This window comes from Amblyraja radiata, chromosome 12 (genome assembly GCF_010909765.2).
Source record: "Amblyraja radiata isolate CabotCenter1 chromosome 12, sAmbRad1.1.pri, whole genome shotgun sequence".
NCBI lineage: Eukaryota > Metazoa > Chordata > Chondrichthyes > Rajiformes > Rajidae > Amblyraja > Amblyraja radiata.
In genome coordinates, this window is record NC_045967.1 from 40760585 (window position 1) to 40882480 (window position 121896).

The window sequence follows — 121896 nt, forward strand, 5'->3', positions numbered from 1 at the left end:
CCAATGATGGAGTCTGCGGGTGGACAGGGCAAACCATCCAACTTGAGCATACAAAGTGCAGTGGTGCGTGAGGGTTTTAAAATTAGTAACAAATCTCAGTGCTCCGTGATAGACCGTGTCCAAAGACTGTAGGCATTTTGAAGATGCATTCATATATAAAACATCACCATAGTCCAACACAGACATAAACGTTGCAGCAACAAGTCTTTTTTTTGGCTTCAAAAGAAAAACAAGATTTGTTTCTAAAGTAAAAACCTAATTTTAACTTTAGTATTTTCATAAGTTGCTAGAAAAACACGGAGGTTCACCTAGTTGAAAGTTGTAACCATTACTTTTTTATTGTATTATTCAGATGTCTTTCCTCCAGGGAGCAGAAGATAAGGAAACCAATGTGTAGCTGACCGTGCTCTTGCCTTCTCTTTCTTTTGCCTAGCTATTATAACCCCAACAATACCCTCAATTGCTCTAGTTTTCAGCTTCTCTCCAAAATAAATTCCCAATTTCCAAAATAATCCAATTCTCAATCATTCGAATCATATAACATTTCCACCTGCCCCATTCTAACCAAAATTACTAAGAGACCTATTTTTATCACAATTTCAATCTTTTCATTGTCATTACCATTTCCTCAAGTAAGCTGTGCATTAACTTCATTTGCTAATAAAAACATAAAATCCTGCAAATGCTAAGGCCTTCCTCTTACCTCATCTACTACATTTGGGGTTGTCGATTGGACCACCTTTACATCAGCGAGATCAATCGTAGACTCGACGACCATTTCGCCAAACACGCGCTCGGTTTGCCAAGGCCTGCTGGATCTCCCGGTTGCTCACACCTCTTCTCATTCCCATACTAACCTTTCTGTCCCGGGCCTCCTCCATTGCCAGTGAGGCCACACGCAAACTGGAGGAACAGCACCTCACATTCAGCTTGCACACAACCTAATAGAATGAACATTGAATTCTCCAATTTTAGGTAATTAACCTAAAAACAAAACTTCCTTTCTCCTCTCCCCCCACCCCCTTCTTCTCCGTCCTCCTCCACCCCTCTCCCTCTTATTCCCCCTCTCTTCTCTGTGTCCCACCTGGACTCACGCTCATTTCTCCCCTCCCCTTCCACCTATATTTCTTCCTCTGGCTTCACCATTGGCACCTCTACTATCCTTGTCTCACACCTTTTGGCTTTTCATCGCTAACCTTTGCCCAACCATCTGCCTATCAAAAATCCTGCATCTACATATCCCTCCACTCTTCCAGCTTTCCCCCACCCCACCACAAGCAGTCTGAATAAGGGTTCCAACTCAAAATGTCACCTATCCCTGTTCTCCAGAGATGCTGCCTGACCCATTGAGTTCCTCCAGCACTCTGTATCTTTCTTCAACCTGAAATGCTAGCTCTGTTTCTTTTACCACTGATGTGCTCAGACTCACTGAGTATTTCCAGCATTTTCTATTTTTTATTTCAGATATCCACCATCTGGTATGCCATTGGTGTTGGTATTTTATTGGCACATGTACCAAGATACAATGAAAAAACGTTGTTTTGCATAATATCCAGGCAAATCATTCTACACATGAGTTCATCAGGTAGTGCCACAGAGAAAGTAAACAGAGTACAGAATATAGCGTACTGCTATCGAGAAAGTACAGATACAAAATGCTTGGGCCACAATGAGGTAGATTGGAAAATTGGGAAATGCAGCCCTAGAACATGAGTGGTCCATTTAAATGTCTGATAACAGCGGGGAAGAAGCTATTCTTGAAACAGGTGGTACGTGCTTTCACTCGTTCATATCTTTTGCCCAACAGGGGAAAGGAGAAGAGAGAATGAGTGGGGTGTGGGTGGTCCTTGATTATGCTGACTGCTTTTGTGAGGCAGCATGAAATATAGATGGAGGTAGTGGTGGATGAGGCTGGATTATGTGATGAACTGGGCTGCAATCACATCTTTCTACATTTTCTTTTTGTCTTGGTCAAATCAGTTGTCATTCCAAGCTGAGATGCATCCAGATAGATATTGGTGATAGAAATTGCTTTCTATGGTGCATCAGATATTGGCAGGAGTTATTGGAGACATGCCAATGTTTCTTAGCCATCTGAGGAAGTAGAGGTGTCAGTGTGGTTTATTGGCTGTAACTTCAATGGGATTGGGCCAAGGCAAATTGTTTGTGATATTTACCATGGAAACAAAGCTCTCGGCCATCTGTACTTCTGCACCGTTCATGATGTTTCACAATTTCAATTTCTTCCTCAATCTCTAGCCTTTCCACTCTTAATGTATGAATATCTTTGAAATGCCTTTGTTAGTTGCAACAACAGCAAACGTCTTATCCAAAATTACAAGTGGTATCCTGGCTTGCACTCCATTGCCCTCTTTGATCTCTTTGCATGAGGCACTTGGCCATGCCATCTTCCTCCACTCATCAGTTATCTAACTCCACAGGATCATACTTGTTTCCTTGCACTACTATCCACATATTGATTGTACATATTTATTTTCCAGTCCCATGCACCATCCCCTGCAGAATCCATCCTTTTCCAACCCTTTGCTTAAGTATGTACTGTCCCTTTGTGGCATCACATTCCACTTGTATTAAGATTAGGTGTACCTTTTCACTAATACACAAATTTGGCATGTTTAACTGAATGAAAATGAGTCATAGATCAGCTAAAATTTAATTTCATAATGGAACAACTGAATTACTTCCCAATCTTGAGCTGATCCAGTCCATCCATAACCTTGCCCTTCCATTCAACCTAGAACTGAATTTGGATCTTATATCTTATCCATCACCAAGATTGCTTATTTCTAGTTTTCCCAAGAACTCTTAGCCAACCCCCAAAACTGAAATCCTCTGGACTTGATTATTCCAATATTTTTCTTGCTGGTCTCTTTCTTCATTTTCCCTAATTTCTCTATGGGTATCTGAGAGAGAATGTATTACCAGGAAATAAATGGAGGCAGGGACTGATGGGAAAGTTCTGAGATCTGGAATTGGCTTGATGGGCTGAATGGCCTCCTATAACCATAAGGAAAAATAAAAATGAAGATTCCTCTGAAATTTTCCACTCTAACTATCCATATGGTCATTTTAATGTTAACATTGATACAGATTAAGGAATCTTTCTCTTTTATCTCCAATAGTTAATAACCCGTCGTTTAAACCTTCTATTATAGATAAATCATTAACACAATGGGAAAGAATAGGAATTAAAACACTCGGAGATATGTATCAAACTGGAAAATTATTATCATTCCAACAATTACAATTAAAATACAATTTGAGAAATAATCATTATTTTAAATATTTTCAAATATGTGACTATCTGAAAAAAATATACACAAGATTATTATAATATGCCACCTGATTTGCTGGACGAAGCAATGAAGACAAAGGCCGAATCAGCAAATTTAATATCATACTTGTATAACATCATTCTAAATATAGAAATACCATCAACCGATGGTATTAGAAGAGACTGGGAACAAGAATTAGCTATAAAAATTTCAAAAGAGAGGTGGGATGAACACTTACTATATGTGCATAAATGCTCGATTAACGTAAGACACACTTTAATTCAATTTAAACTGTTACATAGATTATACTATTCAAAAACCAATATAAGCAAACTTTTTCCTAATGTCTCACCTATGTGTGATAAATGCCTATCTCAAGAAGCTACTATAGCGCATTCATTTGTTTTTTGTATAAAATTCAAAAATTTTGGACAGAAATTTTTGAAATCTTTACAAAATTATTTAAAATGAAACTGATACCAAAAGCAGAATGGATTATCTTTGGAACAATGGAAGGTAGCCCTGAACTAAACGTGTTTCAAAAGAATCTATTTAATTACGGGTTAATAACGGGAAAAAAGCTTATACTTAAATTCTGGAAAAACGCTCCTATACCAACAATAAATATGTGGATTTCAAATATGTTTGAAACATTACATCTGGAAGATATGAGACTCCTTCTTGCATGCAAATCAGACCACTTCCAAAAGACGTGCTCGGCATTTACCGACTTACTACAAGTATAAGGTGCAACAGCACTTTAAAAATAAATTATGTCAGGATCTGGTAAGGGGGGATGAAAAATACGAAGTTCGTATATCCCTTTTTGCGCGGTCTTCATAATAGAGCTTTTGTTTCTTTTTTCTTTTTCTTCTTTTCTATGGCCTATTTCTTAACTTTTCTCCCTAACTCTTTGCTCAATGGGTCTTTCTTTTTGATCACTCTTTCACATTATCACGACTTTCTCTCACTTTCTTTACTTTCTTTATTTCTCTCTTTTTAAAGCTTAAAAAATGAAGTGGTACAATAAATGTAATAAGATATATTTGGCTTGTACTATTGTAATGTACTGTACTTCTAATAAATAAAATTATTTAAAAAAAATAAAAAAAGAATTAGAGGATCACACACATACTTTTTGATAATGCACAGGATAATTAGAGCGTTGTTTTGCTCTGTTAAGGATCCTCATTTGAAATGTACATTTCCAGTGCTAACCTTTCATAATAAGATGACAAAAATAAAAATATCACAGCAGCAAAAAAAAAACAAACAAAAAAAACATTGAAACAGATTGTGACTCAAAATCATGGATAGAAAATAAATTTTATCTTCAGGAAATGTGAATGAATGAATGAATGAATGAATGAATGAATGAATGAATGAATACGTTTATTGTCATTGCACAATACTGTGCAACGAAATTACATTACATCTCCTCCGGTTAAAAAATACAAACACGACAACCATTGACACATATGTACACTTATTAGTAAAAATAATAAATAAGTATTTAAAAAGAATTTTAAAAGAATGTTGCATTTCTTGGAATTACATTTTGCTTCCCCAGTGTTCTCTGTTGGAATTAAGCTCTTTTATCGCACATGTGCCCACATACAAAATGTTTAACGCTATACTAGTTGATCTCTCATGTCATTGCATGCAGAAAGTAAAGTCTAACAAAATTGTTACAGGGTAGGGACAATTGGTTAACGGCATTTCAATGTCATTTGGTTTATATTTCAAAATCAAATATTGTTACCTTATTTTTAGTTTCATGTTATTGTTCAATATGTTCTTAGAGATACATAGATGAAGCTCTTCAGTCTAAACAGTCATGGTAAAGTGCAATTACTATGGGACACAAATTTGGACTCAGTATTCTTTATATATATAAAATTTATATGAATTTATAAAACAAAGGGGGAAAATTGACAAAAAGAAAAACATATTAATGGTAATGTGCGTACACAGATCAGAATTATTTATTATTGTAGAGAAGGATGAATTTCTGCCTTTCAAAGGGAAATTTGTGCATTAGTATTTGCCAGAAAAACAAAATGATGTGAGGTTGGATTTTGAAGGGAAAGGCCAGCATTTCTGAGCACTGACCAAACTAATGGCAACAGGGTTTGAATTACATCACATGCAAACACAAAAGTAGAAACCCCAAACCTTCTATCAATTGTTCACAGTTGTTTTCCAACTGCGCACCGTTGTTGATGCAAAGATCTGCAGATGTTGGTTTACAAAAATAGAGACAAACTGCTGGCGTAACTCTGTAGGTCAGGCAACATCTCTCGAGAACATGTAGCGGTTACGTTTTGGATCAGGATTCATCTTCAGCTATTGTGGGGGAGGGGGGTAAAAGAGCTGGAAGAGAGGAGGGGCACACCATTATTTGGTCAACTCATGGAATCCAGCAGTGGAATCTAAATTTGCAGCAATTGTTTGGCTGGAAATTGGTTCAAACAACTTCTGTCAGACTAGAGGCGAATATCCATTATCACCTAAACATTGTGCATTAGCTGCACCATTGCACGCAACTGGGTTGAGTCTGTGCCAGCCACAACCTGACCCTTGTGACATTGCACCATTCATTCTCTTCTTTCTTCAAGAAATACAAGTGAAAGAGAGATTAATATTCAGAAATACATTGGCTGCAGATGCAGAAACACCAAATGGGGAGAGAATAACAAAATAAATAATGAAAAAGAAATTGGAAATAGCATGAACATTTCACTGTAAATATTTTATACTGTAAAAAATGTAAAGGTCCTCATGCAATTGGTTGACTTGTGCCAGCATGAACCTTGAAAATCTGTATAAATATCTAAAGAATCAGTATCACTTAACTTTAATATAGTTAACTGAAAATTAGCGGGCTCTTCTTATCTCTGTTATGAGCACAATAGAAATTTAGAACGGAATCAATTATCCATTGATTTTTCACACCATGGATCAGGTAGAGACAATTTTTTTAAACATTTAATCCAAGTAGGAAAATCTTAGAAAATATGGAAAATGAAAGTGAAAAGAACTTCAAAAATACTCGGAAAGCAGATCAGCTCCATCCGTGTAAATATTATTCCCTTTCACACCACATCAATTAATGTGGCACTCAGTGTAATCCCAGTTCTGTTCTGGTGTCTGATAGTTTATGGAATAATTAGTTATGCCTCCTCACCTTAACAAAGCCAATACACATGAATCAAATGCTGATTTCAGGCCTCAGATTAGAATTTCAGGTCTCAAAACTGTCCTCGACTTGCAGGTGGGTCTGTGCTTGCTTCACCGTGACAAATTAAGTCTCAGCCATAATTGGAGACACAAGTAACTGCAGTTGTTGCTTCACAAGTAAAATATACAAAGTGCTGGAGTGTGAATCAGGCAGGATCTTTTTAGGTTCTGCCTGACCCACTGAGTTACTCCAGCACTTTGAGGTTTTTTTCTTTGCCATAATTGCAAGTTAAATTATTTTCTTTTGTTTAGGATTTGTAGGGGCTTTGTGTTTATTGAATGTACATTTATGTCGATTTAAAGCTCCAATAATTCTTAAGCTGCTATTTGTTTTCAATAATTTCTTTTAAAAAGCATAATTGACCTTTGACTTCTTTGTTTGCAGTCATGTGATACATGCAGTAACTCTTAATGACATGGACTGTGGCCATTTCTTTACTTTAACCACTCGACACATGAAGATTAAACGAGACTCTGGTTATGGTTTTGGATTTGTGGCAGGTGGTGAGAAGCCTGTGATAGTGCGAGCAGTAGCACCAGGTGAGACATGAAAATATTTTTATCGACTCTTTTTACATTATGTTCAATTGTTTCCCCAATCTTTTTCTATTCTGCCTCTTTAGTTGATGACAATGAACAACTTACCTCTCCCACTTCGAGTCAAACCTGGTTACAAGACTTGTCAATATAATGTGTTTCCTATTTCCTTCATCAGCTACCTCTTTCACCTCTGAATACCTGGTAACAATTGGTTTGGACCTGCTGCTGACTGTTCATGGAATGGAGTTGAAATGAATGCTACTGTGATAAATAACCACAGGGATCATCACTGCCTTTCCATTGTATAGAGGAGGTAGCTTAGATTAGAAATTTTAGTTTAGAGATACTGTGTGGAAACAGCCCCGTCAGCCCACCAAATCCACACCAACCAGCAATCCCTCTACACTAGCATTATCTTACATACAAATGGACATCTTACAATTTTTACTGAAGCCAATTAAGCTACAAATGCTACAATTTTTACTGAAGCCAATTAAGCTATGTCCTTGGAATGTGGAAGGAAATCGGAGGGCCAGGAGAAAACCCACGTGGTCGCCAGGGAACGTACAAACTCCGTACAGAGAGCAGCCGTAGTCAGGATTGAATCCTGATATATGTCGCTGTAAAGCAGCAACTCTACCGCTGTGCCACCTCTTCTATTGTGTCTATTTCAAAGCTGCACAATCCAAGATTGATTTTACCTAGAATGAATCATGTTGGTGATCACTTCTTGGTGAAATCATGGAATTCTGAAAATAGGACAAATGTTCTCGCGATGTCGAGGATGCACTAATGACATCAACCGTCCTGCAATGGAGGTTTCAAGCAACGTCGGCAAAGGTTTCAGACAATTGCCATATAACTGCCTCATGAAAACAAGGTGCACGTTAGTACTTCTTTACTCTAGATTTAAACAGAGGCTGTGCTCACATCAGGATTTGTCACAAGGCAAATCCAATGCTCACTCGCATTCTAAAAATGCTCAGTCTGTGTTCAAATGAGAAAGTAATGCTTTGAGCTGGACTACTGAGTTGGATGATCAGCCATGATCATATTGAATGGCGGTGCAGGCTCGAAGGGCCGAATGGCCTACTCCTGCACCTATTTTCTATGTTTCTATGTTTCTATGTTTTGGAAATAATGGCTAATGAGGTCAATGATGATCATGCAAGCGACACAAGGGAGGGAGCACGAGGCTGACAGGTGACTTCTGAAGCGTGGTGACTTTCAGGAAGAAGGCACTGAATTGCACAATTGTGAGGACCCTCTCCTTCAGCCCTCACTGTCCCCCAGGGCAGCCTGTGTGACACTATAGAAATGAAAATTTGCCTGATTATTAAATCTACTGGGAATGTAAGTCAAATAAGTAGAATTTAACTTAGATAAATACAATGTGTTGAGCTTTGTTAAGTTCAATCAGGGCAGGTTTTGCAAAGTAAATGGCAGGGCCCTGGACAGTGTTGTAGATCAGATAGACTTAAGGTACAAGTACATGGTTCTCAAAAAGTGTCATCCTCGATAGACCAGGTGGTGTAGAAGACCTTTGGCCGTCTTGCTTTCAACAGTCAGAGTATTGAATAATAGGGTTGGGTGTCACGTTACAACTGTACAAAACCTGGAGAGACCACACCAAAGTGTTCAGTTCTGGTCGCCTACCTATAGGAAGGATATCATTGTTGGAAAGGGTGCAGAAATGATTCACAGGAATGAAAGAAAAATTTGCCACAATTTCTTTCAAAGTTTTTCACATTACCAATTTTACAATTTTACAATCTATTGTGAGACTAGATCAAAGAATATTTGAAAACCTATGTATTCAGCTGCCCCTGAATTGCTATTATCTTTCTAGACTGCAGCTAGATGCAAGCCTAGATTCAGTTGGGGGCTGTTATGATGGTGGTAGGAAGGGGAGGGGTGGGGTGGAAATCACCCCACAGAGAGAATAAAGTGTTTTATTTGCTACATACACGTTCCCCGCCAATGCCTGATGTTGGAATTGAAACTAAAAGCTGTGTACAGTTTACAAAACGTCTGTGATCAGACAACTCAAAACATCCGTTCAAAGCAGTTACATCAAAATGCCCGGGTTTCACTATTTTGTGTATGAAACGTATTTTTCCATTTGATCTTTGTGTCAACACCAATCACAAGAGGCAACTTTGACTTTTGTACTGTGTCTGGAGATTCCTAGTGAAATCCAAAGAATTCCCAATATTCTAAGCACTGATCTAAGATCCAATCCTGTCTGTACTGAGAAAGTAGCAACTTATCTATATAATGGACTTTAGTTCACCTAGATTTTTACTTTTTACTTTTCTGAGCACAATTCTAGCTGGGATATTTACAGAATTGTAATATAATCCAGCTCAGCTGGGATGAAACTCTGGTACATCAACCTGATAACCACCATTTAAAGAGGAAAGACAACATGGCTAGATAACTGCAGGGTATTGTGATACTAAAGTTGTCTGAATAAGTTCTTTCAGGCAAGGCAGTCAATAGTTCAAGGGAAAATCATGGGTGGACAACAGTTATGCATGGTAATATACATTAGATTAGATTAGATTCAATTTTATTGTCATTGTACTTTTCAGTGCAACGAAATGGTTTAGCCTGCAGTCATAACATAGAATTACAAAAACACACACAAAAAGTCCCAAAGTCCATGTCTCTTCCCTCCTTGCTCTCCCTCTGCGCTGAGGCGATGACTCCGATGTTGTGACCCCGCCGGGTGATGGTAAGTAAGTCAGTCCTGCGGTAGAATCTGAGCTCCGCGAATGGGCCGGTTCAAACTCCGTGGCCCGGGGCGGTCGAAGCTGCCGCCCTCCAGTCCAGCGGACGAAGCTGTTGTAGCGGGAGCTCCGGAAAAACAGGTCACCAACCTGTGACCTGCGAGCTCCCGACGATGTCGTCCACTGGCCCGCGGCCGAGCCTCCGAGGCTCCAAAGTCGGATCGCCGCCGCCACCACAACGCCACCACAGCCCCGAATTCGGCCAGCCTCGAGTTGCTATGTCCTGGCTCTGCGTCCGGAGCCTCGAGGTCGGTCCCAGTTGCGGAGGCGGAGACGGGGGATACGGCAAGAAAGGTCGCATCCCCCCCGAAGGAAGAGTCAGAAAACATATATACTTTTTAATTAATTTCATTTGTAAGACTTGGTATAGTTGTACTTATGATGTTCCCAGCTCCGAAATGACATCTTGTCTATTTACATGCAGGGAATTGAATTGAATTGAATTGAATCCTTTATTTGTCATTCAGACCTTTCGGTCTGAACGAAATGTAGTGAATCCTGATACATACAGCGCCAACATGTTTTGTCTATGCACAGCCCTACTTCTCTGTAACCACTAATTCCCAAGTTTTTCCACTAATCATCAGAAATTAATGCCCTCCGTAATGCCCTCCGTAATGCCAGGCCTGCCAGTCAGATTTCTCCAATCATCAGTTCTATCTTGTGCAGCAATATAAAGCAAATGAACATGTGAAAAATTCAGGCACTTAACGTACAATAAGCAATGAAAAGGGCTGGCAGAAAACAAAAAGTACATTAACAGTGGGGAAGATTCTGTGCCGGAAGCAAGGTCATTAGAGCACAAGTTAATTACAAAGAGAAATCATGAGAGGCCTCGCAGAAATCAGATCTTGCTCCTCACCGGTGAAGAGCTATTATAACAGTGACTGATGTTTATCATGACCCATCCTTCACATTGCACGCTTTCTTCCCTATACTCTTGTAGACTGGTGACATTTCTTGTAGTTTTGGCTAAGCCATGTTTGGTTATACTCGTGTAATTTTGTTGGTTTTCAGTCATATCCAACAAGGTAACATACGTCTTTCGCAAGAAGAGTGGCTGTCGCCAACTGCACCACTACCTTTCAAATCTAGTAAACTCGTCATAGCTGAATGAAATATTAAAGTTGCAGTCTGTCAAGATGCAGACAAAAATTGGTTTTGTAATGAATGGTATTACTTCTCAAATAATTTATGTCCATGGAATTACGAACCAGAGGGGGAATCAAGAACCAGAGGATTAAGGTGAAGGGGGAAAGGTTTAATAGGAACCCGAGGCGTAACTTTTTTACACAGAGGGTGGTGGGTGTACTGGACAAGCTGCAGGTGGAGGTAGTTGAGGTATTATTGCAACTTTTGCAATAAGTACTATTGCAACTTTTAAGAAACATTTACAAATGTACATGAATAGGCTAGGTTTAGAGGGATATGGGCAAAACGCAGGAAGGTGCCTCGTGTAAATGGGGCATATTGATCGGCCTGGGCAAGTTGGGCCAAAGGGATTGTTTCCACGCTGTATGATTCTACGACTTTATAATAGTAATTCCTGCTGGAAAGTATATGTGTATTGGGTAAAGACGGGATCGGGTAAAAATGTATCACTTACCTAGAAACATAGAAACATAGAAAATAGGTGCACTAGTAGGCCATTCGGCCCTTCGAGCCTGCACCGCCATTCAATATGATCATGGCTGATCATCCAACTCAGTATCCTGTACCTGCCTTCTCTCCATACCCCCTGATCCCTTTAGCCACAAGGGCCACATCTAACGCCCTCTTAAATATAGCCAATGAACTGGCCTCAACTACCTTCTGTGGCAGAGAATTCCACAGATTCACCACTCTCTGTGTGAAAAGAGTTTTTCTCATATCGGTCCTAAAAGATTTTCCCCTTATCCTTAAACTTAAACCTCTTGTTACGGTGGTCAAGTTGTTTGTTTAAACTGTTTAAACCCAAAACAGACGATGGCAAGGGGGAACATATTTCATCAAGTGACTTTAAGAAAATGTAAAAGTGAGGGATATAATAGTGCAGAGAAAAAGAAAAAAGTTCAACATAGAGCCGGTTACTTAAAATCAAATAATATTATTACAATGGTAGAATGCTGCTTCAAGTAGGCAAAGTCTTAAAGACATTAATTACAAGCAGCATTATTGCAGGAAAGCAATGTATTACAGGACTAAAGGAATCAGCAGTTTGGGCAACATTTCTAAACCACTTGGACATTGTATACTCAACCAGCATTTACAGTATTTCCTGACAGAGGTTGCACTGTTTTTTCTCTTCCTATCAAATTTGAACTTTAAAAAAAAAAGTTTGATATATACCTTTGTTCTGGTGCAAACATGTTGTGCTGTTTTATTTGGCAATGGATTAAATTCACTCAGGTATATCAATTTGCTACCCAGCCATAGAATTAGCTTTACGGATCAGCATCCTTGCAGAAATTATGAAATCTTCACATCGGAAATAAAAATCATCTAAGTTTAAGAACCCTTGCTGATTTTACAAAACTTGTTTTAACAAACGCAGTTTAAAATCTAAGATCTCTGCAGAATGTTCCAAGCGCCACGGCTAATATTTATTCTTGAACTAATACTAAACTGATGATAGACACAAAATGCTGAGTAACTCAGCTGGACAGGCAGCATCTCGAGAGAGGTGGAATGGGTGACGTTTTGGGTCAAGACCCTTCTTCAGACTGATAAACTGTCCTTTATCACATTGCTAATGGGCTGCCTATGATGTGCAGAGATTAGTTTACACATGTCTCTTTAAGGTAGTTAGGGATTGAAGGAGACTACAAATGAAGCCTTGACCAGTATAGTACGGGACAATGAGGCTATGATGGAGACTTTGGTCAGTGCCAGGATGTGATAGAGATTGTAACTAATGGAAAGAAACTGAAAATTGACTGAAGTAATTGACCTGACAGCTGCCTTTCCACCAACCTTGTCTTCTATCTATGTTAGATCAGGGCAATTCATATTGGGCCATGATCTTCTGTTTTGAAATCTTGTTTTGCATAATTATTCCCCCTCTCTCTAAATGTTTATCATCTCATTCTTAAATAAAGATTCTTCTAAATTTTCCTACCACTGGCAATACATCTCTAATACTGTTTTTAATGGATGGATTATATGCCTCTGCTATTTCACGTGAATATCTCAGAGAATTTAGGTTCAGTAGGTTGGTGATGGGGGGTCACATCATCTGTCAATGGTTTCATCCTCTACAATTTAATTTACCTACTCTCAGATTTTTTTTCATCTTTTAATATCCATCCCAATTTCTACTGTTTCAACATCAGAAAATGTTGAAGCACCCTCTATGTTCAGTATTCTTGTAATTTCAATATTATCTCCTAATGTTCATCTTCATTTTTTTAAATCTTTCTGGGACTTTACCACAATAGTGAGACATGTACTATTTAAATATTTTATGGCACTTGTTATTTGTTTACAGTTTCTTGTTTGCTCTTTGCGTTAAGAAATATCAACACGAATAAAAATCATTATCATCAGTACAAATAAAAATCAGAGATGTAAAATGAACATGTAATGACCTATTTTACACCAATGCACAAAATAAGAAGTAACCCCATTTATTGTTACCCTAATATACCTAATAGAATTGGTATCATTCAACTATACCGAGATATTTCATGGCAACAGTCCCTGCAGGATTGCATTGTCATCGAAATAATTATGTGCTTTTCTTGTTAGTAAGAAGCTTTACTTACTTAATTAATCTTATCTGAGACCCAACCCAATTTCATTTTGGAGTAAATGTCTGTATTTCTCTGTTAGGCGGTCCATCGGAGAGCAGACTCATCCCAGGCGATCAGATTCTAGCCATAAATGATGAGTGCGTCAGCATTGCCCCGAGGGAAAGTCATAGACCTTGTAAGGTAATCATTTGTTTGTTCAGCTAGTTAACAACAAACATTTCGCATTTATACAAATTATCTTTCATCTCCAACAACCAGGTCTCTTGAAATAGGACCTAAATGACCTAACCTCGCACTATTTACCTAATTTTCTGTTAGACATTAATGAGTTTAATTAGGCCTGCTAAAACCTTTAAAATCTTTAATAGCATGTAAGCACCAAGATAAATTTGTTCTCAGTAATATCATAAAACATTTTATCCACTGTAATAATGCAGTGAATTAAAAGAGGGAAACCATGTACACGAAACGGCAAAGCCTGATGATAGTATTAATGTTACCTTAAAGATCTTCTGTCATTTTCTAATACAGTATAGAGTATAAATACTAATCAAAATGTAAATAAACATTTACATGCTGAGGTATTATTAATTATATTACACTGCAAACACTTGCATTCGTCACTGACAACAGCAAAACGGGAATCAGCTTTTATTCTGATCTAAAATTAGCTGCACAGCTGAAATACTACTTGGTAACAACAGTGGAATTATATTTTTGAAAACTGAATAGGCTACCTCTGTGTTTCACTGGCATGGGATGGTTTGTGTTCTAGCCGATTAGTTTCACATAAACTTTGCACCAACCCAGGGAGTATGATAGAAGTAATGACCCAAACATTACTGTGTACAGGAGGGAGATCGATAAACTGGTTTAGTCGTGCCAGAACAACAATATTGCACTCAATGTTAGCAAGATCAAGGAGCTGATCGGTCATTTCAGGAAGTGAAAGCCAGCGAACCAAGCACCTGTCTTCATTGGCAGGACAGCAGTGGAGAGAGTCAATGGCTTCAAGTTCTTGCACGTACAAATCTTTGATAAACTGCCTTGGGCCTAGCACATTGACCCAATCACAAAGAAAGCTCACCAACATCTATAATTCTTCAGACGTTTGAGAAGATTCAGTATGTCATGGAATATCTTATTGCACATCCACATGTGGAAAGTGCAGAGCATGCTGACTGGTTACATCGCGGCCTGGTTCAGAAATTGGAATGCCCAAGGACAAAGAAGGCTGCAGAAAGTGGTGGACATTGCCCGATCCATCACGGGAACTGATTTCCCCATCAACAAAGGGTTCTATGGGAAGTGCTGCCTCACAAAGGCAGCTAATATCCTCAAAGATCCACATTACCTTGATCAGGCTCTCTACTCACACCTACCATCAGAAAGAAGGTGCAGGAGCATGGAATTGCTACGTCCAGGTTCAAGAACAGCTTCTTCCTATCAGCTATCAGGTGTTTGAATCATCCTGCAAAGCCTTGAAGGGGCTGTCCCACTGCGGCGACCTAATCCGCGAGTTCAGACGAGTTTGCCCTCGACTCATACTCACAGCATGGTCGACACAAGGTCCTTTGTAACTCTCCTTCATGCTCGAGAGTAGTCCCCGCGCACTTGAGGCCTCAGCAAGGTCACGCCGTATTTTTCAACATGTTGAAAAATGTCCGTGAGTAAAAAAAGGTCGCCATGGAATAAATTGATACTTTTATTACTCGTAATTTTAGTCGAAGTAGGTCGTAGTAGGTCGGCATGTTATTTGTAGGTAATCGAGGGTAGTCGAAGGTAATCGAAGGTAATCGAAGGTAGTCGTAGATAGTCTTCAACATAGTCGAAGGGAGCTTGAAGGGAGGTTAAAGGAGATCGAAGGATGTTGTCTTCACTCTCCACTATTCGGTGTCCAATTTTCCCGAAGCTAGTCGAAGCTAGTCTTCAACATAGTTGAAGGAGGACGAAGGAGGTCTTCTACATAGTCGAAGGAGGTCTTCAACATGACATTTTTTCAAACTCTCCTAAACTCTTCTAAACTTGCCAATTAAGTCGCCGCAGTGGGACAGCCCCTGAACCATACCTCTACTTTGGCACCAAATTACTACAGACTTTACACTACTATACTGTAGTTGTTCTATATACTTTTATTTTTGCTTGTCAGGATCTAGTTTCCCCAGAATAATTGATAATTTAAAATATGTTTATTGTTGTCGTTGCCTCAATATCCCCATAAAACTGCAACAAATACAAATGTCATTATTCCATTTACTACCCAATGTGTACAACAAATAAAATCTATTGACTCTTCGTTGGCTTCAAGCTCTTAAGAGTAGCTGTGATTGAGTTGCTCTAAGTAAAACTATCTGCAGGAACAATCAGCTAATGTGCTTGTGTTAAAGGGAGATCGCAACTGCCTTTGGATTCTATACTCACAATAGGTTCCAAGCATTTTAGGTGATTTTGTAAGTCATCTGATATGCCATTCACTGGGGCGTTATGATATCATTGACAAATAATTTTCCTCTAAAAATCCATAGTTCAGTAAAAAACAGTTGCGTCCACGAGTTCCGACGTTCCCGCTACGTTAATTGTACGTGATTACCACGAGTTTAATTTGTTTTAAACTCGGGGTCACTCGTGTGTCGACTCGCACCGTGAGACAGGGGTTTAAATGTTTCAGATTAAAGAGGGATGTTAATAGTGATGAAGGTGCATTGTTGATGAGTTGTATGATGAGAAGTCGTCAAGGGACGTAAACAAACAAACTAAGTGAATGGGCAATAACATGGCAGATTGTGAGTAAAAAACGTGAGCTATTTGAGATTTACTGCATCTGCAGTTTTGTTTTACAGTACAGTGCATTCAGAAAGTATTCAGACCCCTTCACTTTTTCCACATATTGTTACGTTACAACCTTATTCTAAAATGGATTAAATTCCTTTTTTTATCATCAATCTACACACAATACCCCATAATAAAAAAGCAAAAACGGTGTTTAGAAATTTTTGCAAAATAATTAAAAATAAATAACTGAAATATCACATTTACAAAAGTATTCAGACCCTTTACCCAGTACTTTGTTGAGGCACCTTTGGCAACGATTACAGCCTCAAGTCTCCTTGGGTATGATGCTACAAGCTTGGCACGCCTGTATTTGGGTAACTTCTCCCATTCTTCACTGCAGATCCTCTCAAGCTCTGTCAGGTTGGATGGAGCGTGTTGATGCACAGCTATTTTCAGGTCTCTCCAGAGATGTTCGATCAGGTTGAAGTCCGGTCTCTGGCTGGGCCACTCAAGGACATTCACAGACTTGTTACGAAGCCACTCCTGCATTGTCTTGGCTGTGTCCAGAATGCTCTGGAGCACATTTTCATCAAGGATCTCTCTGTACTTTGCTCCGTTCATCTTCCCCTCGATCCTGACTAGTCTCCCAGTTCCTGCCGCTGAAAATCATCCCCACAGCATGATACTGCTATTACCATGATTCACCGTAGGTAGGGTATTGGCCAGGCGATGAGCGGTGCCTGGTTTCCTCTGGATGTGACGCTTGGCATTCAGGCCAAAGAGTTCAATCTTGGTTTCATCAGACCAGAGAATCTTGTTTAGGTGCCTTTTGGCAAACTCCAAGTGGGCTGTCATGTGCCTTCCGTCTGGCCACTCTACCATAAAGGCGTGATTGGTGAAGTGCTGCAGATATAGTTGTCCTTCTGGAAGTTTCTCCCAACTCCACAGAGGAACTCTGGAGCTCTGTCAGAGTGACCATGGGTCACTGACCAAAGCTCCTTGGTCATCTCCCTGACCAAGGCCCTTCTCCCATAATTGCTCAGTTTGGCCGGACGGCCAGCTTTATGAAGAGTCCTGGTGGTTACACAGTTCTTCCAATTATGAATGACGGAGGCCACTGTGGTCTTCGAGACCTGTAATGCTGCAGAAATTGTTTTATACCCTTCCCCAGATCTGTGTCTCGACACAATCCTGTCTCGGAGGTCTACGGACAATTCCTTCGTCTTCATGGCTTGGTTTTTGCTCTGACATGCTCTGTCAATTGCGGGACCTTATATAGACAGGTGTGTGCCTTTCTAAATCATATACAATCAATATAATTTACCACATGTGGACTCCAATCAAGTTGTAAAAACATTTCAAGGATAATCAATGGAAACAGGATGTACCAAAGCTCAATTTTGAGTGTCATAGCAAAGAATCTGAATACTTATGTAAATGTGATATTCCAGTTATTTCTTTTTTATTACTTTGCAATAATTTCTAAACACCTGTTTTCACTTTTTTGCTATGAAGTATTGTGTGTAGATTGATTATAAAAAAAAGAATTTAATCTATTATAGAATAAGGCTGTAACGTAACAAAATGCGGAAAAAGTGGTCTGAATACTTTCTGAATGCACTGTATTTTGATTTATCGTTGGTTAATTAACTGATTACATTCAATTTGCATTGCTGGTTAGAATCAACAGGGATGCCTAAAATGGGGAGTTGGGACCATTCAGGAACAGATTGATCAAGGATGATTGTCACTAAGAGTAGTGCCAGGTGAGAGGGGAATCAGCTAAAATCTTTCTTGGCACTTCCGTCTGTGTTTTGTTTATTTCACTATTGCGTAAAATCAATCTCCTCAGCAATGCCAATTAAATCTCAATGTTGGTGCTGGTAATATACGAAGGCAGCATTAAAGGTGAATCATGATTTCCACTTTACTGCTGTTATGGCATCCGATCTTATAAATTCAATAGGATTAAAATGACTTGAGTGCCATTTTTGATCACCAGATATTAAAATATTGAAATAATCATGTAAGAACAGTTTTTGTTGGAAAATAAGAAAACATGACCCAAAATTGTGATGAATTAGATCTATTTCTTTGATTGTACTGTCATCAGAAATCATACATGAATCTTGTAAATGACAACAAATGTGATCATTGTATTATTTTAAATGCCTGACTGAAATACAAGAAAGCTGTAATGTCTCATCTGCATCTTTGATCTAAAGAGCTAAGAATGTTTAATTTACCACTTCTTTGAGCAAGTGAATTTTAAACAAACAATTGGATTCGGACAAAAAGCAAAAAGCTTGTTAAAAAAAAAGAACGTAACACATTAAATGATGGGAAGCTTTTGTTATCATGCAAGAGTAGGTGACCTATAGGTCAGTGTTGACATGTATGATACAAGGCAATGTTTTGATTGATGTTTGGTGACTGTGAGTGACCTTCAGAAATGAAAGATTTGGAGACGTCGATGGGAAGCAGTGTGCATTTCTAAACAAATGTTTGGGAGCATTAGGCAATAATGAAAGGAATGTGCAATGCTGCAGCTTTATTGCTGGAACTGTAATCCAGAAGTATGTGCTTGCGTTCTTTTCCAACTGCGGCGTGTTAAAGAGTCTATTTAAGATTACATTACTATCTGTAAAAATGACTATGATTCTGATTTTAGTAAAAGCCCAACTTACTTGGCAAAAGCCTTTTGGATGAAAATTTGTAGCAATTTTCTGAGTATATGATTCCTGTTGCCAACCGATGACAATGTTTCTTAGTAGTCCTCTGACTGAGCCTAGCAAGTGCTTTGCATTGCGTAATGTGTCAAAGAATTGCAGCAACTGCAGAAGGAGACCCTCAACAACCACCTCAGATCCATTCAGAGTGGACAATAAAGCACATTCACAAAAACACTCAATTCCCAATTTTTTTTAAAAGAAATAGAAATCAGGATTTTAATTTTTAATTGCAGATGACAGGAGTTAAATTAATTATGCCTTTATGGTCCATTAATTAGGTATTATAAAACCTGTTACTTGGTTCTAGAGTGAGCAGTAGAGAATCAGCCAACTACAATCAAGAACCCTTCTCTAAGTAAAAATAGGAAAATAAAATAATAGAAAAATAGTTGAAGAGAAGGAAGAGAACAATTACACTATATCACAAGTGATTCTTTGTTTATCACCCAGGATTTTATCGGTATTGAAAAAAACATACTTAATATCTTTAAGTGATATTATCTTAATCAAGTTGAATACTTAATTAGTATAGAAACAAGGAACTTCAGATGCTGGTTTACAGAAAAGACACAAAGTGCTGGAATAACTCAGCGGTAGGCAGCATCTCTAGAGAACCGTGTCTGGTCGGGATCTTTCTTCAGACTAAGTCTTCAACTAAGGGCCTGTTTCCACACTTTATCTCTGTGTAACTCTAGGAATCTAAAGGTGCTGTCCCACTGCGGCGACCTAATTGGTGCGTTTAAAAGAGTTTAGGAGAGTTTGAAAAAATGTCATGTTAAAGGCCTCCTTCGACTATGTAGAAGACCTCCTTCGACCACTGTTGAAGACTAGCTTCGACTACCTTCGACTAGCTTCGGGAAAATTGGACGCCGAATAATGGAGAGTGAAGACGACCTCCTTCGATCTCCTTCGAACTCCCTTCGACCTCCCTTCGACTATGTTGAAGACTACCTATGACTACCTTCGACTACCTTCGATTACCTATGACTACCCACAATTACATATGAATAACATGCCGACCTACTATGACCTACTTTGACTAAACCTACGAGTAAAAAAAGTATCGATATTTTTGCACGGCGACCTTTTTTTACTCGCGGGCATTTTTCAACATGTTGAAAAATACGCCCCTGAGTCCTCGAGTACGAGGGGACTACTCTTGAGCATGAAGGAGAGTTACAAAGACCTCCTTGGACCTCATGTCGACCATGCTGCGAGTATGAGTCGAGGGCAAACTTGCCAGAACTCGCGGTATAGGTCGATGAAGCGGGACAGCCCCTTAAAGAGGAGGAAGTGATAAAACTTTTTTTTGTGGAAAGTCTGGTAGTTTTGTAAGTATTAGAATGAAGCTGCTTGCCTTCATGTTAATGATCATTCTATAAGGATTAGCACAATGACACACTAGTATAGGTGCTGCCTAACAGCTTTTGCAACTGAGGTTCAATCCTGACTGCAGTTATTGTCTGTGTGGAGTTTGCACGTTCTCCCTGTGTTTTGACAGGTGCTCCAATTTACTCCCACATATCTAAAATATGAAAATTGGTAAGTGAATTTGCCAGTAATTTGCCTGTAGTGTATAGATGAGTGGCAGGCAAGTTTATGGAAATGTGGAAGGAATAAAATAGGTTGGCGTTGGATCAGTATAAAAACGGGTGCTTGATAGTTGATATGGACAAGATGGGCTAAATAGACTGTTTCTGTGCTGTATCCCTCTATGACACTATTTATCACTCATCATCATTTCCCAGGGGTTGGAAAACTCTGTAGCAGAACGATAGAAATAGAAGGATGAATGAAGGGATAGAGGCATCATTGCATTTTCTCCACTGCCTGTAGACCAGCAAAAGCCAAGTGTTTCCCCTCAGCCCAATAGACTGGTCAGTCAACCTTTGCCACCACTATCATCATTAGTTCATCAAGTCATTCCCTGTAAACCCAACCACAAAAGATGGACTGTAAACCTCCATTAATCCAGCACACTTGGATCTTTGCGATGCTAGACCAACAGATTTTCCAGACTATTATATGTTATTTTATTAACATTCCAATACAAATTTTAATTCAGGAGTGAGGAAACCTGGGTCCCGGTGAGTGGTCTGGGAACACGGAACGGAAGATCTGGCGGCAGGTCAGGGAGCATTGGAATAGAGAAGGAAGGGAGTGGTAAAACAGGGGTACCAGTGAGTGGACGGCATTGGGGGGATCTGTACCGTTGGTGAACGGAAATTGCAAACATTATGTTTTGAGGGATCTAGGATCTCTGCAGAACTTCAACTCTGTGCTATCCTTTTTCTCCGTGACGACCAGCCTGCTACACCACTCAGTTGGTTCTTCAACTTTAGTCAAGATGTCCTGCTCGACCAGCTTCATGAGACCATTCATGACCTTCTCTTTCATAGCTACAGGTACCGGCTTTGCAGAACACTGTGATGGGGTCATATCCTCCGTCCTAGTTACCAACTTGACCTTGCCAGGCTGTCTCCCAGGTCTTTCGTCGTCAAAGACATATTTGTAGCTCTTGAGTAATGAGCCAGCCTTGCTAACAGCATTCAGGCTCTTGAAGTTCTCCTTGTGAACCATGATGAGTTCAATCTGTTGTGCAGCTTTGCCGCTCAGGAGTGGTTTGAGCCAGCCTTCCTCTACCACTATGAAGTGAATAGGGTACTTCTTGTTGTTCATCTTGTTTCAGAGTATGACTTTCGTCCTACCTTCTGCCAGCAGGTTGGATTCGTTGTACATCTCATCTAATGTCCTCTTTTCTAGGTACAAGATGCTTGGGAATCACATTAACACTGGCACCAGAATCAATCTGAAACTTGATGGCTTCTGTGCCGACCTGCATCTCAGCGAATAGGCCTGAAGATGAATTGTTTCCAGCTGCATTGATCTCAATGCAACTCACAGACTCTGTGTTGGAAATGGACATTGTGTCAGATGTCTCTACGACCTTGTGCAGACCCCATTTCTGCGTGCCCTCCTTCCTCTGCTTGCAGCAGCAGGCAAAGTGGATATGTCATCCGCATCTGTTGCAGTCCTTCCCATACGCTGGGCATTCCTCCTTCCTGCGCTTGTGCTTCCTCGCTCAGAACTTGCACTTGACTAGTCCCTGATTCTTCCTCTGCGAAGGAAAATCAACCATCTTTTCCCTCGGTTTGAATCGTTCAACCTTGTGTATTGTCGGCTCTTCGCCGATGACCTGCATTCTTGCCGCTGTTACCTCCGAGGATCTACATATGTCCACAGTCCCCTGCAGTGTCAGATTCCTCTTCTGAAGGAGTGTCTTCCTAGTTGACTGGTCTGCAATACCAATGATGATGCGATCTGGAATGAGGCTTTCTCTCAGGCAATCACAGAAGTTGCATGTCTTAACAAGCTCCTTCAGCTCTGCAACATACGAATCAATGCTTTCCCCTGATTTCTGGTCTCGTTTATTGAAAACGAATCTTTCATACGTTTCGTTCGTCTCTCCTATGATGATGATAGACATCTTGTCGATGATGACTTTCACATCCGTCTCATCTGCTACTGTTTTGAACGTCAGGGTATTGAAGATTTGCAGTCTTTCCGGTCCAACAGTATGCAGGTATACTGCTTTTTGATACTGTTTCTCCTTCTTCTCTAGTTCTGTTATCACTGCATAATTTTTATACATTTGTTTAAACATTTTCCACTCTTCCACCTGGTTCTCTTTGAGCTTTAGATTGGGTGGTGGAGCCACGTGGAGAGATGGACTGGTCAGTGCCATTTTAAAATATCAGCGTATCCCCTCGCTCTTAATACCTTATTTTATCTTTAAGCAGTCTCCCACAGCATGTCGTTTTAAACTTCGACTCCCACAGCACTGATTTACACGCAGCGCCTTATCTTTGTGTTCTCACTGACCTGCATTCCTCTCATGCATGCAACTAGTCTGGTTGAAACATTGATTCCTGATAGCTTTTCAAAGCTTTTTTGCAAATCATCATAGTGTCTATTTGATTCACAAACCTTCACTTTCACCGCTGCCACCATGTTTTGATATATGCCTGCTTACAAAATAAGTAAACTAGCACATAATATACAGAGAAAGATGGCTGCACACACACTCGTGTTGGGATCAAAAACAGGAATGATTTATTTCCAAGTCAAAGGTCACTGACTGATTTACTGAGCATGTGCGAGAACGAGTACAGCTCATACGCATAAATTACATGGATATTGTCACACATTATTTGTTGAGGACAAGTCCAAATCATCGGGATTCTGAATGGTGTGAGAGCTTTGTTTCCGTTCGGTTATTTGGTTTCCACTTCTTTGTTTCAGCTTCTCGTCCTTCGATGCCACGTCCAGGTACCCATGTGGGAATGTCACATAAGCACCCCAGCAAAGAAATTATAACTGGAGAACTGGCACCTTGCATTTCATCCAGATTTGCAACACATTAACCCTGGCAGTCATTATTTCCTTATGCCCTGGAGATCTCCAAACTGCACTGTGAAAGTAAGAATAAAGTTGATATCTGCCGTTATTAGGGCATGGAACATTACGAAATCCTGATGTCCCATGACCGTTCCACAGAATTCCCAAAGTAGAGGAAAGTGATCCAATTTTAGTTGCCCTTACTTCAGCCAAATGTTGCATGATGAATGATGTCATTGTAGGAGTATCCAAATTCCTGTATGTCAGACTGTACAGAAATACCATGTTGAATCTTTTTGGATGATGGAGAATAAGCATATTTCTGTGAATCATAAATAAAACCATTAGATTTCAATCACCTTGCACTCAAAAACACGGCTCAATACAAATGAATTTCCGGGCATTTGTGATAGAGGAACTCATCATTGATCAATACTGATGAATTCAGTTACGCATTCCGCTCATCTCTGCATATGGTTCTGCCGGTGAATATAATTGCCAAAGCTTCCATGTGTGTAATGCTAGTAAACAAAGAAAACAAAGTGTTACGCAGTACTGTAATAGATGAATTAGGCACTCAGCAAACCTGTGGTGGAGCAACAAATATGCTTCAGTTCCTGTCCAACCATAATCGAATTTTTGAAACAATCCAATTTAAAAAATATTAAGTACCTGATCATCAATACTAACATTTACAGTATTTCCATTTTTAATTTAGTTCCTCGAATAAAATAAATAATTTGTTGAAAGACTTACACAGTAAAATGTCACAGTGATATTTTAGTCTGGAATCCAGTAACATGTACACATTTCCATATAATTTGGCCAATTGCCCAGTAATTTAAGAAATGGCTTATCATTGGACCAAAGTGCAGAATTGAGCTTGTAGATTGATCACTGCCTGCATTATTCTCAATGAGATGGTTATTTTTTTTTTTTTTTTTACAGCGTATACTTACTGTGTGCCTGACATTTTATGTTAATCAACATAAATGTGCCCCTGCAGTAAATATATCTTTTTGGGGCCTTTGAACTGTGCTTTTCCCATAATAGCATAAAAAATTATGTAAAGAGCGAATTTTGAAGGTAAACTAGCAAGGAATTTATGTTTCAGAAAGTTTGTGAGCACTTCAGCAACTTTGTAAGAAGGAAATGTCAGGTAGGATCTGCAGAGAGAGACAAATGCCTCATATTGATGGGGTTTTTTTAAATTATAAAAATAGTTGTTTAAGATCAAGCATGCTTTTAGTTCCAGAGAAAGTTGAGGAATGGAGAGAACAAAGGAAATTACGATGATAGACTGGAATCTCACAAGTGACAGTGCTGCCAACAGGGAGAAAGTGAAGAAGAATTGATGATGGCAGCTGCTATATCTGCAGCAGATGTTAATAGAAGAAGATGATTGAGAACAGAGGAGGGAGAAACTAAATTGCTGTACTTGAGATACAAAATGCTGTAAATCTGAAATAAATGGGAATGCTTCAATATCCAGCGGGTAAGGCAGCAACTGTGGGGAGTGAAAAATGTAGTTTATGTTGGGTGGCACATTGGTGCAGTGGTAAACTTGCTGCTTTACAGTGCCAGGGACCCGGGTTCAATCCTGACGGGTCCTGTCTGTGCAGAGTTTGTAAGTTCTCCCTGTGACCTCATGGGTTTTTTCTAGGTGCGCCGGTTTCCTCCCACACTCCAAAGATGTACAGGCTTGTAGGCTTCTGTAAACTTTCCTTAGTGTGTAGTATGGTGCTAGTGTATGAGGTGATCGCTGGTCGGCGTGGACTTGGTCGGCTGAAGGATCTATTTCCACGCTGTATCTTTAAAGTCTAAGGTAGAGTCTACACATTGATGACACCTCATCAGAACTTTCACCACCTTTGCTGCCAATATGCAACCTATTATCACATCGAGTCAATCTCTACTTTTCTCTTCCTTTGCTGTCTTCATCTCAGTAATCTAGATTAACAAACTAGATTAACGAGATTACATCAAGTCATCATTTCCTTTGTAAATCTTCCCTACACAGACTACAGTCACACTCCTCAAGTTGCGCAAGCAGAATTGTTTTGGTAAACAAATCTTGGCCAACAGAATGGTTACTTCATCAGTCTGAAGAAAGGTCTCGACCCAAAACATCATCTGACCTTTTCCTTCACAGATGCGGTCTGATCCACTGTTCTTTCAGCAATTATGTTATTTGCTTTGTTAGAAACCTCACATTTACATCTATTCCACAACTATTTCAAGCGTTATCTCCTCCCTACTGTTTCCTATAAGGGCTCCAATTTCCCCTCACAACATGTGCCTAATTTTTTAGAAGGCTAACACTGGGACTAATACTGGACCTGTAGGTACTCATTATTCATACTAATCGCTCAGATGGAAAGGTCAGAGTGCAGTATCCCCTATTTCTAGGGCTGAATATTTTCCACAAATTATAACATTTTTCATACATTTTGTCAGTCCAGAGAATATTTTCCTCATTCGATCTGTCGATGAGAAATGCTGTATCATCTCTTCACCATTTCTTCAATCCCACCTGCTCATTGACTCCATCTTAAAAATTCTGCACAACCAAAATAGTGACAACTATGTTGCAAAGCAGTTACTCCAACTAAAAGATAGTTCTGATGGTCCGGGCACCATTATATTGCAGGTATAACAAGTAACCAGTCCTCTAAAAGGTTCTTTCATCTCTGCCACTCTTGGCAGGGAGACTAGTAAGATTAAACGTGAACTTACCAGTTTGAAGTTTGATCTTTATTTTATGAGGAGTTACGATGAGGGATTACGTGAAGACCCCGCCAGCACACATGCGCGACATTCTTCAAAGCAGCGGTGTGGAATCACAGAAAAACACCGTAATTGAAATAAACATAGTAAAGATAAGGAGAACTAAGATACCAGTTGACCTTTATAATTGAGGGTGGGAGCGGAGGGCACGTAATCCCTTAATTTTACTATTTTAGACTTCCGGTGGCGCCATGCTGGACTAGCAGTCGCAACTTTTAGCTCCGCTGCTGTAAATTCGCGATTTTTCGCGTTAAAATCGGGTCTGGAGGTCGGGACCAATTCAAAATGCCGGAGCCCCGGGACATCGCGCTGACGACGTCATCAGTAAGCGCTGTGATTTAAACGGAGGATAAAGGCTTTTAAATGAAAAAAACATCTCCAGCTCAGAGCCCTCAGAGAACAATCTCAAAACAACTGCTGAAAACCCAGAAACCTGAAGAACAGACCTCTGAAGTGGATTCTGGAATGGCTACAAGATCCAAGACTGAGATGGCTACTAAGGAGGAAAATGAAATGGAGGAGATAAAGAACTCGGTAAGAGAACTGAGAAAGGATACTGAGGCTGGAAACTAAAAAATGATGGAAAATATTAATGTTAAATTGATGGAAAATATGTCGAACATCAATGCTGGTAATCAAAAAGTTATTGAGTGCATTGGCATTATACAAAAACGAATTGAGGATGTGCAAGAAGAGCTAACGGGGAGAATTAATAAAGAGGAAGAAGAGTCTACGAAGAAGTTTGAGGCTGTGCATGTAATTGTTTCTTCACATGTAACTGCAATGAAAGACATGGAAACAGTTGTTGAACAAATGGCTGAAGATATGCAGGGAATGAAGCTAGAACTAGACAGCCTCAAGAGTCAACTGGCGAAAGTCTCAGATAAATGTCTTGATCTCGAAGCTCGCTCAAGACGCCAAAATTTACGAATACTGGGAGTAACAGAAGGGGCAGAGGGAAACAACGCCCGTGAGTTCACTGCTAACTTAATCAAACATGTACTCAATTTACCTGTGGAACCGGAAATTGAAGTTGGACATCGAATACCTAGATTTAAGCCAAGATCACAAGCAGATCCAGCCCACCCACGACAGATCATAGTCAAACTTCGGGACATTTCAGCACTTGAAGAGCTGATGAAAAAAATCAAAGACAGAGTGAAGATGACGTTTGGAAACGACTCTATCAAACTCCTCCGGGATTATCCCTATGAGATCGTGCAAAAGAGAAGAAAGTTCTCACAGACAAGACAGATTCTCCATGGAGTTAAAGATGTCAGATGTGGCGTTTTTTATCCGGCCAGGATGCGCATTACTTTCAAGGGAAAAGAGAAAACTTTCACTAATTCGGACGCATCTTATAAATATGCCCAAGAGATTAATCAAGGCAGCCGGACAATATGGACAAATTATTTCCTTTTATTACTTCACAGAGAACACCTGAAGATAAGGGAAGAAACACCATTTTCTAAAAGTTTAAAATGGAAGAGCATTTCCACGTGCGCTGGTCTAGACACCTTATCTCCTTTGGACGCTTTGTAATTCAAGGACATTCTTTGTTCAAAATGAAGGAAAGACTGATAAGCAACGCAGAGACGAACAGCAGAGCCGAATGTGGAAAACATCACAAGGACAAATGGCGGTTTAAGTTCTTAAAATAGCTTTACAAAATATAGAGAATTAACAATAATTAACAATACTAATATAGAAATATAAATGGAAACTAATTTGAACTATATAATGGGCAAAATGTAATAATGTGTTAAAAAGACTGACTAGCTCGTATATAGAGCGAGACAGTTAAGCAGGGATAAAGAAATAATAAATAACAAATTTTAGAACTAACGTAGATAATACTGAAAGTTTAAGTGCTATGTAGTTCGTGTGGGGAAGGGAGGAGACTCAGGCACCTGGCATAATTCCAGGAGCCTGATTCTGGTTAACCCTTTCAGCCAACAGCTTACTGTTATCAAAGGTATAACTAATTATAAATAATTAGTAGATAAAAGTGTTAGATATATAAATTTCACAGTAGCTGAACACAAGATCTGATAAGTCTGAATGAAATATATATATATATATATATATAGTGTAATTGGGTGAAATATAACTGATTTTGAAATGGTACCGCCCTCCTAGGTTTAGAGTAATAAAGGGAGCAGAGCTAATTGTACAACATCAACTTCGGAAGTCGAATAGATGCCGAATCCCACAGACGGGTGGGACACTCACTACAGTGTCGAATACTCCAGACACTGTAATTTTACTTGTTCAATTTTTTTTTAATCACAATATGTCACAACTATGTGGTTTTTTTCAAGGACAATCGCAAAAGGGATCTACCAAGGAAGTTAGTAATATAAACGCCCCCCAAATAGTCCTGAGGTATGGATGCACCGTAATAAATAAGGGTATTAAAATCAGTGAAAATGCAAGATGATAAACAAAAGAAAATGGGAGGAATCACACTGTGTAGCTGGAATATAAGGGGTATTAATGAACCAATTAAAAGGGGCAAAATACTAGCTCAGTTGAAATCATACAACACGGACATTACTTTTCTACAAGAAACGCATCTTAAACATCAAGATCAGATGAGATTGAGGGCGAATTGGATAGGCCAAACATTTCACTCCTCACATACTTCGAAATCCAGAGGTACCGCAATTATTATTCGCAAAGGAATACCATTCAAAGCAAAGAACATTATATCAGATAAGGAAGGGAGATATCTTATAGTTACAGGAGAAATCCATGCTACGCCAATCACTTTGGTAAATATATATGCGCCCAATTTTGATAATCCTCATTTTTTCAATAAAATCCTGAATACAATCGCAGAATTTAACTACCAAAACGTTATAATTGGAGGAGACTTCAACTGTGTTTTAGATCCGTACTTAGATAAATCGATGCAAAAACAAAGAGGTAATATGAAATCTAAAACTAATGAACTCTTAAATACATATATAAAAAATACAAATATAGCAGATGTTTGGAGGATCGCGAATCCGACTGGAAGGGAATACTCGTTTTATTCAATGGTACACAAAACATACTCACGTATAGATTATTTCCTAGTGGATACAAAACTAATCCCTTATACTATGAACCCTAAATATCACACCAGTACGATTTCAGATCACTCCCCGCTAACTTTCGTTTTAAAATTAGAAGGAATGTCTACGAACAAATCGTTCTGGAGGTTTAACTCGCAAATTCTGAAAGACCCACAAGGGAGTATATATCTAAAAAAACAGATGGACCTATTTTTTTAGACAAACGATACACCAGATATATATTGAGTTTCTCCAGCTTTTTTGTGTACCTTCGATTTTCCAGCATCTGCAGTTCCTTCTTAATCACCAGATATATCGCCCACTTTACTATGGGAATCCTTCAAAGCATTTATTAGAGGAGTCATTATCTCGTATCAAGCTTTTCAAAACAAAAAGAATAAGAATGAACAAAGACAATTAGAAGAACAAATCAGACAACTAGATATAGATAATGCTAAAGATCCAACTATGGATAAACATAATAAAATTTTAATACTGAAATTTAAGCTAAATAAATTATTGTCAGAGAAAGTTATAAGACTATTCCAAATTACAAAACAAGAACATTTCGAATTTGGGGATAAACCCCATAAACTTTTGGCACGCCAACTGAAAAAACGGGAAAAAGATCATGCAATTTTAAAGATTAAATCAGATAGAGGGGAATTATTAACACTACCTAATGATATCAATAAAAGATTTGCTCAATTTTACAAGAATTTATACACATCGAAAACGCTAATAGACAATAATAAAGTTTCAGAATTTCTGGACAATTGTAACCTTCCAAAACTAGAACTGAAGGAACAAGAGGAACTGGGAGCACAAATTACATCTAAGGAAATAGAAGACACAATAAACACACTTAAGAATGGAAAAATACCAGGACCAGACGGATTCAGTAATGAATTTTATAAATGTTTTTATGACATAGTTACACCACGTCTACAGAAAATGTATACATACGCTTTTAAAGAACAAATCTTACCTGAAACACTAGCAGAATCAACGATCACATTAATACTTAAAAAAGATAAAGATATAGAAGAACCAGGCTCATATAGAGCTATTGCTTTGTTAAATACGGATCAAAAAATATTAGCGAAAACACTAGCTAGAAGACTAAGTAAATATGTTAGTAATTTATACCTAAGAGACATTCATTTAATAACCTGAGACGTCTGCTTAACATAATGCACTCTCACAAACCTCAAGAACAAGAGTTATCTATCATTTCATTGGACGCAGAAAAAGCGTTTGATCAAATAGAATGGGATTATATGATTAAAGTATTGCAAAAATTTCAAATGGGAGAGAACTTCATCGCATGGATAAAATTATTATATAACAAACCCACGGCTAGAATATTAACTAATAATATACTATCTACGAAATTCCAATTATCAAGGGGCAATAGACAAGGATGTTCATTATCACCGCTGTTATTTGCTCTGGTAATTGAACCTTTAGCTGAAAAAATCAGAACACACCCGGATATTTACGGTTATAATACAAAATATTCAAATAACATAATATCTTTATATGCAGACGATGTACTACTGTATATCACAAAACCCCAAATCAGTATACCAAACATATTAAATCTAATTGAGGACTTTGGATCTTTCTCAGGATACAGAATAAACTGGAACAGAAGTGAAATTATGTCGATAAAACCGAAAGACTCAACACATCTCTTGAAATTCCCCTTTAAAATAGCCACAGAAAAATTCAAATATTTGGGAATTGAAATTACTAGAAACTATCACGCTATGTTTAATGCCAATTATAGTCCCTTACTTAAGAAACTAAATAATCTAATCAAATTCTGGAAAACGCTCCCGATGTCTTTAATAGGTCGAATAAATGCTATAAAAATGATCTTTTTACCACAAATCCTATATTTATTTCAATCAATACCTATATATCTTCCAAAACTCAGACATTACAAATTTTATATGGGATTATAAATCCCACAGAATACAAAGAGCACACCTTAGTAAACCAAAAGAGATGGGTGGTCTAGCGCTCCCTAACTTTATGTACTATAATTGGGCAGTAAATATTAAAAATATGATTCACCTGCTGGACAACTCTGCCCAGCAGGTGGACTGGATTGTAATGGAGAGAGAGGACTGCTCTCCGTGTAATACAGGAGCGACTCTCCTCTCACCAATGAATCTGAATATCAAAAATTACAATAAAAATCCAATGATACATAGCACAATTAGAACTTGGAAACAAATAAAACAGAATCTAAAATTAAGAAATCTATCTCTTTTAATGCCAATAGTCAATAATCCGTCGTTTAAACCTTCAATTATAGATAAATCATTTACACAATGGGAAAGAATGGGAATCAAAACGCTCGGAGACTTGTATGAATTGGGAAAATAATTATCATTTCAACAATTACAACTGAAATATAATTTGAAAAATAATCAATATTTTAAATATCTTCAAATCCGTGACTATCTGAAAAAATACACAAAAGACTATCATAACATGTCCCCAGACTTATTGGATGAAGTCATGAAGACAAAGGCTGAATCAGCAAATCTAATATCATACTTATACAACATTATTTTAGATATAGAAATACCTACAACTGTTGGTATTAGAAGAGACTGGGAACAAGAACTAGCTATAAAAATGTCAAAAGAGAGCTGGGATAAAAACTTACTATATGTGCATAAATGCTCGATCAACGTACGACATACTCTAATTCAATTCAAAACATTACATAGACTATATTATTCAAAAACCAAAATAAATAAACTTTTCCCCAATGTCTCACCCATTTGTGATAAATGTCAGTCACAAGAAGCTACCATAGCGCACTCTTTTGTTTTTCGTATAAAAATCCAAAAATTCTGGAACGAAATATTTGAAATCTTCACAAAATTAATTAAAATAAAACTTGTACCAAAAGCAGAATGGATAATTTTTGGAATATCGGAAGGTAACCCCGAACTAAACGTGTTTCAAAAGAACTTACTTAATTATGGGCTAATAATGGGAAAAAAGCTTATACTCAAATTCTGGAAAAACGCTCCAATACCAACAATAAAAATGTGGATTTCAAACATGTTCGAAACATTACACCTGGAAGAGATGAGACTCCTCCTAGCAGGCAAAGCAGACCACTTCCAAAAGACATGGTCTGCATTTATGAAACTATTACAAGCATAAGGTGCAATAGTAATTTAAAAAATAAATGGTACCAGGATCTGGTAACGGGGGGTAAAAAAAAACAAAAAACACGGTTGGTATATCTTTTTTTGCGGAGTTTTGTGTTATAATAGAGCGATTGTTTCTCCTTTTTTTTCTTTTCTTTCTAGGATCTATTTCCTTTCTTTACTTCCTTCTCTAACTTCTTCTCTAAGGGGCTTTCTTTTCCCAACACTTTCCTGCACCTTCATGACTCTTGCTCACTTTCCTTACTTCTTTTATTTCTACCTTTTTTACAGCTCGAAAAATGAAGTGGTACAACAAATGTAATAAGATATATGTGATGTGTATTACTGTAATTTACTGTACTTCTAATAAATATAAATAAAAATTTAAAAATTAAAAAAAAATCTTGCTATTTTACTTCGGAGTCACGTGAGTGACTACGTGAAGATTTTAAAGCTCTGTGATTTCAAACCGTGTAACAGTCCATGCTTCACTCACTGCCGAAGTCATCCAAGGGAGGAAGTATGTTATCCTAATTAAACATGAATCTGTTTTATAAAACAATGACGATATTTATTTTAAACAATAACAAAGAAAGTAATGCTCCCCCGGGCTTAAATTATATATTTGCAGTCTAAAATCCTCTCTGCAAATGACACAGGTTTTACAATCAGCTTATTATAGAATGTTTGGAAAGTTCTTTCCGTGGACCACCTCGCTGTTGCCAGGATGTGGTCCAATGGCACGTCCATATTCTTAGCCACCGATGTAGTGAGTGAGATGTGTAAATGTCAGTATCCACCCCAGCAGCTCCCAATACCTGTCTGAGCCATCTAGAGATGGTTTGTACCGACACCCAACCATGTGGCTTTTTGTAGCTGACCCATAGTGCCTTTTCTCTCCCTCAGGGATCTTTGGTTGTGTTGAGGTATTGTAGTAGATGTGTCATGACACATAAACGGGGGTCAGGTGGGTACACCCAGAATTCCATAATTAGTCCTGAAGTTCATGGTCTGCTCTGTTTTACCAGCTCCCGGATAGTAAAAGTAACTTGGTCAGATGTTATGACCATGTTGTCCAGTCTGAGTAGGTGAAGGGACTGGACCCTTTGGGCTGAGACTAAAGCCATCAACATAGCTGTTTTCAGGGTAAGCTGTTCCAGAGTGAGGGATCTGGCTGGTGGCCATCCCTTTAGGTATGTCAGGACGACACTGACATCCCAGATCTGGGTGTACCTAGGTCTAGGAGGGTTAGTATTGAAGATGCCTTTCATTAATTTGACCACCAGCGGATGAGACCCTATGGACTGTTGTCCTGGTGCCTGCCCCAGATAGGCTGACAGTGCACTCCTAGCACAATTGATTGTACTATAGCTCAGACCTTCATCGTGGTGAAGGCTGGACAGGAACTCCAGTACGTTAGTTATGGTTGCTGTTGTTGAACAGTATGCTTCCCATTTTCTGATGCTGGAGAGATATTGTTTCTTAGTGGAAAATCGGTGAGATGCTGTCATCATATCCACGGTACTATTTGACAATCCCGGGTCCAATAATGGTCTTTTTAAAATCTGCAACCCAACAGATTTATTCTGTCATGGCATGGGTGACTCTCGCCTGTGACAGGGTGGATCAATAGATCTGGTCTGCTGGGGATGGTCATGGGTGGTTCAGTGACCATGTCAAGGACCACTGGGAACCATGGCTGTGTAGGCCAGTCGGGTACTACCAAAATACCTGAAGCAGAGTCCATCTGTATTTTGTGTAGTACCGACTGATGATGCAGAAGGGGGGAAAGGCATAGAAAATAGTTTTCCCCAGTTCAGCGAGAATGCGTTCATCGCCGCTGCCTCAGGGTCTGATTCCCAAGCGACATATGTTGATACCTGGTGATTCAGTCGGGATGCAAAGAGATCGATATCTGGTGTTCCATATTGCTTTGTAATTTCAGCAAATGCTTTGGGGTTTCACATCCATTCGGTGTTATCATTGAATTTGCGTGACCTGGTGTCTGCCACTGTATTTAGCTTACCTGGTAGGTAAGTTGCTGATAGCCAAATATGTCTGTCAACACACCATTGCCAGATTGTGTTGACCAGATTATCACATGATATCGATTTTATCCCGCCCATATGATTAATATAGGCCACCACTGTGGTATTGTCAATCTGTAAGCGGACATGCAAATGGTGCCTAGTTGAACAGTAAGCTTTTAACCCATAAAACGCACCCAACATTTCCAAATAGTTTATACCCAGTGTTTGTAGTAGTGATGATTCTTGAGTATTCCATCTACCACCCATACTAGATATAGCATTAGTTGCTCCCCAACCTTGAGCACTAGCATCCGTTTGTATCGTAAGTGTTGGATTATTGATAATGATGGGACTGGAACTATGCCAAATGTTCTCTTTCCACCATTGTAATTCTGATATTGCTTTAGTTGGTAATTTCATGGTTCGGTCAAAATGACCTGCATGTTGTTTTAACGCTTGCACCTTTGCTCTTTGTAAGTTTTGGTAATGCAAAGGTCCAAGCTGGGTAGCTGGAAATGCTGCTACTAATTTCCCAATTACTCTTGCCACTTGTCGAATGGTTGGTTGATTGGTAATCATTAATTTGTTGCAGGTTTGTGCCAATTCTGCTGCTTTTTCTTTTGGCAATGTTACAGACATGTGGACTGAGTTAATTGTGAATCCCAGATAGTCCATTGTTGTGGATAGCGTCAACTTAGATTTATCTGGATGTATGACAAATCCCAAAGTTTCAAATAAATGTTTAGTAACTAATACTGCTGAATTAGCTAATTCCAGGGTTTTGCCTATTATCAAAATATCATCAAGATATGCCATGACAATATGTTTTTGTTTCTTAGTATTGCCAGGGCTGGTTTTAATATCTTGGTAAACAGTCTTGGGGCTGATGTTAGACCATTAGGCAATGATTTATACTGCCATTGTTGCCCCATCCAGTTAAACTTTAGGTATCTACAATGATCCTTATGAATGGGTACTGAATAATATGCATCTTTTAAGTCGATGCATGTCATAAAGTATCCTTTGGAAATCAATTGTTTGGCAGTAACAAATGTTTCCATTTTGAAATGTATATACTTGACAAAAGTATTCAATGTCGTTAAGTCAATGATGATGTGATATCCACCATCTTTTTTGGTTTTAGTAAAGATATTTGATACGAATTCCAAAGGGACATGTTTTGATTTTTCTATGATCCCCTTTGTATGTAGTCTCACCAGTTCTGCTTGTCCATCGCATTTTTCTTTTTGTGAGAGGGTAAATTCCCTGTGGGGTGGTGCATGCTGAACTGGTGGCATACTTTCTTGAATAAATTCAATTTTGTATCCTTGAATACTTTGTAGTATATAATTGTCAAGAGTGATAGTCCTCCATGCTTCCAAAAACAGGTGTAACCTCCCCCCTGTTAGTAAAGGCCCTGCACCTTTTATGTTCTGCAAGCAACCAGATCCACCTACCTCCATTGTTACTGGTAGAATATTAATTTCTTGGGCTTCCGGCTCTTTATCTGTCGAGGTGGTGCTGTGTGGGGATAGCGCATCTTCCATGGGGTCCACTCTGGGCCCTGTCCTAAAAAAGACTTCCGGGGATGATATGCGGGCCCCATGCTTTCACCAGTACCATGTTGTTGACGCCTACTGGTGGTTGCGTAGGGGTACTGCCGTCTGGGTTGCGTGGTCTTGCTCGTTCCAGGGCCTGCCCTCATGAGTCCAAGTGCTTTAGACTCCTCGTCCAGATCTTTTACCTGTTTTGGTAGATCTTTGCCAAATAGCAGGATTTGTGGTTGTGAGGTCGGCGTTTTGCACAGTCCTGCAAATTTGGGGTTGAGGGCAGGTCTTATGGCTTCTTTCTGGAGGTTATTGATTTCATACTGTGTGTTACACAGCAGAGCCAGGGTGTCTTGTTGGTTATTTGTCATATCGACATCGTCCACGGAACGAGCGTATGAGGTTATAGCCGACGTCAGGAGCTTTAGTATTTTTTGTAGTTTTAGTTCTTGGGTTCGGATACCCAGCCCAATGTATCCCCAGATTTGGCTGTTGACAGCAGGTACATTGAGCGATATACAGTTTTCTGGAGGTGTGTATAGATCCATCGCCTCATTGACTACCTGATCTTGGAGTGGATTAAAGGACAGGTAGTCAATGCTGGCCGCCAGTTTTGGCTGTAACGGCTGTCCCGCTCGCGGTGTTACTGCATAGCGATTTACCACTCCCAGCAGCTCTTCCTGTTCCTGCACCCCCAGCATACTGCCGTGTTCTTCAGCCCTAACCCCTGTTCATGACCCCTATTCTTGACCAGCCCAGCCCTGGTCACCAATGCTCCCCTCTGCTGAGGGTGATGCGATGGCCAGTGCTTGGTAATGCACTGTAGCGGGAGTGCTTGTACTCCCTTGGCGGGCTTGCCCCATCTCCCGGAGCAAGTCCCACTGGAGCATTTGCTCCATGAGCCGCTCCATGCGGCCCAAACGGTCACCTCTGCCGCTCTCGGGCGGTGAGTCTTCCGGACCGGACTCATCAGAGTAAACCGGCCGGACCGACTTCTGTTTAGCCTTGCCTCCAGCCCGATGCGGTTGTTCGAGCTGTGCAGCTAGCGGCATTGGGCTCGGCTGTACAGAAATTTTGTCGATGACTATGGATCGCAGCGAGTGCGGTCCAGGTGCCACTGGTCGCCCCCCCACTGCTGGGACCCTCCTGGGCCATCACAGCCGGACGGGGTACGACCTTCTTTGCTTGTCTTCCCTTGTTCATGTTCTCTGTAATGATAAAGCAGAACAAGGATTCCAAATACGACCTCAGAGTAAGTTTTACTTACCTGGAGGTCCCGTTTTTAAACTTGTTGCGGGAGAGCTCGTGCTCCCGCCCGTCGCTGTTGCACTGCGTGAGACACTATGTCGCACATGCGTGCTGTCGGAGTCTTCACATAGTCACTCACGTGACTCCAAAGTAAAATCCATATTTTCTAAGGAAATACACTGCAATCTGTAAATAAAACGATGCCAAATATAGCACAAAGTTAAATCAGTTCACTTGTAAGGGGACATATGGACTTCAAGGAATCAATGGATATGGGGAAAAAGCAGGAACGGGGCTACTGATTTTAGATGATCAGCCATGATCATAATGAATGGCAGTGCTGAGGGTCGAAGGGCCGAATACTCCTGCACCTATTTTTCTATGTTTCAACAGGTATGTATCAATCACAGGTGTTTCTCCAATAGACCGAAGGGGCGGGGGAACCCAGTGGGGGGCCATCGAGAACGTAGGGGGTGACCCGGCGGGGGGCCACCGAAAACAAAGGGTGGATCCGGCTGGGGGCTGCTAGGGGCTGCCTGCAGCCACATGTGGGGGCAGTCTGCGGCCATGTGTGACAGCAGGCTTGGTTCGCCGCTGCGAGCATAAGATAAGACTGTTCAATTAACTTTTTGTAACTCTGTCGATGCCAGAAACGTGGCAACTCTTGTCTACTGCCTAGGTGAGGTCTGCTGTGTGATTTTACTGAGTTGTACGAAAAACAAAGCATATCACTGTACCTAGGTATATGTAACAATAAAGTATAAATTGAATCATTGAATTCACCTACAAATACATAAGTATTAAATTAGAATTACACTTTTCCTATTTATATATTTGTTTTATTTATCATTTAGTCAACCAATAAACTACAGTATCACAAAGAACCATCTTGTCAAATTAGGTTTTACGTAGACTCGGAGTCATTGCAATAATATAATTTATTTCAAATTATGTGTGTTGCATACACTTCTAACAAGATAGATAGTGTAAAAGTAATGATCATATTTTTTAATATTCTGAAATATTGCTTGTAGTTATATCGCCAAACTGTATTCTGTATCAAATAACAAGTATGCTTAATCCTTTTTTTAATAGAAATGGCAAGGATTCCATTATTCTGACTGTCCTTCAGACTTATCAAGTGAGTATGTTCCTTAATTCCATTATGTACTGTGTGTTTGCCGTCCTACAGGTAGGATTTAAATTCCCCGGGAACATTAGATAGCAGATCACTTCAGTGTTCGGAAATAGCCTACGCTTGTTTCCCGAGCTATTACAGATTATCTCATCCTGGCAAAGCAGCAATTGGCTGCTCCAGTTAAATTAATACCTGTTATTATTCAGAAACATTTGCGAGGAAGTCTGCATATGTTATGCTGTATAATTTTAATCCAGCTACTCAAGATTTCAAGCCTGGGATTTTAAAAGATCATTGGAACTTAGCCTCTTTCTCATGAATTAGGCATTTACAATTTGAGCTCCGCAACTAATCTGTTATATCCGTAGGGAGCAAAGAAGATCAATCTGTCTCATTGTTCCCAAAATCTGGATCGCTTTCAGTGTAATAATCTTTAGTTGAGTAGAAAAGACAGACAGAAAAGTATCATTTAATAAATGCATTAGTGATGTTAAATTAAAAGACCCATCCGAAAAGTTTGAACTAGTGCTCTATCCTGGAGTTTATCTTACACTCTGTTACCAAAGTAGAAAGTGGAAATACGGCCTGGATCAATGTGATTAACAATATGGGGTTACCTTTGCAATGTCTAGCACCATCTAGGACATGGCAACATCTAGGACATAGAGTGTTTAGAACACCCTGAAATATCCAGTCCATGCAGAGTGCCTTAGGAAAAACTAAAAAACTTCAAATCTTATGCCAGTTAGGGTATATTAGGCAACCTAGGCAATACAACCCAATCACTTGTAATAGTCCACTGAAAGAGAATTCAGAAGGAAGACTTGTCATATACTGAGTCCTCATTATTCACAAGGGATCGGGCCACAAACACCAAGGCCATTGGCGTCACACTAAGACTGCATTGAGATACAGTGGGCAAGCCTCCATGAATATTATAACTACTATTTAAGTTTCAGTTTCAGCTAACATGTAAAACTTCCCAAGCTCCTGATCCCTGGTGTATCTAGTCCTGATGTTAACCATGGTTCTGGCTCTGTCCACATACCCAGCTTGACCCACACACCTGACTCCAGCCACAAACACAGACCTCACTCCAAAACCCAGCCTGGCCCACACATGCACTCCCACACATCCAGCCCACACTCTGCAACCAGCTAACATCCAGCCCACACTCCAAAACCCAGACTGACCCACACATCCCCTCCAGCCACACAGAACAAGCCCCAGTTACTCTCATGGCCCAGACCCCTAAACCTGGCCCCGGCCACAAAGCCAGCCCAAATCCCTGCACCCACACATTCAGCCCACACTCCAGACTCGGCTCCAGAACCCATCTCAAAACTGTTTACCCTCTAGACTCCAGTTCCACTGACTGACTTCCCTTATTCCTGAACCCTAGTGTTCCCAATCCTGACCCCCAACCCCAACCTCTAGAGCAGGGCAGATCAGCAGATGGTAAGTAGGTGGATAACAAAGACATAATAGTAGCATGCTATTTTTAATAGTAAATAAACCTTGTTTCCTCCAATGGAAGAAAAAAGGGGTGGTGTAATACAGGAGCAACATTTGCCAAACAAAACCATTAGCAGTTCACAGGCTGCCACAGAATATCATTAACATGGAAACAGGCCCTTCAGCCCAACTTGCCTATGCCGACCAGGTTGTTTGTATGTTCTGAATCTCCCAGCACTTAATTTACTTTAGTTTAAAGATACAGCATGGAAACAGACAGATTGGCCCACCACGTCCATGCCATATAACCATATAACCATATAACCATATAACAATTACAGCACGGAAACAGGCCATCTCGACCCTTCTAGTCCGTGCCGAACACGTATTCTTCCCTAGTCCCATATACCTGCGCTCAGACCATAACCCTCCATTCCTTTCCCGTCCATATAACTATCCAATTTATTTTTAAATGATAAAATCGAACCTGCCTCCACCACCTTCCCTGAAAGCTCATTCCACACAGCCACCACTCTCTGAGTAAAGAAGTTCCCCTCATGTTACCCCTAAACTTCTGTCCCTTAATTCTCAAGTCATGTCCCCTTGTTTGAATCTTCCCTACTCTCAGTGGGAAAAGCTTATCCACGTCAACTCTGTCTATCCCTCTCATCATTTTAAAGACCTCTATCAAGTCCCCCCTTAACCTTCTGCGCTCCAAAGAATAAAGCCCTAACTTGTTCAACCTTTCTCTGTAACTTAGTTGCTGAAACCCAGGCAACATTCTAGTAAGAAGGGTTTCGGCCCGAAACGTCGCCTATTTCCTTCGCTCCATAGATGCTGCTGCACCCGCTGAGTTTCCCCAGCAATTTTGTGTACCTTCAACATTCTAGTAAATCTCCTCTGTACTCTCTCTATTTTGTTGACATCCTTCCTATAATTAGGCGACCAAAATTGTACCCCATACTCCAGAATTGGCCTCACCAATACCTTGTACAATTTTAACATTACATCCCAACTTCTATACTCAATGCTCTGATTTATAAAGGCCAGCACACCAAAAGCTTTCTTTACCACCCTATCTACATGAGATTCCACTTTCAGGGAACTGTGCACAGTTATTCCCAGATCCCTCTGTTCACCTGCATTCTTCAATTCCCTACCATTTACCATGTACGTCCTATTTTGATTTGTCCTGCCAAGATGTAGCACCTGACACTTATCAGCATTAAACTCCATCTGCCATCTTTCAGTCCACTCTTCCAACTGGCATAAATCTCTCTGTAGACTTTGAAAATCTACTTCATTATCCACAACCCCACCTATCTTAGTATCATCTGCATACTTACTAATCCAATTTACCACACCATCATCCAGATCATTGATGTACATGACAAACAACAGTGGACCCAACACAGATCCCTGTGGCACCCCACTAGTCACTGGCCTCCAACCTGACAAACAGCCATCCACCATTACTCTCTGGCATCTCCCATTCAGCCACTGTTGAATCCATCTTGCTACTCCACCATTAATACCCAACCATTGAACCTTCTTAACCAATCTTCCATGAGGAACCTTGTCAAAGGCCTTACTGAAGTCCATATATACAACATCCACTGCTTTACCCTCATCAATTTCCCGAGTAACCTCTTCAAAAAATTCAAGAAGATTAGTCAAACATGACCTTCCAGGCACAAATCCATGTTGACTGTTCCTAATCAGACCCTGTTTATCCAGATGCTTATATATATTATCTCTAAGTATCCTTTCCATTAATTTGCCCACCACTGACGTCAAACTAACAGGTCTATAATTGCTAGGTTTACTCTTAGACCCCTTTTTAAACAATGGAACAACATGCGCAGTACGCCAATCCTCCGGCACTATTCCCGTTTCTAATGCATCTGCCGACCAATGGTCACCCATACATTAGTTATAGTGTATCCCACAAACTAGAGATAATTTACAGAAGCCAATTAACCCACAAACCTGAATGTCTTTGGAATGTGGGAGCAAATGGGACCAGCCAGAGAAAACCCACGTGGTCACAAGGAGAACGTGCAAACTCTGTACAGACAGCACCCATTATAAGGAAATGAACCCGGTCGCTGGCGTGGTAAGACAGCAACTCTACCAATGCGCCACCATGTCACCTTAATAACCAATACTCGATCTATGTGGTCCATCCTGATCCAACATGCACTTCATGCTGGGGATCGTCAAAGGAGACATTTTTGGATGCATCGCAGCCAGAATGATACAAGTCGTAGCTGATTATAGAAGCAATTTATTGCCAGCATTTAACCTAAGTATTGCAAAACATTAATGGCCAGATTTAAGCAATTCCTCGTTTTCTGATTTAATTTCAGTAAATGCTGCTAATCAAAGAGGCACCAATTGAGGTAATTACATCTATATTCTTCTTTAATTAAATGAAATAGAAATATAGAAAGCACACCCAGGTCTCGTTGCACCTCCCTTTTTCCTAATATGACAACATTCAGATAATAATCTGCCTTCCTGTTCTTGCCAGCAAAGTGGATTACCTCACATTTATCCACAGTATACTGCATCTGCCATGCATCTGCCCACTCACCCATCCTATCCAAGTCACCCTGCAGCCACATAACATCCTCATTGCAGCTCACACTGCCACCCAGCTTTGTGCCATCCACAAACTTGGAGATGTCACATTTAATTCCCTCATCTAAATCGTTAATATATATTGTAAATAACTGATGTCCCAGCACTGAGCCTTGCGGCACCTCCCTCGTCACTGCCTGCCATTCTGAAAAGGACCCATTAATTCCTACTCTTTACTTCCTGTCTGCCAACCAGTTCTCTATCCATGTCAATACCCTACCCCCAATAACATGTGATCTAATTTTGCACACTAATCTCTTCTGTGGGAAGTCCAGATACACCACATACACTCTTTTATCCATTCTACTTGTTACATTCTCAAATAAATCCAGAAGATTAGTCAAACATGATTTCCCCTTCATAAATCCATGCTGACTTTGACCAATCCTGTCAATGCTTTCCAAATGCGCTGCTATAACATCTTTAATAATCGACTCAAGCATCTTCCCCACTACAGATGTAAGGCTAACTGGTCTATAATTCCGTTTTTTCTCTTCCTCCTCTCTTAAAAAGTGGAGTTACATTGGCTACCCTCCAGTCAACATAATCTGATCCAGAGTCGAGAGAACATTGGAAAATGATCACCAATGCATCCACAATTTCTAGGGCCACCTACTTGAGTACTATGGGATGCAGTCCATCAGGCCATGGGGATTTATCTGCCTTCAGCCCCAACAGTTTAACCTAACACCATTTCCTGACTAATGTGGATTCCCTTCAGTTCCTCCCTCCCACTAGATCCTCGGTCCCCTAGTATTTCTGGGAGATTGTTTGTGTCTTCCTTAGTGAAGACCGAACCAAAGTACTTGTTTAACTGTTCTGCCATTTCCTTGTTTCCCATTATAAATTCACCTGTCTCTGATTGTGAGGGACCTACATTTGTCTTCAATAATCTTTCCTTGTTTTACATATCTAAAGAAGCTTTTAGAGTCTGTTTTTATATTCCCCACGAGCTTTCTTTCATGCTCTTGTTTCCCACTCTTCATTGACCTCTTTGTCCTCCTCTGTTGAGTTCTAAATTCCCAGCCGTCTGCTGCTTTCTCTGGCTTTTTCTTGGATTTAACACTATCGTTGATTTCCCTCGTTAGCCACGGTTGAGCCACCTTCCCTGTTTAATTTCTTTGCCTGACAGAGATGAACAATTTTTGAAGTTCATCCATGCGGTCATTAAATCTTTGCCATTGCATCTCCACCGTCAACCCTTTAAGTATAATTTGCCAGTCATTCCTAGCCAATTCCCATCACATACATTCAAAGTCTCCTTTCTTTAAGTTCAGGAATCACTCTCCATCCTAATGCAGAATTCCACCATATTATGATCACTGTTGCCCAAGGGACTCTGCACAACAAGATCGTTAACTAATCATTCCACATTACACAATACCCAGTCTAGGATAGCCTGCCCTCTAGTCGGTTCTTCTACATATTGGTTTAAAATACCATCCCGTATAAATTCCAGGAAATTCTCCTCTTCAGCGCTGCCACCAATTTGGTTGTCCAAATCTATATGTAGATTAAAGTCACCCATGATAACTGCTGTACCTTTGCTACACACATCCGTAATTTCCTGCTTGATGCTGCCCCCAACCTCCCTACTGCTGTTTGATGATCTGTATACAACTCCAACAAGCATTGTCTGCCCTTGGCTATTTCGCAGTTCTACCCATACTGATTCTACAGCATCCAAGCTAATGTCTCTCCTTGCTATTGCATTAATCTCCTCTTTAACCAGCAATGTCACCCCACCACCTTTTCTTTTCTGTCTATCCTTCCTGAATATCGAATACCCTGCATGTTTAGCTCCCAGCCTTGGTCACCCTGGAGCCGTGTCTCTAATTCCAACTATATCATATTCCTTAACTATTAACTGCACATTTAATTTATCCAACTTATTACGAATGTTCTTCGCATTAAGGCACAAAGCTGTCAGGATTGTTATTCTTATCTCCCTTCTATCTTTTGCTTCTGTCCTCCTTTTATGGCCCTCTGTCTCCTTGCATTGGTTCCCATCCCCCTGCCCTGTTGGTTTAAACATGATCTTTCCAACACTCTCTTCCCTTTTAACTGCACGCATACGCTTCCACGTTTGTTGACTCCACCCCCCCCCCCCCCCCACTGTGTTTAGTTTAAACCCACCTGTGTAGCACCAGCAAACCTGCCTGTCAGAATGTTAGGTACACAAAAAAGCTGGAGAAACTCAGCGGGTGCAGCAGCATCTATGGAGCGGAGGAAATAGGCAACGTTTCGGGCCAAAAACCCTTCTTCAGACTCAGAATGTTAGTCTCCCTCCAATTAAGGTGCAACCCGTCCCTTTTGTACAGGTCACCCCTGCCCTAGAAGAGATTCCAGTGATCTAAAAATCTAAATCCCTGTCCCTTGCACCAACTTCGCAGCCACACATCAGATCCCCTATCTCCGTGTTCCTACCCTCACTAGCACGAGGTACTGGAGGCAACCCAGAGGTAACCACACTAGAAGTCCTGCTTTTCAGCCTTCTACGTAATTCTCTATACTCACGTTGCAGAACCTCCTTCCCCGTAATACCCACATAATTTGTGCCTACATGCATAACCATTTCCAACTGCTCGCCTTCCCTCTCGTGGATGTTCTGGTCGGTCTTCATTCATTTGTGTCCTCTGAAATTCATCCATTTCACCTTCCCTAAATATTTGAATCAAACTATTTGCATTTTTCTGCAAATGGGTTGAAGATCACAGTGTGCCAAATGCAAAAGGTGAAAACCATGACTAATATCTCCAAATTAAGCAGAATAATTAACAAAATTAAAATTAAACATGGAAAACAAATTTAATTAACAGCCAGTCAGCACTGCTGGGTGAATAAAGGTAAACAAGCTTTCATTGCTGAGAGCCCTTATTGTTAAATCTAATTTACAGATTATTCCAACTAATTGATTAAACACAGGGAGTAAATACATTTCTGTTTTAGTTTTAATTGCTGCTATTTTACTGGAATGGCATATATCTTGGAAAATGCAAAGAATTATCTGTTTGTAATTCATAATTAAATTGTAAATATGGTGACAAATGGTAGTGGTAGAGTTGCTGTCGTACAGCGCCAGAGACCAATGGTCTCTGTCTGTATAGGTGCTGCCTCTACAGAGTTTGTATGTTCTCCCCGTGACTGCATGGGTTTTCTCTGGGTGCTCTGGATTCCTCCCACATTCCAAAAACATGTAGGTTTGTAAGTTAATTTGCTTTGGTAAAATTTGTAAATTGTCCCTAGTGTGTAGGATAGTGCTAGTGTATAGGAATCGCTGTAGTGTATGGCGCAGACTCGGTGGGCCAAAGAACCTGTTTCCGTGCTGTATCTCTAAAGTAAACTAAACTAAACTAAATTAAATGATAAGGAATTCATTGGTTTTCTCTCCCCCACATATAGCTGAGAGGAGATTTTTCTTCCACCCTGAACAGTGTGTAAAGTCATAACGAAATTAGGAGAAACTTATAAATTAAAAAGTTTACTGAAAGAACAAGCATGCATATGTTGTTGCTAATAATTATTATTGCATATGGAAGTTTCTGGGAAAGACATGACAAAATCATGTTGAAATTAGTCCTGATTTTCGAACAAGGATTGCCAGAAAGAGGATAAGGACTACTTTCTATGTGGCATCGGTAGAGGGAAGATCAACAATGGAAAAAAGATAGATTGAATTTTTCAAGGCCGTTTTAAGATTTGAACAAATAGATTTTTTTGCCAAAAAGACTACATTAGTCTTGTTGAGCATGTGATGGATTGCAACTATATTATAACACAGATTGTTGCCGAGACATGCTTAAGCTCTTTACAGATTCCCAGCACAATATCATGGATTTTGCTGTGTCGATTAAAATTCCAATTGCATTGGATCTTTAAATTGGAAGTGAATTTTCTGGACAAATCTGTGGAAAGCTTTAGGCTGTTACGTCAAATTGAGATTAATAGTTATTTTGTCCATTTGTTCAGATAAGAATTGTGAAATGAAAATGTAAGAAAAATGTTGAATCGTGGTTTAGGGTTACAATATCCTTTAAGACTGTCAGAAGTTATAGGCTTTCAAACTGAAGGCCACACACGAGACATAAACTTACTGCCACTGGCAGGAGATCAGCTCCATTGACAGTGTAACAGAGCATAAAATATGACCTCTTAATAGATAGGGCTCATTTTGCATTAAGTGCACACTGACATTAAAATGTTTATTTAAAGGCTTGACCGATCCAGTGGAATACTACTGATGCAGTCAATTGACAGGGAAGTTTGGGAGCAATCGCAGATTAATATTGTAAGTTGATAAATATTTTTTCTTCTTCTTTCTGGTTTCAAAGTTAAATCTTTCAAGCTATGTTCATGTTAGTGCTCATTTAGTCAGGGATGGAAAGTGAGCAAACTGCAAAATGGATTTCCGTGTAAAGAAAATCTTTCACCAGTTCACAATCACTGCCACTGAGGAAAAGAAAAGTAAATTAAAATCATTTCAGGCCAATGAGTCTTTTTAGGACCCAAAGTTTATGAGAGGGTTGGCAGTTTAAGAAACAATCATTTTCTAACTTTATACCACATCATGTTTGCCTTATAACATCATAGTCAGTTACAGCCTGGTCACCTCTGTTAATCAAAGAGTGTCATATATGTGCTAACATGAAGACTATCCAGTGAAACAAGTGCCAAGCAAGCACTACTCCCCGACTAAAGAGGTGGAGCCTCTAGAGCAATTACATTTTTCGTGTCATAGTTAAACTGCCCTCATTTGGATTGCCTATTTGTACAATTTCCTTGTTATTCTCTTGTACGCATCTTCCTTGTCTGTCAGCAAACGCTTCACTTCACGGATACAAATGCAAAATATACTTTGAGTCGGACTTCATGGGGAAATCCACGAACTCTTCACAGAATTGCCAACTGAGACTTCCGGTTGGCGCCACGATGTGAGTGGAATCGCGCCATTACAGCTCCGCAAAAAACTGAATTAAAAACGGGGGTAAAAGGGTCAAACAAACGCACTTACCACAGGAGATCGATTGCAAACGGCTCCGGCAGCGTTTAAAAGGTGCGTGACGTCATCAGGCGCGCGATTTTAAGAAGAAATTATGACCCAGCGCTCCCCTCCCCCCACCACTGGAAAAAAATCTATGAGAAGGGAAACAGGCCTGAGCTCGGGTGCTGCTGCTGCTTCTCAAGAAGATGTCTCACAGAGGAAAGCTGAAATGGAGGAACTCAAGACTACCATTCTAGGTGAGATAAAGAAGCAGAGGAAGGAGTATAAGGAGGAGATAAAAAGTTTAAAAGCGGATATGCTGGTGGCTCAAGAGAACATTAAAGAAGACTTAATAAAACAAGTTATAACGACGGTAAGAAATATGATGGATGAGTGGAAGGAAAAGGCTAATGCCGAGTTACAAATTCAAATCGAGGAGGTAAAGGATATAGCTGCTGGGATGGAAAGAAAGCTGGATGGCAAGATAGATCCTACTATAATTTCGCTAGACCAACAAGGCGAAGCAATTAAAGAGCTAACTAAGATTGCTGAACTGAATACTAAGGAGACCGAAAAACTCCGTGCCGAGAACAAACGCCTCTCAGAATTATTACGCAAAACAAACGAGAAATGTATTGATCTGGAGGGACGCCAACGCCGTAAAAATTTGCGTATAGTTGGTCTGAGCGAAGGTCGTGAGGGGAGTCAAGATCCTCGAAAATTTGTTGCAAAACTTTTAAAGGATATTCTGAATTTGGATCAAGAACCCCTGTTGAGCCGTGCACATAGGGCTCTAAGACGGGCCCCTGGGATAGGTTCATCGCCCAGACAAATGATTGTAAAAGTGGCCTTTGATCATGTCTTCGAAGAAATGATGAAGATAATAATAAAAAAGAGAAACCTGAAATATGAGGGAGACAACATCAGTATTTTTAGAGACTACCCAGCAGAAGTGGCCAAGAAAAGATCACTATTTAGAGAAACAAGAGGTATCCTGAGGAATTTACAGAATACTAAGGATCTGAGATATGGCTTGATGTACCCAGCAACACTGAGAGTAACTTATGATGACAAGGAATATCGTTTCGTTAAGTATACTGAAGCATTGAAATTCGCCCGAGGCATACAGCAGAAGCCAGAAGATGAAGAGAGAGAAGACGCAGAGGAAGGACCCGAGGGAGAAGGAGAGGGCTGAACTTTTATCATCGACCTGTGGTTATGAAATACTCACTTAGAAGGAAGTGGAATAATGGACATTTAGTTGTAGTTCTGTATTAATTATTAGAAAATATTTAATTATTCCATGATAATAGTATTACATATTACAGTATTAAATACAATTGATATTAGTAATTAGCAAATAGTAATATGAATAATAGAAATAATTACTAAGTACTAAGTATATAAAGTTAGTACCCCACCCCAATATATATAGCATTTGAGATAGGAGCTGGTATAATTAACATCTTTTTTTTTTTTTTTTTAAACGGAAGTCTTTAGATTAATGGCCACGTTAGTGTGGCTTTCACCTTCACATACTACACACTATATAAGTGTAGTTTCTTTTTTTTCTGAGCACCCTATTAACACCCTTTACTTTTTTTTTATTATTGATATTTCTTATTGTTTTCGTTTTTTATTGATCTTATATTATATATTATTTGAATGTAGATGTGAAGGATATTGTGTATTTAGTTTAAGAAGACATAGATGCGGATTAAGGTGGATAGAAATTCTCATTGGATTGATGTCCGGGCACAACGGGGAGCTGGGGGAGTCAAGAAGGCTACTCCAAAAAAAGCCGCCCTAATAGTGAAATGCATGATATAAAGGTGAAGACTGGGGGTGATGGAGTAACCTTCTGCAGTTGGAATGTAAAAGGAATTAATGAACCAATTAAAAGGGGAAAGGTGTTAGCTCAGTTGAACAGATTGAAGACAGATGTCATTTTCCTTCAAGAGACTCATCTTAAAAAAGATGCTCAACATAGATTAACAGCTAAATGGATTTCTAAAGTGTATCATTCTACATTTATACATAAATCTAGAGGAGTTGCAATAATTATTCGCAAAGGTATACCTTTCATACAAAGTTCTATTATAGAGGATAAAGAAGGCAGATATGTAATAATTACAGGGGAATTATATTCAAAAAAGGTAATTTTAATGAATATATATGCCCCTAATTTTGATAATCCACTATTTTTTAAGAAAATATTTAATAATATTCCTATATCCACTCAACACAATTTAATAATTGGAGGTGATTTAAATTGTACTTTAGATAACTATCTAGATAGATCATTTGCAAAAAGGAAAGCTGCCTCGAAATCAAGTAAATTCATAAATGCTTTTATCAATACATCTAATATTAAAGACATCTGGAGGTTAGATAATCCATCCGGACGAGAATATTCTTTTTTCTCGCCCGTACATGGAACCTATTCGAGGATAGATTATTTTTTAATAGATTCTAAATTACTTCCTTTTACGTATGACGCAAAATATCATAATATTATCATCTCGGATCATGCGCCATTAACATTTAAGATAAAATTAAAAGATATATCTAATAAAACTACTACCTGGAGATTTAACCCTCAGATATTAAAGGACAATGACTGTTGTAAATATGTGATGGATCAGATTAAATTATTTTTTGAAACTAATGATAATCCTGAAATTTCCCCATCACTATTTGGGACACATTTAAGGCATTCATGCGTGGCGCAATAATATCCGCACAAGCACATCTCAATAAAGAAAATCGAAAAATAGAACAAAATTTAGAAAATGAGATAAAACGTCTAGATAATGAAAATATAAAACAGCCTTCCAAAGAGTTAAGTAATAAAATTGCATCAGTAAAATATAGATTAAATAAAATATATTCTAATCAAGTTATTAAACTTTTTCAACAAACTAAACAAGTGTATTTTGAATTTGGAGATAAACCACAAAAATTACTAGCACGACAGCTTAGAAAATTAGAAGATGAGAAGATGATACACGGAATTAGATCTGAGTATGGAAATATACTGATTACTCCAAAAGATATTAATGATAGATTTTTACAATATTATAAAAATCTTTATTTGTCAAAACTAACAGGACAAACAGATAGTATGGAAATATTTTTACAAGAATGTCAAATCAATAGCTTAGATCAGGAAGGTAGAGAATTGTTAAATGCTGAAATAACAGTAAAAGACATTATAGAATCAATTAGTTCGCTAAAGAACGGAAAAGCAGCGGGCCCGGATGGCCTGAGTGCAGAATTTTATAAAAAATTTCAAGATCTGATTTCTCCAAGATTACAAATAATGTATAGATATGCATATGACCAAGGAAAATTACCAGAATCTCTAAATGAATCCACAATTACACTCATCCCTAAAGTAGATAAGGATTTGGAAGATCCTGGATCATATAGAGCGATTGCCCTTTTAAATACAGACCAAAAAATATTAACTAAGGTCTTATCTAGGAGATTAAGTTTAGTGATCTATAAATTAATACATTATGATCAAACAGGTTTTATCCCAAAACGTTATTCATCCCATAATCTCAGACGCTTGTTTAATATTATATATTCAAAAAGAATACGAGATACGGAACTAGCGGTTATATCATTAGATGCAGAAAAAGCGTTTGATCAGGTGGAATGGATGTATTTATTTAATATAATGGAAAAGTTTCAATTGGGGGATAGATTTTGTAAATGGGTAAGAATTTTATACTCGAATCCTATTGCAAGAATTTTGACTAACCAAATTTTATCAGCCAAATTCAAACTCTCTAGGGGATGCAGACAGGGATGTCCGTTATCACCCTTATTGTTCGCATTGGTGATAGAACCATTGGCGGAAAAAATTAGATCTGAATCTGAAATATATGGCTATAATACTGATACAACAATTAATAAAATTTCTTCATATGCAGATGATGTTTTGATTTATATTACAAAACCGGAAATTAGTATTCCCAACCTGCTAAACATTATAACTAAGTTTGGTGCATTTTCTGGGTATAGGATTAATTGGGATAAAAGCGAGATTATGCCAATAACAGGAATAAATCTAAATACATTACAACAATACCCATTAAAAGTAGTTACAGACAAACTTAAATATTTAGGGATTAACGTAACTAAAACTCATAACTCATTAATAAAATCCAACTATCCTCAACTATTAGATAAACTTAGAAAAAATATTTTATATTGGAAAACACTTCCTATATCCATGATTGGTAGAATAAGTGCCATAAAGATGGTATTTCTACCACAGTTGTTATATTTGTTTCAGGCTATTCCTTTTTTTCTTCCGAAAACTTTTTTTTTTTAAATTGATAATATTGTTAATAGTTTTATTTGGGATTATAAAAATCACAGAATAAATAAAAAACATCTATGCAAAGCTAAGATAAATGGAGGATTAGCACTTCCAAACTTTTTATATTATTTTTGGGCTGTTCAGATTAAGAATATGAATTTCTGGTGGGTAAATATGGATCATGAACCGACATGGTTAAATATAGAAAAGGAAGACTGTCTACCTTTCAATGTAGGTTCGATAATTTTTGCACCAACGGAAGTACAAAAAAAAAATTATAAAGACAACCTAATAATATATAATAATAGACGTATTTGGAAACAAATAGTTAAGACTCTACATTTGGATAATCTCTCATTTAGATTACCAATTATGAATAACCCATTGTTTAAACCTGCTATATTAGATGGGGGGTTTAAACAATGGGATGATTTAGGAATTACAAGGATAGAACACCTTTATAGAAAAGGAAAATTTCTTTTATTCCAGGAGTTACAAGATATTTATGGATTGTCTCCACAACATTTGTTTAGGTATTTACAAATTAGAGATTATATTAAATCCAATACACAAGATTATAAAAATAAAGAAGCAGGACTGTTAGACGAACTGTTTAATTTATATCCAAATACAGAAAAATTAATAGCCTATATATATAACATCATTTTGGATAAGGAGAATCCAATAACGGAAATATATCGTCAAGCATGGGAAAATGAAATGGGATTGGCTATAACAAAAGAAAACTGGGAAGAAAGTCTACAACGAATACACCGGTGTTCATTAAACGCCAGACATATATTGATACAATTTAAAGTATTATATAGGTTACATTATTCGAAAACTAAATTAAATAGTATTTTTCCGAATCTCTCCGCTATTTGTGATAAGTGCAAGAAAGCAGAGGCAAATTTAATACATAGTTTCGTTACATGTCCTAAATTGAATTATTACTGGACAGAAATTTTTAAAGTTATTTCTGAAGTCATCAAAGTTAAATTGGACCCTAACCCAAAGCTAATAATATTTGGAATTCCGGATTTACATCTATCACTTACAGTAAATCAAAGAAATTTCTTTGATTACTGTTTGATAATTGGGAAAAAAATCATATTGAAATTTTGGAAGGGAACATTATCCCCCACAACCAAAATGTGGGCAGCAGAGATGATGGAGACGTTACATCTGGAAAGAATTAGATTTGTCCTATTGGACAAGTATAATTCTTTTGAACAGATATGGTCTCCATATATACAGTATTTAGAGAAGTAGCTGTTCTTGGCAACACAGCTCGGCGTGCACCCTGCGGGATTTGGTGAGAATAATTCATTTTTATATTGGAATTAACATATATGTCTTTATTGATACTATCACTTGTAGTAGTGTTATTAACAATATATATTGTGGTTTTTCTTTTTTTTTTTTTTTCGTTTCTCTTTTCTTTCTTATATATAATCAAATTATTATTTAATCACTCTCTTAATGATTTATAACTGTTCTATTCTTTTTCTATCATTATTTCTAAAAAAAAATAGTAGATAAGTATTATTAGTGTTTTACTTAATGCAAATTGAATTAATTTGATATAAAATTGTTTGAAGCATTGTAATTGATTACCTTTAATAAAAAAAGATATTAAAAAAGAATTGCCAACTGTTCTCTGCACATGCACCAAGTTTGGGATTGCCATGGCAATTTCTCAGTTATGCAAAAACAGTGTCTCCATGTATTTTGAATGAAGAATGGAGAAGAATGATTGCAAAGAAAAAAAGTAAACATTATACTGCTTATATTATTTAAATTGAGTTTAGCAATATATGTAGTGAAATGCTTTTGGTTGTATAAAAGTGTTTCAACACTTGCATATTTTAATGTATTTTTCATTAATTATTTGATTTTTAGTAGCTGTTGCACATTTTATGTGCTTCTGAATGGCTTAGAATTTGATATGGCTTTGCCGGCTGTCAAAGCTCGTAGAGTTATGTTTTAGGCTAGATTAAGCTCCACCATACCACAATAATATGACACAACGCTCTGATTTCAAATCAGACCCCCACGACTAAAGGCTGGAGCTGGCTTGCAATTGCAAGTTGGCAATAGCAGAGCAGAACTTATCACCTGATGGAAATCAATGACAAGAGCATGCAGTTCGTTCCTGGTGGGAAATTCTGGGACCTTGATCATTTTGTAGTTACTTGTTGAACAAATTAACAGTTTGGTTGGACAGACTAAATGAAAAAAAGACAAGTTTAAAATCAAAAACTTAATTATCACTTTCCCAAGCACCCAATGTGATCAATTAAAACTTGAATTATTTAATATACTTCATTGCCTTCTTCATAAAATATTCATAAGCTGGCTTGGCACTATTTGTTCGACAAGGTGTTTGGATGGAAGTAGAGCGCTGCTCTAATACTGACAAATCATCACTGATGTTGCTTTTTATTTCACAGTCTCCAAAATCTGCCTTTATCAGTGCCGCCAAGAAAGCACAGCTTCGGACAAACCCTGTCAAAGTGCGGTTTTCCGAAGAGGTTACAGTCAATGGAAATAATTCTGTGAGTACTTGCAGCAATGCGTTAGATGCTAAAGGGAAAGTTTAACCCACAAATACCCATCACAACACCACCTGCCTGCTTGGTTAGAGTGGCATAGTTGCCAGTTAAGATGATGGGAGGAGTTTATGCTGTATTCCTGCCACCTCCACTTTAATGTCCAAAGAGCATCTTGAAATCCATGAGTTGCAGTGGAGCCCATGTTGTCTTGACCCAAAAGGATACTTTGGGCATCCACAGCTACTGGCTTCCATGCCCCTGTTGTGAACTTCACTGAATCCCATTCCTGAATAACATTTATTGGTCCCCAGCATCATTCAGAAATCTACTCTGAACCCATCACTTTCAACTGCCATCCACCAGGAATCAATGGCAAATTAAATCAGAAATGGGTAGTGATTTGAGGAAATTCCATGAGTATCAGTAGTACCATTCAAATGAGGGCGAGAAACATAAGTCTTCAGAAATTGTACATCCAATTGCTTCCTCAGTTAAAATGCATCCAATTTGCAATGTAGTTTGGCAGTAGGTCCTAACCACCATAATAAAGATTTGGTTTCATAACCCTGGCAAGAGACGTGAATGCATGTCCTTCATTGAAATTGTGTACAGGAGTGAGTGGGCAATGTATAGTTAGAAGTAAATGCTCCCATTTAAAGTAAAGGACTGTTCCCAGTTTCCCAACATAATTTCGTTTTCCTGCAATGCCTCCATTTAGATTAACTGGTCACGTATCCCTATCCATTTCCGGAGCCTTGCTATGAACAATTTAACAACAGCAATCATTTACAATACCAATGCATCTCAGAAAAGAAATTAATTGGCTCCTAAGTGCTTTATGTTGCCTCATGAATATGGAAGACACTAGCATTATTTTTGTTATAACTGAAAGGACCTTGGGAAATTATGTATGGTGTAGTCACTGATATTTTCTTAGACAGAAAGTGAATATGGGTTAAGTGGCCAATTAACCAGTTCTCTATGGAGCAAAATTTGCCACTCAGCTAAAAAGCAGTTATTTAGCAAATGTCCAGAAATTGGTCAAAAGAGCATATTGAAGGAGGATAGAACGGTTGAAGTGTTTGGGGAGGAAATTCAGGAGCATAGTACCTTGGTAGCAGCAGATGAGGCCACCAATAGTAGAATGTTTCTGGACACATTGAAGGACCCTGGCTTGATGAGGTTAGAGTTGAGGTGGGACAGCAATGGAGGGTTTGAAAACACCAACCAAAACATTAAAATCTGACATTTTTTATTCAGGAGCCAATTTAGGTCAGCAAGCACAAGATTAATGGGTGAGTTGGACTGGGACAAGTTTGGACACAGGCAGCAGTGTTTTGGCTGACCTCAAGTTAACAGAGTGCAGACAAGGGGAGAGAAGATGCACGGCAGCCAGAAACATTCAGGCCTAGAAATACAAAGGCATGGGTGAGAATCCTGCAGCACTTGAGCTGAAGCACAGATGGAGTCAGGTGAGGTTACAGAGATAGAAGCAGCCACTTTGTGTTGCCACAAAATGTTTTGGAAATTCATTTCTGCATAAAGTACAACTCAAAGATTGAGTCTGAAGCAATTGGCAAGGAAATGAATGGATTCAAAGACTTAAGTGTACCCAACATTTTTGTTTCTTTGTCCAGCATTGATTGTCGGACAAGCGGTTTGATGACATTGAGCCAGTGGGTGGATCAGGAGAGATTGTGCAATGTGAAAACTTACACCATGATTTTAGCTGGTTTGCCGAGCAACTGCATGTGATTGAAAAATATGAAGAGATCAAGAATAATTATTTGGAGGACTGCAGAAGTAACCTTGCAGGCAAGGGCACTGAAGCTATTCCACTTGATTGTCTCACCAAGCATAGATAATAAGAATTGAGGGAGTGCAATCTCAACAAACTTGATTATGGCAACGATGTTTGAAGGAAGATAGTGTCATGAACAATGCAATGATGTTTTTAACGGTGTTGCCTGAGAATTAAGTATTTCCTCCAAGGAATGCCAGTTCTAATTGTGCAATATTTGCCCTGTTTGCAGTTCATCTTCGAGCATATTCTCAAATTTTAACTGTGGTGTATAGATTAAAGCCACAATTTGAGGATCTGAAAGCAGAAATATGAGGACAATTTTGCTGGTTGCATGGAGGATATTTACAGCAGGCAGTAGAATAAAATCAACTTCCTTTTGTCTCCATCAGGACCCTATGAAAGAGGAAACTCTAATGTTGATCTCAAACGTGCTGAATGTGTATCTGGAAAACGGTCAGATGAAATCGTTCACCTTTGATAGTAGAACAACTGTGAGGGTAAGATTGTCTAAGAAGAAGAAAGAAAATTATTTGTGTTGATTAAAAAGTAGAAAGTTATGAATATTTGCAATGTGAAAATTAATTGGGTATAAAACAGAAACTTGCAAATTCGGTTTAGCTTTGCTTTTTATTTCTGCTGACAAACATGTGCCTAAGGATACAATGTTATTGATGAATGAGGGTACACTATTTGTATTACATGAGCAGAATTGATTATAATATGCTTTTAATGGGAACGGGAGAACCATTTAAAAGTTACTTTGGAAATTGACAAGCAGAAAAAAAAGCTGTCTTGGAAAAAAAACAGTCTAGTAGCAAAAGAAATCCATGTAACCTCTTTGCGGTAATCAGGTACCATTGTCCCTTAAGAACAGAGTGTATCAGGTTCACCACAGGAGGCCATAGAAATTGACATGCAAACACTTGGATTAACACTTGTGCAATGATACATTATAACAGTGTAACACACATCTTTTAGTTTTCTTAGGTTGCATTAACAAAAATAAACATAGCTGTAAAGGAGTGATTCCTGACACACTGTAACCTTTACTAAGAGTTTATTATAGCACATGGCACACACGTCCCAGCACTGACTGCATCCAGCCTTCAGGCGTACCGGGACCAAGTGGGAGGAAACAAAGGGAGGATATCACAGTTATACTAATATGATGGGGCGTGGTTAGTGGTGATGAGGTAGCTACATTATAGGTTGCATGCATAAACCATCTACAATGGCTATTAAAAATACCTTTATTCTTGAAAATCCTGCAAGAGAAAAATACGCTGTCATTGCAAGTCTGAATCTCTTGAGCCCGTAACTAACTTTCCCCATTGATACAATTGTTTTTATATCACAATTTTCTATAACACAGGGTTTCACAAGTAACACAACCGTCACGTGATAGCAGAACTACCTGTATATTCATGTGATGTAGGCATGAGTAAATGTTGCATTCTACTTCCGAAGTTCAGATCAATTAATATAACACTACATGTATTCCACAACTTATGGAAATTCAATTTACAAATTTCCACGATAACCTTCTTGCCTTCTTATGCTACGTGTCCTCAATTTATGATGGATTTTCACTAGAGAAAAAATTACATCAATCTCCACTCGTAGTGCATATTGTGAAGACCTCTGCTTGTTATCAGGATTCAGCAAAAGTTTGTAAACATGTAAATAGTTTATTACTGAATATGGAGTTAGGTATTGTCCTGTCACATAGGTTTGCATAAGCAGGTTAGATACTACTTTGGCATTGAGCTTGATTTTCTCGGTTGAGCCCTTATCTTGTGTTATAGCACATACGTTGTGTTTTAACAGTCATTTAAAGTATTCTGTGAGCCCTTCAAAAAGGCTTCAAATCTCCCCAGCAGTCCTGAGGCTTGCTGCTATTCTAAGCAATAACAGCAAGTTATCTATCCATCTATCTATTATAATAGAAAACTTGGCTGCGGATGTATTTAGTTGTGTGTGTATTTGTGTGTTTTTCTGTGATTCACATCTCCTCGAAAACCCGACGCGATAATGGTGAAAGTTTTACATATTCCGGTAGAGATTTACCTCATGATCTCGAAAATTACCTCATCTGAAAATATGATTCATTATTTCTCGAGGTTTTTACTAAAAGTGTTCACCAATCTGAGGTCTTTTTAGAATCTAACAAGTTGAAGTGAACTGTATTATGTCACAATGCCTCTGCTCCTCGCGGCAAGCTGCGCAGAATTTTCAACGCCTGCTGGGCACTGTTTTCCACGAGCTGCGAGTTACGTGGCCCAGGCCCCCCCCCCCCCAGGGATCTGGATTGAAGCTGCTAAACACGTGCTCAAGTCATGCTGCGCACTCCGCTGGGCTCCTTGAAGTTCTACAACATGGTGGCGGCAGTCGTTATCGCAGAGCGGGCGTGGGGAAGCGCCATGGAAAAGTGGCCTCCTCTCCCTCTTCCCCGCCCAATCATCTGTCACGCTGGTGGGTGGGCCTCCGCTCGCGGAAGCCATGATCGGCAGGCTTTTGACCGTCCTCAGATTGCACCGGGCCTCGCTCTGGTCCACGCCAGCCACAGCCTAGCTCCGGCCCGGTGCCTGGTGGGGAGGCTGGCTACGATCTGGGTAGGTGCTTCCTCTACCTCCTCCCCCTCCCTCTCTACCCCCTCCCTGGGGCAGAGAAAGAGAGAGAGAGGGTGGAGAGGGGGGTAGAGGGGGAAGGGAGAGGGGGGGAGAGAGGGGGGTGGAGGGAGGTTAGGTTGGGGAGAGGGGGTGGAGTGGGGGGCAGTGGAGGGCAGATGGAAAGGGGGGAGGGGAGGTGAGGGAGGAGGGGGAGAGGAGAGGGGGAAGTAGAGGCAGGGAGAGGGAGGAGGAGAAGGGGGGAGGAGAGGGGGAGGGGGCCCTCCCTCTCTGCCCCGCCCCTTCTCTCTGCCCCCTCCCTCTCTGCCCCCCTCCCTCTCTGCCCCACCGTCCCTCTCTGCCCCCTCCCTCTCTGCCCCCCTCCCTCTCTGCCCCTCCCTTCCTCTCTGCCTCCTCCCCTCCCGCTCTCCCACACCCCCCCTCCCCCTCCCCCCCGCAACCTCGCGCTGAGGGGACGGGACCAACGGGTCATACTTGGTCTAGTATCTATTAAAAGTCTGATCTTGGATGTGTGTGTGTTTGTGTGTTTGTTTGTGTATAATCACATCTTCTTGAAAAATCTACACGGTAACTATGAAATCTTTACATAGTCTGGTAGACATTTTTCCCATGGAGTCCAAAGCCGCCTTATCTGCAAATTTCATGCTTTATTTCTCGAATTTAAACACAACTGTCTTTTGCTGGTGACGTCACAATGGGTCTGCGTGCCTTCTTCCTCGCGCTGCGAGTGATGGCACCCCCACCTCGCCCTCCTCCTCTCCGTTATTCAAAAGACGCAGCCGGAGATGAAGTCGGGCCCTGGACTGAAGACTAATGATCATAGCTGAGGACTGCGGCAGCCCAACTCACAGTCCTTTGGTCGTCGCTCACCCACCTGCCCGCCTGCCCGCCTGCCCGCCTGCTCGCCCGCCCGCTCACCCCCTCACCCCCTCACTGCCTCGCTCGGGGTCCTCGTGTAGGCGCATGGTGGGGAGGTTGCTGACTCTCTCTGCCTCTGTCGTTGCCCTCTCTCTGCCTCTGCCTGCCCTCTGCCCCTGCCCTCTGCCACTGCCCTACAGCCCTGCCCCCCTGCCCTCTGCCCCCTGCCCTCTGTCTCTGCCCCTGCCCTCTGCCCCTGCCCCCTCTGCCCCTCCCTCTCCCTCTCTAGCAATGCCTGCGAGTTGGGGGTTCTGCTTGAGTGGATAGGGTGGGGGATGGGATAAAAGGAGCGAATGAATAATATTAATATAATATCAAAGTGGGTGGTTAGTGTGTGTGTGGGGGGTGATTAGTGTGTGTGTGACACCGCAGCCCACCCCCTGCAACCGTGCATTGTGGGGACGGGACCCAACGGGTCCCACTTGGTCTAGTAACTATTGACAATAAGCTAGATACAATTAATAGAAATTAAAAATTAATGTCAGAGGTCAGCCATTCTCTAAAGGTTGCAGTGTTGATGGTGTGAACCATGCATGACAAAGAAAACAAAAAAAACCTGATGCTTAAACTATTATCCTTGGAAGTGCATCATGTGTTACAAAAGTGTGATATTATACAGAGATAATATCACGGAGTTACCACTTAAAGTTAAAGCTTCTGTATAAAAAACGAGAATCAGCAGCATGCGCCCTTGAACTTGATAATGATCCAGGATAAAACAATATTGGTAAGGCAAGACTTGAAAAAGGAAGAGAAAGATGCTAGATCTTTGAAAGTACTGACACCTCAAGGCCAGCCACGGCTGGTTTGAACATTTCTGGATAATACTTCCTTATGAAGAAACCAGCAGGTGCAGGCACCATGGTAACAGAAATTTTCCAAATGAGTTGGTACCATGCATCACAAGGTGGCTTTCCTTCTTAAGAAGTGTTTGATGTGGGTGAAGGTACACAAAAATGCTGGAGAAACTCAGCGGGTGCAGCAGCATCTATGGAGCGAAGGAAATAGGCGACGTTTCGGGCCGAAACCCTTCTTCAGACTGATGTGGGTGAGATGTAGCTCTTTTGGAAGGGAAAAGAATTGTCTCATACTCAATAATCTTAAAGGATGAGAAAACTGCTCTGGCCTTTAAGGTGCCAAAGATCATCTTACTTCTTCGATGGCAAGGAAAATGTAATTTTAAACCTCTCTTGGTACCAGCGAACCCAATGTTCCTGAAAGTGTATTCAAAGGCCATCTTTCTAGTGATATGGCGATTCAACAAAGAAGCATGGATGATGCACTATGCTTCCAGGATTACATCATGAGGTTTCTCTCCACCCTCATTGAAAATTATGAAGAAAACAGGAGAGTGATAGAACCCGTGGCTGAGCGGAGCAGCATCAACCACATCTCACTCATCATTAACAAAACCAAGGAACTAATCACTGATTTCAAAAAGGGTAAGTCGTTAAACAGTGTGTCAGTTTTCATTGGCAGGTCGGCAGTGGAGAGAGATAGCAGCTTCAAATTCCTGAGCGTTAAGATCTCAGATGACCTGGGCTCAGCACATAAATGTAATTACGAGGAAGGTGTGCCAGCACCTCTACTTACTTAGAAATCTAAAGAGGTTCGGCATATCACTGCATATGCTAACAAACCTCTATGGATGCGCAGTAGAAAGTATCCAGTGTGGTTGCATCATGGCCTTGTACAGCTGTTCCATGCTATAGGAATGCACGAGGCTGCAGAGAATGGTGGAGTCTGGAGAAAGGTCTCGACTCGAAATGGAGCCCGAAGAAGTCTCAACCCGAAATGTAGAAAGTATCCAGTGTGGTTGCATCATGGCCTGTCCCGCTAAGTTACTGCAGCATTGTGTGTCTATCTTTGATTTCAATCAGCATCTGCAGTTCTTTCCTACACATGGTGGACTCAGCCCAGTCCATCAGGAGCACAGCCGTCCCCACCCTCAGGAATATCAACATGAGGTGCTACCTCAAGAGGGTGGCATCTATCATTAAGGATTCCCACCATCTGGGCCATCCAACTCTTCTCATTGCTACCATCGGGCAAGAGGTATAGAAGCATGAAGTCTCACACCAACAGGTTCAGGAGCACCTAATTTCCTACAACCATTATGTTCTTGATCCAACCTGCAGAACCCTAATCCTACCTTGGCAATGGAATACAATGGTCTGCCTCTTGCGCTATTGTGGACTTGATTTCTAATTGTGTTTTACATTGATGGCTTGTGGTTTGCACACTTTGATTGTCATTGCCTTGCAGAATTTATGTCTAATTTATGTATGATTTATGTTTTTGTTGTGTTGCCTATGTACCTGTCATGCTGCTGCTAGTAAGATTTTCATCGTACCTGTACCTCACCGCACGTACAAATGACAATAAACTCAACTTGAATTGACTTGAACAATCCAAACAATAGAATCTTGTCCTTCAACAGCATGTTCTTGGACATTGGGCAACTTACAGGCACTGTATTTGCTTTAACATCACTTTACTGTGACCAGGATGCTATTCAAGGCATATCATGTCAGAGTCAAGGGATATTAACAAACCTACCGTTGGAAACGGTATAACATCAAGGAGTAGCCATAAACTATATCAGTGCTTCTGGCCAATGGTCATCTCCAGCATGCTGCTGGTGGTACTTCGGTGATGATTTTGCAATGAAACATCAAGGATACATGGTTAGACTCCTTCTTGTTCGAGATGGCCATTGCCTGATGTTTTTGCGGTGCAAGATTATCTGCCTCTTCTCAACCAATGCCTGGGTCTTGCTGCATGCAGGCATGGACTGCTTCATTTGTTTAGGGGAATGAATGGAATTGAATATTGTAAAATCATCAGCAAATGTTCCCACTTTTGGCCTTACAATGGAATGAAAATCATTGGTGAAGCAACTGAAGATGGTTGGGCCAAACCTTGCAGAGATGTTCAAGGGTTGGTTGCTTAAACACTATCAAAGTCAACTATCCTTTGTACGATGTATGATCGGGTAGACAATCAGAACATATTTCCCAGGGTGGAAATGCCAAAGACTAGAAGGCATTTAAAGTCAGACGGCAAGTTTTTTTCTTACAGACAGTGGTGGGTGCCTCAATCTCACTGACATAGGTGGAAATAGATAGGATTGTAGCATTTAGATAGGCACATACATCTGTAGCGAATGGAGGGATATGGATCACATGCAGGCAGAGAGATTAGTTTAACTAGGCATTATGTTTGGCACAGATATTGTGTGCCAAAGGACCTGTTCCTGTGCTTTACTTTGTATGTTCTATGACTGTAACCAAACAACATGGCTCATTGAGAAATGATTGCAGGACAAAGAGAAATTTACTTCATCATTTTATAATAATATTAACTGTTTCTGCCTTATGAATCCTGTACCAGAAGTTCTCAGTTTCTGACCTAAACAGTGTTATATTTTTGTAGGACGTGATTCTCACGCTACAGGAAAGGTTGTCTCTCAGGTGCATAGAACACTTTGCACTGGTGCTGGAGGTGGGCAATGAAGGTCCAGAGAAGAAACTTCTGCTGCTGCTTGAGGCAGAGACTTTGATACAGGTTAGTACAGGCAGTTGCCAACATCACACTGACGTTAGCGCTGTAACAGCTCTTTCCTTTGTTTCTCTTTTGATAATTTTCCCTCTCTTTCCATTGCTTCTGTCCATACAGTAGTAATATGTTTTAGGTTAGTATGCATAAGCATTAGAGGATCTGTTGGATTTATACATAGAAGCATAGACATAGAAAATAGGTGCAGGAGGAGGCCATTTGGCCCTTTGAGCCTGCAACGCCATTCATTATGCCTGACTTCTCCCCATATCCCTTGATTCCGCTAGCCGCTAGAGTTCTATCTAACTCTCTTTCAAATTCATCCAGTGAATTGGCCTCTACTGTGGCAGAGAATTCCACAAATTCACAACTCTCTGGGTGAATTTTTTTTTCTCATCTCAGTTTTAAATGGCCTCCCCTTTATTCTTAGACTATGGACCCTGGTTCTGGACTGCCCCAACATGGGGAACATTTTTCCTGCATTTAGCTTGTCCAGTCCTTTTATAATTTTCTATAAGATCCCTTCTCATCCTTTCTAATACCCTCTCATCCTTCTAAATTCCAGCTTGTTCCATACACCCACCACCCTGTGAGTGAAAAAGTTGCCCCTCAGGTTCATATTACATCATGTCCCTCTCACCTTAAATACATATTCCCTTGTTTTTGATTCCCCAGCCCATACGATGTGGAGAAAAAAATCTATTCTCTGTGCTCATTTTGCCTATTAATCTACAGTGTGGGACCTTATCAAAGGCTTTCTGAAGGTCCAGATACACATCCACTGGCTCTCCTTCATCCATTATACCAGTCACATCCTTAAAAAATTCCAGATTAGTCAAGCAGGATTTCCCCTTCATAAATCCATGCTGAATTGGTCCAATCCTTTTACTGCTATCCAAATGCGCCGTTATTACTTTTTTAATAGTTGGCTCCAGCATCTTCCCCACCACCGATGTCAGGCTAACTGGTCTATAATTTCCCTTTTAGTCTCTCGCTCCTGTCTTGAAAAGTGGGATAACATTAGCTACCCTCCAATCCCCAGGAGCTGATCCTGAATCTATAGAACATTGGAAAATGATCACCAATGCACCCATGATTTCTAGAGCCATCTCCTTGAGTACCCTGGGATGCAGAACATCAGGCGCTGGGGATTTGTCAGCCTTCAATCACATCAGTCTACCCAATACTATTTCTCGCCTAATGCAAATTTCTTTCAGTTCCTCTGTCTCCCTAGATCTTCTGTCCTTTACTACATCTGGGAGATTGTTTGTGTCTTCCTTAGTGAAGACAGAACCAAAGTACCTGTTCAACTCTCTGCCATTTCCTTATTCCCCATAAGAATTTCATCTGTTTCTTCCTTCAAGGAACCCACATTTGTCTTTACTAATCTTTTTCTCTTAACATACCTAAAGAAGCTTTTACTATCCTTCTTTATATTCATGGCCAGCACCCTCGTACTTCATCTTTTCACCCCCTATTGCCCTTTTTGTTACCTTCTGTTGTCCTTTGAAAGTTACCCAATCCTCTGGCCTCCCGCTACTCTTTGCTATGTTGCACATCTTTTCTTTTAGTTTTATTCCATCCCTAACTTCACCTTGTCAGCCACGGTTGTTGCCTCTTACTCCCCTTAGATTCTTTCTTCCTCTTTGGAATGAAATGATCTTGCATCTTCTGGATTATGCCCAGAAATTCCTGCCATTGCTATTCCACTGTCATTCCTTCTAGGATCCTTTTCCAGTCAACCTTGGCCAGCTCCTCTCTCAACAGGTCAGAGATGGATTGAGAATAAATCCACCTGAATCTACTTCAGCAATGAGCCTTTCTTCAAAGGAAAATTACTCCTTTGTACATTTCTTGTTCTTACGCCAGTTGTCTATTTGAGAACAATTGTGAAATTCATAGAAACGTTGTTCCAGTTTGTGCCAAATTTGTATTCCTCCTCGGTTGAAATTAGATGTACCTTTATCACGTGTTTCTCTTATAGTTAACAGCAAGAGGCACCTTAACTGATCTGCCAGGGTAGGTTTGGAGCCCATGTGGCAGTAATGAGAGTGCAGTGTGGGCCAAGTTGAATCATTGAATATTTGCCAGTGACACTCTGTATTCTAATTTTGCAGCCAAATTTTAACATAAATGTCAACACAAAGCTGCAGAGAACACATTATATTTAAAGTTGCGGTTTAATTTTTTTTGTTTAGTTTAGCGATACAGCGTGGAAACAGGCCCTCCAGCCTACCGAGTCCGCACTGACAAATGATCCCCGCACATTAACACTATCTTATACACACACGGGGACAATTTACATTTACACCAAGCCAATTGACCCACAAACCTGTATGTCTTGGGAGTGTGGGAGTAAACTGAAGATCTCTGAGAAAACCCACGAGGTCACGGGGAGAACGTACAAACTCCGTACAGACAACACCTGTATTCGGGATCGAAGCCGGATCTCTGATGCTGTAAGGAAGCAGCTCTACAGCTGCACTGCCATGCCGCCGAATAATTGGGAAACTTCCCATTTACTATAGTGTGCTTTATATTCACCTAATTTAGCAGATTTAATGAGACTCAAATGGTTTTTCCCACATTAAGATTCTGTTTTTAATTTCCATTGCTAGGTTGTGCAACGTAGCCATTTTAACACCATGAAATGCATCCTCAGGATCACCTTTTTTCCAAAGGACCCAGTTGACCTACTGAGGAGGGATCCAGTGGCATTTGACTACTTGTATGCTCAGGTAAGACCAGTGGAAAAATGGCACATTTGGTAAGGATCGGGAAAGATGAAACGAACAAAACTAAAGGCCACAGAACATGCTATAAAACCTTTACAAAATGCGTTTAGCAAAGTTCACATGGATCATCGAGTATTTTCTTAGACTAAACTATGCTTATTATGGATTTAACATTAATTTTCTAAAGAAATGTTTGTATAATTTTCATCTATTAAACAAAGGTAAATAATATAATACTCCCATAAATGTAATTTCATAGTTCTGAATAGATATGAAAGGTATCATGGGAAATTGAAAATAAACAGTTGAAAAAGTGACAAATCAGAAAGAATATGAGGGTGAAGTCACACTTGGAGAATTTTATCACAGCAGTAGAATTTAGGAATGTCTAGAGTGTTGTACCAAGATAGGATTCATAGGGATAAGATTAAAAAGAGCAAAGGAATAATTCCTTACAAATCACCAAACAGAAAGGTCATAAGTTGATAATTGAAAGGAGCAGAATTTGGCCATTCAGCCCTTTGAGTTTATTCTACCATTCATTCATTGCTGATCTATCTTTCCCTCTCAACACTATTCTCCTGTTTTTTCCTCGTAACCTTTGATTTTCTACCTAATCAAGAACCTATCAATGTCCACATTAAAAATACCGAAAGACTTGGCCTCCACAGCCATCTGTGGCAATGAATTCCACAGATTCACCACCCTCTGGCTTCAGAAATTCCTCCTCATCTCCTTTCTCTCACGTCCTTTTTTTCTGAGACTGTGCCCTCTGGTCCTAGACTCTCCCACTGGTGGAAACATCCTCTCTACATCCACTCTATCCAGGCCTTTCATTATTCAATAAGTTTCAATGAGATCCCGCCTCATCCTTCTAAACTCCAGCGAGTACAAGCCGGTGATCTCTCTCTATCAAACTAGCTAACCCCTTATTCCAAAGTGGTGACTATGATCTTTTATTCTAGACAATCTAACCAGGAAAGTATCCTCCAAGCATCTATCTATCAAGCCACAAAATAATTATATACTTCAATAGAAATATCTCTCATTTTTCATTTGGAGGAGCAGCACCTCATATTTCGCTTGGGCAGTTTACACCCCAGCGGTATGAACATTGACTTCTCTAATTTCAGATAATCCCTGCTTTCTCCTCCCTTTCTCAGCTCTCCCTCAGCCCACTGTCTCTGCCACTTCTTTTCTTCTCCCCCCCCCCCCCCACCCTCACATCAGTCTGAAGAAGGGTCTCGACCCGAAACATTGCCTCTTTCCTTCGCTCAATAGATGCTGCCTCACCTGCTGACTTTCTCCAGCATTTTTTTCTACCTTCGATTTTCCAGCATCTGCAGTTCCTTCTTAAACCTCTCATTTTTCTAGTCTTTTCTTATTTATGAACCTGCAGAATATTTGATTGTTTTGATTTATGTTCCTTTAAATTTTAATACTTAGTTCCTCTTTGTCCTTTGAATTTTTTTTGCTGCTGCCAATGTTTATCAGTTAAACAAGTTACATTTTGTCCCTCCCCTCCACGCTCTTACCATGTCACAATAATTTTTAGTCTCTTCTTATTCTTGGCGAAATATATTTTTCCTGGAATTTATTGCCCATCATATAGAATGTTTCCCCTTGATATTTTACATCTCAGTATTGTGCCTCACTATTGTGCATTTTTAGTCATAGAGTCATACAGCGTTGGCCCCTTTGGCCCAACTTGCCCACACCAACCAACATGTCCCATCTTCACTAATCCACCGGCCTGCATTTGGCCCATATCCATACAAACCTATCTTATCCATGTACCTGTCTAACTGTTTCTTAAACATTGCAATAGTATATGCCTCAACTGCTTCCTCTGGCAGCTCATTCCATATACTCACCACCCTTTGTGATAAAATAGTTACCCTCTCAGGTTCCTTTTAAATGTTTCCCCCCTTACCTTAAACCTATGTCCTCTGGTTATCGATTCCCCTACTCTGAGCAAGAGACTATGAGACTCTCTTTTCATAGCAAAATTATTTTTCCAACCTTTCAGTGTGATCTTTTGTCCTGTCCATTACACTGGACTGAGTCACGTTAATAGCCTTATTATATTTTGGCACCAATTCCCTTAAATGTCTATTTTTATTTTGGTCTGGTTCAATCTCTATTAGTAGATCCATTAGTGAATCCTCATTTTGTTGGTACTGCACAGATCAGGGATTTATAATAGCACATTTGGTTCTCTGGTCTGGAGAACAGGTATGTAACTCACTGTTCTTCAGAAAAGACATCACCTGGCTGTGCAATGCATAGCAGGAAACCTAATACTTCCACAGCTAAGACTCATCCACAACTGCACACAGTCTTTTTCCCCCAGGGCCAAAGAATCAAGAACTTAGAGGGCTTAAGTTTAAGGTGAAAGGGGAAAGATTTAATCGGAATTTAAGAGCCAACTTATTCACACAGAGGATGGTGGATATAAGGATAGCAGCCAGTGGCAGTGGTTGAGGGAGGTACAATAACAATAGTTAAGGGACATAGAGACAGGAACATGGATAGGAAAGATTTGGTGGGATATGGGTCAAATGCAGGCAAATGAGACTAGACTACGACAGTGATCGCAACTTCTACTGAAGTGTGGATGGCCGTTGGCTCGCTCAACCACCCTTTGACAGGTCTTGATTTAGGTCTAGATGGGTATCTCTGGTGGGCGTGGAAGAGTTGGGTCGAAGGGCCTGTTTCCTTGCTGTGACTCTGACTCAGTGTGGAGAGGCTAGTAGTGAGGATTGTTGCAGGGTGAGGCAAGGCCAGCAGTGTGCCGCTCATTGCTGAGATGTGGGGCTGAAGGCTTCTTCTGAGCCAACACGGTGAGTTGGGCCATTGCTTGGGACCTACAGTATGTCTGGATCCTACAGTCTCTCTCATTGTTCTGCCTACGCATGAAACAGCCACTGTCAATCCCTTGAAATGAACTGCACTCACATTGCAGCCAAGGTGCAGCCCTCAACACCACATCACAGTAATGCGCAGCTGCACTACTTACCCCAGCCCCCTCAACATCAGCCCTCATTGACAGCCTCTCCACCCTGCACTATTAACAATTCCTTGCTGCAAGAACTCCAGTTTCTCATACCGAGGTTTCAGGGACAACATAATGCAGCAACAGGGACATCAGCATCATTGTCAGGAATGCACCCATACATAATTTTGGTGCTAATTCCATTAGCTTTCTCATTCCAAGGAATGCATTCTGTGCACTAATTGAGGTATCTATAAATGCTACCTGCCATGAACAAATTGTAGGATCTATGCTTTCTAATCTTCTCTGAATGTTGTCTTCAGCAATTAATTTTGAAGTAATTAAAATTCCCCAGGGTTGTTAGATTATGTTTTATTTATCCATTTCCTCCTTCCTTTGAATATTTCTTGATTCAATTCCTTTTCGTTTAGCTCTATTTTAGACTGTCCGTATCATTTTTGATTCATCTTTTATCCATCTCCAAGTGAATTACTGATAGCTGTGTCATATTTTGCTAATTCCATCATTATTGCAAATAGGTACAGCCACTATTTTGCCAGTTCTCTTTTCAGGATTTAATCTATTTAATCTATCTAATTTATATGTCAGTCCTTATTTTTCTGCAGCTATGTCTGTGTGATCCCTACAACTGCTTCCTCCCAATGTATTGTTGTCACTAGTTCCCTGTCCTGGCTGTCCATATTGCGTGAATTGTTGCAGCCATAACTTAACCGATTCTTAATAGCAGTTTCTCTCATTGTTAAGGATCTATCCTATAACTCTTTACCTCACCATTTATCTTCTCCTGTAAGTTAGTCTGTCCTTTGTTCTCCTTTCCTACCAAAGTGACATTTGGGCTTGTTTCATTTATAACAGATGTTCTATCTGTCTCACAAGTTTAAATCATTTAATATCTCACAATTTATCCTTTCCACAAGGACATCGCTGCCATTACCATTGAGATAGATCTCATCCTATTAATAGGTCAGGTCGGGGGGAGTTCACCCAGCCACGGGCACCATGTAATCCCGTGCTACCTCCTCCATAGTCGGATAGTCGGTGACTAAACCGTCTCCCCCACCTGTTTGCCAGAAGGACTAAAAACAAGACCTGTCAAAGGGCGGTTGAGCGAGCCAACGGCCATCCACACTTCAGTAGAAGTTGCGATCACTGTCGTACATAGCATTGTAATGAATGATGATAAAGCACACACCACCAAAATCCTATACCCAGCGGTGGAAGTCCGTAGGAACTGGAGGACAAGGATGTGTGGTGCGTTTGTCACCGTTCCCGTCAGAAACCAGCACCACTGCGTTGTTAATGTTTTCAACAATGATGAATGAATTAATTAATACTGCTTCATCTCAGAAAATGTTAGAAACATTCAGTAGGTCAGGCAGCAAATGGGATTGGAGAAATAAAGTTAATGTCGCAAGTAAATTACCTATTATCAGAATATTTTATCGTAGGTACTTTGTGCCAATTTGCACATGGCTTAGACTTATTTAAAATTCTTTCTAATTTAATTCATGGTGCTCTCTCAACTGAAACATTTGCCTGCTCCCACCTTTGTGATTTGCTCCAAAGTTGCTATTATTGCTAAGTGTACCAAGATACAGTGGCAAACTTTATATGCAAGCTATCCAATCAAATCATACTACACATGAGTATAATGGAGACATGCACAAGTACTAAAGGTAATGCCAAGAAAAAAATGTCAGAGTGCAGAATATAGTGTCACACATATCATTATCACATTACAGTTATAGAGAAAATGCAGATTAAAAAAGTGCAAGAATCGCGATGAGGTAGATTGTGAGATCGGGACTACTTCCTTAGTTTATGAGAAGAACGTTCAATAGTCTGATAACGGCAGGGAAGTAGCTGTTCCTGAATCTGGTGGTACATGCTTTCAAGGTTCTGCCCAACAGGAGAGGGAAGAAGAGAGAATGACTAGGGTATAATTGGCCCTTTATAATGTTGGCTGTTTTCCTGAGGCTGTTTGAAGTGTAGAAGCTGGTTTGTGTGATGAACTGGGTGACATCCACAACCCTCTGCAATTTATTGTGGTCTTGGGCAGCGTGGTTTCTAAACTATGCTGCGATGCTTCCTATGAAGCACCTGTCGAAGTTGGTAAGAATCATTGGAGACATGCCAAACTTCCTAAAGGGCCTGTCCCACTTGGCTGTGTGTGGTGTGTGGGTAGCGCGGGATGGGTGCATGGAGTGGTGTGGAGGAGCGTCGGCTTTGTCCTAAACTAAATATTCGCGGGCCACCGGCCTGTCGCGTAACTGACGGCCAAAGTGGGACAGGCCCAAGACCCTGGCGCGGCGCAACGTCTCACCTCCAACAGCAGCAGAAGCAGGCAAACAATCGCCGAACTCGGCCTGGGACTCATGGCAGTTGCAGATCCGGATCCGGACCCGCCCCCACTCCTACTCCCAGAACGGGGCCAAGACGATTGGAGATAGACACAAAATGCAGGAGTAACTCAGCGGGACCGGCAGCACCTCTGGAGAGAAACAATAGGTGACGTTTCGGGACGAAACATCATCCGTTCCTTCTCTCCAGAGATGCTGCCGGTCCCGCTGAGTTACTCCTGCATTTTGTGTCCATCTTCAAATGACGTCACACGCTCCAGACGGCTGTGCGGACGCATGATGACGCACGCAACCATCGCGCGTCAGTCACTACCGGCCTATCACGTAAATGACGGCCCAAGTGGGACAGGCCCTTTCGACTTCTGAGAAAATAAAGGTGTCGGTGTGCTTTCTTGCCGTTGTTTCTATGTGGTTGGTCTAGGACAGATTGTTGGTGATATTTACACCATTTACACTTGGGCACCATTGATGTTGACTGGGGTGTGTACACCACCTTGTCTCCTGAATTCAATAACTAGCTCCTTCATCTTGCTGACATTTAGGAAGAAGCTGTTGTCTTGACACCATATTACAAATCCCTCCATTTGACATTGATAATTGGAATTTATCCTTTTCTTTCTAAATTCCCCCCACGTTGTCTCTCGTTTTCGCATTATTTCATGGCCTGAGTCATGTGTGTTTAATTGTCATATGTACCAGCAACAGAACAATGACATTCTTACTTGTTTCAGCTTTACACGCCCTACATCACAAACAAATATACAATAATCAGTAGTACAATAAATTAATAATCAATAATACCATGGTCTAAGTGGATATTATCTATTTACCAAATTATACAATCCCCTACCATTACCACTTTAAATATTGCTTTTTATTTACATTTCCCTCCCTCAACATCCCCCTTCCCAACTCATCCGGGAAAGTCTTAGAAAATATACTCAGCCCATATCGTGTTAACAACCTTATTTCCCATATCGAGTTCCTGAATACGGGTGCTGTCTGTATAGCTAAATTCCCAGTCAGTTCACATATCGAGTTAACAACCTTATTTTTTTTAAAGAAATGAAGCATCATCTATCTTCTTCCTAAAACTTTGCTGCAAAACACAGTGCACAGTGATGTGCACATTGATGAGTTTGATCATGTTCAATGGATGAATATGACTTCCCCCTAAGATGACATCAGCCCATTAAAAGGCTGCACTTATCCAAGCTAATCAACTACAAACGAACTCAATCAATCAATATTCCATCTTGTTACATAGTCATGGCCAATGTATCAATAAAATGATGTATCTCTGCATGAATTTAATAAATAATCTCACACAGTAATACATATTTTAAAGCGGTCTATTATTGCTTCCAGCGTTGCATTTTTAATTCCAGAGATTATTGTCAGTTGATTAATAACTTTGAGTGAGAAAGAGTTTATCTCTTATAAAAATCAATTTATCATTTTTTGGACATTTGCCTCAGGTTATCTTAAAATTATGCTATGTGATATTTACAAATAAATGTTTAAATTGTTGATTTTATTTGTTTACCACACAAATTAAATTGGAATAAAATTGATTTAAATAAATGTTTGCAGTAAAATGTTTGAATTTCTAGTTTAGTAGAACCAGGTAGCTTGCAACTACTCCCTGCAATATAACAACATAAATATTCCCAATCTACCTCGATTATAACCATGTCCAGTGTCCGTTGGCTGGCCACACATTCCCACTCCCACTCCTACTCTCACCCCAACCAAACCCCACAATCCTCTTTGTTCATGCTGAGATTTAGTTCCATTGAGAATGTCATCCTTTTGTCCTTCCAGCGAGACGTAGTATTCATGGCTGGCTTTGGACAAAGGCACCAGACATTAAAATTAAAATGTGGGGGATAATTCTGTGCCAGCAAGGCAGGCCAAATGTATGTATTGAATCCGTTTTAGAGATGCAGCGTGGAAACAGGCCCTTCGGCCCACCAAGTCTATGCCGAGCAGCAATCACCTGTACACGAGTTCTATCCTACACCCAAGGGACAATTTACAGAAGCCACTTAACCTAAAACCTGCACGTCTTTGGAATGTGGGAGGAAACCGGTGCACCTAGAGAAAACCTATGCGGTCACTGAGAGAAACTATACAGACAACACCCGTATTCAGGATTGATCCCAGCTCTCTGTCGCTGTAAGGCAGCAACTCTACCATTGCACAACAGTGCTGTCCATTGTATTGGATGTTTAGTGTGGAGAGTTGCACGTAACTATTGTGTCTCCCCAGGCAGCTGGTGTTGATAAAGGACTTGACAACGAGTTTTCTTTTGTCCATATTAACGAGAAGCTGCTCTTTGAGAGAGCTATCAAAGAAATCTCTCATCACTTTGCTCAAAGATCAAATCTGTGTTCTGTAGTCAGGTCACTTCAATATAGCCAATAAAGAGAGGAGGAGGCTAAGGAGATCTGGGGAAGGGTATTAAACAATTTCTGCAGCATTGCAGGTCCCGAAGAGCACAGTGGCCTCCGTCTTTCTTAAATGGAAGAACTTTGGAACCACCAGGACTCTTCATAGAGCTGGCTGCCTGGCCAAACTGAGCAATCAGGGGAGAAGGGCCTTGGTCAGGGAGGTCACTCTGACAGAGCTCCAGAGTTCCTCTGTGGAGATGGGAGAACCTTCCAGAGGACAACTATATCTGCAGCACTCCACCAATCAAGCCTTTATGGTAGAGTGGCGAGACGGAAACCACACCTCAGTAAAAGGTACATGGCAGCCTGCTTGGAGTTTGCCAAAAGGCATGAGAAACAAGATTTTCTGGTCTGATGAAAACAAGATTGAACTCTTTGGCCTGACTGGAGGAAACCAGGCACCGCTCATCACCTGGCCAATACCATACCTGCGGTGAAGCATGGTGGTTGCAGCTGGCTACCTTGCCCAACACCCAGTCTGCCTGCCATGTCTTTCAGGACATTGCCAGTGTGGTCATTTATGTGCTTCCATACCAGTTAGACTAGACTTTAGTTAGAATTTATATGTTCTCCCTCTAACAGCATGGGTTTTCTCTGAGTGCTCCAGTATCCTCCCACACTCCAAAGACATACAGGTTTGGTGGTTAATTGACTTACCGGGGTATGTAAATTGTCCCTAGTGTGTAGGATAGTGCTAGTGTACAGGGTGATCTCTGGTCGGCACAACCTCAGTGGGCCGAAGGGCCTGTTTCTGTGCTGTATCTCTAAAAACTAAAAGGTCAGGTAACAGCTCTGGAAGACATGAATATGTGATGTTTCATCCAGTGATCATTCCTTTATAGTCAAAAGGACAAAAGCATTCCATAGGATTGAGGCTTTCAAGGTCAAACTGTGTTCTGTGCTGATTTGAGAAACTTTATCATAACTGGTTTAAATTATTCTAGTTCACTTCAATACCTCCAAACCTTTGATTGATAAATTAACTAAATGTCCATTTCTATCTATATCTTTAGACTCTGGTTTGAATTTCACAACTGGATTTGTGTCGAATGAAGTCAGGACTGAGGAGGTGTTTCTCCCATCTCCCACCCTCTTAATCTCCCCAGCTCCCTACCTAGCCACACTTCCCCTTTTGTCAAAAGGCCAGACAACATTCTTTTCAGTTTCAAGTGTGAAAATGATCACCTGAGCAAAATACCAGGCAACGTTTCCCACCAGAAATCAATGGCTCCTTGAGAGGAGACAAGAAAATTGAGATCATAGAAATGTGTGTGTTTCTAATATTTACTAGCTAACTTCAAATATTCTTACTTTCCACCTGCAGAGCTGCAGTGATGTGATGAAAGAACGTTTCAGTGGTGACTTGGCGGAAAACATAATGCTACAATTGACTGCATTACATATCTATATCACAATCTCTACTGCAAGAACCAATCAGAAGATTACGCTCAGAAATGTTGAGTAAGTATTTTTGAGAAGAGAGGTACAACAGATTTGTTTGAGGGGAGAGTGCGGAAGCTAACAACCTGAATTAAGGAGAGGGAATAAACTAGAGAGAGATCATATTGATAGGCATGTTTGCTGAGACTGTCAGCCGACCTACTACCAGTTTCCTCTCAACAATCGTATTGCCTCTCCCCACATGAGCACTGCACCCACTCCTCATTGTCATGGAAAGAGCAATGTGAGCTGAAGGTGGATGAAGAGAAATGATCTACATGTATGTTCATGGCAATGTGCCATTAATTTAAAAACAGTTTAACAGTAGATAATAGTTAACAATACAATTAGATATCCAAAATATTTTTTTAATTTGGACACAGGAAATTAAGGAAAATCTGTACAATTTTGAAACAAACAACAGATTATCACATTACTACCTTTCTCTTCATCGCGCAGAAGCGCTCCTCCGCTGTCCCTGGCCCCCACCTTCACGATGTGTGTGTGTGTGTGCGGTCGGTAGCAAAGATCCTATAGGATCTTTAACAAGTAGATGCAGCTCACGCTTTGGTCGAGGCTTTCCAGGCAAGTGACTAAAACCTCTGGTGACTCATGGAGAGTGACCGGAACCTCCGGGAACCTCATGGAAACCTTGGGTGGGGCGCAAGGTCTCCAGAGGTTTCTGTTCAGGGTTCCGGGTTCAGCCAACACTTCTACTTTCTGTTGATTGATGATCCAGAAATTATTATAATTATTATTAGAAATAAATTATTAGAAACTAGAAATAATAATTATTAGGAAGTCTCACAAATTCTTGGGTACTGCAACAGTAACTTGATGAAGTGCAACATGATCTAAAAATAGAGCAATTAAGACCAGTAGCAGTTGAGCTTTGGCATGTAAAACGTGCTTGGAATAGACCCAACTAGGTTATAGTCCAAGCCTCCTGTAAAAAAAAATTGCACAATCACACATGTTTTATCTACCTTGACCAACACAATCCAGCAGAGTAAAATAACATAATTATGTTTTTCTATTCATTAGCTTCCTTAAGAATGGTGTAGGTTGTGGTTTATACCAAAGATGGACATAAAGTGCTGGAGTAATTCAACGGGTCAGCCAGCATCTCTGGATAGAAGGAAGTTAGACAAAAAGTGCTGGAGTAACTCAGCAGGTCAGGAGAAAAGGGGCCACATTAACAATGATGTGTTGGAACAATGTTATCAATACAAATAGCTGGAAACGGATTTATCGTAAAAAATAACAGGATTTTAACAGGTTATGCATCTCTCCACCTGTATTCCTTGAACTAAAAATGACTTTAAAAAATTTTACTTTTTAAACACTCATTAGCATGCAATAATCAGTTTCCCAGCAACGTCACTATTTTTGATTTGAGAGCATGAATCACCTGCACGTGGACCTGAGAAAGTGTGCATTATTCAAGAATCTATTCCAAATCATCACGATCACCAGAATTTCATAATCTGGGCAGAGGAACATGTTTACTTTCTGGGCAGATCCTAATGCTGGTATATGCATGAATACATTCTAAAAGCCCCATTATAGCTGCTGTAAAACAGCAATGCAAGTGGTTTTCGCTATTATTTAAAATTCCCAGATCTTTCTGAAGTCCATTGATCTAATGCATCTAAATGAAATTAGTATTGATAGAATGTGAAGAGCTCAAGGGCCTATTTCTGTCTTGTGCGTCTCTATGATACTATGAAGCTATTACTCAATTTTAGGCCTGGTGGCTATTCCTGCCTGCATTGCAATTAATTGATAATGTAAACCGCCATAAGCAATATCCTATAAAAATAAGAATGTAGATTAAAAAAACATGCGCAACATAATGAAGTATAAACTAAACTAATAAGTAACAGTTAGGGATTATCAGGCAACTGTTATCAGGCAACTGAATCATCCTACCACAACCAGAGACCAGTGCTGAACTACTATCTACCTTTTTGTTGACCCTCGGGCTATCCTTGATCGGCCTTTGCTGGCTTTATCTTGCTCAAACGTTATTCCTCATCATGTATCTATACACTGTAAATGGATCGATTGTAATCATGTATTGTCTTTTTGCTGACTGGTTAGCATGCAACAAAAGCTTTTCACTGTACCTCGGTACACGTGACAATAAACTAAACTGAACTGGATTATATAATCGAGATATTATTCAGTACATTTTTGAGATAGCGTGGTACACTGGCACCTCTAAAAAGTTAAACTCGATTTTCAAATGTTTTGAATTATTTTAATATTACAAGATTACTGATATTTATAAAATAAAATGTATCAATTAAAAAATGTGCTCAGGCCCTTGAACACCTTAAGCAGCTTATAGGAGGACAATACGCCATAGACACCAACAGCAAGCAATGGTATGCAAACTGGCACCTTTTTATTTACATAAAAAGCACTAGTAATATTCATCCATATATAATCAGATGGAGAGCATCCCGCCTAACTGTGTAGATCAGGAAGCACAATGAATATAATTTGGTAATAGAATTTGTGGGTGCCCTCAAATTTTTGGCATTAGGAATGAGCGGGACCGGCCAGGAATGAGTTGGTATAATCAAGCCTTGATGTGACATTGGCAAAAGATTCAAATATATCCTTGATTTTTGTAACATTTTCAGGGCAGAAAGTACTAAAAGGTTTAGAAAGCTTTGTGATATCGTGTGAGAAAGTAATGAAGCGTAAAAATTATGTGGGTTTGTAACATTCATTGAAAAACATGGTTAGGTGAATTTTAGATTCAAGATTGATATTCCCAATCAGTTAAGCATTGCCAAACTATCTGCGTTAGTTTATTATCATCGATCCGAACAGTACATGCACCAATATCTGCGTAACTAGGGCACCTGATGTAGGAAGAAATTCCACAGCATTCCTGACCTGAACTATGCCACTAAATGTATTTACAAACTTTTCTTCTGTTGTGTAACTAATTGCATTGATGTGACTGCATTTCATGTTTTTTTTCTTTCAAACATTCCTGATCTCTTGAGCAGCTCTAACCGATAGGAAAACAAGGATTTCCTCCCAGTTTAGCTTGCTAGTGCCAAGGATAGACAGCATATTCTATGTTATCACATTTACTTTACTCATGCTCTCTCATGGGCCAGGAACTCAAGAGTCAAGTGTTAAGTCAAGTGTCTAAATGTCATATGTACTGAAACAGAACAATGAAATTCTTACTTGTAGCAGCACAACAGGTTTGATGTACGTCTGATGTACAATAGAGTGAGCAAAAACAATGACGTCTGTTTAACATAGAAACATAGAAAATAGGTGCAGGAGTAGGCCATTCGGCCCTTCGAGCCTGCACCGCCATTCGATATGATCATGGCTGATCATCCAACTCAGTATCCCATCCCTGCCTTCTCTCATACCCCCTGATCCCTTTAGCCACAAGGGACACATCTAACTCCCTCTTAAATATAGCCAATGAACTGGCCTCAACTACCTTCTGTGGCAGAGAATTCCACATAATCACCACTCTCTGTGTAAAAAATGATTTTCTCATCTCGGTCCTAAAAGACTTCCCTCTTATCCTTAAACTGTGACCCCTAGTTCTGGACTTCCCCAACCTCGGGAATAATCTTCCTGCATCTAGCCTGTCCAACCCCTTAAGAATTTTGTAAGTTTTAAAATCCATTTGTTTCTACCCCAATAGCATTTTGCTCATGGACCCCACTTTCTCACCTATACTAGCCCACAAGTTCTCCCTTTATGTATTATTGAACCAAGGAATTATGAACAATAAAGCTAATCAATTGCTTCTAAGTATTTGTCACCTCTCTAGTGATGGTATGCTGAAATTCGCCACAGTACTTCAGTTAAATAGCTGGCACACCATAATATTCAAGATTCAGGAACAGAAGTGTGTTTTGATGTGTTAAAACTTACAGTTGTGTTCTGTACATTCTTCTGAACACCGTCAGAATATAATTATTCTCACGTATTCTCAAATCTAATTAATTTCCTAATACAATTTGTTTCTCTGTTAACATTTCTAGAAAGGAATGGGGTCTTGAGCTATTCCTGCCATCATCTCTTCTGACGTACATAAAGGAAAAACATGCACGGAAAATCCTCTCGCATCATCTCAAAGCAACACAAGCCCCAGGTCCTTTAGGCAAAAAGGTAAAACAAAGAGGATCGGAGAGAGGAGAACAGATGTTTTATGGCATTGGCAGAAATGTCGGATTGGGAAAACAGACAGTGCAAAAATATATCTGCAGGTCACAATTCACTCTTGTACATTCAGTAAGCTAAATAACTGACCCATTTAGACTCTTTCTTAAATTAAAGTGCCAGGGCAATCCAGCTGAATTACTGCCAGGTTCCCTTGCAGTCCCGATGAATAGGAGCAAGTTATGCTTCATCTGCAAGAGCCTTTGGAGAACACTTATTTTTTATTCCTTTAGAGGTGTATTTATAAAGTGCCTTTATAAACAAGTAGGACCTTTTTGAACACTTTGCTGCAAGATAAATCTAAAAAGTTAAGAACAATTATTGGAGCTAACCAAATGGAAATATATCAATGCATTCATATTTCCTTTGCTAATTTGTATCTTCATTTAGAATTCCAGGGATAATATTAATTTTAGGCTAGCAATAGGCAACCCAGGGATGTTGCTCACTTAAGGAAAATCACCAAGTGACAAATTGGTTCAGTATTGGACACTCAAAAGCAACCAAGCTGCTGATAAGCTCAGTCTTTGAAAGGGGGGGGGGGGGGGGTTACAATTTTTGAAACGGCGCCACTGATAGGATTAGGTTTGTTCAGCCTCTAGGAAGAAGCTTTTATCAGGTTTGCTTGGATTTCCAGCACCAGCAGGAACAAGGAAAAGAGCGGCTGAAGGGATTGCTTGCTTTGCAGAGGGAGCTGAAGGGCTGATCACCTAAATATCTTCCAAGATCAATGTTCCTTCCTCCAACATTCCAAAGAGCAATGGATCTAAGACAAAAAAAAAGGTTATAGTTGTAGAATACTAATGTCACTTTCTACAGACAGAGATCCAGCCAAATACTGATGAAAGTGAAGATCATTACAGCCAAGAATGTATTAGCTTCTGCATCATTCTATAATGTCAGGAAGGCACAAAGGCTCCACGAGTAAGAGCTGCTGGCTCACTGTTCCAGCAACTCAAGGCTTACTCCAGTGCCGACTGTTTGGAGTTTGCACATTCGCCGTGTTACCCCACAGATTTCCTTTGAGTGCTCCATTCCTTCCCACATCCCAAAGACATACGAATTGGTTGGTCAATTTTCCATTGTAAATTGCCTCTACTGTGGATCAAGGGGAATGGAAATGTGGAGAATAAAAGGAATTAGTGCAGGATTAGTTTTATCGGGTGTTTAAGGAAGAGCATGGATTCAATACGCTGAAGGGTCTGTTTCCATGCTGTCTCATTCTATATTCTGTTTGCAGTGTGCAGCTGCATAAAATAAGATCACAGAGGCTCTCCAGCAGAAACAAATTCTCCTTTTTACTGTATACAGAACCTCTGGCTGTACAGGCATGGGGATTTGCTCAGGCTGAGGAATACCTTAAAATTCAGAGAGTAAATCATTGTCAATCCTGAATACTCAGAGAGCTTGCCTTTTTCATCCTGAGGCAATCTGTTGTTCTTGCCACATTTGACCCACTGAGCTGGATATACAGGATACTCTTTGAGGATAGTGCCTGTTATTGGCTTCACATTTCCTTGTGGATTATTGGCAGCTCTGCAGAGTAGTATTAAAATCATATCTGTGAGCTGCCGAGCCTTTTGGGAGTCTGCCATGAGAAATTTAAAGAAGGTGTGTCCATAGCTGGAATGCTATGAATATATTAAGATGTCTTATAAATGCAAATTCTTCTTTGTCTGATTTTGAAGATGACTCGGCAATCAGCAGATATAAAAATCACGGCTTTGCAAGAAATTATGAAACAAGAAGTTGAGGCAGGTCCAATAATTGGATAGGAAAAGTTTAGAGGGTAAATGCAGGCAAATGGGCAAACTAGCTTAGATGGGTCATCTTTGTCAGCATGGGCAGGTTGCGCTGAAGGGCCTGTTTCCGTGCTGTATGACTCTATAACCCTAGCTTTAACATCCCAGTTATTATTGGTAATAGCTTTCTTCCCATTTCTTCTCTTGGAAATTGACACACAATGCAAAGCGAGCAAAGATTCTTTGCAACAGATCTTCAGTAGAGGATTTTCACTTGACCAAACTGATTCAACAGTTACTGGAAAACAGACGCTTCTATGATAAACGCAGCAAATGGAGGAAACAAAAGAATGGCCTACCTCAGGGCAGCTCCAGTGCTGTTCAATATATACACTAATGATCAGCCAGTGTTCCCAGGGACGAGAAGCTTCATTAACACTGACGACCTTGGAATAGCAGCCCAGAGCACTCACATAGATGAGGTAGAAGCTTCATCATCCTTAGACAACTTGACAAACTACTACAAGGGCAACCAACTGAAGGCAAACCCTGCTAAGGCCCAAGTTAGCCTGATCCACCTTCGTAATCGCGATGCTGGGAGGAAGCTGTCCTTAGCATTGAATGGTTTCCCTTTGAGACACTGTGACTACCCTGTCTACCTTGGGGTCAATCTGGACCGAACCCACTCCTTCAAGCAACACATCGAAAGGATGAAGGGCAAAGTGAGGACGAGGAACAGCCTTCTACGCAAGCTGGCAAACTCGTCGTGGGGTACCAATGCACCCACACTGCGGTCAACTGGTCTTGCGCTGTGCTACTCTGCTGCAGAGTATGCTTGTCCTGTTTGGGAGAGATCATCTCATGCAAAGAAAGTTGATGCCGCCCTTAATGATGTCATGTTATCCTTATATTAAGGCTCGTACAATGACGTAATCGGAGTCTGTCTTTATTTAGCAACTCTGTACAGCAGCAGCAGCCTCGTGTGCAGGCCCGGGCCTCTCCTCAGCCCAACCTCCGGTTCCGCCCCACAGCGCCCTCTTCAGCCCGGATGCCGTCACTGCAGCCTGTCCTTACATTATTATTCCATAATACCACATCTCCCTTTCTTTGAGAACAAAGGGTGGACTACCTTTGTCTCTGCAGGTCTTAAGGGGTTTATTCTGCCCTTTTGCTGGAAGACCTGTCCCTGATTCAAGCATGCAACTAGAAATAAAATAACTTACGCGTTACCATACTGTGAACTATTACTTTAGCAGGCTGTGTTCTTCAAAACTTAAACTCTCAGGTTTCAGGTAAATGTAACAGGTTTAGCAGAACAATTTCACAATCACTTTTTCTTTACCGTAGAAAACAAATCAATAAATCACCTATCAAGTCTCTTCGGCTTTCTAACCTCTCTCCCACACCTGGTCCGCACAGTCTCTGTGGTGGGGCCCTCTCTGCTGGGTGATGTTGTCACTGGTGGAGCTGGCTCTGGTGTAGGTGAATCTTCTCCCACCGGTGGCTCATCAGCTTCGACTACCCCACTGTTGGTCTGCAGCGGCACCAAGTGATGCCGGTTCCTCCTCAGTGTGCCCTGAGGCACCTGGACGATATAAGAGCGAGGGGTATTGTGTGTAGATAGCACTGTGCCCTGGACTCGTGCATCGGTGATCCACACATCCTCCCCAGGTACGAGTGGCTCCAGATTTCTCGCTCTGTGCCTCTTGTCGAAGGATCTTGCGTCGTTCCTCCTCTTCTCCCTTTCTTTGGCCCCCAGCGCGTTGTAGTCAGGCAAAACTGGATTCAGCAGGGTTGGAAGGGCAGGAACTGTAGTGCGGAGGCGGCGCCCCATCAACAGCTCGGCCGGGCTATAGCCGGTCTGTAGAAAGGTTGCTCTGTAGGCCAGCAATGCAAGATATGGGTCTGACGCCTTTGTTAGCAGGTTTTTCACGGTTTGTACAGCGCGTTCCGCCTCCCCATTGCTCTGAGGAAACCTGGGGCTGCTCGTGATGTGCACAAAGCCATACTCTGCTGCAAAGGCTTTAAAGTGGCTACCTGAGAACTGGGGCCCATTGTCACTTTTAAGAAACTCACAAATTCCATGACGAGAAAACATGGATTTCAGGTGCACCACCACATCTGTGGACCTTGTGGGTGACAGCAGCGCAACTTCCACATACCTTGAGAAATAATCTACTACTAGTAGATAAGTCTTGTCTTTCAGCGTGAATAGGTCAGCTCCCAAGGTTTGCCAAGGCCTGTCTGGCATCTCCATTGGCATCAGCGGCTCTTTGACGTTCCTTCTCTCTTGGATGCAGGTTCTACATTTCAGCACCATGTCATTCAGCTGGCTGCTGAGTCCTGGCCACCATACCGTCTGTTTAGCCCGGCCCCTGCACTTTGTCACCCCCAGGTGTCCCTCATGTAGTCTCTGCAGCACATCACCTTGTAAGGCTGATGGGATGACGAGCCTCGTGCCCCGCAGCAGCAGCCCATCGTGCACAGTCAGCACTGCTCTATCAGCCCAGTAATGTCTCAGCACTCCCTGCAGTTGGCTTTTGTCGGGCCAGCCGTCTGTGCAGTACTCCATCAGTGCAGAGCATGTGCTGTCTGCCTGCAGGTGCTCACGTAGGCTGCTCAGATAATCTCCACTGACAGGAAAGTTGCTGATGACAGAGTCTACATAGATGTTGGTGTCCTCTAATAGGCTTGTGTCTGTGTGTGTTCTTGCGGCTCTCAGAGGAGCACGAGATAAGGTGTCGGCTGTCCACAGGCTTTTGCCAGGGACATGATCGACTGTATAGTTGTACCTCATGAGTCTCATCCTAAATCTTTGGATTCTTGGTGGGAGGTCATCCAAAGCTTTCCCTCCCAGCAGACTCACCAACGGCTTATGGTCAGTTTCCAGCTCGAATGGTCTTCCCAGGATGAAACAGCTGAACCTTTCACATGCCCACGTTGCAGCCAATGCCTCCTTCTCTACTTGAGCATAGCGCTGCTCTGTTGGTGTCATTGACCTGGACGCATATGCCACAGGTGACCACATGGCATCGCTCTTCTGCAGCAGGACTGCCCCCAGGCCAAAGGAAGAGGCATCAGCAGAGATCTTTAGAGCACTGTTTGGGTTGTATAATGTGAGCACTGGTGTGGATGACAGCTCTGTTTTTAACTGATCAAAGGCGGCCTGCTGCTCTGTCCCCCAGTACCAGTGGTTCTTCTTGGACAGCAGGTCTCGTAGCACTTTGTCTTTTTCAGCCAGGTTAGGCAAGAAGCGGCCCAGCTGATTGACCATGCCCAGAAAACTCCTGAGTTCGCTAACATTTTTGGGTGCACCCATCTCTTGTACTGCTCTCGTCTTCTCTGGATCTGGCTTCACTCCATCTGCTGAAATCACATGACCCAGGAATTTGACTGTATGGCGTGTGAGCTCACATTTGTCCATGTTGAGCGTAATGCCGGCCTTATGTGCCTTCTCTAGCACCGCATGTAGCCGCACATCATGCTCCTCCTGCGTCTGTCCCCAGACCAGGATGTCATCCATGTGACACAGTACCCCTTCCAGGCCACCGGTCACTTCTGTCATCATCATCCTTTGAAAGTGCTCGGGGGCTGATGCTATCCCAAAGGGTAGACGGTTAAAATAGTAGCGCCCAAAAGGCGTGATGAAGGTGGTGTATTTGGCAGACTCTTTTATCAATGGTACTTGCCAAAAGCCCATGTTGGCATCTAATTTGCTGAATACTGTTGCGCCAGCTAGCATGCCCAGAGTGTGCTCAACAGAAGGCAGGATAAACTTTTCTCTGCATACTGATCCATTCATCATTGTGAAGTCCACACAAATGCGAACATCACCTGCTTTTTTCGGCACCACCACCATCCCAGCACACCAATCAGTCGGCTCCTCAATCTTGGTGATTATGCCCATCTTCTCCATACGGTCTATCTCCTCCTTCAATTTTCCCATAAGCGGCAGAGGGACTCTGCGTGGCGTGTGGAGAGAGAAGGGCACAGCCTCTGGCTTCAATTTAATTGAGTATGGCCTCCGAACAAGACCCAAGCCGCTACACAGCTTCGGATATTGTTGTTTCACTGATTCCAAGGTGATGCCGTCAACCCTGCACACAAGCTGAAGCCGTTCTATGGCAGGCCTTCCCAACAGTGCAGTGTGCAGGTCTTTTACTACATAAATGTTCTCTATGGCTGTCTTTTTGCCTCTGCGCAGTGTTTCTCTGGCTACACCCAGGACAGAGAGTGCATTGCCCCCTGGCCCAAGCAATGGGTGTGTCGACACTGCCAGGCGCTTCACATCATTCCCCCCTGTAATGTCATGGTACACCTCGGCTGGCATGGCGGTGACATCAGCACCAGTGTCTATTTTAAAGCACACTTTTTTTTGTCTCACTTGTAGCTGCACCGTCCACGGGTCTTTTCCAGCATCCACGGCTCCCAGGAAAAAGCACTTTTCTTCCTCTGTAGTGACAGCATTGAGAGATTTTGCACTGTTTCTGCTCATTTTGCCATAATGTCCCTTTTTGCCACAGTTGTGACACACAGCATCTTTAGCATGGCATTCCAATATTCCATGCGAGGGCATTTTTCCACATCTATAACAGGCCTTTGAACCTGGCTGTGGCCGTGTATTAAGTTTATTTTTGCCTGGTGTTTGTGCTTGTGGCTGAGGCTTTGAGGGAAATTTGGGTTTTCTGTAGCTTTTTGCATGCACCGCATCAACATTAGAGCACTTGCTAGCACCGCTATTTCCTCCTCTTAAGTCAGACCGCTGTCGTCTAACTTCTTCAGACTGCCTTGTCTTTGTTATAGCAGTTCCAAGGGTTAGGTCTCTGTCTAGCTGTAGCTTTTCTGACAATGAGACGTTCCTCAGCCCGACCACTAACCTGTCGCGGATCAGCTCGTTCTGTAACTGTCCATAGTTGCAGTGTTCAGCTAATCCGTATAGAGCAGTGATGAAGGAATCCACCGTTTCTCCTGGCAGTTGCACACGCTGATTGAACTTGGCTCTTTCGTAGATTACATTCTTTTTAGGCACAAAAAATGCATCAAAGCCCGCCTTGACATCCGTGTACATCCTCCTCTCATCTGCAGTCAGCGTTAGCCCCTTTAGCACATCTTCGGCTTCATCGCCCATGCAATACACTAACGTGTTCACCTGGTTTTCTGCCGACGTCGCGTTTAAGTTGCTTGCAAGCCGAAAGCGGTCGAATCTACTGATCAAACGCTCCCATTCTTGAGGCTTGGTAAAATCGAATGGCTCTGGAGGTTGTATTGTGAACGTAGCAGTTGGTGTAGGTTGCGCCATATCTGCCGGCTCGTCTCCCCTTTCCCGCCAAAACGATACACCTTCCTCTTCTTATTTATTTTTTTTTCTACTTACAAGTCTCCCAGTTCTGACACCATGTCATGTTATTCTTATATTAAGGCTCGTACAACGACGTAATCGGAGTCTGTCTTTATTTAGCAACTCTGTACAGCAGCAGCAGCCTCGTGTGCAGGCCCGGGCCTCTCCTCAGCCCAACCTCCGGTTCTGCCCCACAGCGCCCTCTTCAGCCCGGATGCCGTCACTGCAGCCTGTCCTTACACTATTATTCCATAATACCACAAATGACAGCTGCAGATGCATCACTGGCTGCCTAAAACCAATGGATGTGGATAGCTTGCATGTCTTGGCTGGTATTGCTCCACCAGGAATCCACAGATCAGTTGCCGGTAGAACTGAATATAGTAGGCAAGTTGGGGACACTTGCTATTCCTGTCACTCCCACCACCCAGCCCCAAAACGGCTGAAGTCAAGGAAGAGCTTCCTTCACACAGTCCAGCCACTGTCACGGTCTCCTCAAGCAACCAGACTAGCCTTGTGGGAAAGGAAACACAGTGAAAACCACCACCACGTAAAGATGCCAATCCCAACCAAGGAACAGCTACCACCTGGTCACATGTGTGATTGGAAGACTTAGAAGTCCCTCAATAGGCTTCGTACAGGGATGGGCCGACGTAAGAACAATATGAGCAAATGGGGCTATGCAGATGCGGCAGACACAGAATGTGAATGTGGAACATCTGTACAATCCATGCCACACCTACTAAGATGCCCACATCTTGCTGAACAATGCTACCTGGAAGATCTAGCGATGGCAAACGAGACGGCTGTCCACTGTGCAAGAGACTGGCCGAATATTTGAAACATAGATGATGGACACGAAAGAAGTTGGGCTCATCCAGTTTGGAGAACCATGATTCATCCACCTTACCTCCTGTCTAACACCCATTGTTTAGTTCTGCATATATTGAATACAAATATATAAAGCCCTGCTCTCTAATTTTATTAACATTGAATCCCAGAAAAAATTTAACTTCAGCATTTTCCAAGAATAATCTTTATAAAGTAATGTTTTAAATATTTCTTTGTTTAATTTATGTTAATTTGCAAAATAATTATGAAGTTTAGTGAATTTGAACCATTGCCATTTGTTTATGATTGATGAAAATTCTTGTTGTGTCAGATGGAATAGGTGTAGAATTAGGCCATTTGGCCCATCAAGTCTACTCCGCCATTCAATCATGGCTGATCTAACTCTCCCTCCTAACCCCATTCTTCTGCCTTTTCCCCATAACCTCTGACACCTGTACTAATCAAGAATGTATCTATCTCTGCCTTAAAAATATCCACTGACTTGGTTTAATCACATTTCTGCATTTGATTAGTGTGGATTTCTTTGGACATTCATTTTCTGGTGTAGTTGGATATTTGTTGAAAACCTCTCTATGTTTCATGTAGATCTCGACAGTCCAAGCCAAACTGCAGTATCTGCGAATCCTGAATGAGCTCCCATTGTATCCTGGAGGACTATTTAACTCCGTTGTTCTGGTAATGTTGCCAAGAAACTATCTACAGAAATGTTCAACAAAACCAGAAGTTAATGCAAATTAGTACACAGTGGGATAAAGTTATTAATAGCAGGCAAAGGGAACTTATCTTCAGCGGTGGGGAAACTTTCAGTGTCCATAGAACATTTTTGAAAAACATGTAATTTAATCATAGCAAAACATTGATTTGTAAGACACGTTATTTTTGCAACTTGATAGCACCTTTCAGATAATGCAGAGATATGGCGTTGGAAATGTAATTGATGTTCTGGATTTCTGAATATTCAAAAGATATTGTGGTAATGGACGTTCTCAAATGGTAGCTTTTGCTCTGATACAACATTGGCTAAGAGATATAGACATAGAGAGTGCTGGTGTATGGCTGTTTATGAAATAAGGGAACTACATAATAGGATGTGCCAAGGTTGGTATAAGGCCCACTGCTCTATTTGCCATAAAGTCATGAATTTGGTGCAGGAGATGACATTTTTTAAATTTAATGTTCTAATATTTTTCAAACCACTCTAGAAATTTCAAAAAGTTCAGAATTCATTAAACTTGAAATGTCAATAAACAATGGGGGGGGGGGGGGGGGAGTGGAACAAATGTCAGAAGAACATAAACCTGTTGGTGAAATGAATAGGAAGCAACTGCAGATACTGGTTTAAACCGAAGATAGACACAAAATGCTGGAGTAAATCAGCGGGACAGGCAGCATCCCTGGAGAGATGGAATGGGTGACATTTCCGGTCGAGACCCTTCAGACTAGTCTGGGGAAAGGGAAATGAGAGATATAGACAGTGATGTAAAGAGATATATAACAAATGAATGAAGGATATGCAAAAAAGTAACAATGATAAATGAAACAGGCCATTGTTAGCTGTTTGCTGGTAAGAACGGGAACCTTGTGGGACTTGGGCGAGGGAGGGATGGAGAGAGAGACTTTGCTCAGTCCTCCTGGACCTACCTGATCTCATTCCGGGTATCTAACAGAGAGATAGAACATATGGACATGATATTAAATGATGAGATGAGTAATGAGATGTGCGTTTAATATTGAAAAATGGGATATACTAAATTAATGATTCAAACTCATCTGCTGTATCGTGATGACATTTATACATTTTAAAAGAGTCCATGGAAGAAAGAACAATTTGTTTAAAAAACATTTGCCAGAGAATTGGTAGAAAAATAAACGTATCTATATTTAAGAAGGGGATAGTTTATGTTCTAAAAATTACGGAGCAATTAATTTAACTGCGGTAATTCCCTCAAATAGAAGAAATCCGGAAACAAAGTACAAAAATTAATAGGATACATGTATCTCTAAGTGAATCTACATGTGCAACCTTATTGAGCAGAGTAGAACATTGTAATGCAGTAAATGTAATTTACTTAGACCTTCAAAAGGCTTTTGATATTGTACCCAACCGGAAACTAATAAATAACAACGCAGGATGAGGATTCAGTGGACAAATAGCAAAATAGCTTGTTAACTGGCTTCAAGCTAGAAAGAGGAGATGGGGGGGGGGAGCAAAGTAGTAGCTATTTACTGTGAAAGAACACGAGTAGTGGTGTTCCACAAAAACCAGCACAACAACTACTGATTACAGGTACACAAAAATGCTGGAGAAACGCAGCGGGTGCAGCAGCATCTATGGAGCGAAGGAGATAGGTAACGTTTCGGGCCGAAACCCTTCTTCAGACTGATTACAATCCAGATTAATGATTTCCTATTTGGAAAGGAAATAAATTCTAAATTTGTGGGTAAAATCACTTTAGGGGTTGAAATTAGCAAAACTGAAAAAGATTACAAGACGTAAAAAGTGGAAATTAAGAAATTGACCGATAAGTGGCAATTTACATTTTAGCAAGAAGACTTCCTTATCACTCAGAGGTCTGTGAGATAGAGGAACAAAAGAACAAAAGAACCTCAAAATACAAAGTAAAATTTGTGCCAAGATTAACACAAGGAAAGAAAACCAGGCACTAAAAAGTTTATTTTTTGAGGGTTTGAATAGAAAAGTGATACGTTATGCTGACAGGAGGCACAAGGAACTGTAGATGCTGGAACCTTGAGTGAAACATGAAGTGTTGGAGTAATCAGTGAGTCAGGCAGCATCTCGGGAGGGAATGGACAGGTGATATTTTGGTTTGGGACCTTTCTTCAGATTGATTGTAGCGGAGAGGGGATGGGGGAAGCTGGAAGAGAGGTAGGGGAGAACATAGGCTGGCAAGTGATAGCTGAATACAGGTGAGAGGGGTATGATTGGTAGACAAATGTTAGAGAAGAAAAAGAGGCAAACGGATGTCAGAAAAGGAGAGGAGTGAAATGCAAAGCCAGAGAGGGTGATATGAGTGGAGGGGAGTGGATGGAAAGAAGAACAGCGGAAATGGGTATACACTTGGGTTGGGTGGGTGGGGGGCACAAGAAAGAGAGGAGGGTAAATCAATGTTCATATTGTAGGGCTGGGTGCTACCCAAGTTGAATATGAAGTGCTGTTCATACAGTTTGGATGTGGCCTCACTCTGGCAATGAAAGGTTGGTATAGGAATGGGAAGGGGAGTTATAATGGAAATCCAGTAGGCGTGAGCGAGCCAATCGCAAATGTTTGGCAAAACAGTCGCCGAGTCTATGCTTGGACTCGCCGGTGTAAAGGAGGCTACATCAGGAGCCTCAAATAGAATAGATGAGGTTAAAAGAGGTGCACGTGAACCTTTGTCATACCTGGAAAAGCTGGTAGGGTCCCTGGAAAGATGTGAGTGCGGAGGCATAGTGACAGGTGTTACATCTCCTGTGGTTACAGAGGAAAGTAATTGGGAAGGGGATGGTTTAGGTGGGAAGGGATGTGAACCAAGGAGTTGTGGAAGAAGCGGTGTCTGCAGAAAGTGGAAAGTGTAGATGGGAATAAGTTTGAATTTAAGGCATGGTGGAAGTTAGTGGTAAAGGTGATGAAATCAATGAGTTCTGCATGGGTGCAGAAGGCACTCCTGGTCCAACCATCAAAGTAATGGTGAAAGGGTTTGGGGATGATGCCAGTATACGTTTAGAACAAGGACTGTTTAACCAAAACGCAAGCATGTCTGAAGCCCAGATGAGTGCCCATGGCCATCTTTTACTTGAAGAAAATGAGAGACATCAAAGTAGAAGGTGTTGAGAGTGAAAACAAGTTCCGTCATGTGGAAGAGGGTATTAGTAGAGGGGATCTAATTGGGTCTCTGTTCAACAAAGAACTGGAGGGTCCGGAGACCTTCCTGGTGGGAAATGGAGATGCAAAGGGACTGGATGTCCGTGGTACAGATAATCAATGGAAGCCTAGAAATTGAAAGTGTTGAAGAGCAAGTGAGGTGTCTGGGATATGTCAGCTGGAAGGGACTGAGAAGTTATGCTAAACTGGTTTTGAGTCTTGATTGGACCAAACTTAGATTACTGCATGTAGTTCTGATCACCATGTTATAGATATAATCTTCTTTTAATTCTTGCGTATGGCGTGCACAGCCTAAAGTTGTAGGACAACTTGTTCTATTTGATCTTATTTGATTGTGCACGCCAGGTTGATTGCATTCGTCAAAACAGGGCAGACCACGTGAACGTTGCAATCTCCCACCCCAATAGAAAGAATAAAGAATGGGTATCAAAAAGATTTACATAACTGCAAAGGTATACATTTCAAGAAAGGGAGAATGGCATGGGTCTCTTTTCTCCTGAGAAAAGAAGAGCAGGAGAGACCAAATAGAAATCTTTAAATGATGATAAGTGTTGACAGAGGGTCTATGGAGAGGTTGTTCAGCTTCTGGTGAAGAGCATAATGGGAGGCCGTCAATATAAAACAGCCATAAGAAATTCAACAGGGAATTAGGAAGAACATTCTTTATCCAAAGAATGGTGAGAATGCAGGCACTGCCCTGCAGAGCTGTTGAAACAAGTTGCATTGCCACAGGTTGGACAAACATTTGACAGAGAAAAGACTAAAGGAAAACATTCATAGGTTTAGTTGAGCAAAAGCAGGAAGTGACACGCATGGAGTATAATTGCCAGTAGGGACTGGTTAGGCTGAATGATTTGTTTTTCTTTATGGAATATTCTTATGTACTCTGATGAGATTGTTTTACTGGAAACTATTTGCAATAAACAGGTGAAATGTGCAATTTTCCACCTTTCCACTTATCCAAAACAGGACGCAAAGCAATCAGAAATGACTTTGCTAGTTGGGCCACAGCACGGCATCAGCCACGTTATAGACCTGAAAACAAATCTCACCACCATCTTGGCAGAGTTCGGATGCGTGAATCGAATTCAGTTGTTCAAAGAGAAGGAGAACGTGGCTCGGGTTGAGCTAACCATATCAGAAGCTAAGGTATGAGAGTACATATAACAATCTCACCATTAACACCACAAACAGGATGTAAAATTCATTAACAATACTACCATTTGCACAAATGTGAAGCTATGAGGTGATATTGCTTGGACATATAGTTTTTTCCATATATCACTGCTGAGGGTTTCATGCAATTTGTAAAAAGATGTTCGCCATCATGAAGGCATAGTTTAAATGACGGGCAAAATTAAAACCAATGTGACAAATAGCTGTCTTCAAAAGGTTAATTCATGTGTCCTCTGCAAAGATAAAATCAGGAATGTTTTTCTCTAGCAGAAAGTTTGCAGATGTTGGCTTATAACGAAGATAGAGACAATGTGCTGGAGTAAATCAGCAGGTCAGACTGCATCTCTGGAGAAAAAGGATGGTGATGTTTCAGTCAGAAAAAGGGTCCGGACCTGAAACGTGACCCATCCTTTTTCTCCAAACATGCTGCTTGACCCGCTGAGTTACTCTAGCACTTTGTGTCTATCTTTAACATTCATTGTTAAACCCAAGCAGCCTTGAAAGAAATGTTACTGGAGTGCAGGAGGGGAGCAGAAGAAATTAGTTTGGCTGAAGAAGATTACTAAGATTACTAAGTGGTACTGCTTACACCATTTAATGTTAAATGAAGTTGGTGTTAGCACGTACTTTTACAAGGTCACTTTACAGTGTAACCTTGGTGGAGTAAGAGTGGTAGATTGCTCTGAAAACTGCCATCTGCTAACCACTTTTCAAATACCAAACATCTCTTAACCTGTGCCATGCAGCAGGAAAACAGCGACCAATACCAAAATAACACAAGGTGGCTGGTGCTGTTCATCACTAGCTCTCTTTTACTTTCTCTGGTGACCCTCTGAAGAGTGAGAATGTGTAGGGTGCATTGGGTGACATCCATACTGACTAATGTATGCCTCTCTTGCACCTGCCACTCCTCTTCCAAAACCACCAGACAGAAGATAGGGTGAGCTTTTGGAATTTTGTGTTCAATTCAATTGCTGTTAAATTGGCAAACATCCATAAATGGCAGATGGGGGTAGCTTTCAAAGCATATGAATATCTCTAGCACTGAAACCCAAGGGGCACCATGAAATAAGCAGTGATGTCACTCAATCAACATACAGATGCCTTGGTGCAGCTGCCAGGTAGTTATCCTTTTAATAAACAGAAATCATCATGGCCAACATCCCAGAATCTTGTTTACAAGGAACACAGCAATATGCACAAATTCGAGAACTATATTATTTTTTTCTGTGGCCTTAGTTAGCCTAACCAAATGCCTGGGTCCTTGATGTTACTGGGGCTTTACCTTTGCAACATTCACCTACTGTATATGTTAGATACACACCAATGGCCATCGTAACTGGAATATGGCACTAAATACTGGCTTCTTTAGCACCAAGAACTATTATATCACTAAATTTATATTAATATGTTCCGTCACAACCAAAGAGATTGCTAGTTTAGTTTAGAGATACAGCGCGGAAACAGGCCCTTTGGTACACCGAGTCCGCGCCGACCAGAGATCAGCATGCACTAGCACTATTCTACACACTAGGGTCAATTTATAATCTTTATCAAAGTCAATTAACCTACAAACATATTTGGAGTGTGGGAGGAAACCGGAGCACCCGGGGAAAACCCACGAGGTCAGTATCGAACCCGGCACTCTGGTGTTGTAAGGCGGCAACTTGATATCTTGAACAATACCTAATTTCCTCATGTTAAACATTATGAAGATTGATGGACTATCTATTCTAAGTGTGCACAACAAACTGCACTTACTTGCCAGATTTCAATCAACTTTCATCAGCAATGTCTCACGTGAACTTAACTGTTGCAGCCTCAGTGTCCTAAATGATTGAGAGCTGACTTTGCATCCCGATACCTTGTCACTTTGCCTTAGGGTTATCAGTTGTTTAAATCCCTATCAATGTTTGGTTATTGCAATCTTTTCCCCATTATCACCCTGTAGATTTCAGCTCATACTGTACACCATTGCACTCTCCAGACCTTATCCTACTTCATGTCCCATTCAGATGGCCTACTTCTAAAGTCTGACTGCATCACAGATAAATTCTCAATTTAGAGTGTCAATTCTTCCATGGACTTGCCTCTTTCTATCTCTATAATTCCAACCCTATAACTTTTATTAGCTCTTTTCCCTAGAAATTGGATTTTATCTATTTTTGTTCTAAATGGGCACTAGCACTACATTTCACATCAACACCAAATAAGGCACAAAAAAATATTGAGACAACTTTGCTTTAAGAAATCATTATTATAGTTCACTCCTTTTCAGCAATGTTAAAAGCTAAACCGTGCTCTTCACGTACACTTTTGCTTGCTAAGCAGGCAATACTAATGGCATTCACATGTTAATCCATGGGAACTGGGTCAGCAGTTCACAAGTACAGAAAAGGTAACAACAGTGCACTATCTCACTGTAAACAGACCGAGCCCCAAGGCCATATTGGTCCAGAGCCTCAGCAGGTCATTGAAACCTTCACCTATGCAGAGAGTTACCAACAGTGAAAATTAATAAAAAACATAAAGGTGATTTTCAACACACAATATCCCAAAGAAAGCCAATAAATCATACAGGTGTCACATGTATAACATACAAGATACAAGATACATTTATTTGTTACATGTGTCAATTGGCACAGTGAAATGTGATCACCATACAGCCATACAATAAAAATAAAGAACACAACACACAATAGAGTTCAACATAAAACATCCCCACACAGCAGAATCAAAGTTTCCCACTGTGAGGGAAGGCACCAAAATCAGTCATCTTCCTCTAATGTTCCTGATGTTCACCCGTGGTCGGGACCTCCGGAGCCCTCCGCAATCGCTGCTACGGGCAGCCCGTCGCTCAGGCCCGCTCGCCGGGATGTTGGAACTCCGATGTCGGAACAGGAGGCCAACCTCAGCGGCTTGGACCTCCAAAACGGCCGCATGAATTCCTTGATGAATTGCAAATTAATAATGAATTAATATTTGTGGTTAATTGCAAACTTATTTTCAAATTTCACTCATTAAGTAAACAATGAGCTCTGCACATATTGATGGTATCATATGCAGAAATACGACAAGGAAATGATATCAATGTCAGAATGAATCATGACAGGAGCGTTCAGTCCAGTGTCCAAAAAACGATCGCGACCCGAATGTTCTCCAGAGATGCTGCCTGATCCGTTGAGTTACTCCAGCACTTTGTGACCTTGTTTGTAAACTAGTTCCTTGTTTTCCCATTGGCAAAGACTTCAATGGGAAATGGGCACAATCACTTAAAAACATGCCTCAGTTTTCAAGTACAAAGACATTGAAAAATGAACACAAATTATGTTGTCTAATTCGGCCATTGCTCCTTCAATTCTATAGCTAGTTCCTTCTACATCTTGAAACCAATCCAACACCAATGGTAGAAACATGGAAATGCAGATGCTGGTTAATACATAAAAGGACACAAAGTGCTGCAGTATCTCAGCAGGTCGGACACCTCGAGAAATGCTGCCTGACCTACTGAGTTACTCCAGCACTTTGTGTCCATTTGTCCCACCACCAATAGTGATTCTGTTATTGAATATCCCTTCCCTAAGATATATAGTTCCCTACCTGAATCATTCTCTCTCTGCTACCTTGAAGTTCATCCTGTTATTCAAACTCTCAATCATCTCTCTTAGCATTCCTTTTGATGTAATATTTCTGACTATTTATTAGTGAATTTACTAAAAGTGTTCTCCTACCTTAAAAGTTGCATTAATTCACAATATTGTTATTTTTATATTATTCTTCATGCAAAATGGTAACTGCATTTCAAAATAATCATGTGCAACCAAGCTCTGGGATTAATTTTCAAATACATTTTGAAGACATTTCTTCTTTAATTATACCATTATTACTTTCCTCTGGTAAATTGTTCGGCAAAGATGGCATTTATAGATTTGTTTCTCACTTTTTCATATTAATTTTTATGATGTGCACAAATTATTTAGTAATATTTTCAGTTTTGATCATCAGTAAAGCCAAACTAGAACTCAATTGATGGCTTCACCTTTATCTTATTCGCATCCTGCTGTGTATCAAATTTTAGAATTCGATTAGAGTGGCACTTACTGTCCGTGGGCTGAGATTTTCAGAAGCATTAGTTTCTTTGTAAATTAAAGTAAAATACATTTGTTACAACGTGCTTATTAAGTCCAGACCGTAGGAAGAATACAATTATAAGAATTTAATGCTCTACCTGTTTTATGACACCAAAATGCTTATAAATTCTGCTTCGTGCAATGCATCAATGTTGGCATTTCAGTGCAATGCTATCAACCCTGCTTGTTGTTCTCTACAGCATTATCGCATTTTTGAGTTATTGTGCTGATACAGCCCTCTGGGGCATCTTCAGAAAAGGTTAATGTGTATTAGTTGGAGGGAAGGTGGGGGGTTTGGGAATTGGATTGTGCTGAATATTAGCTTTTGACATATTGCTGAGTTGACAACAAGAACAGTTTGAAGCAAGGTACTTCTTCAGAGTTTTCACACAATACTGGGCCTGAGCAAACCTCAACGTACTGAACTGGAAATAAAAATATCTTGATTCACCAACACCGCTGCCACCATCCTGCTGAAATCCCAGCCCTAAACTACACAATCAAGCAGTCACACAAAGCTCCTAAAGAGTGAATGGTGAGAGCAAGGATGCATGGTTACATTTTTTTTATTTGGAACATATTCCTCACCATATCCTACTCCACAATGGTTTTTAATCATACAACTAATCGTGTTCCTCAACTACCTAATTTTCTTCATCATTTACTTATTAATCCGCAAATATCTTTTGCTACCTGTCGCCTACCTTAAGCATATACTTGCTGGATTCTGGACAGTATTTTTACAATCTTTCTACTGCTCTTTCTTGAGTATCCTTTGTAGCCTGGTGGTCAGACCAATTTCCCAAAGTCCCCCACTTATAAATGCCTCTTGAAATGTTGTAGCAGAGACACCTTTCTTCTGCCTCCTCATCCTTTCCTTATCCTATCCTTCCAAGTTAGGCTACACGAAACACAGCCATGCCCACGACCAGCTACAGTGCATTCAGAAAGTATTCAGACCCCTTCACTTTTTCCACATTTTGTTACGTTACAACCTTATTTTAAAATGGATTACATTCTTTTTTTTAATCATCAATCTACACACAATACCCCAGATTGATGAAGCGAAAACAGGTGTTTAGAATTTTTTGCAAAGTAATTAAAAATAAATAACTGAAATATTACATTTACATAAGTATTTAGACTCTTTGCTATGACACTCAAAATTGAGTTTAGGTTCATCCTGTTTCCATTGATTATCCTTGAGATGTTTCTACAACTTGATTGGAGTCCACCAGTGGTAAATTAAATTGATTGAACATGATTTGGAAAGGCACATACCTGTCTATATAAGATCCCACAGTTGACAGTGCATGTCAGAGCAAAAACCAAGCTATGAAGCCGAAGGAATTGTCTGTAGACTTCTGAGACAGGATTGTTTTGAGACAAAGATTTGGGGAATTTCTGCAGCATTGTAGGTCCCGAAGAGCACAGTGGCCTCTGTCATTCTTAAATGGAAGAACTTTGGAACCACAAGTACTCTTCATAGAGCTGGCCACCCGGCCAGACTGATCAATCGGGGGAGAAGGGCCTTGGTCAGGGAGGTAACCAAGAACCCGATGGTCACTCTGACAGAGCTGCAGAGTTCCTCTGTGGAGATGGGAGAACCTTCCAGAAGGACAACTATATCTACAGCAATCCACCAATCAGGCCTTTGTGGTAGAGTGGCCAGACGGAAGACACTCCTCAGTAAAAAGCACAAGACAGCCCGCTTGGAGTTTGTCTAAAGGGTTGTTTTGTCAGGTGCTCTTGTCTGATGAAACCAAGATTGAACATTTTGACCTAAATGCCAAGCGTCAGGTTTGGGGGAAACCAGGCACAGATCATCACCTGGCCAATACCATACCTACGGTGAAGCATGGTCGTGCCAGCACCATGCTGTGGGGATGTTTTTCAACGGCTGGAACTGGAGACCAGTCGGGGTCGGGGGACAGATGAACGGAGCAAAGTACAGAGAGATCCTTGATGAAAACCTGCTCCAGAGCGTTCTGGACCTCAGACTGGGGCGGAGGTTCACATTCCAATAGGACAACGACCCTAAGCCAAGACAACACAGGCGTGGCTTTGTGACAAGTCTGTGAATGTCCTTGAGTGACCCAGCCAGAGCCCGGACTTGAACCCAATCGAACATCTCTGAGGGACCTGAAAATAGCTGTGCATCAATGCTCCCCATCCAACCTGACAGAGCTTGAGAGGATCTGCAGAGAAGAATGGGATAAATTACCCAAATACAGGTGTGCCAAGCTTGTAGCGTCATACCCAAGAAGATTTAGCTGTAATCCCTGCCAAAGGTGCCTCAACAAAGTACTGAGTAAAGGGTCTTAATACTTATGTAAATGTGATATTTCAGTTATTTCTTTTTAATTACTTTGCAAAAAATTTCTAAACACCGGTTTTCACTTTTATATTATGGGGAATTGTGTGTAGATCGATGATAAAAAAAAAATTTAATCCATTTTAAAATAAGGCTGTAATGTAACAAAATGTTGAAAATTTGAAGGGGTCTGAATACTTTCTAAATGCACTGTATCTCTCAGCAACTCAGAGCATATCCCATGGTGGCGTGTGGGGTGATCATTTACATGAGAAACAAGCCCAATTTATGATTCGTACGCTCATAGCCTGACAACCATTACTTCATTGTGTCCTTCACCACATGGATGGATTGTTCTGATTGCTCATTAGACACTGGATATTATGGGTATAATTAAAATATGTCAAATTTAATTAGAGTGGTAGAATGTGGCCATCTGTGCTAATCCCTGAACTCTGAATAATTATCAGAAACTAGTTTCTTAGGGATGCAATGTTTGCCAAAAATGGACCTCAAAGCTACTATAATCCATTCTGTTGAGGTGACACTTCCAACATTTCAAATTACTATTAGCCAGCACAAGGAAATGGTTCATTCCCAAATGAAGTAACTCAAAAATGCACCAATAAAAGAAACACATTTGCATTAGAGAAATGTGCAGCAATAGATTCCTGTTCTGACATACCAAACACAACTTTACCAATTTTCAGTCTCATAATTAAAACATTCTGATTCCTGCTTTTACGTGAATAATTTGCATGTGTTGAGCATGCATGTCTACAGCATGCCTGCTTGTGGTACCTTTAGGACCACTACCCGGTTGCCCCACTTCAGGCATCTGATTCCATCTGATCTCTCATTCAGTCCAGCCCTACACGATATATTCATACATTGCTTCATGGCAACTTCTGTATGAATAGCCAAGGCAATTTCTTCTGCTGTTATCAGAAAATCACCATCAGGAATAAACTGCAATTGATTAATGCCCCCTTCCAAATTAAATATGGCCTCCTCATAAGGCAGTTATGACAATGCAGCCACAGAAGCATTCTGCTTCAATGTGCAGTATTCAATGGAGTAATCCAGGCTAAACAACTCAGCAACCCATCAGCTGCAATCATCCGAATGGCTGACAGTGACCAAAAATCACTACCAGTGGTTTATGATCTGTGATCAGAGTGAAATGCCTACATGCAGTTGTCATAGTTAGACGGCAGGGCCTGCAGCTTCACTCGTCCATGTCAAATGAGATATCTATCCAAACTAATCCCATTTGCCTGCATTTTGCACTAAACCTTTTCTATTCATGTACCTATCCAAATGTTTAAATATTTATACCCATCTCTACAGCTTCCCCTGGCAGCTTGTTCCATATACCCACCACCTTTTCGGTGAAAAAGCTGCCCATCGGGTCCTTTTTAAACCATTACCACTTCCACTTATAAATGTATGTTATTTTTACCCTACCCTAGGAAAAAGACCGAGACCATCCACCTTATCTAGGTCCCTCATGGTTTGTTTTTTTTATACCTCTGAGAGGTTACCCTCAGCCTCCTATGCTCCAGGTAAAAAATATCCCAGTCTATTCAGCCTCTCCTTATAACTCAAATATTCTAGTCCTGGTAACATATTCATGAATCTTTTCTGCACCATTTTCAGCTAGTTCTTAGAGCTGGGCAACCAGAACAATGTACAATATTCCAAGTGTAGTCTCCAAAAAATGTATATATTTGCACATGACATCCCAATGCTTTTTCTCGATGCCTTGACCATTGAAGGTAAACGTGCCAAACACCACCTTCACCACATTTATGCCACCTTCTGTTAATTATATATCTGTACTCCTAGGTTGCTTTGAGAACAACTATCACCAGGGACCTGTCATTTTATATGTAAGTCCTGCCATGTTTAACACCTTACTCCTGACAAATTAAATTCCATGTGCCATTCTTTCAACCACTTTCCCAGTTCATCTAAATGCTGTTGTAATCTTAGATAACCTTCTTCGCTGTCCAATACTCCACCAGTTTTAGTGTCATCTGCAAACTTAATAACCATGTTAACAACATTGTCATCCAAATCATTCATATAAAGGACCCAGCACCTCAGTTCAGTTCATTTTCATTTCAGTTTAGCTTATTGCCACGTGTACCAAGGTACAGTGAAAAGCTTTTGTTGCGTGCTGTCCAGCCAGCAGAAGGACGATACATGATTACAATCGAGCCATATAGTGTACAGTGTATTTACTATGTATTATGGTACATTTACAGTACAGTACAAGGGAATAACGTTTAGTGTAAGATAAAGCCAGCAAAGTCCGATTATGGATAGTCCGAGGGTCCTTGGTGAGGTAGATAGTAGTTCAGGACTGCTCTCTGGTTGTGGCAAGATGGTTCAGTTGCCTGATAACAGCTGGGAAGACTGTCCTTGAATCTGGAGGTGTGCTTTTTCACACTTCCATACATTTTGCCTGATGGAAGAGGGGCGTAGAGGGAGTGGCCAGAGTGTGACGTCCTTGATTATGCTGCTGGCCTTGTTGAGGTAGCGTGAGGTATAAATAGAGTCAATAGAAGGGAGGTTGGTTGTGTGATGGCCTGGGCTGCGTCCACAATTTGCTGCAATTTCTTGTGGATGGAGCTTTTCCCAAACCAAGCTGTGATGCATCCTGATAAAATGTTTTCTATGTTGCATCTGTAGAAGTTGATAAGGATTGTAGGTGACACACCAAACATTTTAACCCTTCCAAGGGAGTAGAGGAGTTGGTATGTTTTCTTGGTCATTGCTTCAATATGGGTGGTCTACAAGAAGTTGTTGGTGATATTGACTCCTAGGAATTTGAAGTTTTCAAAGCACCATCAATCCAAACTGGGGTATGTGTCCCGCTTCGCTTCCGAAAAGTCGATCACTATTTCCTTATCTGTGCTGCACACCTCTGGTCACGAACTTAAATCTGGATAACCCTCTATTACCACCCTCTATCTCGTTCCACCATGTCAATTTTGGATTCACTTGGCTCTCTCACCCTGCAGAGCCTACCATGCAGATCCTTGACAAAAATCTTGCTAAAGTCCATGACAACAACACTGAATGCCTTGCCCTCATCAATCTTCTTCGTCATGTCTTCAAAAAACTCTATTGTTATACAGTGTTCACATTTCTGTTGTGCTGCTGCAAGTAAGAATTTAATTGTTCAGGACATATGACAATAAAACACTTTTGACTCTTGACTTGACTCTTGACTCAAATTTGTAAGACACAATTTCCCACAAAATCGAAAACCAGGGATTAGTTTTATGATATTTGGTTGAAGTGCCTGTTTTCGTGCTATATGTCTCTATGACTCTAGTTACGGCCCTGCAACTCCCTCAAGTAGCAGCATCCCCAAAGCTTCGGCAAAGTAGTGTAGCTATTCCCTAAGGCAATCACAAAGGTCAGAGCTACCAATAAATTATTCCCTTTTGAAGATAGTGAATGCTCAACTAACAGAATTGGCAGGTAGAATAATGTATCAAAAGTCATCCCATGAGGTACATTCGCATTGAAACTTAATACAATTTTCATCTAAATTTTTAAATGCAGTACATTTGTCATCAAGTAGCCCAATGGGACAATAATTTAATAAAATACTTTAGGTTCTTTCTTTCCCCCTTTTGCCATACAGTACTTCATCCCAGCAGCTATTCTTCATATGTGGGCACAGGAAGTGTCTGTTGGCAGAGTATTCAATAAAGAGACAAATGACACTGCACATCACACCAAACAGTAATACACATATATTGTTCAGACAAAGGCACACACATATGGAGATATTTTACAGCTTCTAGTATTGAATAGCTCATTCTTTCCCAAATATTACTACAGTGGGAGTTTACGTGGACCACTGTTAGAATACGAAGTCTATCAGTAAATGTCTGACAACTTGCAACTTTAACTTTTACGCTTTTTTTTCCAGCCTATTGTGTTGCTGATGGAGTCAACAGAAGCTGTAAATTTTGCTTGCCTGATAGCAGGTTATTACAGATTATTCATTGACGCAAAGAAGATCATATTTTGTAGCGCCAATGTGCAGCCTCAAGCGAACAAGGCAGGTATGCTTGGTACGTTAATAGTTTCAATTTTGAAGTTCCTATACAGGTAACAGTCACATCTGCTGATAAGGGTTACATTGAACACAATCTGGTGTTGCTTTATTGTTGTCATGTGTACCGAGATACAGTGGAAAACCCGGTTTTGCATGCTACCCACGTAACTCCTACCACACATGAGTACACCAGGTATTGCCAGGTGAAAATAAACAGAGTGCAGAACATAGTGCTACATCTACAGAGAAAATGCAGATAAAAAAGTCCGATGACTGTAACGAGGTAGATTGGAAGATCAGGAACATGTGAGGTCTGTTCAAGTCTCTAATAACATTGGAAAGAAGCTGTTCCTAAATCTGGTGGTGTGTGGTTTTCGATCTTCTGCCTGATGGGAGAGGGGGAAAGAGAGTATGGTGTGAGTGGTCCTTGATTATGACGACTGATGTCCCATGGCAGTGTGGAGTATAGATTGAATTGAGATGGGCAGTCTGGTCTGTCTGATGGACTGGGCTGCATTCACAACTCTTTGTAATTTCTTGCAGTCTTGGGAAGAGCAGTTACCATATCAAGCTGTGATGAATTATGATAATCATTATATCGCAGTCATCTCCTAAAATGAATGAAAACAAGTCTGCTTATTTGCAATACAAAAGTAATCACACTGTTTGAGGTTACCTTTTTGTTGGGCATTTTAATTACTGGCTTTTACCTTAAATATGAATGAAAGTATATGTTGTTTGAAATAGTGATATTGTAATGATACTTTTCGCCTGGTGTGATGGTGGCATTACACAATTAGATGCAATTTGAAGAAATATTAAAACAGTGTGCATGCATTATTTTCGCAAATTGGATGTCGCCTATATGCAAGAATATGTTAACAATCCCTCACCCAAATTTACACCTTGTCAGATTGTACATGATAATCAAGTTCTTTTTCGCAATGAAGAGGGAATGCCATTTCCACAACTGTTCAATAGCTTGTAACAACTATATAACAATACTGCTTCATTGGCTTTTACGGGGGAGGGAAAGGGAAGAATCACAAACTGCAAACCTCAGGCTGAGAGTTCCCATTTCTATCCTCAAACAGTGTTATCATTGGTCCTGCTGAGATCACCGTGGACAATAGAGAGTAGCAATTGTTCCAGTCTGCAGAATTATGTTGGTGCATTTTGACTCAAGCAAACTTATTTCCTTAATTTCTGTTGAAAATAAAATCATTATGAGCTGCTGGAACCTATTATGAAACAGACAATTTCTGCACTTCAAGTCATTATACACACCTTATTGCAAATTGCAAAGTAACATTATATCCTCTCATCGCTTTCCAAGTTGCTGTATACTTATGGAGGAATTTTCTTTTTTCAAATATATACTGTTCATAATATTTGCAATATATAATACAGTATATTCATATGTTATTGTTCACATATTGCATTTACAACAAGGTTCACATTATATCATGATCGGTTTTACTTTTGCATAATTTACATGACCTAATAATCTGAGAGTTTTCTCTGTGGATTTCAGCCCTTTTGTGTGCAATGGTGGGTGATTCTTAACCAATGGCCTTTCCCCCTACACCCCTTGCGGAAGCTGCTCCAAGCTTCAGTGCATCCCATAGCACATAACTTTCGACCTTATCATGAGCAAGTCTGCAACAGTTAGTTGTATGCAGCTCCTTGTGCTAGGTGACCAGGAGGTTTTGGGCAGACCAGAGGGTGTCCTTCACTGAATTGATGTTTGTCTCAATATGCACCCCTGGAAACTGAGCATTGAATCCATCATAAAGGCATCATGAATGACAGCTTCTGTGCATGAGTCTGGTATTAGTCACATCTACATTATATTCGGTAAATCCAAGAGCAACTCACCACATCATTTCTGTAGTAGAGATGGAATTCTGTTCCTTTAATTCCATTTCAGCTGGAAGCCATGTGGTGGGCAGGCACCTGGAAAATATAGTCTCTGCTGCTATCTTAGCCTCCTGAGCTGCAGCTGTTTCTGTCAGCAGTCATCCAACACCCATTCAGCTCTCAGTTAATTGCCTCAGATGTTGAAGATTTGTGGCAAAACTTGAACGTCCTGATTTAAAACAAACACTAGATTTCCATTCCCCCGCCCCCATGGCTCAACCAAGCCTTAAAAAGTGGTTGGGGGCGAAATGAAGTCAGTACTTGAGTAAAGAACCAATGCCTGACTTACAGTACACGGGGATTGTGGGTGCAAGGAAAATTTGCTGCCACAAGTCCATCACAATGTGAAATAGTCATAGTGTGAAAACAGGCTCTTCGGCCCAACTTGCCCACACCAGTCAACATGTCCCAGCTACACTAGTCCCACATGCGTGCGCTTGGTCCATATCCCTCCCAACCTGTCCTATCCATGTACCTGCCTAACTGTTTCTTAAATGTTAGGATAGTCCCAGCCTCAACTACCTCCTCTGGCAGCTTGTTCCATACACCCACCGCCCTTTGTGTGAAAAAGTTATCCTTCAGATCCCTATTAAATCTTTTCCCCTTCACCTTGAACCTATTTCCTCTGGTCCTCGATTCCCCTACCCTGGGCAAGAGACTGTGCATCTACCCGATCTATTCATCACATAATTTTATACACCTTCACAAGATCACCCCTCATCCTCCTGCACTCCAGGGAATAGAGACCCAGACTACTCAACCTCTCCCTATACCTCACACCCTCTAGTCCTGGCAACATCATCATAAATCTTTGTTGAACCCTTTCAAGCTTGACAATATCTTTCCTATAACATGGTGACCAGAACTGAACACAATATTCTAAATATGGTCTCACCAACGTCTTATCCAACTACAACATGACCTCTCAACTTCTATAATCAATACTCTGACTGATGAAGGCCAATGTGCCAAAAGCCTTTTTGACCATCTTATCTACCTGCGACTCAACCTTCAAGGAACCATGCACCTGCACTCCCAGATCCCTCTGCTCTACAACACTCCCCCCAGAGGCCTACCATTTACTGTGTAGGTCCTGCCGTTGTTAGATATCCAAAAATGCAACACCTCACACTTCTCTATATTAAAAAATTCCATCAACCATTCCTCAGCCTATTTGGTCAATCAATCCAGATCCTTCTGCAATCTTTCACAACCATCTTCACTATCTGCCACTTTTGTATCATCAGCAAATCACCCACTTTTGTATCATCAGCAAACTTGCTAATCTTGCCCTGTATGTTCTCAGCCAAATCATTGATATAGATGACAAATAGTAACGGGCCCAGCACCAAACCCTGAGGCACACCACCAGTCACAGGTCTCCAGTCCGAGAAGCAACCTTCCACCTCACCCTCTGCTTCTTTCCATGAAGCTAATTTGCTATCCTTTTAGCTATCTCTCCTTGGATCCCATGCGATCTAACCTTCCAGAGCAGCATACCATGCGGAATCTTATCGAACACCTTACTGAAATCCATGTGTACAACATCTATAGCTCTTCCCTCATCGACTTTTTTGGTCATGTTTTCAAAAAACTCAATCAGATTTGTGAGACATGACCTCCCACATACAGAACTATGCTGACTATCCCTAATCAGCCCTTGCCCATCCAAATGCCTGTATAACCTATCCCTCAGAATACTCGAGTAACTTTCCAACTACAGATGTTAAGCTCACCGGCCTATAGTTCCCAGCATTTTCCCTGCAGTCCTTCTTGAACAGAGGCTCAATATTTGCCACCCTCCAGTCTGCCCCAGTATCACACCACTGTTGCATTCAGAATCTGTCTTGCTTATAAAAATCATCACATAATCATTACATTTACATTATGAAACTCTGGTTTGCTTGGATAATTGAAAACCAAATCATGGGTCAGCTTAAATCCATTTCCCTTACTATGTCTTGCCTAATTATTTGAGTTTGTATTGTACAGATATTGAAATCATAGATATTCATATATATATATTCAATTGTTACACATAATTTAAAGTAATACATCTGTGCATATTTTTTGTCAATATAATTATTTCTATACAAATTTTAAAAGCTATCTGTAGCAAACTCGTCAAGCTGAAATAATATTGGCCTGTCTGTGGTTTACTCGGGCAGCTTTCAAATTATTTTCATTCATGGATGGTAAAATGGCAGGCAATTTTTTAAATGTGTTCATTTATTCAAATGGGCAACTTTTATCTGTCAATTGAGACAAAGTACAAAGTAAAAATATGGTTAAAATATATATGTGTGTGAGCTTGTGAGGTGAATCAAAAAGTTTAAATGGCAATAAACGCATTCTATAAAAATTAAATTGTTTTTACAGTATCAATGCGACAGTTAATTTCTTAACATCAATATTATTACATTTCTGGCAATCTTGCCAACATTGTTAACAGAGCATATATAATTTTGTAAAAGATTCAGATAATAGCAAATGTTAAAATAAATAGAAAGGAATCAAAAACTGGTGAATAGAAACATAGAACAGTAGATGCTGGTTAATACAGTGCTGGAGCAACTCAGAAGGTCAGGCAGCACCTCTGGAGAACATGGATAGGTGACCTTCCATGTTGAGAAACGTCTCGACCCGAAACATCACATCCATGACCTCTAGATATGCTGCCAGACCTGCTGAGTTACTCCAACATTTTGTGTCCTTTTAGGAATTAATAACTGTTTTGCTACAGTGGGAAAGAGCTTCCAAAAAACTGCTTATTTCAGAGTGGGTTCTGCAAGAATAATATAGTAATGGAATTTTAAAGAGATGTTTTAAATAGTTTTTTCTACTGAGAAAAATGACCTGATAATTAGATTACTCATGGAGGTGTGGCCAAGTATTTCAAGTTCAAGATTAATGAAACAAAAAGTTTTAAATATTGATACCTCCAGTGAGAGGTAGCACTGAACCCTTTCTGAAATTCTGATCTCTTATTGACCTGATCATGAATAATCAATTGAATGAGTCTTCCAAAGAGTGATGATTAATATTTTGTAATGTGATGTTACAGAATGTGCGGCTCACCTGTTACCGCTCCCACCCAAGTCAGAAGGCTCTGGATTCAAGTCCCACTTCAAAATATTTAGCATTAGAATAAATGTGTACATATCAAAATAGTACTGAGAGTATTCCACAGTCAGAAGTGCTGTTTTTCTGATGAATTGGGACGTAAAAGATATGGGACTATTATAGAGGGGAAGAGGAATTATTATTGATGTTCTGGCCAATATTTATCCTTCAAGCAACATCACTGAAACTGATTACCTAGTCATCAACACATTAATGTTTGCGAATGTTTATTACATGCAAATTAACTGTCACGGTTCCTATATAACAACCCTAATTTCACTTTAGAAGTACTCCACTGGCGGCAAAGCTTGCAATTCCTGAGATTAGTCATCTTTCTTGTAGAAATTATTTCTTGATTCTTTTGGATGCCAGAACATAGTAAATATTGTAGATTGCTGCTATTGCATTCTATAAAAATCAATCCATGCATTAATATAATCAAAGTGGGGGGGGGGGGGTATTTGAAATTTCCAATGTTGTATAGAAAGAAGGAAATTTGTTACGGCATTTGGCAATCATACACTGTACACCAACCAACAAAGTATTGTTTTCTTAAATTGACAATGAAAATAACAATTCTTTAAAAATACAGAATTAATTAATGTCATGTAGCTATAATGACAAAAGAATTTACTGCAATTTTACCAGATTTTTTTGGTGTCACCTTTTAAGTAGATATTTATCTTTCTAACTTCTGTCCAATGTATTTTCGTTATCTTTAAATCTGTTTATAAACCCATTTTATGTAGATTTGAACATTTTTATGTTCTTCAAAGTTTAACTAACATTTAATAACAAATAATTGAGAAATTATTCACATATAATCTATGGTACTGATGAAAAATGTTTGAAAACTAATTGGAAGTGTGTGTATAGATATGTCTACTTAGCCACCATTTTAATGAAATATGTAACATTCAGTATTCCTCAATTCAATAATACAAGACTGCATGGCAAGATGAGTCATTCATCCTCAGTGCAGCTTAACGAGTTTACTAAAGGCGCCCATGAAATGTAATCCTGAAAGATAACTCAGAATGTTAGCCTTCAGGGCAAAACCTCGCAATGCTTTACATTAAAGGAAGAGTCATTATCTTGTGAGGGGCAACCAGGTAGCCAGCCATACAGCCAGACTGGTACTGTAGCCAAACAGCTGCCACATACAGCCCCCAACTTCCATATTGGACAGATACCAGGACTTTCCCTCAGATCCAATTTCACTTCTCTTTGATTCACAATGAAAAGGAACTGGCACAAACTGTCCTGATCAACTATGAAAATTCCCTTCATTGCCAGTTTAAAATCTAATGGAATCCAGTGCAACACATCTTGTTGATTTGATCAATCTGATACCAGATCCATTTTGAAATAGTGGAAGTCCAATGTAGGCATTCCCACAGTTGGCTGTCCCTTAATACAAGCATGGCTTATTCAGAAAAAAGTAAAGTCTTCAGCTGACTGCAGAGCTGACTGGGCTATCCAGTTGTCAGAACCCACCATTTCCAGGACCCAAATTTTCTCAAATTATTATACCAGACTCTTACATAACGAGTGCAGTGAAATTGACAAGGAAAGTTATCTGTGGATGTTAACTGCTCACCTGCCCAGTTTCTATCAGTTGGTAGGTTTAACTTCTATCCCCTTCTTCCTCAAACTGAAGAGGAAAAAAAATCATGGATAACTGAATTTATTTTTGAAGATGATGATATCGTTCCTTTTCATTAACAGACTACAGAAATATACCGAACATTCTGCAACCAGAATGGACTATTTCGTCGTCAGGTCCCATTCTAAGCCCCGAGGGAAGAGGTACAAGTTGTCCTCACAATCTGCCACACCACAGTGAGTCTCAGACTGCATGTAATCTGATGCCAAACACCTCAGAGTCCAATCTGGTAAGATATCACTTTTTACAAATGCAAGAAAGAAGAAAGGAATTTGAAAATCAAATCAATATTAATAAAAACTTCATCTTTTTTGAGGAGTCAAGACCAAGGACAAAGTCTGATCCCACACCAAATACATCAAAAATGAGGCAAAGCAACTCTGACATCATGAGTCTTTCAGGGCAGCAAGGATTTCTGAGTAGGGGGAGAGCAAACACAATGGACAGCCAGATGAAAATGGCAATTGCTTATACCACAGACCATCACAATTGTATCTGTCCGAAAATACCAATGCAGCTAACAAGAGTTAATAGTGCAAAGATCCTCCCTATAATAATCAAAGAAAATGACGAATTGCTTTGTGATGCCTGTAAGGTCAAAATGAGAGGCAATATTATTCCTAGAGGAAGCAGTACAGAAAAGTGTTTAAACTCTTGCAATTATCGGGATGATGTGGTTGATCTAACAACTCTCCCCCTGCCGGGAAACGATGAAGACCATGAAGGAGAAGAGTATCATTCTCTACTTCCCACGTTGGCAGCTCCTCCACCTGGTTTCAGGGATAACAGTTCAGATGAGGATGACTCGAAGAGAAGAACCAGTCAAAGCTTAGCTTCTAGTCGACAACCTTGTGATATACACTTCAATGATATATCAGTGTCACTAATTGATGGTGTTCAAACAAGGACTGTCAAACACCATGCCCGGGAACTTGATGATGCCCTGGTTTCCACACTCCAGGCCCTGGAAGCTTTAGCTGCAGCTGAAGAATGTCCACGTAGTCAACCACAAGAAGGTTCAGGTACTAATGTTATGTTTTGGTTGAATTAAAAGCTTCCGAGTCATATCCCAATTCATATTTTAAACCCAACTTTTCTAGCAATATGAAGAGAAAAGTTAGAAAGTAAGACAACAGTAAGAAAGTTAGACAACAGGAAGACCATGCAGATGGTGCAAATCTGAAAGAACAGAAAATGCTGGAAATACTCATCAATATAGGCACCATCTGTGGAGAGAGAAACACTGCCTATCGACCTTGGACATCAATACTGCTTCTCTTTCTACTGATGATGTCAGACGTGCTAATGATACCCAGCATTTTCTGATTTAGATAAGTATTAAAGTACTGTTATGTTGTCAAACAACAGAAAGGAGCAATGTGTAAAACTTTTAATGTGCTTCAGGATATCGTTATGCAAGTGACTTTTACAAGGGAAAGAAAAGTGAAGGACTCAACTTCCTTCTTTTGTAAAGTTCCCTCCTTTTTACAATAAGAAAATAATGGGCTTTATTTACCAGTTTTACCATTCTGGAGATGTATATCTATGTGAACATTTTAATACTAAAACCAATATTCCAACATAGCTAGTCTTAGGCACTATAGAATTGCTTTATATAAGGTAATAAGGCTCTAAGCACTATGTAACAACCAGTTTTAATGGCATTAAAATGGTATTATTTTCTTCAGCAAATTTATGTTTGTGTAACATCACTTTTGAAGTAAAAAAACTTTCTGCTGTATTTGTTAATCAACTGGCTCAAACATAACCACCTTTAGCTGTTGTCAATTACAGCGCTGTTCAGTACTAGAGGAATTTGAGAATATCTTGAAGTTTTCTTAGTCAGAGCCCTACAGACGGAAACAGGCCCTACAGACCAACTTGCACATGTGACCAAGATGTCTCATCTACACTAGTATTTGGCCCATATCCCTCTAAACCTTTCTATCCGTCTCTGATAAATCTGACCCTTCCCATCTTCGGTCTCCCAAAGAATGGTGTCCAGTGCAATACAAAATCAAAAAAAAATTGCTCTGGTAGTTGAGAAATGACATGTTAATCAAAAGTTAAATTTTTAGCACCTTGTCAGGAAGGCTCAATTTTAATCAACACTCAAGTGCATTTAGTTATAATGATATTTTGGGGAATATGTAAATAATTTAGTAATATCTGGTTGAGTTAATTAATCTTTGCAAACTGTCTGGTGACTTGCACAAATAATAGGCTGTGGATTATTCTGTGGAATGCACACTTTCAGCGAGCAATGGGGGTCAAGGATAGAGCGTTCACGTCACGGCCCGGTTTTCAACAATCTTTCCACCACCACGCACAAGAAGCGACAAGATAGACCCCATTGTATGCATATGCCGAGAAGTGTGTTCAGCTCTGGCTGAACAACTTCTAATCTTGTGTGTGGACTAGATAAGAAGAAGTGAGCAATGGTGCAGGCATTAGCAACTGAGATACACTGATGAAGATCTGGTGTTCAAAATTAACTGTGAAATAATGGCATTACAGACAGCAAGGTCATTAATAATCAGAGGGTCAGAAAAGCGTGGGAGCTCTGGCTATATATAAGCAGTGTGAGGGAATAGAAATGCCACAACCTGGAAAGTACGATGAAAAAATAATCCCTTCATTCAATGTAAAACCTCTCTGTTCATGCAGAACGACTAAAAACCCTGAGTACCCAGATGGAGGGACTCAGCAGTCCAATTGGCTCACAAAGAGTGTAATGCAAGTTACCCAATGGAAATCAACTTAGAGCATTGGTGACACGCAAGCGGAAAGAGGGAACTCAATCCCAGTTTGTGCAACAGAAATTACGTGTTCTGTGTAATTAAAATTAATCAGTAAGCGTTAATTGCTATGAAACATGGCATATATTGTCTGCAATCACAACTTGACAAAATGCTGATTAAATGTGCCCTCTATTCCTTTTTCAGATACTCTTTATAGTGTAAACCTCAAGAGCAAGACAGGCATTCTCAGATATGCGGTACATTCTGTTTCGCTCTCACACATAGCATGCACAAGCAAGAATCACAGAACACCGGTTTAGAGCAGAAACTAAGTGAGTGAGTTTATACAGATATGAAGGCATGAAGACTGAAGAAGCAACATGTCTAAAGACATATCATTGCCAAGGGATGCCTGGTCGTTTGTGATTGAGAAATGGTGCAGCTAGCTATGCATCTAAGGATACTCCAGTATTATCTTTGATACACAATTCACTCACCTCATTGGAGAGCACAAAATAAATTATTAAAACAGAGATTTCTGCTTTCCCACCTACAATTAAGAAGCCTGTAGTTCTAACCATAGACCTTTCTGTTGCATAGATGCCAAGTATAGTTGAAATATCCCTTAAGACACTATAAAGATATTGTGATCCACAAGATAAAGGCCATTTTCACAAATCTGATTAATAAATAGGGTGGACTTCGCTCATAAGTAGGTTTTGCTCAGGAAAATGGGTTGATAGGTTCAGCTTATTACACCGATAAAGATTCAGCCACGCAATTTATTTCCTGTTCATGGTCTACAACTGCCTCTAAAGAAGTCATAGGAGTTGCAGTTAACAGCAGTACTACCCACCCCATTCCACAAGCACTGCAGTTAAACTTTGACTTGTAATTTACTTCACAAGGGGGATTCAAAGAATCTGCAAAATGTAGGATCATCGTCAGCTAATGTGACTAATACCCACGTGAGATGGACATTAAAAAGTTATCCGTAATATTGTATTTTGAATTTTACACATATCAAAGAATATATTTAATGCAGAGAATGACACAGGTCAGTGAAATAGAATAATTGGAGACATGCTGATTTTACTTAGCCTTCTGAGAAAGTAGAGGCACTGGTGTGCTTTCTTGGCCATGCTATTAATATGGTTGGACTAAGACAAATTGTTGATGATATTTATGTTGAGAAACTTGAAGCTCTCAATCATCTCTACTTCGGCACCATTGATGCAGACTGGTGCATGTACTCCACCCGGCTTCCTGAAGTTGATGACCAACTCCTTAATTTTGCTGACATTGAAGGAGAGGTTTAAGAAAGAACTGCAGATGCTGGAAAAATCAAAGGTAGACAAAAATGCTAGATAAACTCAGCGGGTGAGGCAGCATCTATGGAGAGAAGCAATAGGCGACGTTGCCTATTCCTTCTCTCCATAGATGCTGCCTCACCCGCTGAGTTTCTTCAGCATTTTTGTCTACCTTTGGAGCAGAGGTTGTTGTCGTGACACAATGCTGTTTTCTCTATTGGAAAATTCAAAGTTCAAAATTCATACCATTGGGTTGTAGATTATCCAAGCGAAATATGGGAGGTCGATCCTCTAATTTGCATTGGACCACACCCTCGCTCTGGAGAAGGCCAAAGATGGACAGGTCGGTGTGGGAATGGAAAGGGAAATTAAATGGCATACAACAGGGAGCTCTGGATGGCCATTGCAGACAGAGCACAGTTGCTCTGAAAATCTGTTGCCTCGTCACTACTTGGGCTCCCCGGTGTTTTGGAGGCTACATTTGGGAGTACCAAATGCAGTAGACAATGTTGGAGGAGGTGCAAGTGGATCATTACCTCAGCTGGAAGGGCTGTTTAGCTCTCTGGATGGTGGTGAGGATGCCGATGTAAAAACAAGTGTTTCACCACCTCCCAATACAAGCAAAGTGCCAGGGGTCAGGGAGCAGTGGATATGAAGAGGTGAGTGGACCCCAGGGATTCACGGATCGGAATGGGTCCTGCTGAAGGCAGAAAAGTGTGGGGAGAAGAAGATGTGGCTGGTGATATGATCTTGTTGCAGCTGGCGGAATGACAGTGCTGGTGCTGGATGCGGAGACTGGTGGGGTGAAAGGTGAGGCCTTTGTTCTGTTCTGTCTGGAAGGAGATGGGGTGTGAGCAGAAGTCTGAGAAAAATAAGAAATATGAGAGAGGGCTTAATCAAAAACAGTGAAGGGAAGCCACATATCCTGAAAAAGGAGGACATTTCAGATATTCTGAATCAAAGGCCTCATCTTGAGAGCAGGTGCGGTGGAGATAATTAATTTCCACTTCTTTGAAATAATCTGACAGGATCTTTTACAACTCTCTGGAAAAAGAAATGGTGCCCTGGTTAAATGAGGCATGAAAATATAACACTAACAACTATACTTCCTCTTTTATGACCATCTCAATATGATGTTCAAGCCTCTGGTGTGAGACCTGAAATCAACCTTATGGCCCAGAAGTGAGAATACTTAGATGGCAATGACAAGCCAAATAATTAGTCATGTTGGATAAGGCAGCAACAGAACATTGTGTTAATGATAACATGGAATAATCAATGATCCATTGAGCTTGACCCAAAGAGTCTTGTTGCAATACGCATCAAGTCTGCAAACAACATAAATAAAATAATAATTCAGGTCAAAGAAGAATTTGGGGAAATGCATTTCAGACTCTTAAAGACTTCTTAAAAAATCCAAGGGCTCACAGTAACAGCAGAGTGGAGCAGCAGTTAGTGCTGCTGCCTCACGGCTCCAAGAGCTCAGTTTCAATACTCAGATGCTGACGGTTCAGGGTTTGCATATTCTTTCCACTACTGCATGGGTTTACTCCTGGTGCTTCAGTTTCCTCCCATACACCCACAGTGTGCTGGTGGATTCATTTGCAGTGTAGGTTAGTAAAAATAATCAAAGAAAGGTTAATAGAATGTGTGAGACCGAATAACTTCTAGGGGTACGGAGTTGTGAGAGAGGGAATGGAATTAGTGGGATTGTTCCCAAGGGACAAAATCTGGACTTGATTGTCCAAATTACATATTTCTGTGCCATAAGATGTGAGCCTTATCAGCGTACATGGCTTCCTATTTTTACATGTTAAGTTCTATATTCATCCAGGTCTATTTTGACCATTTTCAGTGACCCTATACATATTGCATAAATCAGTAATTTATTGCAGAGATCATTGACCTTCTGTGTAAAGTAAACTTTGCACATTTTTAACCTAGTTCTGTTCTTATCAGAATACGTATGCATGAACCTGTTCACCCTAATGTTCCTAATTCTAGTAGTCTGTCTATTGGTAAGTTTGTGAAGTATATTTCTATTTCAGTTGATAATTAATTTCAGCAGCAAATATAACAATAATTAGCATTCATTCAGCATACTTCTTTCACACTTATTGTTTCAAACTATAAGATCCATTGTTTCTGTTCTAATCTACAGGTTTGATTGTATTGGCAGCTATGACACCAGAGTCATCACTGGATTCTGGCCATGAAACAAATTCTTCAGAAATGACAGACATCTCTGAAATGGTCTCAGCGATAAAGCAACGTCATTTACTTGCTTATCAGGGAAACAAAACTGGTCTAATTATGAAAAAAGATTTTCCCTTGAGTGCTGTAAGATGTTGTGCACAAGCTGCTTTCAGAGGAGTTCCTTGTCCAAAGAGATATTATGAAGAAGCAAACACGTTATCTGCAGTTGCTTCACCTACGCAAAATAACTTATCTAGTTCCATTAGGCTAAAACCTGGTCACACGACTGGATTTTGCACGGTTCACATGAGACCTCAGGTATTTGCTCATTCTAATGAAACTACAAGCAGGCCAGAAAATGTTACTTTAATGCCTGTTCTTCAACAGAATTGTCCAACCTGTCCAAAATCAGCTGAAGACCAGATGCCCAAGCAACAAACAATTCAACCCAAAGAGTTTTCCAAAAGCCTGACATGTCCAGATGAGATAGCAAATCAGAATGAAGAAAAATCGTCATTTTTTCATATAGAAGATGAAAGAACATGTAGTAAGCAGTTAATGAATAGAAGAAACTCTGAAAATAGCCCCAGAATCATAAGCCCGGAAATCCACCAAGAAAATTCATCAAGCTATGTCTCAACAAACAATACTTCTCCAGTTTGTAGGTACATAGACAGCTGTGCTAAGTGTGATGCTTCAAAAAATGAGTATTTGAAATATGAAGGAAGTATGCAGGGAAACCTCAGACCGTGTGAATGTCATTTGCTGAAGACTGAGGCAAGGCAAGTAGACTCTCAGGCCCACAGAACAACTGTCTTCCATACTTGCACACCAAAGAACAATGAAGTGACTTATGTCAAGGTGAGCAACAGGAAATATCAACCAGCATTGGAAATATCAACCAGCAGTAAGGAAATCTCGGCATTGTTCAATGATGATCTGATAGATTTGACAGATGTTCCAGCAATTCAAAGGAATGATTACACCAACACAGTAAAGGAAGGTCAACCCATGAGAAATAGTTCCCCAAGTCAAGGGTGTTATCACAGTCCTTACAGATACCCAGTTGTTACTTTAGGGCCAGATAACAGCACAGCACAGCAAGATAATGCTGAAAAGATGAAATGTCAGGGATGCCCATGTTCTTGTAAAGCTATTAGTTTAGAGAAAACCGCTGGCATTTCAATGTGCTCCAAGCCTTCCAGTCTGTGTGATGTGACATTGCCACCACATGTCACATCATCTCCAGCATCAGAAAATGTCTTTGATGCCAAACAGCACACATCGCTTATTCCTGATAAAGTTAAGTCACAAAAAGGCTCCCTGCTGAATTTTAAGAATCTCTTCTCAGCTACTTTTCCAGCAAGATTTAAGAGAGAGAGTGATGAAAGGCAGGAGCAACTTCAGAAGGTGAAACAATATGAACTTGAATTTCTTGAAGAATTACTCAAGCCCAAAACCAAAGTTGACGTATTAGCAGAAGATTATGTTTATCGCAAAGGATCTGGACATTGCCCTTGTCAAATCAAAAGTAGTCCAGTTGGGAATATTCCCGGTTTATCCAGGGAACGACGTCGTAGCTGTGACTGTAAACGTCGAAGTTTGGCTTGTGACTCGATGTGTTTTCAATCAATCCCCAGTACTCTAGATTCACAAAGAGCAGATCGAGGCAAAGGCGCTTTTGTTCACAAGCAGCCTAAAACCAACGTTGCCCCACCTGCACTAAATATCAGTACCAAACAAAAAGCCGCTCGTAGACGGACCTCAAGTCTCGAGTCCAGCGATAATAGATCTGAACAGCAGCCTGGTGTGCTTTGCATGATGGCACATGGTGATTGTCTGAAAGTGCCACATGGCAAAAAATTGGAGCGGCACCAAAGTGCCACCAACATCGTCCCTGAGGCAGAAATAAGTGAAATAACTTCACAAGGTTCAGAGAACAGTACCTACAGTATGGCTACATTCAAGACAGAAGAAACTAAGAAAGAAAAAGGGATAGAATTTACGAGAAGAGGCCTTAAAAACCAGTGCCAGGAGCCAGCCCAGCTTGACGATCCATCTTGTGTACAAATTTCCAACACAGACAAACAACAAAGATCCCCGGCTATTTTCTCTATTCAGAGAGAATTCAAACCATCAAAGTCAGTGCCACTTCTGAAAGAGGACATGGCCAGCAACAACCGATGCTGTTCCTTTAAGTATTGCTTTTATTATAGAAATTGTGATGTTGCCGATGACAGTAGTGAAAAGGACGAACTTTCGTATTCAGTACCAATGCAGCTTCTTCCTGACTTGAGGTCTGACAGTTCAGTGACACTCAGTGAAACGTTAGCTAAAACTGTTCAAACATTAGACAGAAATGTTTCCAATGGTGGTGAGGACAATGTACAGCAGGAAGCAATGTCGAATGATATGGGACTTGATAACAGCTTAACAAGAATAAATGCTCTGCAGAATAGTGTGTACACATTACCTGAAGGCTTTATTGCTGCTCAGAAAGACACTAGTGAACTGTTATGCATCTTAAGGCAATGCACAGCAAATCGTGGAAATCATGATCCAAAACTTTACATTTCACATCTGGATGAGTACAAACAGTCACTCACACTTAAGTTTAAAGAGCTGCGAACTGCATGTAAAAGAGTGGCAGCAGTAGACAAAAGCCCATCACGCATGCTTTCAGCTATCTCAACTAGCTTTCAAGTATTATGTGGCCTCATTGAGGCTTTTGTGCACTTGGTTTATATTGTGCGGTCAGAAAGGCAATGCAGAGAACTCCTCTCTAAAGTGGAAGAAGTGGTGATCAATTACACGTTTTTACTCCGAGCAGCAGAAGAATCATCAAGTAAGACATCTGCTCATCATTTGTCAAAGCAGTCAACTTCTGTAACTACAGTAGTCAACACATTTACTCGTTCAATTAAAACATTGATGAACAAATAACTTCATGAAGCCATGCACTCAAGCACCATCTTTTGTGTACTACTTACCAAAAACTTTAAACAGACTCCAGTGTCCTGTGCTTGGTAGTCATTTATGTGAACAGTATTTTATCTGTTTCTCTCCTGCTTTGTTCCCACATTATCTGTTCTTGAAATGCTAAATGTATGTGGTAAGTCTTTCTCCTAAATCAAACTAGATCTGTAACTCCACCTTACCACTGTATAGGGCAAAGCTGCCTTTCATTTCTGAGTCCAACCCTTTCCTCAATTCTTGTATCAAAATTGTTTATTATTCTCAGATATTTCTACAGTAGCAGAACCATCCAAATCCAGATTCAGAAGAATTATTAGGAAGAGAACATTTGGCAGGGTTGGATGTAAGAAGAGTTGTTTAGACTGCCTAAAACTATAAAAAGCTAAGAGACTAAGAGACACCATTTTTCCAACAGCTATACTATAGAAAAATACCCAAAACATATGTACTGGCTGTAAGTTTGTTACTGAACTAAAACTATTCTTGCAATGAAAGATTATTATTGATAGAGATCTGAAGCTTTAATGATAATGCAACTGAAAGCATGAATTTTGATAGGCCAAGTAACCATAAGACACGTATGTGTTGGTCTCAGGAGAGGACCCTTCAAAGGTATTACAGCATTTCAAAAGTAAGATATGGAAAGAAGCCACTGTGACCCTATACCCCATCATTGGACCTTTATTCAAGTGAGTTGTTGGTATTGTAGCAGGTTGGTAGCTACTGTGAATCTTCTTTTGTGCTACACGCTAGTATTTATTCATTATCTAGCTCATTTGGATAAGCGCATCACTAATCCAGACATAATTCAGTTCCTACCACAATTCATTTCAATAACTCATACTTCGTCCTTTTCATTTTCCATATACTGAGATCCAGTGGACACTTTTAATTTATGAGCCTGCAGTGAAAACTAATATATTAAATTCCTTTTTATTCATTCCTCGTGTAAAATTGAGTTGAAGATGTCCCTTTCCCACAGGAAAAGGTTAACTGATTCTCTCATCAAAAATACTAATTATCGAGATCATTCGGAAAGTTGATGGAATAACATTTGCCTCGGGTGGTAATGCAAAATGAGTATTATTGCATTGATTGCCTACCATTAAGGTACAAAACAGGCACCCATATTCAGTTCCATTATAATCAATGGAATTAAGTTTCAAGTCATGCTTGTAATAGCTGATATTTTGTGCTGCTGCCCAAGGTGTAGTGTCAGTCCTAAAATTTCCTGGCTTGGTTTGGACTGAACTGCTGAATAAATATATTTTGGTACAAAGATTTCTAACACAACAATTTTAATGTATAATTTTAATGCAATTATGACATTTCTTGGCAAGCTCTTCATAGGGAAGAAATCCTTCATTGTTTGTTTTACACCCATTGTACAGGACCGTTGTAGGATTTTGTTTTTTTTTAAAGATATTCAGATGGAAGTCATTTCTTCTACATTTCTACTTTTAAAATGGTTCCTTTAAAGTTCTCGTACTTTTTGGGCCTTCCCACAATAAACCTTTTTGTTGCCATTGCATTTTTTTTTTTTACCTTACAATGTGAGATAATGGTTTAACAAATCAAAATCAGCTTTTTTTGCACTTGCAGTGAATTCTGCTGAGTTATACGAGGTCAGAAACGATGTAGTTGAGGATTTCCTGGCACTGAAGAATCTAGAGATCGTTGAACAATGATTTCTAAATCTGGAAACACTTTAAAGTTTGTGTTGTTATTCTTCCTTTATAGTACCTGACTTTTTTTCTTGCCAGATTACCAGCCAATTTTCAGACCTCGTTTTGCCAGTTTCTCAGGAAAAGATATGACATTCCTCATGAACGAGACTTCAATTGTTTTGTTTTTATCAATAACAACAGAAGGCTTACTTCAAAATTTCATGTTTTATATTTTTATACAGATAGAGCATTATATTGGCAAAATGTTAGACTGTGACAATGTTGTACAGGAGCTATTGACCAATGACAGGTCATTGTGGACGCATGATAAAATATTTTCATCAGTGATATGAATGAGTTTCTGGGAAAACCAAAATAGATTAGTGAAGATGTGGGTAACAATGGATGACATTAGGTGCGCAGTATAATTTAGCATGACAACCAACTTAGTTATAATTAATTACAGAAACAGATGCAGCTGCCAAAATATTCTCAATAACTAAAAAGCACCCAATTATTCCAAGCAAATAACGACAGAAAACTCTTCTAAACCCAAAATAAAAACTCAACTTCCAATTTTTAACACATTCTTACATGCTAATGTCACAATGGAGGATCGACCCCATTGGATAGAACAAAGGAAATTCCAATTCCCCATTACAAGGGTGGGGTCTTTGCACCATGTATCACTGGACTAGCCTATGAAAGTGTTTTTTCAATTTGTTCTAGGCTGAATGGGATCAAGCATTTCCAATGCCAGCAGTAAAGAACCATGCATCCTTGTATATCAATGATCTGATATGTTTCTCGATAGTGTACTTATAGAAAACTGAGGATGTATTCCTTGATGAGATAGGGTATCTATGAAGCATAGTTTCATGAGTTGTGTAAGATTTACATTGGCAGTCGGATATGCAAAGCGTAGAATATGAGTAATCTATTTAATGCATATATTATTGTTAAGTAGACTTAACCTTTCAAGTTGTCTTGTCTTCTCAGTGTGTTTCTATGTCTAGCAGATGGCGTAGATGTTATGTTTAGCTGCCATTTTCTGCTATTCATGATATTCTGCATTTCCCTGGTGAAAGACCATCAAAGTTCAAAACTAGGAAGCATATCTTACATTCATTTCTCCATTTCAACAGCATCAATTGTATGTACAAGAGCAATGCCATGGTGCTGCCTTCCCACCATTTTGTTCT

At 40.2% G+C, this 121896-nt stretch overlaps 1 protein-coding gene across 1 annotated transcript; it reads left to right on the top strand.

Moving 5' to 3' along the window:
• Positions 1-6924: 6924 nt before the first annotated feature.
• frmpd3 (FERM and PDZ domain containing 3) lies at positions 6925-121467 on the top strand. Its single transcript, XM_033030603.1, has 16 exons — positions 6925-7076; positions 13679-13762; positions 17322-17336; positions 37205-37208; positions 38447-38492; positions 54355-54459; positions 56650-56757; positions 63241-63372; positions 65982-66101; positions 75252-75388; positions 79402-79528; positions 88097-88186; positions 92364-92543; positions 102967-103111; positions 109867-110826; positions 116017-121467. The coding sequence occupies exons 1-16, from the start codon at positions 6953-6955 to the stop codon at positions 118992-118994; spliced, it is 5355 nt and encodes a 1784-aa protein (XP_032886494.1). The 5' UTR covers positions 6925-6952; the 3' UTR covers positions 118995-121467.
• The last annotated feature ends 429 nt before the right edge of the window (positions 121468-121896 follow it).

Bases quoted from the DNA above. Each gene is read 5' to 3' on its own strand.
- frmpd3 (XM_033030603.1), top strand. From the start codon at position 6,953: ATGGACTGTGGCCATTTCTTTACTTTAACCACTCGACACATGAAGATT. The intron at 7,077-13,678 runs GTGAGACATGAA...TTTCTCTGTTAG, and splicing joins AGTGCGAGCAGTAGCACCAG to GCGGTCCATCGGAGAGCAGA. The intron at 92,544-102,966 runs GTATGAGAGTAC...TTTTTTTTCCAG, and splicing joins TAACCATATCAGAAGCTAAG to CCTATTGTGTTGCTGATGGA.